At 42.7% G+C, this 143,365-nt stretch overlaps 4 protein-coding genes and 1 non-coding gene across 9 annotated transcripts; 2 read left to right on the forward strand and 3 right to left on the reverse strand.

Moving 5' to 3' along the window:
• Nucleotides 1-1,800: 1,800 nt before the first annotated feature.
• Nucleotides 1,801-1,907, forward strand: LOC133091650 (U6 spliceosomal RNA). The gene has a single exon (XR_009700976.1). It is a non-coding gene; the product is annotated as a U6 spliceosomal RNA (small nuclear RNA).
• A 5,647-nt stretch (nucleotides 1,908-7,554) lies between these two features.
• Nucleotides 7,555-28,610, reverse strand: C1QTNF2 (C1q and TNF related 2). 2 transcript variants are annotated; one of them, XM_061188402.1, is made up of 4 exons: nucleotides 28,574-28,610; nucleotides 28,151-28,248; nucleotides 11,935-12,187; nucleotides 7,555-8,337 (listed from the first exon to the last, which is right to left on the reverse strand). In XM_061188402.1, exons 3-4 carry the CDS (start codon nucleotides 12,176-12,178, stop codon nucleotides 7,724-7,726), a joined length of 858 nt encoding a protein of 285 aa, XP_061044385.1. In that variant the 5' UTR covers nucleotides 12,179-12,187; nucleotides 28,151-28,248; nucleotides 28,574-28,610; the 3' UTR covers nucleotides 7,555-7,723. The 2 variants fall into 2 exon arrangements, with proteins under 2 accessions (XP_061044385.1, XP_061044386.1); XM_061188403.1 differs by lacking the exon at nucleotides 28,151-28,248 and having other exon boundaries at nucleotides 28,574-28,604.
• Nucleotides 28,611-38,084: 9,474 nt separating this feature from the next.
• PTTG1 (PTTG1 regulator of sister chromatid separation, securin) lies at nucleotides 38,085-84,944 on the forward strand. Of its 3 annotated transcripts, none has more exons than XM_061188409.1 (6): nucleotides 38,085-38,150; nucleotides 78,043-78,143; nucleotides 78,492-78,676; nucleotides 80,019-80,112; nucleotides 83,934-84,092; nucleotides 84,845-84,944. In XM_061188409.1, exons 2-6 carry the CDS (start codon nucleotides 78,053-78,055, stop codon nucleotides 84,922-84,924), a joined length of 609 nt encoding a protein of 202 aa, XP_061044392.1. In that variant the 5' UTR covers nucleotides 38,085-38,150; nucleotides 78,043-78,052; the 3' UTR covers nucleotides 84,925-84,944. The 3 variants fall into 3 exon arrangements, with proteins under 3 accessions (XP_061044392.1, XP_061044391.1, XP_061044393.1); XM_061188408.1 differs by lacking the exon at nucleotides 38,085-38,150 and adding an exon at nucleotides 77,520-77,584; XM_061188410.1 differs by lacking the exon at nucleotides 38,085-38,150 and adding an exon at nucleotides 77,520-77,584 and having other exon boundaries at nucleotides 78,495-78,676.
• FAM200C (family with sequence similarity 200 member C) lies at nucleotides 49,125-55,304 on the reverse strand. Its single transcript, XM_061188404.1, has 2 exons — nucleotides 54,884-55,304; nucleotides 49,125-50,956 (listed from the first exon to the last, which is right to left on the reverse strand). Exon 2 carries the CDS (start codon nucleotides 50,904-50,906, stop codon nucleotides 49,125-49,127), a length of 1,782 nt encoding a protein of 593 aa, XP_061044387.1. The 5' UTR covers nucleotides 50,907-50,956; nucleotides 54,884-55,304.
• SLU7 (SLU7 homolog, splicing factor) lies at nucleotides 57,225-73,186 on the reverse strand. 2 transcript variants are annotated; one of them, XM_061188407.1, is made up of 17 exons: nucleotides 73,101-73,186; nucleotides 72,882-72,984; nucleotides 70,874-71,059; nucleotides 69,851-70,004; nucleotides 69,426-69,506; nucleotides 68,965-69,129; nucleotides 67,107-67,175; nucleotides 64,273-64,320; nucleotides 63,949-64,080; nucleotides 63,588-63,685; nucleotides 63,353-63,420; nucleotides 63,079-63,218; nucleotides 62,074-62,235; nucleotides 59,858-59,962; nucleotides 59,628-59,699; nucleotides 59,400-59,513; nucleotides 57,225-58,732 (listed from the first exon to the last, which is right to left on the reverse strand). In XM_061188407.1, exons 3-17 carry the CDS (start codon nucleotides 71,041-71,043, stop codon nucleotides 58,553-58,555), a joined length of 1,758 nt encoding a protein of 585 aa, XP_061044390.1. In that variant the 5' UTR covers nucleotides 71,044-71,059; nucleotides 72,882-72,984; nucleotides 73,101-73,186; the 3' UTR covers nucleotides 57,225-58,552. The 2 variants fall into 2 exon arrangements, with proteins under 2 accessions (XP_061044390.1, XP_061044389.1); XM_061188406.1 differs by lacking the exon at nucleotides 72,882-72,984 and having other exon boundaries at nucleotides 73,101-73,178.
• Nucleotides 84,945-143,365: the final 58,421 nt, after the last annotated feature.

Genomic DNA, 143,365 nt, shown 5'->3' on the forward strand with positions numbered 1-143,365 from the left:
TACAAAAATTCCCAAAGTCCAGGCTGCACTCTGGGCTACTTACATCAGAATCTCTAAGGGGGGAGGATTTGAATATTTACAGCCCACTCAGGAGATTCCACTGTGCCACCCAGGCTAAGGACCAGGGCTGTCGTTCCTTGCAGCTCTCTGGGGCCTCTGAGTTCAGACAGAATTGGATTTGAACTCCAGCTCTGCAACTTCACCGAGTGACCTCAACAAACATTCTGAGCCTCCCTGAGCCTCTATTCCCTCCTCTGTAAAAAGTGCATCTTAGTAATACACCTACCTTATGTGTTGTCCTCAAGGCCAAAGGTATTAATCCATGATAAACACATGGCACAAAGGGTTCATTCCTAGTAAGAGCCCAGTAAATGTGTTTATTGTTATTACTTTCCCAAGGTCAAGCATTCCATTAGAAAGCTCCTCTTTAGGTTAAGTTGAAATGTTCTTATGGCTGCAAGAATGATCTTCTCAAAACCCAAACTTGCTTGCATCACCCACTCACTTAAAATCATTCTGCGGTTTTCCTTTATTCTCAGAGTCGACAGAAGTCTTGAATTTGACCTAGCAGCCTTCAAGGTCTGAGCTCTGCCCCCTCACCTTCTTATTTTGCAGTCTTCGCTCCCTTCACACCATGACCTGGGGGAGGGGACTCCTTTGATTCCCCCGACCCGCCCTGCTGGTCCCACCACCGGGCCCTTTACATAGGAAGCTCCCATCACTGCTCCCCTGGAATACCTTCCCCACTCTTTTTGCTGCTAACTTACCCTGTAGATCTCAGCTTGGTCATATCACTCTACCAGTAAAGTTCTTTACACTCTTACCAGGACAAATCCTCACCTTGTCATTCTCATGGCACCATCTCACAGCTGACATTTTACATTTATTTCTCTGGTCATGTGTCCAATGCTTGTCACCTGTGCTAGACTCTAAGCTCCAAGAAGACAGAGACCAATATCTGCATTTTGCTCACCCCAGCATCCCCAATGCCTAACTCACTGAGTTGAGGTTTGATAAATATCTATGGAATAAATGGCCAAAATTGGCCCCTTGATAAAGTCCACCAGTTCAAACTTGGCTCCTCACAGCTGTCGGTGCCCTGGGCTGGAGGACTGCCCTGCAGGGGTGGGCAGGCACCTTCGGGACCCCCACTCTCCTCTCCTCTCCCTCCTTATAGAAGGTGGCTCTTCCAGACTTCCATGTCCCCCTCGGACAGGTTCTGGTTGTACCACGCTTGGAGTGGGATTCAAAGTAGCCGATGGGGTGTTTTCAAGAGCGATTTGCCCATATAGTTCTGCCAAGTGGTGGGGCAGCTGAGAAGTGTTTCAGGATTTAATGCCCTCCTTAGCCTTTCACCTTCTGAGGCCCTTGATCTCCATGTAATGAAGCTCATACATTAAATGTGCTTTATGGGATGAGAAAGCCCCACGTGGAACATGGACTTTTCACACCAGGAGGCCATTTTCGGTTATTGTCAGCCTGAGCTTGAAACATCACTTGGGGTGGGGATGAATCGGTGTTGTGAGTTTACGAGGGCATCAGTGAAAATAAATACCAGAGATGAAGCTAAACTCTTCCTTCTTGGTTTTTTTTTTTTTTTTTTTTTCTCGGCCACGCCATGAGGTTTGCAGGATCTTAGTTCCTCGACCAGGGATTGAATCCAGGCCCACGGCAGTGAAAGCACTGAGTCTTAACCACTGGACCGCCAAGGGAAGTCCCTTCCTTCTTGTTTTTAATCAGGGTCAATCTGAGGCAAAATGATAAAGTAAATGAAGAATATCTTTTTAAAAAAAGCGACTTGTACTCACTTCGGCAGCACATATACTAAAATTGGAACGATACAGAGAAGATTAGCATGGTCCCTGCGCAAGGATGACACGCAAATTCGTGAAGCGTTCCATATTTTTAGGCCGAGCTCCAAAGGCATCATCAGGTTTCTGTGATGATGAAGCATGGTTATGTTGGTGAATTTGAAATCATCGATGATCACAGGGCTGGGAAAATTGTTGTGAACCTCACAGGCAGGCTAAATAAGTGTGGAGTGATCAGCCCCAGGTTTGATGTGCAACTCAAAGATCTAGAAAAATGGCAGAATAACCTGCTCCCATCCCATCCGTTTGGTTTCATTGTACTGACAACCTCAGCTGGCATCATGGACCATGAAGAAGCAAGATGAAAACACACAGGAGGGAGAATCCTTGGATTCTTTTTCTAGGGATGTAATACATACGTGCAGATAAAATGCCTCAGAGGAAAAAAATAAATAAATAAATAAAAATTAAAAAGTGACTTGCCCAGAGCCATCTTTGGGCCCTTTCTGAGAAATTCTGTTTAGGTTTTTGTCTCCAGAGCAGGGAGAGGCCTGGAATTTTGCAGAGGTTATTAGGAGCCAATAAGTAAGCACCTACCCTCCTCCTGCCCTCAGCCGCTGCATGAGGAGCTAGGCCTGTGAGGGTAACTTCCATCTCACCCTCAGAGCTCCACAGCCAGAGCCCACCTGGGCCTGAGGACAGCTGTGGAAGGGACACCAGGAAAGGGGAAAATGAAGAAAAAGAAACACACATAGGCTCCAGCCCCATCAAAGAGTAGAAGCTGAGTCTTTTCTATTCTAGTTTTCCCCTCAGCCTGGCCCAGGGATTGGCAAAGCTGGCTGTACTTCAGAGTTGGCTGAGGAGCTTGTAAAGGACCAGACCTCCAGGCCCCATCAAGGAAACTAAAGGGCTGGAGGAGGGGCAGCTGTGTCCACACCCTTCTCTACCCTGCGAGCTTCCGACTCCCCACCTGTCCTGGGGACCACAGGCGCCTTCCCTGACCACAGTGAGGCCTTCAGAGATGTCTGCTGAGTTGAGATGAAATCTGTAATTGACTAGACAGGATCCTGCTTCGTGGGAGGGAAATACTTGGGACCCAAACCCCACCACATAGGAGTGCTTCCAAGTCAGGGCACTTGCCCTCATTTCTCTGGCTCCCCTCCACAGGGGGCACACAGGGGGCACACAGGGTGGTGGGGAGGGCCTATTGCCCACAGAGGGGCCCGCTCAAGGCCAATGTAGCTGAAAGTGCAGCCTCTAGATGCGCCTGCTTGGTTCCAGTCCTACTGCATTGACCTTTGGCATTGACCCAAGCTCTCTAGGACTCAACTTTCCCCATCTGTAAAGTGGGGATGTTGATCGTAGTAGCTGCTCACAGGGGTGTGGAGAAGCTGAGAAGCGACAATACACATAACACCCAGCATGTGGCTAATGTTCAGTTAGATAATAATGTTATTATCTTCCAGCTCAGGAAACCTAATAACAGCAACCACTGATCGTCTTCAGTGGAAGCAGAGGGCCAGATGTGAACGTTCAATGCGTCAGAACATGCTGGCCTGATTCATCCAGCTGTTTTAATTTATGTTTCAGGAATTTCAGCCTCTTTTCTTAGCTCTGCTTTGGAGACAGAAGCATAAATGTTTAGTGCCAAAATGGATTCTGAGACCATCTGATTCAATCCTTCGTTTCACAGATAGGGAAACTGAGGCCACCTGACGTGAAATGGCTTGGCCAAAGCCACACAAGGAATCAGAAGACAGAGCTGGGACTGGAACCCAGATTTCTTGTTTCCCGGACAACTGTGGTATTCCTGCACTCTACCAGCTGCCTCTGTAATTTAGAATGTATGTGAAATCCCTTTAACTGAAAATGCTAGAAAGATGTGTGGTTCTTGTGTTCTTATTCTTTTTCTTTTCTCCAGCTGAGGGTCATGGTCGAATAATATCACGGATCAGAATCTCTCTCTCTTTCTCTCTCTCTCTTTTTTCCTTTGGCTCAGAATCTAGAAAACAGCCTGGAGAAGAAACCAGGGTAGATCTTCCAGCCTCTAAGCCTCAGGACTGGAGGTTTGTGTGGTAGACGTTCGCCCCCTAGTGGAAGGAGTGAATATGACAGGCAGGGAGTGAAGAAGTTTCCGCCTCCAGGACCTGGCTGCCCAGGGGTCTGATGCAGCTTGAACAGCCGGGCCTCCCTTACCTCACCCTAATGCCAGCACTGTCAGATCCCATCTTTACTTAAAATTGTGATATTCTGTTCATCAAAACACTTTTTGGTGTTAATTTTGATTTATTAAGACATTGAATTAAAATATTATTTATATTGATTATTTTGGGGGCACCTCCTTTAAATTTTGCACCTGAGGTGAATGCCTCATTTGCCTCCCCGATCGTAGTCTTTTTAAAATTTTTATTTATTTATTTATTGTTTATTTATTTTCCGACCATAGTCTTAATCCGGAAGGCGGCCCTGGAAGAACCCGCAGATACCTGATGTGCTGACCCCCTCACTTGTCGGAGGTGCCCTGAGGCCCAGCGAGGGCTGGGCTGGGCCGGCCTGTTAGGGCAGTGTGGGTCTGCTGCTTTTGCACTGAGATAATCAGAGCTGCAGATTTCCCAGGCTTTCTCCAGAAGCGAACAGTGACAAAGAACCTCTCCTTGCCCAAACTCTAGCCGGGCTCCTCTGAGCCCTCTTCTTCACTAGGCCTGTCAACCTGGGCCTATAAAGACAAGCACTAACATCGTTTCCAACAGCTCAAGGCCCCGTGACCCATGCCCCCCTTAAAGTGGCTGCCTGAAAACACTCAAGGCAGCCAAAATAATGTACTGTTTGTTCCAGCCAACATCTGAAGATAGCGCCCCTGTTTCCCAGTCTCTGGGGGAGCGTAGGAGCCCCATTCTGATAGACGCCAGTTAGCAAGTCCATAAGGGCTTCACCTGGACCAGTCCCCTCCCCCTTTTCCCTGAGTCTACAGAGCCCCCAGTCAGCCCCGTCCCCACTCCCTCATCCTCCCTTTAAAGCACCCAGTCACCGCTGAATAAAGCAAAGTGAGCCCAATTCACACTGGACTCTTCCAATGCAGTAATATGCTACAATAGTATATTACTGATTAAAATCAGTCCTTACCACTTTAACTAGTGTCCAGCTTTTCTTTGAAATTTATTTTATTTATTTTTGGCTGCACTGGGTCTTCGTTGCTGCATGCGGGCTTTCTCTAGTTGCAGCGAGTGGGGGCTACTCCTCTTTGCGGTGCGCGGGCTTCTCATTGTGTTGGCTTCTCTCGCTGCAGAGCACGGGCTCTAGGCGCGCAGACTTCAGTAGTTGTGGCTCGCAGGCTCTAGAGCGCAGGCTCAGTAGCTGTGGCGCACGGGCTTTGCTGTTCTGCGGCATGTAGGATCTTCCTGGGTCAGGGCTCAAACCCTTGTCCCCTACATTGGCAGGCAGATTCTTAACCACTGCGCCACCAGGGAAGCCCCCTAGTGTTCAGCTTTGTTTCTCTTTGATAACGGCTGCCTTTTGAAGTGTGTCCCTTATGAGAAAAGACTCTGGGGCCAAGGGCAATTTTATTGCACAAAGATGCACTGAATTCTGGGTCTTCCTCAATGCCTAAAGCAGGAAGGCCTAGGGAATTCCCTTGCCGTCCAGTGGTTAGGACTCAGTGCTTTCACTGCCAGGGCCCAGGTTCAATCCCTGGTCGGGGAACTAAGATCCTGCAAGCCACGTGGTGCAGCCAAAAATAAACAAAAACAAACAAACAAACAAACAAATAAATAAATAAAACTTAACAAAAGACAAAAAAGCATGAAGGCTTAAAGATAGGCCCTCTCTGCAGGGGCCCACAGTAAGCAGCTAGACTAGGAGGAGGGGCTGGTGCCCCAGCATGTCGGGAAGGCCACCTCGTTGGAACACCTTCCTCAACTGGGCCTACATCCTGCGTCACCTGCTGGAGGACTCCAAGTACTCAAGGCACCAAGGAGTCAGCCACCCTCAGAAGTGTTAGGGGACACACCAGCCCTCCTCCTTGCCATCCACTGGCTACCAGAGACCCCCCTCAACTGTGTCACCTACTTCTGCCCACCTGCCACCGACCCAGCACTCCCACCTCACCACTTCCGGCAGCCCTGGGCCACATCCAAGGAAGACGAGACCCCAGAACTTGGTCCTGCAAGGACTCTGCCTCCACCTGCCCGACCCCCTACAAAGAGTGCTAGGGCTCCCCCCACCCCATCATCCCCACCACCTTCCCTGGGGATCCCCTGGCAGGCTGCCAAGGGGACATGGGTTTAGGTCAGGCCCAGAAGTGGCAACCACAGAGCTTCGGGGTCCTGCCCATCTTGCTCAGGCTGCATTTATTACCCAGGCTTCACGGAGTTGAGTCAACTGCCTTCAAATGCTTGAATCCCTGGGGGTAGGAAGAGGAAGCAGCTAAAGGTGCTCTTTTTAAAAATGTAAAATAAAGAAGAAGAAAGGAAAAGACAAAAGAATTGTTCATAGACAAAAATGCCTCGAGCTCAGAAGCTGGCCCTTTCCTACAGGGGTGCTGGGCAGGACCCCAACCACACACTAATCTGCTTGGGCCCCAAACTCCTTCCTGGGTTTCTCAGACCCATCCCAAACCCATATGTTTTGTGGCCTAAAGAGAATGGAATTATTTTAAGTAAATTCCATTTCATTTACGGAGGGGTCCACCCCTTCCAGGACCACCTCAGGCAGCGTTTCCTTTCCTTTCCTTTGCCCCCCAGCCCCACTTTTCCAGCCAGAAGACGGTCAGCCCAATCTGCCGGGACCTGGGGCTCCATCAGAAAGTTCTCTCCAGCAATCAACCTGGGAGGCTTCTCAGCACCAGCCACTCAGATCCCTGCACACTGGAAACCCCTGGGGCGGGGGAAGAGATTCATCTGTATGCTACTGACATCCGCCCCATGGTTCTCAGGCATGCTGGGGTAACCCAAGTACCTCACTGATTGAGAAGCGGGCCTGCAGGTGATTTGTAACTAATAATGAAGGGCTTAAGTGTGACACTGACTTGGCTCACGCGTGGAGCAGATTCAAGGTTATCCCTATATGACGCTCACTCTTGCTTTCTTGAGCTGAATGAACTCTTTGCCACGACCTGTGAGGTTCCGTGTAAACTTCCAGCCTCGCACCTCACGTCCCTATCTCCTTTCTCACTCACCCATCCCTCTGGCCTTCAGCCAGTTGCGCAGGTGTGCCAAGCTCCTTCCTCTGCACCTATTGCTCCTTCTGCCAGGACACCCCTCCCCGCTTTTGCCTTGCTACATCTCCTGTTTTAGGGCCCAGCTTAAAAATTAACTTCTTCTTGGTACTGACTTGGAGGGGACTTCAGAGGGCCTTGAGGAGTTGGGGGGCTGGAGATATTCTGTTCTTGATATACATGGAGGTGACAAGGTGTGTACATGTGTGATAATTCATTGAGCTGTCCATTTAAGATTTGTAGACTTTATGTAAGTAAACCCAAAAAGATGATATCTAAAAAAACAATTTCACCCTTTTCCCTGTCTCCAGTTCTTCCTATTACTCCCAACCATGGCATGTGCATTTCCATCTTGGCACAATAATTATACTATTTGTTGGTTTGTTTGTAAATTGTTTCTCCCATTAGAATGTAAGCCCCACGAGGAGAGAACCACTGTCTGTCTTGTTCACTGAGGTACCTTCTGGAGTGTAGCACAGTGCCCGCCACATAGTACATATTAAGAAAATTAGCAAATGGATAGATGGAAGGATGAATAAAAAAGCTTGGATTTAATGATGGAGGAACAGAGGGGCAGAGGAGGTCGGCCAGAGGTTAGAAGCTCCCGACATCCAGTCCCCAACAGACAGTTTAGGGGTCTTGCTCTGGAAGCCCAAGTTCAGGAGCTGGTGCCCTCCTCGGTGACCCAGCACTGGCCTGTCTACACCTCATTGGGGTTGTCCTGGTCGGCGTAGATGAGGAAGCCCGTGAAGAGGCTGTCGGTCCAGTATGGGTCATAGAAGAGCCCATTCTGCTCTGAGTAGAAGATCTGCAGCCAGACCTCGTCACCCTGCTTGAGAGCCAGGATGGTGGAGCCCGAGGCCACATCGTGGTTGCCCGTGTTGCCGTCGAAGGTCCGGATGCGGTACTGGCCGTTGTGCACCAGGCCGATGGCCAGGTGCTTGTTGGCCAGCGTGATATCGTAGGTGAAGTAGTAGATCCCTGGCACGCCGCAGACGAACTTGCCGCTGGACGTGTTGTAGTGGCCGCCCTCGTTCATCAGGATCTTGTCGAACTTGATGGGCAGCCGCTCCCTTGGGTAGCTCTTGGTCACTGCCACGGAGAAGGCCGACTTGGCGTGGCCACTGCCGCAGCTGCAGGGGCCCGGGAGGCCGGGCTCCCCCTTCTTGCCCTTGGGCCCCTTCTTGCCCGGTGTGCCATGCTTTCCTGGGGCACCACTGACCCCCTTGGGGCCGCGAGGGCCGGCCCGCCCAATGGCCCCTGCTTTGCCCTTTGGTCCTGGCTTTCCCCGGTTACCTGTCCGGCCAGGTGAACCTGGAAGACAGAGCAGCTGGTGTTATGGAGGGGACCTCAGAGAACTAGGCAGAGGCCGTTGGCCTGGGCTTTCCATCCTTAGAGCACAAGCCTTTGGATAAGGGAAAGAACATGAAGGCTGTGGAGTCGCATAGAAATGGGTGCAAATCCTGATGGTATAACCAGGGGCACTTCTCCCTTCTTATCTGGAAAATGCGAACGTGATACATACCTTCCAGAATCATGTGGATCAGGGCAAAAATAACGTGTAACAATTCACGCCCTTCCCTTGTCCTGCCTTCTAAGGAAGAGTCTGATTTGTCTGCCAGATCAATCCTTCCCCCGGCTGCGCTGGTAATGGGTTGAGACAAGAATTGCAAGAAGCCTCTTGACTTCAAACCATTGACCTTAGTGAACTCCCTGCCCAGTGCCCAAGATCCCTGCCCACGTGGGCAAGGGTTTTTACAGCAGCATTGCTTACAATAGCAAAAAACTAGGAACAACTAAATGCCCAACCAAAGGGAGATAATGAGAAAAATTATGGTCCATCCATTATGTGCAATTCTCCGCAGGAGTTTAAAAAATGAGGCAGATTTACGTGCACTGTTTGAAAACGTCTCTCAACTACACTGTTAAGAGGAACAAGCAGGTGGCAGAAACTTCTTTTTGTTCAGAGGAAACCACAACGGTATTTCTACACCCATTTAAGTGCCTGGCACATAGTAAACACTTGCTAAATACACTTGGTATAGCCTGCAGAACATTTTCACAGTATTACATTTTCACAGTAATATGTGCCTGTAGAACACCTCTGGGTTTTTAATACCCATCCTCTAATAATGTGCGTTTCTCTCAATACAACATTTTTGGCTGATGATTATGTGGGAAACATTTATATTTATGTCCCCCAAACTCAATACAACACTTTAAACAAACTGTATCTGGGTAATGACTGGAGTCACATCCAAACACAATGGTGGTACGGTTGATACAATTGGCAGACTGGCAGAGCTGTGGGTAGAGGTTTTGGAAAGCATGCCAGATGTCAATCAGGGAGCCTGCTGCTGGAGGGGTTGCCAGGTGCTAAGCAGTGTCTTAGCATCACAGCACACAAAGCAAGTGTTCATTAACCACCCTACAAACTGGGTGATCAGCAGGTAATGTTGCAGATATTTTACATCCTAACAAGGTACTTGGCTCCTTATATGTACACATACAGGCATTTTTCTGTGTTTTAGAGTTTTGGGTTAACGTGTAATGCATTTAAGTTTTTCGTATTTTAAGTAACCGGGAAATAGATTTCCAAATAGCATTTTCTCACTGAACATCTAGTTTCCAGGAACGGATTGCTTATGCTGAGTGCCTGGAAGTGTTTGGTATTATTATACATACATGTAAATATATGAAAGAGGCCAGGGAGGTTATACATTTAACCAATTAATAGTGGTTACCTTTGGAGGATGAAAGGAGGATGACGAGGGGTAAGAATTGAGAAGAGATCTTGCTTTATTTATACTGTTTGAATACATTACAATGAAAATGTATTTGTGTATTATACGTGTAATTAAAAATAAATAAAAGGAATGGGGAAAAAATAAAACTAAGAAAGGTCAAAAAGCTGTTCTTTGAAAAAATGAAAATAAATAAAAAGTGGGAGAAAGGACCGTGAGAAGAGGAGGAATAAAGACAGGGTCATTTTGGAGTGGAGTTTTTTGGGAAGACAAATAGATAAGGAAGCTTATTGGGAAGTTTTATGACGTGTTATGGTGTGTGCTTCCTTCTTGATTTCCTTTTTTGAGAAACTTCTGGAAAAGCTGACTTTTACTTGTCAAGACCTTTCTGGAGGTGGGTTTGTATGTGTATGTCAGGGGGAGGGTGGTTGGAGATTATCCTGTCCTATGACTGGTCCCAGGATGACCCAGCTTTATCTGGGTTATGTGTGTCAGGACTCTGCATCTCTCAACACTGCCTTCCTTGGTGTATTGGCTTAATTCTCAGCAGAGACTCAATACATGGCAGAAGAGACAGCCAAAACAGCCCCAAACCTATATCCTCAGAGTTCTTAATCAAGGTGGGGAAAGTCAAGAGCAGAGATATCCTGTTTCTCTTAGGGTTCATAAGGATGATGGATCATGTCATAAAATGTCATGCAAACTCTGGCTGGCTCTGCTTGGAGCACACGCTCAGACCTGAATTGACCACTGTGGTCAGGAAATGGGAACTATGTTGTCCAGTGCCTGACATACTCTGACGCCCCTTAAGTCAAAGCCATTATCATTACTTTTGTATTTATTCTTCTGGAAAGGAGGTGCTTTTGGAGGAATTAATTTGATCTGGTAGGAAAGGGCCTGGATTTGGAGTCTGCTACCAGCCTGTGGTGTGAGCTCAGCAAGTCTATTAAGGGACAACTACCATTTATTGTATGTCTACTCTGAGACAGGTGCTTCACATGTTATTTTATTTCATCTTCACTGCACCCGTGTGAGGTAGGTCCTGTGATAATCCCAATTTTAGAGAAGAGGAAACTGAGGTTTGGAGACAGGAGAGGTAATTTGTCAAAATTGGTATCCAGGTTTGTTTCCAAAGTTTAAGTTCTTGCAGCTACGACGTGCTGTTCTCAACTTGATCATTCTGACTTTGTGTCCTCATCTGTAACATGGGGATAATAAGAATACCTCATTCATAGGATGGTATTGCTGTACCAGCAAATGAGGAGCATACTCAAAAGTGCTTTGTCAATGTTAAAATGCCATACAAATAAAAATTATGATTTCACTAATGCTTAAAATGTACACTTTGGGATGCTGCTGACACTGAAAAGTGCTTGGTTACCGGGGTAAGCACTCAGAAATATAAGGAATGTCAAGGATGAGAAGGCCTGTAGACAGTATCCAACTTGTCTGCTGCCTGCCTGGCACCCCTTCCTTCAGGAAACTGCCCTTCACTACTTCATGTGGTCCTAGTGAGGCTGTAAGTCACAGTGGCCAATTGCCCTCACCACACACTCACACACGCCAAGGGGTGGGCACTTGACCCAGTCCTAGCAAATGGTGGTACCTCACCTCCATAGTCAAAGGGATTGGTCCAGGATGCACATGTGATCAAGGAGACTCAGTCATCCTGAGAATTGCTCTATGGATCAAGCCATGAGGAGGTAGGCTTGAGCCCACCAGTGGGCATTTCATAACTTCCAACCTTTGTGAGAACAAAACCAACACACAGAGAGAAGCAAAGCCTTGACAACAATATTTGAGCTCCTAGACCCAGCTATTCCTGAAGCTCAGCTCTTGGACTTTCTAGTTGTATGAGCCAATAAATTCCATTTGGGGCTATAAATTGGGTTTCTGTTGCTTGCGACCGAAAGAGTTCTGAATAATATTTCAGGAGACTTGCTTAAAGTCACTCAGCAAATCAATGGTGCAGCTGGGGCAGGAACAGAAGATCTGATGCTCACTGTTCCTTTCCAGAGAATATACTGCTCTGTTTTTTAAAGACACGTTAATTTGGTTTATAATGAAATGGGATTCACATTAGTTTTCATAACTTCGCAAACCCCTTTTGTGTCAGATGTTGTCATCCCCAGGTGGGAACAGGAGAAACAGGCACTGGGCTTCTTACCTTCCTCTCCGCTGTCCCCCTGGTCCCCGTCCTGGCCATCCTGGCCATCTTTGCCTGGAAAGCCCATTCTTCCCACCATTCCTGAGGTCCCTGGGGATCCTGGGGGGCCAGGTGGGCCCTGGGGGCCAGGCAGGCTGCAGATGAGTTGAGGGGAGCCCTTCTGGAAGTCTCTGCGGGCGAAGGCACCAAGCAGCGGGTCGGCCGCACAAGGAAGGGCACAGGCCAAGAGCACCCAGGGGATCATGGTGGTCACCTATGGGAGGCAAGAGAGCTGTGAGCTAACTGGGGGTCAATCAGAAAGGCATCAAGAGGAGGAAGAGGAGGAGAGGGCATCTGGGAGAGACACAGTTACATTTCTGATCCTTCCTCTCTCCCACGTCCCATACAAGTAGCTGGACAGTGTCATCACATCTTGAGGACATATTTGGATGAGCTGAGTCATGGACTCAGAATATACTTGGGAGGGCTCCTGCAGGGGGGCACACATTCTCACACTGTCGCGCTCCAGAGTGGCAGGACTGACAGCCCAGTGACAGCTGATGGGGAGGAGCTGTGGATGGAGAGAAACGATCCATGGTTTCATTCAAATATGTGGCATGAATGGAAAGTTACAAGGGGAGAAATATCAATACTTCCAACTGCAGGTGGTGATTTGCAACTAGGCTGCCTCTCCCAGAGGATTCGGGGCAGCACACTGGTGGGTGAGAAGTGAGGTGTCAGCTCTGAGCGAAGGTGCCCCAAGCCTGAGCAGCACTGGTGGGCCGTGGGCACAGCTCCTCTGCCGTGGGCTCCCTGTGCACCAGGCCTGGGCTAAGAGCTTTCCACGCATTACTTAATCTCACAGCATCCTCACCGAAAAGATACGGAGAGGAAATGGGGGCTCAGAGAAGTTCACAACGTGACTAAGTCAGGCAATTAGCAGTTGGCAGGGCTGGGATTTGAACGAGGCTGTGCAAATCCAGAGATTGTGTGCTTTGCTTCAGGTTACACTGCTTTTTTTCTTTTTTCCAGTTAAAAAATGATAAAAATGATACACTCACATTGTTATAAAGTCAAATAATACCATAAAGCTTATAATGAAAAATTGTGTGTGATCTTCATACCCACCCCTCAACCCTCCCCCCGCTCCAAACTCTTTTGGGTATTTCTTCTGGCATTTATTGACATTAAAAGATAATATGGGGCTTCCCTGGGGGTGCAGTGGTTGAGAATCTGCCTGCCAATGCAGGGGACAGGGGTTCGAGCCCTGGTCTGGGAAGATCCCACATGCCGCGGAGCGACTAGGCCCGTGAGCCACAACTACTGAGCCTGCGCGTCTGGAGCCTGTGCTCCGCAACAAGAGAGGCCGCGATAGTGAGAGCCCCGCGCACCGCGATAAAGAGTGGCCCCCACTTGCCGCAACTACAGAAAGCCCTCACACAGAAACGAAGACCCAACACAGCCATAAATAAATAAATAAATAAATAAAAATTAAAAAAAAAAAGATAATATGCTTACATGGTTTCTTTTTATCAATTTTGGACATTTCCTTTTGAATTCCTATTATGACAGATGAAGATTCAGCCCTCTTCCATCACTCTAAGACCCTGTTTTCTCTCCCTCATGCAGTTCAGATATAATTTTTGACTAAATCAAAATTCACTCTGAATTATTATGTCTTGTTTACTGCTAAGCTAAGCACTGTACTATAATTATACTTCCTTTCTTATACACACTTTTCTTACTGGAGATATTAATAATTTTATTTGCTTAGTTCTCTACGCCACTATTTTCTACATTATCAAATGTATCAGATAATTTACCTCTTCTGTTTATTTTCCTGAAGACATAAGTCCTGGAGCCTTCCATTCTCCTATTCCAACCTTTGTACATGCTAAGCTGTCATCCCAGGATTTTCCTTTATAACCATCATGGCGATCCTCTTTGCCTCTCTCCTGCGTTATATCTCCTGCTTTACGAATCCCATGTCTTTCTCTTATTTCATTTTATTTTTTCACTCTCTCATTTTGGTGGCACATTTGGTGTAAGAGCTTCCTGGAAAAGACGTGTGGGATGTAATTTTTGGGGAAATTTGCAAGCCTCAATATGTCTTAATTTCACACCAAGTCCTTAAGGCTGGGGCATGATCACACCAGAGACCAGAGTGTTATGTGCCCAGAGATTATCTACCCCTAGCTCCTCACCGGGAAGATGCAGAAGCCAAGGTCCAGAGCAGAAATAAGCCACTTGTTCAAGATCTCTCAACAAACTCACTCAGTCACTTTGTGACCAACAGCCTCTCTCCCTGGAATGAAACCAGGAGAGAGAACATTCCAGGCACGACTTCTTGCCTCTAGGATGAGCTCTGAAGTGGTAACTGACTTTGTGACTTTAGGCAAGCCCCTTTCCCTCTCTGGGCCTCAGTTGCCCCCCTGAAAAATAAGGGGTTGGTTTCCACACTCAAGCATGCATCAGGTCCACCTGGAGGGCTTGTCCAAACCCAGACTGCTGGGTCCCACCCCCAGAGTTTGTGATTCGGTAGGTCTGCGTTGCGGCTGGAAGATTTGCATTATTATGTGGTATCTGAGGGACACTGATGCTGTCGGTTCACGTACCCATTTTGAGGACCACTGGACTAGATGATTTCTAAGCCCCTTCACCTCTGATGCTGACTGAGACTTTCAGACTCCACTTGGCCCTCTCTTACTAGATATGAAGTCTTGCTGGCTTCTCCGTTCCCGCACAGCCTTCAGCTGCCTCATCACAGCCTTCAAGCATGAGGGGGCTCCCTGCAGCTGTGGCGCTGGCAGTAGGGGAGGACCACTGCTCAGGTCTCACCCTTGGAGCTCACAATTCCCTCCTGGGCCCTCAGCCTCCCTTCCCTTCACTTGCTGCATTGCCTGAGGCCTGGGAGCCTGTCCAGACCACTGGGCCACCTCTGGAAACAGGCCGATTCTACCTTTCTTCCTGACCCCTCCAAATCTTTAACCCTGGGAACAGATGAAGGGAAGAGAAGACCAGACCTCCCCCGCCAGGGAGAGGAGGGGAGACCGCAGCACTGCACTGCACTGCCACTGGGGGCCTGGTCTAGTTCCGGCTCCAAGGCTCACCAACCTGGTGACTTTGGACAAGTTACTTTCCTTCTTTGGACCTCAGAGAATAAATGTCAAAGAGGTGTCCCTGGCTAGGTAGAGATGATTTAGTACCAGATACTGCCTTAAATAACATGACATCGTATAGTAACAAAGTTATTGTCTTTTTCCATTTCTGTAATCCTGATGAATTGAAGAAAAAACAGTTTCAGTTTGGTGATAGTACATTTTTCATGCCTCTATACCCCTTTCTAATATCCCTTTTCCACAAAGAGCACTGTCATCTGTGGCAGTGCACACCCATTCTTAAAGAATCTTGAGCAAGCCTCCACAAATAAGCATGGAAACCTTGGAAACCCCCAGACAGGACCACAGCGCCAGGGACCCTGGGACAGAGAATCTGCTAGGATGCAAGGAAGGCCTGTGGCACAACGTAAAGAAAGGGACTTGACAGGGGCACAGGTGAGCTCTGGGTATCTAGCCCTTGGGAGAGGATGCAAAGAAAGACTTAGTGGGTCAGGGAAAGAGGGTGTTAAAATCGAAGTTCTCACCTGAGCACCAGGACACACAAGAGGCTGCATGCTCAGTCGAGAGGTCAGGCCAAAGTGAAGAAATGACAAAGGAATAGTCTGAGAGCTCATTCCATGACTCTGGGCACTCTTGGATTTTACTGAATAAAATGCAACCCGTGTGGTGGGGAAGGGGAGGGGGCGTGGAAATGAATCCAAGGCCTTCCTCTGGAAGCTGGTGGGTGGGAAAGTGGCAGGTTGCTGCGTGAAAGGGGGAAGAGAGAGCTCCCTGCTGCTCAGAAAGGGGGCTGACTGCCTCCTCCCCTTCTCTGGTAGACGGAAGGTGCCAGACATTCCGCAGCCCCAGCCGGCCTGAGCTGGAGGCGCCAGGACAGAAAGTGAGGGGCCCAGCAGTGATAACCATGCAGGGTGGATGCCCAAAAACCAGAAGCTGAGGGTGAGGCCTGGACTTGCCTGCAAAAGAAAGTGTGGAGGCCCGCTTCACGGCTGTTACAGTCAGAGGGCTCAACCTGGGAACCACCAAGGAGCCCGCAGAAGGCCCCCAACAAAAGAGACATCATCCGTGTCTGCCAGGCCCAGACGGGCCGAGGAGCTTAGCCCTGTTCCTGCCAAGAAACAAGAATCCCCCTGCTGTCTGTCCCTTTACTTCTCCTTCCCCTCGTTCCTTCAGCCTGGAAAGAGGTGAGCTGAGAAGGGGGGCAGGTGGTCCAGCCAGCCTTACACCTGCGCTGGGGGACAGGAGAAGTCTCACCTTTGAACGAAGATTGAAGAGCAGATTACCTGGGAGTGGATTACCTAGTGGAGGGGGGAGCGCCCTCATTGGCTAGATTTTAAATGGGCAGAGGGAGGCAAAAATAAAGTTGCAGTTTGCTGTCTCTCTGGTGCCACCTGGGCTCCACATGGGCTGCATAAACGATAGTGGGAGGTGGGAGGCAAACTCGGTAGAAGTTACATGCATGACGGACTTTGGAAAACTGTCCTAGGCACTCCCCAGGCCCCAGGAATCTCCATCTCCTTCCCTTGTCTACTTGATGATAATCTTACAAAACTGGTCTTAGTGTTACTTGTGAGCTGGGACACATCTGGGGCCCCAGAAGAGAAACCGACTTCTCAACGCAGGTTTGAAATAGTTTGGAAAGTTGCAACCTGTGAATATTTGGGACAAGGGAGAGGGAGGAAGGAGGAAGTGAGCTGAGAGGGGGGCTCACTGAGTGATCCCGCTCAGTGATGCTGGCCCAGGGTGGGCCCCAGTGGCTGGGCGGAGGCTCTGGAACGTGCAGGGAGGAAGGTATTTCTCAGAGCTGGAGCCTGGAGGTTCCTGAAGCAGCTCAAGCCAGGAACTGTTTTGGAAATAAAGGCGGGGAGACTAGGTTCTGGTTCCAAACCTAGAGGGAGGGAGCAGAGAGTCTCCTTGCCTCCAGGGCACCTCCGAAGAAAACAGCTCCAAATAGCCCTGCTCCCAGCCTACTCTCCACACCACAGTGGTGAAAAAACCTGGGGATGAGGGCTTGGAGGGGGGCCAAGGCCCCAAGGCATCCAGACAGGTGAACTCTTGCTGGGGCTTAAAAATAAATTTAGAATGACAAACTTGAAGAGAGCCCCAACGGGCCATTTAAGCCAACCTCATTGGTTACAGACAGGGAAACTGAGGCAGAAGCAAACTGACTTAACTGGACACCTACGAAGTTCCAGGCACTGAGCAAAGCTCTTTACTGGAATTATTTTATTTGAAGTTTACAATAAACCCTATGAAGGCAGTAAACTTATTGTCCCATTTTTCAGAGGAAGAAACAGAGTCTCAGGGACTTCCCCGGTGGTCCAGTGGTAAAGAATCTGCCTTTCAATGCAGGGGACGCGGGTTCGATCCCTGGTCGGGGAACTAGGTTCCCACATGCCGCGGGGCAGCTAAGCTTGTGCGCCACAACTACTGAGCCCACGAGCCTCAACCGCGAGCCCACACGCCCTGGAGCCCGCGCGCCACAACTAGAGACATAAAACCCTCACGCCACAGCTAGAGAGAAGCCTGCATGCTGCAACGAAAGATCTCGCATGCCTCATCGAAGATCCTGTGTGCCACAACTAAGACCCAATGCAGCCAAAATAAATAAATAAATAAATAAAATATTAAAAAACAAACAAACAAACAAAAAACAGAGGCTCTGAGAAATGAAATGATTTTACCCCAAATCACACAGTTCGAGTACTGGGGAGAACATTCGAACCTGTGTCTGAGGGGCTCTGAAGACTATATGTAATGTACTACGCCTTGTTCCCTTCCCTGCTATTTTTTTTTTTTTTTTCCTGTTTTATAGAAGAGTAAACTGAAGCTCGGAGAGGTTAATTTGCTCATGTTATACAACTAGTTCATGGCAGAAGTTATATCTGAACTTGGGTTTGGCAGACCTTAACGCCCAAATGCTTTCCATTATGTCAGTGTTTTTTGGATTTTTCTTCCTAAATATCGCAAATTACAGAAAAGACCTTGAAGCATAGGCCAAAGCCACACACAGCAACAGAGAAATTTCTTTGATGTCTCATCTTTTATTATATCATATAAAATACATGATTAAGGAAATGTAAAAGTGATGCTTTTTCTCCTTCAGGGTACTTGAGATTGATGCTTGAGGAAACCTCCTGTCCTTTGAGAGGCCCACACGTGGTTTAGCCAAGGCGATGGGGGGCAGCCTCTGAGCCCTGACATCCCACCATTGGGATGCCCCTTTGCAGTATTAACGGGGTGTCCCCAGGGGCTGAACCAAAAGACCAGGGTGCACAAAGCACCTCCCCTTCAGCACCATCACCTCATGCCTTGCTTAGAGCTGGCAAGAGCCTCCAGCCTTGTCTCTTGCTCCCTGCACTGGCACTCTCCAAGCCCAAGCCAGAGGGATCCTTTATAAACATAACGCAGCCACATCACTTCCTGGACGGTCTTACTCCAGTGGCTGCTGGCTGCAAACAGCAAACCCTCGATGTGGCCTTAAAGGCAATGGCCCCCTGCCTCCATCCTAACCCTGGTTCTTCCCCTCTCTTCCTGCACTCCCCCCGCCTTCAGGTCAAGCTCCATTTCACCTTTTTGCCTGCAGCCCAGGGGCCCACCCTCTTGGCATGCTGGCTCTTTATCCATTGTGTTTCAGCTTAAATGTCACTTCCTCCAAGGCCTTCGTCTCAGACAGCTCTCCCTTTGGAGCCCAGCTCCTTGTCCTGTCTTTCCAGCCCTTACATCTCACCCGTATTCACTGCATTTGTCTGCTTGCCCACTTACTGGGCCTCTCCCATTAAAATGGAAGCCCCACGGGAGCAGGGACACTAGCTATATCCCCAGGGCTTCCAACTTCTTTGCTCATAGTGGGTAGTCAAGAAATATTTGCTTGGTTAATGCATGTTTGAGACCCACACTCAGCCCTGAAGAAAATTCACAGTGAAGAGAAAACAAGGTGGTGGTCTAAATCCAAAAGGGCCCTGATACCCCTGGATTCAAAGAAGTTTTCTCCTTTCCCCAGTTTTTCTAACCCAAACCCGATCCAGTTCTAACCCCTCCTCCTTTTGACCTCCTAGAGCACAGGGCCCCTACCCCCATTCCAGGGAGGGGCTTGCAGAATATTTTACATACAGCAGGTACTCCATAAATGCCTGTTCAATTGATAAGAAAAAATAAGCATTAGTCCTTCTTCACCTTTAAAAAAACTATCTTAGTTCCTAAATTGTCCGTACTGGTGTGAGTTGAACAGGGAAGGCTGCATGGTATAGTCTTCCTGCTGAAGGGAAAAAAATGTTAGTTGGTTCAACCCCCAAAATGGAATCATGAGGTGCTGAGCTTGGATGAAGTTCTTCAGTCTGGTTTTAATTTACCCAGTCCCTGGGCTCCTCATCTCTGAGTTAAGTAGCTAATGATTCTTAATGACAAGTGTTCTAGGAAAACACTAGGAGCTTAAAGGGCCCCAGCCTGAGGTCCCCTGTCAGGGGCAGAGCCTTCCTCCTCCTTGCTCTTGCCCTTAGCTCTCAGGACATGAACCCCTGGTTCCCTCCCAAGGGCCCTCTATTCAGACTGTGATGTGAGAAGGGCCAGCAGTGGGGATATGGGTCTCTCAATGCCTCTACCTGAATGTGGAAACTCCAGGGACACTTGCCTGGGCCTTGAGCAATGCTGCTGAGCCTGAGTTCTGCACAATCTCCCTTGGAGACCGGAAGACATAAACTGTGCTCAAATAAATTTGCCATGTTGGTTATGAGGTTGTGACACACTGACAGGTAGGGATGGTGTTTCACTCAGTGACTAAGAGCTGTGGGAAACACAGCCACTTAGTTTCCTCAACTATCCAATGGGAATAATAGTACACCCACCTCACGGAGTTCATCCAGGAATAATGAGATAACGTATTCAAAGCTTCTAGCCCCGAGTGTGACACAGGAACCCTCTCCCTCAGAAGCCTTCAGATAGCTGCCTGCCCCATGTTTCAAGTCTCAGGGCTAATACCTCCTCAGAGAGGCCCCCCCTGCTTGTTTGCTCAGACCACCCTGGTCCTCCTTCCAAAGCACTTGGCCCGAGTTGTGATTATATATTTTTTGCTCCTTGGCTCATTAACTTTCTGTTGTCTGTCTTCCCCCTGGAGTGGAAGGTCCAGGAATGCAGAGGCCCTGCCCGTCTTGCTCTCTGTTATGACCACAGCTTAGCACGGGGTCTGCCCTGCCCATAATAAGAGCTCAGCTCACAGCTGTTCAACGGCCTTGAATGAAATGGTCACTCGTGTAACTAAAGAGCAACGGGAGCAAAAGGATGACAAAACCACACTTGGCTACTGAGGGAAACCCAAGGAGAACACTGAGTCTTGGATTCAGAACACGTGGGTCCCAGGCCTGGTTTTATAACTCACTGGCCACGTGGAAAAAGTCATTTCCTCCTAGCCAGGCCTCATTTTCTCACCCGTAAGATGGAGATCATAACTCTCACCCCATCTGCCTTACAGAGTTCTCCCGAGAATCAAACTAGATAACCAATGTTGAAAGCAGAACATGATACAAAAGTTAGAGCCTTGTTTAAAATCGTAACTGCCACCAACTGCAGCGGAACTAACAGCGTGCAGTCCTGATCTCCCACTAGGAGCCCCTGGAGTGCTTCAGGTGGAGGACACCTGAGCCTGACGCAGCCGGGCAATTCTCCCTGTGTTTGCAGTTAAAAGGAAAGGGCTGGTGATGGGATTGGGGTGACGCTTGCTCGCAGATGAAGCTCGCTGAAAATTCGCTTTGATGGGAGTGAAATTTCCATGATGAAAAACACCCCATGCCCTCCCTGAATTCCAGGAAGCAAATTGGAAACAGCTTCTCTGAGAAGCTGACAAAGGCCGATGGGAGGAGAAAGGGTCTGGCCGCCGCTCCTCCCGCAGTGCTCACGGAACCAGCTCCCTTTCCTGGTATCTGGAGACCGATGCCCATTTGGAAACACTCCAGCACTAAGTCTAAATACAGAGGATTAAAAGTCATGGGGCCCACTTGCCAAGAGGCCTCAGAAAATATTTGATCTGCTGTTTTCTCCTTCCCCCACCCCCGTGCCCCTGTTTTTGGCTCAGGCTAGAGAAAGAGGTCCAATGCCAAAGCAAGACCTAATGACGGAGCAGGAGCCAGGATCTCGCGAAGTTTGTCTCAGCGGGAACTCGGACGGCACCCCGGAAGTCAGCGTGGCGGGCCCTGCGTTACCGCCACCAAGTTCTAGCTTCTGACAGATGCGCCCAAACTCTTACACACCAACACGCGTGGCATGTGATGTGGTGGGCGCGGACCCCACCCTCTGGGTCCCTGGCTGCTTCACGTGGGACTTCAGCTGTCCTCGAAGTGAGGGCCAGAGTCAGGCTCCCGGGCGGCTGAAGCCAAAGCCGTCAAGCTTGGACCTGCCCACAGCTGTTTTCCGCCCTGGAGACCAAGGACCGCAGTGAGAGCAGCAGGCAGCTGACGCGTGGGGTGTGAAGACGGGGGAGGAGGCCCGCGGGTGTTCAGAGCCCTGTATCCAGCTTCTCCTGAGGGCCGGCCTCCAAGTGGCCGACCAGAGCGCTGCCCAATAGGAGGAGGATGTGAGACGCATGTGTCATTTTAAGCGGTCTCACTGCCACGTGAAAAAGGTAAAAAGAAGCAGGTGAAATTAATTTTCATATGTTATTTCGACCAGTATATCTCAGATATCATCATTTCAACATGTAATCAATGTAAAAATTGTTGAGGCATTTTACATTCTTTAAGTACCATTAAGTCTTCGAAGCCCAGTGTGTATTTCACACTTGCAGCACTGGCCAGGTTTCAAGTGCTTGACAGCCACACGGTGGCTATTGTATTAGATGGAAGCAGAGTTGCTGGAGTTGAAATCCCACCAACTAGCTGTGGGACCTTCTACAAGTTACTTATCCTCTCTCCCTCATCCTCGTCCTCTCCAAAATGGGGACGAAAATAATAGTACCTACCTTAGAAGGTTTTTATGAGGATTTAATTTTCCTAGAGTAAGGCCTGGCATATGGAAGAGGTGTAAAAGCATTAGCTATTATTTGTCCTTCTGAAAAGCAAACAAGATGATGGATGTTGAAAGCAAAACATGATACAAAACTTCAGACCTTGTTTAAAATTGTCACCAACAGCAGTTCAACCAACGGAAAATCACCCTGACCTCCTCCATGAGTCCTGTGGCATTTCAGGTGGAGGCCCCTGAAGGCTCCTAATAAATTCTCCATTTTCGGGTAAGACAGTTTGAGTTGTATTTCTGTCTGTTGCTACCAAAGGAGATTCCTAGGGAGGCTTGGCCTTCACTCCTGCCGTTCCGTCCTGAGGGAAGGATGAGGGTGTCTGGCTTGGCCCTATACCCCTGATCCACCTGGCATGTTCAGGCTCCACAGTACAAAGATAGGTGAATCAATGGGAGAGTGTTTATCTCATCAAGTGACGGGAGGTCAAGTGGGCCATCACATATGCAGGTACTTGGTACCATGGCTTGGAAAGGCTGCCTAATAAATGGTGTGGCTTATTCTTATTGCCTTGGAGGCGAGATACTGGGGATCTGAAGATGAAAAGATGTGGTTGCTGCTTTTATAGGGCACACCATCTGGTTATACTGAGGGTCCCACCTGGCCTACCTATACCAGGAGAGAAAGCAAGCCTTGCTCCTCCTTTCTCTTTGATACAGGCTCCCTTGAGGAGCATCCAGGACCATACAGAAGGCAGGGGAAGGAAATTTGGGGGCTACATGATTCCTTGGAATGGTGTAGAAAGGACTGTGCTTGCAGATCCAGAAACTGAGGGAGAGGAACAAAGTCTGAACTCTGAAGGGCTGGGGAGAAAAACCTAAGTTTTCCTTGACTTCCCTGGGCTTGCTGGTTTCCATGGAGTCACTTCCAGTCAGGCTGTGATGGGCATTCAGGGTAACTCTAAAGACCTGACACAGCGCTAGCCTTTGAGAGCACAGAGCTGAGCTGGTGGTTAAGTAATGGTTAAGAGTCATTTTCTAGCTGTTTGACCTCTGTTAAGTTATTTAATCTCTCAGTTTTCTTGTCTGTGAAATGGGAAAAGCAATGTGTATCGTCTTATTTGAATCATTTGAATTTGAAATAGCATGGTATAAAAATATTTATTGTTTCACTTTATGTGTGAAAGTTTGTCAAGAACCTTGCAAGGCTATTCTAATAGGTAAACAGAAATTCTAATGGGTAAACAGAAATACCTGCCATCCTTCAGCTGGCGAGTATTGAATTACAACAATTTGAATTATTTGAGGTCTTTAGGAATGTCTCCATGAGTAATTTGATTGCTCATACTTCCATTATAGAGTAACTGTGAATATTAAATAGGATCATTCAGTAAACAGCCCACAGTAAGCACTCAGTAGTAGTAGTGTTATTCTGATATAATTACAGTATATGAAAACCATATAATGAGAGAGATATAATGGGAGAAAGATAAATGAGCAGACCTGGGTCTGCTGTTTCCTCATCTGTAAAATGGTGAGAACAGTGAGCTTGTGAGGAGTTGAACAGTTGTGAACTTTGGGATAAATGGCACTGAAGGCAGTTATAACAGCTGAGGTGATTTTACAGCGTGGCACGAATGCAAAGGTGCAGGATTTCTATGGGTGTGCCCTACTTTAAACAAGTATGTAAAATTGGAATTTTGTCATTCAGTGATCAGATTTTTGTTAAGATTGCAATGTGCAAGGACCTCTGGCTGAGAGCTATGGAAGATGGTCCTGCCACCGAGGAAGTTATAATCTAGACAAGGGGTGACCAGCTGGCTTATCAATGGCCTTATGCAAACCACAGACTGCACCGTGCTTTTGGTTTTTTTGTTGTTGTTGTCTTTTTTTTTTAACGTTTGAAATTGTTGCCAATGTAAAATTTGGGAGATTTTATGTTAAAATCAAGATTTCAAAATAAAATACCTAGAATAAATCTAACCAAGGAGGTAAAAGGCTTGTACTTGGAAAACTGTAAGGCACTGATGAAAGAAAACAAATGGAAAGATATACCATGCTCATGGATGAAAGAATTAATATTGTTAAAATGACCATACTACCCAAGGCAATCTACAGAGTCAGTGCAATCTCTATCAAAATACCAATGGCATTTTTCACAGAACTAGAACAAATAATTCTAAAATTTGTGTGGAAACACAGAAGACCCAACAATAGCCAAAACAATCTTGAAAAAGGGGGACAAAGCTGAAAGTATCACGCTCCCTGATTTCAAACAATACTACAAAGCTGCAGTAATCAAAACAGTATGGTTCTGGCACAAAAAGAGACACTTAGATCAATGGAACAGAATAGAGAGCCCAGAAATAAACCCACAGTTGTATGGTCAATTAATCTATGACAAAGGAGGCAAGGATATACAATGGGGCAAAGACAGCCTCTTCAATAGATGATGTTGGGAAACTGGACCACTTTCTCATACCATGTACAAAAATAAACTCAAAATGGATTAAAGACTTGGAATCATAAAACTCCTAGAAGAAAAGATAGGCAGTATGCTCTTTGATATTGGTCTTAGCAATATTTTTTTTTAATATGCCTCCTCAGCCAAGGGCAACAAAAGTAAAAATAAACAAATGGGACTACATCAAACCAAAAATTTTCTGCACAGCAAAGGAAACTATCAACAAAATGAAAAGACAACCTACTGAATGGGAGAAGATATTTGCAAACAATATATCTGATAAACAGTTAATGTGCACAATATACAAAGAACTCATACAACTCAACAGCAAAAAGACAACCTGATAAAAATTGGACAGAAAACCTGAATAGACATTTTTCTAAAGATGGCCAACAGACACGTGAAAAGATGCTCAACATCACTAATCATCAAAGAAATGCAAATCAAAACCACAATATCATCTCACACTTGTCACAATGGTAGTTATCAAAAAGACAACAAATAAGTGTTGGCCAAAATGTGGAGAAAAGGGAACCCTTGTGCACTGTTGGCAGGAATGTAAATTGGTGCAGCAACTATGGAAAACAGTAAGGAAGTTCCTAAAAAAATTAAAAATAGAAATTCCATATGGTCCAGAAATTGCACTTCTGGGAAAATGCACATCTGAAGAAAACAAAAACACTAATTTGAAAAGGTACATGCACCCTTATGTTCATTGCAGCACTATTTACAATAGCCAAGATATGGAAGCAACCTAAGTGTCCATCTATAGATGAATGGATAAAGAAGATATATATAATGGAATATTACTCAGCCATAAAAAAGAATGAAATCTTGACGTTTGTGACAACATGGATGGACCTAGAATGGACCTAGAGAGTATTATGCCAAGTGAAATAAGTCAGACAGAGAAAGACAAATACCATATGATTTCACTTATATGTGGAATCTAAAAAACAAAACAAATGAACAAACATAAAACAGAAACAGACTCATAGATACAGAGGACAAACAGATGGTTGCCAGAGGGGAGGTAGGGGAGAAGATGGGTGAAACAGATGGAGAGTGAGAGGTACAAACTTCTAGTTATACAATAAATAAGTCACAGGAATGTAATGTACAGCATAGGGAATGTAGTCAATAATATTGTAATAACTTTATATGGTGACAGATGGTAACTAGACTTATTGTGATTATTTTGTAGTGTGTAAAAATATTGAATCTCTATGTTGTACATTTGAAACTAATATAATATCATAACTCAATTATACTTCAAATAAAAAAAAAAAGATTTCCAGCTTTTCTTGAGAATCTGGAGGATCTGGCAGCATTCTGGCAGGGCACTAATTGGCTACCTCTTGGACAAGGTGTTATGGGCTGAATTGTGTTTCCTCAGAATTCATATGTTGAAGTCCTAACCCCCAGAACCCCAGAGTGGGACTGTATTTAGATATGGGATCTTTAAAGAGGTAATTAAGGTCAGACAAAGTCATATGGATGGGCCCTAATCCAATATGACTAGTATCTTTATAAGAAGAGGAGATTAGGACATGACACCCAGACCAAGGGATGACCATGTGAGGTCACAGTCAGAAGGTGGCCATCTGAAAGCCAAGGACAGAGGCCTCAGAAGAAACCAAATCTGCCATCACCTTAATCAGGGACTTCTAGCTTCCAGAACTGTGAGAAAATACATTTTTGTTGTTGAAGCCACCCAGTCTGTGTTACTTTGTTATGGCAGCCCTAGCAAACTAATACACAGGACCTATATTCTTCAGTGTCCAGTCCTCACCACTCCTAAATGTCATGCATCCTGTTCACTTATGTATCATGCACGGCCTTTGTTGGCGTATGATCTAGAGGAAGAGGGTATTCTGCATGTATGTTGTGTGTTCTTATTTCAAAGCTCTGATGTTCGTTTTCTCCTTTAATTCTCCCCACAGTTCTAAGAGGCTGATGCTATCATCCCCATTTGGCAGGAAAGAATACAGAACTCAGAAAAGTGAAGTCATTTTTCCCAGGTCAAAGCTGGGATGGAACCCAAGCCTGCTGATTCAGGGCCCAGGGCTCGTGTCCCTCTATCACGGCCCTTCTGCTTGGGCACAGGACGCATGTACATAAAGCCTTAACTAACAGGGCAGCTGCGTGTGTGTGTTATAGAAGTAAGCCAGTTACAGCAATGCACAAATCCAAAGGAAGATTATTTCCTTGAAAAAAGATTTGGCATAGAATTCCCTTCAAAAGTAAACCTAGATTAGAACTTGATTAACAGAAATCTGACTTATGCAGGAGTTCACCTCACGGAGGTAAAGCCAGCTTGGCAGGCCTCTGACCTGGAGGAAGGAGTGGGGGAAGCTGTGAGTATATACAGGGTCTGTGTTGCCCCATGATGAACATTCAGGAGTAGAAAGCGACAGACACTGGGACTGTAGGAAAGAAGGTCCAGTCATCTGTGTCCAATCTGCAGGTGAAGATGAGAGGAGGAATAGCAAGACGGGGAAGAATGGAGGGATTTGCAGAGAAAGAAGTAACTTCTTGGGGGAATCTGCTGAATATTTGGTGGAGGCTGAGTAGGTCTGAAGATGCCCCAGACTTGTGAAAGAAATCTCAATTCATTTGTGTAATGACACACTATACACGGAAACAAAGTATACGCAGATATGGAAAGATGGCCAATGTACACTGTTAAGTGAAAAAGCAAGTTGCAGCAGGGAATGTCAAGTATGATTTTTCCTTGAATTTAAACAAGATAGACACAGATAAATAGAGATGTGTATGTATGTTTGTGGGGGAAATTCCTTAAAGGACACGCATCTTGTTAAAGGGGTTACCTCCCAGAATTGCGAAGGAGTGTGTGACCTTTTACTTTTCACTTTCCACCTTTTTGTACTGTCTGAATTTTTTAAGGTAAGCATTGTCAGTTTTGTATCATTTAAAACAAAAGGTAACCCGAAGGCTTAAGGATTGGAAGACAGTCAAGGCTGTGTCCCTGCTAGGGGATGGGGAGAAGTCAGACATCTGGGAAGAAAGGAAGCCTGTGCTGCACTGGATGTGTTCGAATGAAGGGCAGTAGTGAGGTTCTGAAAAGTGTGGAAGGTTTGCCGAGCGGCAGTTGAAAGTGAGCATACTGGATATGATTACCAGATAACGGAATGAATCAGAGGAGAGCTGTGCAGATGGGAGGGCAGAAATGGAGGAGCAGAGAGGACTTGGAACAACACTAACTGAGCCTCAGCCTTGGATTGGCACATATAGGACACTGTCATTGCTATTGCTGCTGGTTCAGTGGGGTCTCTGGGAGATGGCCAGTCTAAGGAGGTGACCCTTGAAGGGTTCCACGCAGGAGAGTTTTGCAGTCAAAGGGTAGAGGACGATTGCACTGAGGTTGTGCAAAGGATTCAGGCTTTAGGGGAGAGACCTGGGCTGGGAGGCTGCAGGGAGCCAATGCAACCGTTTAGTTGAAAGGAACAGTCCTGGAATGGGGCAGTGGCAGTGGGGATGGAGAAATAAGAACGAAGTAAATAAGACAAGGCTTGGAGACAAGTAGTGGGGAGGGGAGGGAGAGTGAAGAGAGTTGTGAAGAATTGGGTGCAAATCTCAGCTTGCCTGTCTGTATGATATATTTGATTAAGAAATGTTGTCAAGAGTCAATTAGATAATGCACTTGATAAGTAACTATGATTGTTAGCTCGGGTATTGGGCTCAGACTTACCAGGCTTCAAATCCCTTTACCACCAACTACTAGCTGTGCAACCTGAGCAAGTCATTAACGTCTCTGAGCCCGGTGCCCCTTCTGCAGGTGGTGATAACCTGTTGTCATGGAAATGAAAGAGCTTAAGTGGAGGGCTGGCAGGGCCTGGCACAAAATAGGTGCACAACAAATGGTCGAGCTATTACTATCAACGAGAAAACCTCTGAGCACAGAGCCTGGCACACAGTAAGCACTCAATAAATGTCAATTCATGTTGTAATTCATAAGGCTACCTGGCCTGCAAAGAGGGGGTGTTGGCAGTACCCTCCCTCCCACCTCCTCCCACCCGCGCCGGCACCGCGTATCCCCCCTCCCCGACCACACTTTCCGTCCCTGCCGGAGGGTGGCGGAGGTGCGGACTGGGCGGACTGCGCAGACACTTACCCTCGCCGCTGCCGGCCACGTCCAGACGGGTCTGCAGCCACGAAGCTCTGGGCCGTCCCGCCTTCCGTAGCTGCAGCCCAGCCGGCGCCCGCCCCGGGCATACTTTTCCCATCCCGTCATGGGCGGGAGAGCTCTCCGCCCGGTCACGTGGGCCGGCCCGCAGCGCGGCGCGCTCTCTTGGGCATCGGTTGGGAAAAACCTTTCAGCTCCGGTGACAACTTGAGTGTGTCGATGCATCGCTCTGTGCGTAGAACTTGTCAGTGCATTTGAAATTTTCTTTGCACGAGAGTGATTGTTATCTAGGCGTTTGCAAGTGCGTGGGTACGTGTGCATGTCTGAAGAGGCATGTGTGTTGCTTGTACGTGAGCATTCATCTCGCTGTGGATCTAGGGGTTGTGCTGTGGGCATGACAGCTTATAACAGAGTACCTCTTGCTGTGTACTGAATGTGCGTGTACTCGAGAGTGATTAGGAATCGTGTGTACGTGTTTAGTTTTGTGTGTGTGTGTGTGCATGCATAAGTGCATGTGTCCAAACATACATCAGGGCTGTGTCTGCACATATATACGCACATATCCAAGCATGCAGCTTGGTGTGCAACAGAAGTGTACTTCAGTTTCAGTGTGTACACAGTAGTGGCTGGATATATGTGTTGGGTGCACGTTTAAATGTGTGTATGAGTCGCAGTAACTGCATATCAGTGTGTACGTGCATAATGCTGTGTGGCACCTGTTTGTGCGGTGGCTCATTCTGTATGTGTTTATATGTATACGTGCCTTGGTGTGGATTTGGTCCATAATGTGAGTGTGCACATACATAATAATGGACAGGCGCCCCTGTGTCCCAGCCCTCATCTCCCTCCTCCCCAGAAGATGAGGCTTCGCTGGCCTCACAAACTGTCTGCCCAGCCTCAGGTCGTTTAGAGACATGCCCCTGCTCGAGGACCCCAGCTCCCAGATGGGCAGAGTGACCATGTTTAGGTAGCAAGCAGACACTAGAGGAAAGAAAAGTCATCAGAGGCCTGGGTTTTGCTTCTCCCTGTTCCTTCCACTGCTCTCTTCCACTAGCTACCAGTATTTCACTTGGCTGCCAGAGCATCAGGTGAACAGATGGTGTATGACCCAAGGTTTATAGTCAGAATTTTAATGCAGATATGCAGTAGAATTCTCAAGCTGGTTCCACCACCTTAGACAAGTTAGTTATCTCATAGGTGGTATTTCATTTCTGAAAAGGAGGAAGAATAATAATTATATTACCTGCACTGTCTTTCCCCCTAGAGTTGGGACACTCACTCATAGAGATGTTTGGTAAGCAATCAAACTATGTAGAGAATTATTATTAATATTACATAAATATTATTTGAGGATGAAAGTTAGTGGGCTCAGCAAACATTTAATAAGCATCTATTACGTGTCAGTCCCTGGCTAGGTGCTGGGGATCTAGAGGTAAACCAAATAGGCTTGGTGCCTAGCCTCATGGAACTTAGAGTCTAGTGAGGATGATACAAATGGTTTCATGTGAAATAAGTGTTGCAGAAGAGGAAGACACTGAACATGAAACTGGGAGGCCAGGGGAAGGCCTGGGGAAGAGATGTCCAGTTGAGCCTAAGGGAGAGGGTGAGAGCTCTAAACATGACTGAAAGATGACACGTGCAGTGGGGTTTAGTGTGTCAATTCACAGGTGGCTGGAAAGGGGACCTCTGTCCACCACCCCCTCTGGGTACCTTGGTTTGTTCCCAGATGTGTCAGGAATGGAAAAGGTGAGGGATCCGGGCTTAGGATGCCGGGAGGCCATTCAGAATGTAAAGGGCTCAGGAAAGCCCCTCTCCTAGGGTAGAGTAAAAATCTCCATGTGTTATCCATGGGACTCCACTGCGACACAAGTTGAAATCACTGGCACGCCCTTATTGGCAAGAAAATGGTTAATGAACAGTATAGGGAAAGGCAGTGGTGCCACACTCAGCACCCAGTAAATAAATGTTTCCTGGCTGGCTGAATGGGAGCAGATGTTTTTCCAGCTTTTGGAGGAGTCCTGGAACCCAGGTCCCCTGAAGCTCCCCCTTGGGGCCTTGTCCTGTGGATCCTTGCAGTGGTGATGGCATCACAGAGCAGGAAATCCAAAATACTCATGAAATGGCTATTTCAGGAGCTGCTTCAAGCTAGAATGGGGCTCAGGACTTCTTCCCAGTAGCCTGTTTATGTCTTTTATTCAGTCCACAAACATGTATTACCTATTATGAGTGTGGAGACAAGGAGATGAACTTCTGGTCTACAGGGAAAATGAATGTGAGCACGAATTACTGTAAGATGCAAAATACAATACGTGTCATAGGAAAGGTACAATGTGTTATAAAAAATGAGAAGTCTTTCCCTCTTTGATTCATTTCAGTTTATTCCACAGTTTCATTCATTCTAGAGAACATGGATACATTATGACATTGATGGCCACAGAGAGTTTACAGTCTGGCAGGGGCAGCCATATGCCAGATGGGGTAGATTTGCTTGTTCCACGCCTCTTGTTGAGTGTGCCTTCCTATATATACTGCAGAGGCCAGAAAGCTAAAAACCTGTTTTCTAGGCTCCTTGCTGCTGGGTTCCTGTTTGAGATTTAGGTTTAGCTAGTCCTGTGTGCTGTGCAAGACCTGAACTCAAAACTGAGTTAGGAAGAAAAACCAGTTGAGTTAGGTGGAGAGGAGACAGCAGCCTGGGAGGACTCCATTTTGCTGGGGCTGACCCAAAAGGTACAGCACGGCTCTGGAGTTCTGGCAGTAGCTCCCGGTCCTCTGATTACACCTAAGGTGGTGTGTTCCGGTAGCCAGAGCCTGGGCCAGTGGCTCCCTGAGCTCTTGCTTCCAGGTTGTGGGTGGGGTGGGGAGGGGAGGGGAGGTGGTCAGTACTGGGGTGATGCTCTAGGACTCATTCCTGGAGGCCCAGGCACAACTTGCTGTGCCCTGATTCTGAACTCACTTGATTCTCTTTATTAAATCCGTGTCTGCCTAAAAGAGCTAGAAGGGTTTTGTCTCTTCACTTGAACCCTAACTGATATGTCATGCTGTGAACTATAGGTGCCGGAAAAGTCAGAGAAGGGAGATGAGTGCACAGCAGAACAAGCAGGGAAGAAATCCAGAGGATTGCTGTTCTTTCCTCTTTTCCTCTTTCAATTCCACCTCCTACCCTCAGCCCCTCTTCGATCCTATAATCAAGCTTCAAATCAATTAATGAATTGATTAAGTATCAAACAACTACAGTGTACAAGGCACTGTGATGTTGGGGGTCACAGTCATGAACAGATACCCAAGGTCTCTGTCTCCATGATGCTTATGCAAAGAAAGATGTTCTACTAGCACTCAAACACAGAATTCAAAACTGTGGTAAGAGTTATGAAGGAAAAGAAGAGGGAACTGTGGGAGAGAATGATGGTGTGGAGCCTGCGAGAGAACTTATTTTGATTGGGAGATCTGGGATGATCGCTCGAATAGGTAACTTTTAAGGTGAGCCGCAAAGGATAAAAAAGGGCCAGCTGTGCCAAGGTGGCAGAGGAGGGGGGGAGAGGCGTCAGCAGAAGGAGCAGAGCGTATAAGAGCTACGTTAACCTGTCTCAGCATCTTCCTGCTGCTCCCTGTGTAACAGTCATAGGATAATGCCTCAACTCCGTAGCCTTTCTGTAGCCTCACTAACTGAAAGCCCTCTATGATTTGACGTCTTCCCAGACATGTCTCCTGTTTTTCCTATGTGACGGCGTTCCTCAGCCTCGGCACTGTTGACATCTGGGGCTGGATGAGTCTTCCTTGTGGGGACTGTCCTGTGCCTTGTCAGATGTTTAGTCTCTACCTCTGGCCTCTACCCTCTAGATCAGGGGTCCCCAACCCCCGGACCACTACCAGTCTGCGGCCTGTTAGGAACCAAGCCGCACAGCAGGAGGTGAGCGGTGGGCAAGCGAGCGAAGCTTCATCTGCCGCTCCCCATCGCTCACTTTGCCACCTGAACCATCCCCCTCTCCCCACCGCCCCGGTCCATGGAAAAATTGTCTTCCACGAAACTGGCCCCTGGTGCCAAAAAGGTTGGGGACCGCTGCTCTAGATGACAATACTACGCCTCTGCCCCTAGTTGCGACAACCAAAAATATCTTCAGACATTGCCAAATGTCCCGACAGGGGCAACATCGCCCTCCTTTGAGAACTGCTGCCCCGTGGGTAGCCCTCCTTTGGTCAGGTGGTCTTCTTGCTGGCTCCTGAATGCACCTTTAACTTTTATGTTTCTATACCTCCCCTTAGGTAGTTCCCTCTAACTATTACCTGCTCTTCCACAAAGCCTTACCCGTATGTCTACTAGAAATGCATGGCTTTTCTCTGTCCAGCATCCCTCTGTCCTTTGGGGAATTTGTACTGGATGACTCATGTGTTTTGAGTGGTAGAGGAAGAGTGCTCTGCCTGCCCAGGCGTGTGGACCAGGTACCCTTTCCTGTGCCCAGTTAAGAGCCCAGATGGTGGACGTGAGACCCAAGCAGAGCCAGCCAGTCTTTCCATGGGCTTTCCATGACAGGGCACTCTTTTCTTCTGAATTGTTAACTGTAAGTACAGAGCCCTGGGCTGCCACCGGCAGGAAGCCTGCCATTTGGAGAGAGCCTGCTTATGGCAGGAGACAATGACATCAGTACACAAGTAGGAGCAGATTCAAGAAGAACTGAGAGGTGGAGGGAGAGTTCTGTGACCACATTATTAGAGCCCTTAGTTCAGAGACTTGTGCTAAAGCATTCACATTCTTATATTCTCTCTCTCTCCTTAAGCTAGTTTGGATTGTTTCTGTCAGTTACTATGGAAAGAGTCCTAATGTAATTTCCTTCAATGCTTGGTTCAAATCTCTCCTCTCTCATGAAATCCTCTCAACACAGGACAGTCTGAAGAAAATGCTTGCTTTGAATCCGTAATTGTTGGTTTTCTGGAGCCAGCAGCCAATTCTGTGCCTCTCTTCCCAACTTTGAGTTTAGTGATGTCATGCTGCCATTTGAAATCATCATAGTGAGAAAAATTACACCACGGAAATCCGCAAATGCTACAAATCAAGGTTCTCTTTTTCCCACCTCAGCCTGTTTACCAGCGTGCCACTGTCTAAATCTTCTCAGTTGTACCACCCATTTCGATATTAATCATGTACTAATTCATGACATCTCTTGCTTTTTGAATATGGTGAGGTTGGGAAGACAAGTGCCCCCAACATATGCTGCATGTGAGTCTTCGGAAGCTCAGAGGAGGAAGGGTCCTGAGAAATAATTTGGTCCATGGTCTTCATTTCACACACAAGGACAAAGAGGTCCAGAGACCTTCAGTGACTTAGTAGTCAGTTGTGGAGTCAAGACAAAGTCCAAGATCTTTTGACTTACGTGCATTATTAAAATGCGGGCCTTCCTAGTCTTCCTGTATGTCTTTTTCAACCTTTCCTTTCTCTGGTTTTGGTACAAAAGAGCGTTTAAAAATGATGTTGAATCATTCCAAACTGCTAATGGCCAAGATCCAAGTTGTCAATGCTTACTTTCAACAAGGGACTTTGGGGCTGTGAAGTCTCCAGAATGAGATAATTCCAGATGGGGTCTTACTAATGTGGCAGCACTGGGACACAGCTGTTAGTAGAGGGGACTTGCTGCCTTTGCATGGAAAGAGCATGATGTTGGAGTGAAGGCCGGCTGCTCTGTGTCACTTAGAATGAAACAAGATGATAGTTGAACTGTAAGGAAAGTTTTGCAGATTTATAAAAATTTAAAATACACAATTTTGTTTTTTTGGCTGCATTGGGTCTTCGTTGCTGTGCGCAGGCTTTCTCTAGTGGTGAGCGGGGGCTACTCTTCGTTGCTGTGCGTGAGCTTCTCATTGCGGTGGCTTCTTTTGTTGCGGAGCACGGGCTGTAGGTGCACGGGCTTCAGTAGTTGCAGCACGCGGGCTCGGTAATTTCGGCATACGGGCTCAGTAGTTGTGGCGCTTGGGTTCTAGAGCGCACGCTCAGTAGTTGTGGCACACGGGCTTAGTTGCTCTGCAGCATGTGGGATCTTCCCGGACCAGGGAGCAAACCCATGTCCCCTGCCTTGGCAGGCGGATTCTTAACTACTGCGCCACCAGGGAAGTCCCACAACTTATTTTTTAATATAGCTGTTCTATTTCCAGTAATTTGTCTTGGAAGTGTGCATAAGGATATCCATTGCAACCTTGTTTGAACTAATAAAAGACTGGAAACAATCTAAATGCCAAGTAATAGGGGACTAATTAAATCATTATACATACATACATAGAGGCAGAACTCTTTGTACTATTATGGAATTATCTTCAAGACATATTGTTTAGTGAGAAAAATAAGAAGCAGAACAGTGTGTATAGTTTGCTACCATTCAAATTAAAAAACGAAGAGGTGAGGAAAACACAGACACACATGGATGTATGAACACAATTTATCCCTAGGAGGATATACAAAAAATTGTAACAGCAGAAGTTGTCTCTGGAGAGAGGAACTGGAAAACAGCAGTAAGAGAGAGGCGTATTTTTTCGCTTAGGTCTTTTGGAACAATTTGATTTTTTTTTTTTTTTTAAAGAAAACTGGTACCATGATTTTTTTTAAAAAATTAATTAATTAATTAATTTTTGACTGCGTTGGGTCTTCGTTGCTGCATGCGGGCTTTCTCTAGTTGCAGCGAGCGGGGGCTACTCTTCGTTGCGGTGCGCGGGCTTCTCATTGCGGTGGCTTCTCTTGGTGTGGAGCACGGGCTCTAGGCGCGGGCTTCAGTAGTGTGGCTCACAGGCTGTAGAGCACAGGCTCAGTAGTTGTGGCGCACGGGCTTAGTTGCTCCGCGGCATGTGGGATCTTCCCGGATCAGGGCTCGAACCCGTGTCCCCTGCATTGGCAGGCGGATTCTTAACCACTGCACCACCAGGGAAGCCTGAACAATTTGATTTTTAAAACAATGGAAATCTTTTACTTACTCAACACTCCTCCCCTCAATAAAATAAAAAATAAAGAAATGCTGTATTGCACTTCTTAGAAATTCTTCCTTTGCTCTGGTGGATGAGCCAGATCTGGGGATGTGGCAGAGAGTTTAGGCAGCTAATAATAATAAACCCCCAACAATTATAGACTTTCTTTTTAAAAAAACATTTTCAAAGAGCAGTCTCTTGCAGTCTTCCAAGTTTGGGACAAGTATTTTCCGCATTGTATAGTTGAAGGAGCTGAGGCCCAGAAGCAGGGCCATCTTCCCAAGGTTACACAGTGGGCGAGGGGCAGAGTTGGAATGAGAGCTCAGATCTCGCCCAGGCATAAGTTCCTTCTTCTAGACGATGTTTAGCTGGGCAGAGGGCTTCAACAAGCAGAGTAGTTTTCACGGGAAGGAAAAGAAGAACCAGAGAGTTATAAGAGGCTCTTCTGGCCTGAGGTTTCGGAAGAGTTAAAGGCCTTGAGACAGCTACAATCCCAGAGCAAATGAAGTCAGACCAAAATAGACGTCACTTATATTCTACGGGAAATGACCCAGAAAAGATCCAACCAGTTTCCAGATGTAGCTTGAAAGGCTTCAGTTGGAGAGACTTCATTTTGGAATCTCATGTAAAAACCTCTCTTGATGAGGTTTCTCAACTCAGTAGGTGGGTCAGAAATGAACAGACATTTGATTTGAGGGAGATGCTCTGCTAAGAAGGTCTAGAGGCTTGTGCTTTGTAGAATCAAGCTTAGAGAAAGTAGCCTATGAATGAGTGTAGAAATGAAGGCTTTGCCATGCTTTGCCAGCATAATTTTGGGAGGGAATATGAGAAATGTACGGTCTATCCCTGCCTTTTGGCTGAGGTGAAAAGCAGAAATCCCAGACTGAGGAAATGAGGCTTGATGAAACTGCATAAATGAGATTTAGCTAGTGGCTAGAAAGAAATGTGTTATCTGTTAGCTGTTGTGAAGTGGAAGGAGACTAATTTCTCTAAATCTTGTATTTTAAAAGACTTCTACAGATTTCTTTTAAATAATACTCAGAAGACACTTAACTCTACATGTCTCATCCACTTAATTTATTATGGGTATGATAAAAAATTAAAAACATTAAAGCATACAAGAGTGTGTCTACCGCTTATGAAGAAAAAAGGTTGCACACACACACACGTTTATGTGTAACCACACTTTAAAGACATGTAACCTGGTAGCCTTGGCTGCCTCTTGGAGGAGAACTGTGGAGCTGAGATGGGGTGGGAGGTACAGCCTTCACTGTACTGTCTCAATTTACCAGATGCCTGTTTTACATATTAAAAATAAAACACACTCTTAAAAAACCTCGAAGGGAAAAACATAGCTTTATAATGGAGAGATGTGGCGGCCACTCTGTTAACCAAGTAGGGAAATTTAGCATTACCAAGGGCATAAAACCTGACATTATATGATACATCCAGGGTTTAAAAAAAAAAAAAAAAAGATTTATTTATTTATTTTTGGCTGCGTTGGGTCTTCGTTGCTGCCCGTGGGCTTTCTCTAGTTGCGGCGAGCGGGGGCTGTTCTTCATTGCAGTGCGCGGGCTTCTCATTGTGGTGGCTTCTCTTGTTGCGGAGCACGGGCTCTAGGCGCGCGGGCCTCAGTAGTTGTGGTTCGCGGGCTCTAGAGTGCAGGCTCAGTAGTCGTGACTCACGGGCTTAGTTGCTCCGCGGCATGTGGGATCTTCCTGGACCAGGGCTCGAACCCGTGTCCCCTGCATTGGCAGACGGATTCTTAACCACTGCGCCACCAGGGAAGCCCTACATCCAGGGTTTTAACCTGAATATAATTAAGCCTTCACACCTAACCTCTGATTAGCGGAAAGTATAGGGAATAGAGAAACTAGTTAAACACCACAGGAGAAAACAGTCAATTCAGAGAGTGGGACATTCTTTAAAATGTTAAATGTCATGGAAATATTAAAAGGTGGTTCAAAAAATTAGGAATAAAAATATTTTGGGGGCAATTGGAAGAACTTTGAATATGGTCTGATTATTAGACATATTAGGGAATTATTGTTAATTTTCTTGTGTGTGAATAATGGTTTTGTGGTTATATAGGATAATGTCCTTATTCTTAGAAGATGCATGCTGAAGTATGGAGGGGAGAAGACACATGGTGTTGGGAACTTACTTTAAAATGGTTCAGAAAACACACCCCAAAACAGAGTTGGTTATTAAGCTATAGTCTTACCTTCAAACTCAGCTATGTGATGTCAGGGCTGGGACTTTGCAAATCACATTTCTCCTTTGCCAGCGGGCCTTCTGTTAGTCTGCCAATAGGGGGCATTAGAAGGGGGCTGGAAGTCTAGAGGAGCCACAAAGAGCTTGCTTCTTTCTGTTTTGCTTCCTGTTGCTCTCAGCCTCGCCCGAGCAACAGTTCCTCACCCTGGGAATGAAAGTTATTTCCTGTAGGAGCAGCTGGTTTAGGTTTACATTTTTTCCACAGTCTCAGAATACAGCCTGTCTTCAGACATACCTGTATCAGCTGGCAAATGCCTTCTCTAACCCAGCTCCATGGGACCCTTCATCCAAGCTTCTAAATTCTATTAATCCCGAGCTCTTCTCCTTTGTTCTCCCAGCCCTAGGGATGGTAAGTGCTTTCTGTGTTTTTTTTACAGTATTCCTTTTACCTTTCCAGTTCTCCGATACCTGGTTCACAGTTCTTTATATTAAATTTTCTCTGCAAAAGTAACTGGTGGAGTTTGTGTCTCCTGACTGAACCTTGACTGATACAGAAATTGGAACTAGGAGTCTCAGGAAACAGACCCTTTTTTTAGGTGTTTGGGTTTGTCTTTAGACTTGAATGCAATGTTGAGCTCCTTGTCATGGAAATGGGATGCTAGTAACTCATGGCATGGAGTGGCCCTGATTAATCTAATTATTGGCTGTAGATTATTGTGATAAAGAACCTCCTGAAGCAGGTACCTTGGGGGACCAAGTGGCTGCTGGGAATAATGATGACTACAGGGACTGTGGGGCGGGATGCCTCCTTCTGAGTGCTCTGGAGTGTGTACAGAAAGAAAACAACACACTCAGCCCTTTAAAGTCTCAGCCCAAGTCCTGGTCAGAGAACTGGAGAGATTCTGTGGCAGCTCTGAAAGTATCGCAAATCTGATAGAGCTGCAAATTCACAAGATTTAATTGTGAAGGTTGTAGAATTTCATGTAAATTGAGTTCACAGCCTATGTCTCTCAGTGAAAGTTAGGATGAGGATTGGGAAAGTGTCCCCAGGACTTGGAATGAGGACATATCCGTGGACACAGATGAAACTGAGAACCTGAACCCCTAAGTCACTCTGAGCCTTCTGTGCCTTTGCCTTCTGTGTCTGAGATTAGGTTTCCTTTGCTTGAAGTCCTTGTAATACCCTCACCTGAGGCAAAGGACTTTCAAGGAGATGCCTGTACTCTTCAAGACCTAACCCACCACTCCTTGCTGCCACTAGACCCATAACTAGGGTCAGATCCAGCATATTCCAAGGGAACAAGTACAAAGTCTGAACCTGGAGGGAAGAATTTATAATCCAAAAGAACTGCAAGACTTTTCTAATTTATATAGGCAGAAACCTGGTGAATATATGTGGGAATGGGATTCTAAGAGCATTAGATGGAAAAAGGCAGAATGTAACAGGCCAAATTTACTGATACGGGTGTATGTATCAGGGATTCTGGATTTTAATATGTTAGCTCATATAAGAATTTACTTACTTGGATAACTTGAACTCAACAGTGACCTACATATAATGAGTTTGAGATCCCAGAACTTACCTGGCACAATGTAGAGAAAGGAATTAAAAGACTTGGGGAGATAGAAATGTTGGTAAACTTATCACGTGTGACCTTTGAACTTCCCTCACCCACTACCCCCCCCCAACTATATGGTTGAAGAGGGCCCAGAGGACACTCCTTCCCTGAGGTATTGAGCAATACATTAGTGAGGAGATCACCGATATCCTTGGAAATCTCTGTGGTGGCTTTTCTCTGTGGGCTTGTATGATGGTAGAAGATGCTGCCACTGAGATGAGTTCATTGATTTCAGTGGGGTCGATAGGATCTAGAGTAGCTGAGGCCAAGTGGCAGTGTTCAGTCATGAGAGAGAAGGTGGATGCCCTTAGTGCCCAGCAGAGACAAAATGGAAATCAGAATGTTTTGATCCACAGGGATTGTTGATAGTAGCTGTGAAGGTTAATTTTATGTGTCAATTTGGGTCATCAGGTGCCCAGGTATTTGGTCCAACATTATTCTGGGTGTTTCTGTGAGGATGTTTTGGATGAGATGAACATTTAACGTGGTGGACTTTGAGTAAAGCAGACTGTCCTCCAAAATGTGGGTGGGCCTCATCCAACCAGCTGGAAACCTGAATAGAACAAAATGACTACCCCCAAGCAAGAGAGAATTCTGTAGATGGCTGTCTTTGGACTGGAACTGCAGCATTGGCTCTCCTGGCTCTCTGGCCTACTGCCCACCCTGCAGATTTTGGATTTACTAGCCTCTATAATTATGTGAGACAATTCCTTCTTATCAGTCAGTCAATCCTACTGATTCTGTTCTCTGGAGAACCCTAATACAGTAGCAAAATGGTACAGTAGATCTAGGAATGGAATAGATAGTCTACTAAAACATTGCTTGATCTATGTAACGAAAAACCCTAGGGCTGGTGCCCAGAAATCTGACTAAAGTCACTACAGAGAGAGTCATAACCTCTCCTCCAGTTTCCAGACCTAAGCCAGTTGTCAGATCCAGAGCCCCTTGATTGAAGGACATGCTGAGTTCCCTTAAGAACTCCACGACACTGCCACAAGTATATACTAGAGACTTCCTCCAAGACTACCCCAGAAACCTGCAGTCTTTAATAGGTGACTCACTATTATGAAAAAAGGAAAGCCTCAGATCTTTTAGGGATTAAATAATAGGCACTGGCCCTGAATTGATGCTAATTCCTGGGACCAAAATACTACGATGGTCCACCAGTCAAAGTGAGAACTGGTGGTGGTCAGGTAATGAATGAAGTATTGGCCCAAGCTAAAATTACAGAGAGCCTAGTAGGTCTGTTAACCCAGTGGTTATATCTGTAGTTCTTAAATGTGTAATTGGAATAGATATGCTCAATTCCTGGCAGAACCCCCAGATTTGCCCTCTGATCCATGGAGTGAGGCCTATTATGATAAAAAGGGCCAAGGAGAAGTCCCTGGAAGTTCCCTTCCCTACCAGGGTAGTAAACCAAAATCAACACCACATTCCTGGAGGAAATTGCAGGGATTAGTGCCACCATCATAGGCTTAATATCTGTCACATCCCCATTTAAATTCACCTGCTTTTCCTGTGCAGAAGGTTGTTGGATCTGGAGATTGACTATGGATTACTGTAAACTTAACAGATAATGACTCCAGTTGCAGCTACTGTTCCAGATGTGTATCTCTACGAAAGAGACTCAGCATAACCCTTGGCAACTCGTATACCATTAGTGATCTGGCAAATACTTTTTTCCCCTCTATATCAATTTCAATGAATACCGCAAGCAGGTTGTTTTCACCTTGCAGAACCAAGAGATCACCTTCACAGTTCTGCCCTAGGGCTACATCGACTTAATGTCTGTGATAATCTAATCTGCAGAGATTTTGATCATCTTGACATTTCACAGATCATCAAATTTGTCCACTTCACTGATGACATACAGATGGCATCTGATAAGAAGGTAGAAGCAAGTACTTTAGATGCCTTAGTAAAATGCATGTGAGTCAGAGAGTGGGAGATAAACCTCATAAAAATTCAGGGACTCATCCACCTTGGTGAAGTTTCTGATGTGCTAATGGTCTGGAGCATGTTGCAATAGTCCATTCCTTTTTAAAAAATTTATCTAGTTTTAGTTGAAATATAATTTGACATAACATTGTAAATTTAAGGTGTACATGCTGATTTTTAAAATTTATTTCTGGCTGTATTGGGTCTTCGTTGTTGCGTGCGGGGTTTCTCTAGTTGCGGTGAGCGGGGGCTACTCTACGTTGCGGTGCGCAGGCTTCTCATTGTGGTGGCTTCTCTTGTTGGGGAGCACAGGCTGTAGGCACAAGGGCTTCAGTAGTTGTGGCGCATGGGGTTAGTTGCTCTGCAGCATGTGGGATCTTCCCGGACCAGGGATCGAACCCGTGTCCCCTGCATTAGCAGGCAGATTCTCAACCACTGCGCCACCAGGGAAGCCCCGGCAGGCGGATTCTTAACCACTGTGCCACCAGGGAAGCCCAAGGTGTACATGTTGATTTGATACATTTATACATTGCAATATGATTGCGATTGTAGTGATGTTAGCACCTCTATCACGTCACATAATTATCACTTCCTTTTTGTGGTGGGAATAATTTAAGATCTTAGTTTCTTAACAAGTTTGATTATTGTAATACAATGCTGTCTATATTGCAGTAGTCCTTTCAAGGTGAAAGACAAGTTGCTCTACCTTGCGTCTCTTGCCACTACAACAGAGGCACAATGCTTGATGGGCCTTTTTGGCTTTTGGAGGCAACATATACCCCATTTGGGTGTCACTCTGACCCATAACGCTGCCAGTTCTGAGTGGAGACCAGAGCACCAAAAGGCTCTGCAGCAGGCCCATGCTGTAGTGCTAGCTATTCTGCTGACTAGGAGGAAGAAATTTAGGCCTGGTTTACAGTTTATTCTGCCCAATATGCTCGTATCAGCTGGTTGCTGAAAAAACTCCTGCAGCACTACAACTCCAATCAGGTATGTCTCTGAAAGATACTACTGAAGGGAAATCTTCCCAGGGAGAAGAATTTTGAGCAGTACATTTGGTTGTCTACCATGTCTAAACTGACCACTATCCAGAAGTATAGATCTGAACTCTAGTATTCAAGGGCAGTTACTCACGGTTTGATGGGTAGTGAGGGTCTTGGAAAGAAAAGACTTAGAAGACAAGTGACAAGAAGGTCTGGGGGTGAGATATACGGAAGGACCTCTCACGATGGGCAGAGAATTGAAGATAATTGTGCTCTGGGAGAATGCTCACCAAAGGACTCTGTGCAACCATGAGAATATACTCTGCAGACATACAACTACAGGGAACACAATTAACCAAAGCCCCAGCTGCTGCCCTCTGATGCTCACGACTGCGCCTGGGCTGGTTCACACTTCCCATGGGCTGCTCCCAGAAAATGACTGAGAGTGGCAGGCATACTAGGGCAGGCCTATTCCTGGGATATGTGGGTCTCTGTGACAGCTGACTTGGCTTGAGACTTCCTGATGGCCTTGCTGAACCTAAATTAACAAAGAGGAAGCTCTCAATAATCAAGAGGACAAGGTGATGTACTTCGCAGCTATTAACCTTTCTCTCCAGTCATCCTAATGATTGCCCTGTGGACCCACGTACAAGAATGGCCACATTGGCAAGGATGGAGGCTCAACAACATGGACTTCCCTCCACCAAGATTGACCCGCTGAGTGCCTGACCTGCCAACAGCAGAGACCAATGCTTAGCCCCTGTTATGGGTACTTGGTGGCAGATTTATTACATTAGAACCCTTCTATCATGGAAGGGGCAGCTGTTTACTCTCACTGGAAAAGACACAATCTGGATGTGGCTTCGTCTTTAGTACTTCTTCCAGCCTTATTAAGTGTCATGGTATCCTGCACCACACTGCATCTTATCAAGCAGTAGCAAAGGAGTGTATGTTAGTCTGCTTGGGCTGCCATAAGAAAATACCATAGACTGGGTGGCTTAAACAGCAGAAACTTCTCAGTTATGGAGGTTGATAAATCCAAGATCAAGGTGTGGTAAGGTAGGTTTAATTCGGAGGCCTCTTTTCTTGGCTTGTAGGAGGCCACCACCTTTCTGTGTGCTCACATGACCTCTTCTTTATGCACCAGAGAGAGAGCAAGCCTTTCATAAAGGCATTAATCCCACTGGGCCAGGCTCCCACCCTCATGACTCCATCTAAACCTAACTACCTCCCAAAGGCACATCTTCAGATGTCACACGTTGGGGCTTAGGATTTCATCATATGAATTTGGGGGTGAACACATTCAGTTCATAACAGAGTGTGGCAACAGACTGACACCTATGGAATTTATTGGTCTTGTCATGTACTTCATCACTCAGAGGCACCTGGTCTGTTAGAATGATAGAATGAGCTACTTAATACTCAGTTACTTGCAACTGGGAGAAAAGAATCTAAAAAGATAAAGTTCTATCTTGTAGGATGAAAGTGTGCTTTGAATTGGTAACCTATGAATATACTTTTCTTTTTTTTAATCCCTCAAGCCAGAATACATTGGTCTGGGAATCAAGGGATGGGCACCTAATAATTCACAGTATTTTTGCTTCCCATTGCTGTGACTGACTCTTGATATTTTGGAAGTCTCGGTTCCCAAGGGAGGAATGCTTTCACCAAGGGACGTAACAGTGTTTCCACAGAACTGGGAGTTGATACTGCTGCTGACTGTATTTGGCTTGTGCTGTGGGGTTAATGCCAGTGGGCCTGAAGTTGGTCTGGTCAAGGCATGGCGTGTCCTGATGAACAGTGTCGCTTCCTAACCGTGTATCTGAGGAGTTTCAGGGTGGTTTGTATTAATTTGTTATCATTGTTTACTGTAACAGTGAGATAGATGCAACTTCTGGAGACTTCTGGAGACTTCTTCTATACCCCCTCAATCCCACAAAAAAAAAAAACCTTGGTGGTTGGGGCTAGTCATTAGGCAACAAAATAATTAATGGCACTGTTACTAAATTTGAGGAGCTGAGACTGTGTTTCCTCACTCTGGAGAGAAGGTAAGAGCATCTGTATCTGTACAGAGGATAGTTACATCTTAAGAGAACCACAAACCTATGTTTATTGTATAGAAATTCAATTATGGATAGCAGGATGACCGGCCAAAGAGATGGGCTGTGCTGGTTACCCAAGCTCTTGTCTTTCAGCTTCAGACCCACCCTCTATATGTCCTGTAATCTGCTTTGTCATGCTGGGGCTGGGACCTCACAAAGTACATTTCTTTGTCACCTAGCTTTCTGTTAGGCTCTGCAAATAAGGGGTGCAAGAGACATGGTGGAAACCTAGAGGAAGGACCAGGGATTTACTCCCTCCTCATTTGCTTCCTACTGCTGACAGTATACTCTCTGCAGTGGTTCTTCACCCTGGCAGTGAGAGTTAGTTTAGGAGCAGTAGTTGGTTTAAGTTTTCAGTGTTTTCACACTTCCAGAGCCAGCCTCATCCTACATGCTCAGAGATGGCAGCATCTGCAGGCTGGCACCCATTCTTCAGACTTTTGAGCTCCTAAGACAGTAATACCAGTCAGGCAGGGCCTCTTCCTCAGACACTGGAGTCTCACTTCCAAGGGACCCCTCATCCAAGCTTTCACATTTTAATAATGCCAGCCTCTTTTCTTGTTCATGTAGCCCTAGTGATGCTGTTTCCTGCATTTATTATCTCTGTGACACCTCAGTATCCCCCTTTGCCTATTAAGTTCTCCAATACCTGGCCAATGATTCTTCACTGTAGATTCCTTTTATTTAATTATTGGTACAGTTTCTGATCTTACTGGACCCTGTTTGATAAATGGATACCTATACATTTATATAAACAGATAGCTATAGCAAAATGTTAACACTTTTTGAATCTGGAAAACAGCCATATGGGTGTTCATTGTATTACTCTTCCAACTTTTTGGTACATTTGAGACCTTTCATAATAAAGCATTAGGGATAAGGTCTCTTGAAAATTTGGGTAAATGTCAGTACCAGAATAAAAAGCCTGATAAAGGGCGAAAGTCTCCAAAATTATAGTAGAAGGAAATGATACATAGAACTGTGATTGCTCCAGAAGCCAAGCTGATGCCATTACAAAAAAAAATCGAAACAGAACAAAAAAATAAACAACAAAAAGTCTATTTTTCTGTTTATATCTAGGAAAGGTTCTATCTACTATGTCACACCACCAAAATTAAGCGAATGAAATACGACCTCTGTAGAAAAAAATGAAAAGGTTCTCTAGAGAAAACTTGTCTAACTGTTTCATCTTATAGGGGAGAAAAACTGAGGCCCAGGACAGGTAAGAGTTGTCCAAAATCACATAGTAAAATTAATGGAGTCAAAACTTTCCCATTAGCCATTCATAGTAAGTAAGATTGGAAACCAAGTATATGAAGTAAGTCTCTTGGTTGCATGTGACAGGAAACTGCAAAAGAGGGAATTAGCCCATATAACCGAAAAGTAAAAAAGTATGACTGCATTTAGATGTGGAAGCAATGTCATAAGGAATCTCTTTCCCTTTCTTGGCTTTGTCTCTGTTGGCTTCACCCTCTGGCAGCAAGGTTGATCACTGGAAGCTCCAGACTCACATCCTGCTAGTTTAGCAAGTATAGCATCTTTCCCATTAATTCCAGCAAAAGTACTGGAGCTGACTCTAATTAGCCAGGATGGGGCCATACAGACTGACAGTGGGGTAAGGAAAGTCCCTTAAAGAAAAATAAGGGTGCTATTAAAAGAAGCAAGTGAATGATTGAATCAATGCTGAGCAGGGCAAAATAAGAGATGGGTCTGCCAGACCTCTTGATTCCTATATGCTGAGGGCTATCGAGTTTAACCTGCTAGTAAGTAGCTGAGACAGGACTGGAATCCATTTCTGTGTTAGAATAAGATGTAGACAAAACTGTGAAACGAAAGGGAAATAACCTTAGGTTCTCAGAAGGTACTCTCAGAAGATAAAGTACAAAATACAATGAATTTGACAATTACCTTATACAGTCCTTCAAATTAAGGTAGCCTTCGAAAGCTTCAAATTTTTCTAAATGCTTGGTAGATATTAAAGCCAAGCTTACAATATTTTGGTATAATTTAATGCTAAAGACTATAATATAAATAAACTATAGTTTAGTTAAACTATAAATATCCAGACCCTATTAAAAAAAAAACTGAGATATAATTTATATATCATAAAGTTCACCCTTTAAAAGTATATGTCTATTTGGTTTTGATTCCCATTGGATTGTCTGAAAACACTGACCTATCCATTCACTTCAAGTGGCTTTTGGTGGCTTAGGAAAGCAGCCAAGATGTCAAAAATCCAAGTGGTCAAGTCAGTTTTAGGCAAAAAGCCCTTTTTATCTTCTCTTTCCCACTGTTTCTCAATGATTTCTTGCAGTCTGGTAGTTATTGGCTCCATGAGAGTTGTCACCAATTTTGTCACCACCAGAGGCTCAGGTGGGGCATTTTTAATTTGAGCTACTAATCCCTTTTCTAGAGATGTTTAAAATCAGGTATTTGGGAAAATCTGTAATGAGAGTAAGTTTGCTTTCAACCAGTCATGCACTGAGAGTGACATCTGCTGGTCATAAAGATTATTATTTATACTGTCTTGACTCCTTTTTGCAATTTATCGACGACCTCATATTATGAAAATATAAGAAAAACAATTATGTCTTCCTTGGAAGAAAAAGAAACGAACACATAGGACTTATATATGCCAATATATGTACCACTGTGGGAGATCTTTTAAATTAAAAAAAAAAAATCTAAGTTTCCTCTTCATTTTATCAGACACAGCAGTCTCATTCATTTGATCAGGGGAAAACGAACTGTTGTAGAATTTGAAAAAGAATTAAAAACTCGGTTAGCCATTTCCTTTAAAGTGTCCTTTGGGTTTTTGTTTCAGAGCAGAAACTAATGAATTCAGTCTAAGAGAAAACTGTAGTGGACCTAACAAAAGACTGGCTATCTCGGGTCGTTTGCTTTTGGCATTTCATCCTAATCTTGCTATTGTATTGTTAGGTCCCAGGCTTCATTCATACCCTTGCTCCCATTCCTACTTCTTTCCTATCTTTAGATATGCACACATATTAAACTTTATACATACTCTTCCAGACTTATTCCTGTATTAGCTTTGGAAATTTCCTCCACTGCTCTTGATGTCAGATTATACTGGGAAAAATTAGGACTTACATTTTCTAACTATATTTTTATAGGAAAGAAGGCATGTATTTATATTTATTGATAAAGCATTTTGATGGACAGTGGTAAAGTTTAGTTTTGTGCAGGAAATATAAACTTCAATTTGTGTACTCAAGTGGCATCTAAATTTGATAGTTGGACTTCATTCCCCTTCAAGTTTAAAAAAAAAATTTCAAAAGTGCTATGATTACCCACCTTATAAACTTTGTGGATACCCCTGATTCTTTCCATGTGATAAATTCCTAGAGGGAAAAATCCTCAATCAAAGGGCTATGAAGAATCAACAGAGGAGTGAAAATTAGTACTATCATAACAAAAAAATTGGCAGTAGTAGGAGCGGAGATGGATGTTTTATAAATTCAGTCCTTACCTGTTATCTAGAGGAGTCAACACATAACTTCTAAATCTGATAAATCAAAACTGGCCTATGTATTTGGTATAACATATTACTTAGATATATGGGTGGGACCATGAAATGTTAAAGCAGAAATGGTTAAGGTAACTGGGTAGGAAGGGGACTGTGGCTTTTCATTATAGGACTCATTTCATCTCCAGCCTTGAGCATACTGTACTTGGATAAAACATTAAATTTTGAAATAAAAAATGTTAGTTTATTTACATTTAAAAATAAATCTAGCCAAATTATCATCCAGGAAAGTATATTAACCTAGATTCCCATGGGGAACTTTTTGGTGGCCCTGAATTACTACAGTGACTTCATGTCAATTTCTTTATTATTTATATTCTGATCCATTCAAAAGTTTTGAACTATCTTAGAAAAATGCATACAGCATAAGGTGTAAAATAAGTGAGGAAACTGGGGTAAAGGAAAAATAAGTGTAGGAAAAATAAGATGAGGTGAGAGGATCAAAGAATCCATCGGAACCATATGGAAAGCTGGTTAAGAATGAAGATCCTTAATCTTGTCCAGACCAGTTAAATTAGAATCTCTCAAATAGGGCTCTGGGATCTCCTCTTTAGCAGCCCTGATGACTTGGAGTCTGGATGTAATTTAAAAGAAGACAAAGAGTGACTAACAGGATATTAGGATGTTTATTAAAGTCATGGAATTTAGAGCATAGGAACTAAGAGGAATGGACATTGTGAGACTAACTCCAAAGAATACATTTAAAAATAAATCTTACATTAACTAGGATCATCCCTTCTCTCATATAACATTTCATAATCCTCTTCTGATTTCATTAACCTCCCCAAAACAACCCTCAAGGACATGGGAGGACTCAGTCTGTCATTTCATCCTTTGACTTTTAACATGAGATGCATGTTCTGGGAGGTCTTTTTCTCTTGGCTCTATTCGTAGCCTATTGTACCATTTAGCTTGGATATTCTAGTGCTCGAGTGTCTTTTTTTATGTGTCACATCAAAAGGTTAAACAGATACTTAGAAGAATCCTATGTATCAGCAGCACTTAATCTTTTCTGCTGCTTGTGGTTTTATTCTCAAAACATATTTCACGTCTCACGTGAAAATTAAAAGTTAAAAATGCTAAACTTTTAAAGGATTTGGTATATCATAAATATAAAAGAGACAGAATTATAACTTAATTTTACAATGGAATTAAGAATATATTAAAAATTATACATTAAAAAAGTCTATCAGCTTACAGTGACTTCTGTAGCTGTAGTTTTTGTTCAATGATGTCTGAGAAACGAGGAACTTTTTTTGAAATAGCCACACGGATGTCATCACTCATATTCAAGTAGCCTCTGGACTTTGTTTTAAAATGCAAAAGTGATGAAAATCCCAACTCACAAAGATATGTAGTTGCAAACGGTATAAGGATTTTTAGAGCTGTCTTTGCTAGGCTTGGAAACACTGTGAATTGAGCACACCAGAAATCCTCAAGCTTCATTGTCTCAAATTCCATTAGGATTTGGCCACTAGCTCGTAATTCAGCAAGATCATTTTTCATTAAATAGCCATCATCGACAAAGTCCAAATTAAAAAGAAATGGATCCAGTATCCATTTACTTGCCTCATCAAGATCTCCAACAGAGAAATATCCGTGGAAGAAGTTGCTCATCTGTTGCAGGTGCACTGTTATTTCAGCTGCAATGCATAATGCTTCATTATCTGAAACAACGATTTCTTCAAGAAAAGGAAAGTTGGTAAAATTTCTTTTCTCAATTCGCTTTAGCCAAAATGGAAACTTCCTAACAAAAGCAGACAACTTCTCTCTAGCTGACACTGTGTTCATTCCAGTCCTTTGCATAGATGCACTAAGTTCATTTAGGTGTTTGAATAAATCTGCAAGGTATGCTAGGTGAATTTTAAACTCTTTGTTTTCAAAGCCATCAACTAAATTGCTGCTTTGGTGGTGAAGAAACTGATTTATTTCTTCATACATTTCAAAAATATGAGTAAGTATTTGGCCTCGGGAAAGCCACCTCATTTCAGTATGGAAAAGGAGAACACTATACTCTATTCCAATTTCTTCAAAAAAAGCCTGAAACAGGCGATGATTTGGAGCTCGCCCTTTGATAAAATTTATTACCCTCACCACAGTAAAAAGAGCATCCCTCAGTTTTGTAGGCAATGTCTTTGTGACAAGTTCATGAGGGTTCAACAAACAATGTGTGATCACGATATGAGGTACCTCTTTTTTCATACAGGAAACAAATTCTGAATTTTCTCCTAGGATAGAAGAGGCACCGTCAGTACAAACAGAGCCACATACATCGAGTGCTATCTTATGCTTCAAAAAGAAGTCTCTGAACAGATTGAACACATCTTTTCCTTTCACTGTTAACTGCAATGGTTCACAGAACAGGAATTCTTCTACGATCTCTCTTTCCTTTATGTATCGCACAAATGCCATTAGCTGACTGCAGTCATCCATGTCTGTTGTCTCAGCAAGCTGAATACCCACTTTAAGAGGACTGGCTTTGATATCTTCTAGAACTTGCTGTAAGATATCCTGGCTCATTTCATCAATTCTAGAATGGATCACATCATCTGATAAGGATACCTGCTGAAGCTTCTTTTGTGCATCTGGTCCCAAAACTATTTGTGCTATTTCCAGTGCACAAGGTTTCACTAATTTTTCAGCTATTGTATGAGGATTCTTCTCCTTGGCACATAAATACGCAAACTGATACGATGCCTGTAGTAAGGTATCCTCCTGAGATGCAACTCCAAAAGCTTTCAGGGTTTCACTCTGATCAGATGGTGTTGGCACATGTTTCAGGCTATTGAGATCGTGCCCACCTATACCACCATGCTGTCTGTTAAAATGGTCAGACAGTTTTGATGGTCGGAGGTCAGCGTTTGAAAATACGGAGTTACACAATACACACTGTGGGCGCTGAGTTCCATCAACCTCCGTTGTACAGGTGAACCAGTAACGAACATAGTCATCATCCCATTTGCGTTTCTTCGACATGGCACCCCAAAATTCTCACGTAGTATTCCAGAGGTGTCGCAGATTTTTTGCTTTGGAAGTAAAATATAACCCAGACATTAAAAACCAGTGGCTAACTGAATTAAAACAAAGCCACATCACATGCCATCCAGTCATCTGTGTACATGTCAAGAAATATCCTGCAACATGTCAATTCAAAGTAAGCCATGACAGCATGACAGTCCAACTTAAACCTAGCAAAGTCACAGCTAAAGCCCTGGAATAAATACCTTGCCAGTAAGTTATATACAAGAGATTAGGGCTAATGCAAATTGTGAATACCCATAAATTCTCTATTGATGAATTGCAGTTATGGCTTAATTTGTTTTCAATGATGTATGTTCCAAACAAATCTGGTACATTTTGTATCCCCAGAAAAGGCATCTCACTAACACCCCTTCCTTGCATCTTATGCCAAGGATGTATGCACACCCCCAGTTATGAACTAGTGAATAGAGAAGGGAGTAATTCACTAAATACTGTAAGGAAGGGCAGATTTTGACATGGTGGCCAGTTCTTTCTAATAGTTAAGGATTAGACAGGTCTATAAAACTATTTGATCCTTGAGTGGCTTTGACTACAACTTAAGCAGAGAATTTCAAACAGGTCTGACCAAGCCACCCTTGACACAGAAGCAGGGTACACACTATCAGTCCATGATTCACACTGTCCATATAAAAAAGCAAAACAAGTTGCTCAGGAGAAACACAACTATTCTTGTTACTGAAACTTCAGAAAAAGCTCTCTCATAGAAGAAAAGCCTTCATTACAGTACAACAGGATGTAGAAGGCAGTGGTTCTCTAGTTTAGTAAATGGAGGAATCATATAAGTCTCTTGCTAAAATGCAGATTCTTGGACCCCACCCTGAGATGTTCTGATTCCCTAGCTCTGGAGTAGGGGCCCCAAATCTGTATTCTAAATAAGCATTTTAGATAATTCTTATGAATAGTATCTAGAACAGTAATCTCTAACAAGAGATGCCTATCACAATCATTGGGAGCCCCTTTGAAAGTATACATGTCCCTATACCACCTCAGAATCAATAAATCATCATCTCCAAAAGTAGGACAAAAGAATCTAAAATAAAGTTGTCCAGGTGATTCTGATACACATCCTAGTACATAGACAGATTCAGAGAAATGAAACATATCCTCGGGCCAATTCCTAGCTTACAGATATTCTAGGTTGCTAAGTAAACACTAAATGCTTTAACAGGCAGTTACGTTTTCTGAGTTGATGACAACTTCTTATGAAAGTTGAAGGACCTAACATTTCTCCAAAGAAGACATATGGATGGCCAAAAAATACATGAAAAGATGCTCAACATCACTAATTATTAGATAAATGCAAATCAAAACTACACCTCACCTCACACTGGTCAGAATGGCTGTCATCAAAAAATCTACAAATCTGCTAGAGAGGGTGTGGAGAAAAGGGAACCCTCTACACTGTTGGTGGGAATGTAAATTGATACAGCCACTATGGAGAACAGTATGGAGGTCCCTTAAAAAACTAAAAAGAGAGCTACCATATGACCCAGCAATCCCACTCCTAGGCATATATCCGGAGAAAACCATAATTCGAAAGGATGCATGCACCCCAATGTTCATTGCAGCACTATTTACAATAGTCAGGACGTGGAAGCAACCTAAATGCCCATCGACAGAGGAATGGGTAAAGAAGATGTGGTACATATATACAATGGAATATTACTCAGCCATCAAAAGGAACAAAATAGTGCCATTTGCAGAGACATGGATGGACCCAGAGGCTGTCATACAGAGTGAAGTCAGAAAGAGAAAGACAAATATTGTGTAATATTGCTTATATGTGGAATCTAGAAAAACGGTACAGATGAACTTATTTGCAAAGCAGAAATAGAGTCACAGATGTGGAAAACAAACTTATGGTTACCAAGTGGGGTAGGGAGGGTGGGATGAATTGGGAGATTGGGATTGACAGTACTATATATAAAACAGATAACTAATGAGAACCTACTGTATAGCACAGGGAACTCTACTCAGTGCTCTGTGGTGACCTAAACGGGAAGGAAATCTAAAAAAAGAGTGGATATATGTATAACTGATTCACTTTGTTGTACAGCAGAAACACAACATTGTAAAGCAACTATACTCCAATAAAAACTAAAAAAAAAGAAAAGTCATAAATGAAACATTAAAAAAATTTTAATTTAAATTAAAAAAAAAAAAAAAAAGACAGTTGAGGGACCTAAAAAGGAAGACATGCCTTTTTTTCTTTCTCCCTCCTTAGCAATGAGTAAAGGTGTAATCCACAGGTAGACTCAAATATACCTTAGAAAACATTTCTATCTCCCACGTAACTAAGTGATCCCCTAAATTTCCAGAGTTCTGTGCCACAGAATGTGGCTGAAATAATGTAACAGGAGTACATTTAAATCCAAATGCCCACTTTGGCCATTAAAAAAAAATCACAGTAAGTAAGCCAAGAATATTAAGGCACTAGCTTTCTAGAGGCTCTGCCAAGAATGACTAGTTGTAAAATGCACTTCTATGTAACTAGGAAGTTGATCTGCCATATGGTTGTTATCAGTCAGTTTTAAAATTGGAAGATGTCTGCCAGTCAGTAAAGACAGTTTAGAGTTGATCTTAAGCGTTCCTTTATCAAGTGATGAGACTATGGGCCAACTGTGTTTAGAACCTCTCCTAACTGATAACAAAATGATGACATAAGCATAAAAAATGCTTATCTTTCTGTATTCTGTTATGTATATTTTGGGGAACAGAGGGAGTGAAGGAAAAAGCTTTACTTCAAATGATTTCTCACTAGAAATCATTATAGGATGAGTTTAGAGTCCATTGTTCCCCTCTCTGACTATGCTACTCATGCTACTCAAGTATATTCTGATTGAAGATCAACCTGTTTGGAAAAGAATTTTTAGAAAAATTCATTTATAGTATTCTTCTCCATCCCCCTCAAAAAGGGAGAATAGGTAGCAAGAATTTTCAAGATCCTCAAAGTTGAACTTATCGCCCAAGAGGCTTTCTTGTGTTTTAGAAACTCACAATTTTCACTTGCTCCTTTGTGGTATTTAGCAATCACAATATTCTAAAATATGTAAACATTAAAAAAGCATCATCTTATTAAGGAATTATTGTTAACTGAAACTGTGATAATGGTATGGTTGTGTTAAAAAACAGTCTTCATTTGTTAGAGATACAGACTTAGTTATTTACAAGTGAAATGATGTCTGGGATTTCCTTTGAAATACAGTACTTCAGCACACACACACAAACACACACACACACACACACACACACAACAGAGTGGGAACAGAATAGGATTGGCCTTGAGTTGGTAACTGCTAAAGCTGGATGATGGGTACACATCATTACACCATTCTCACTCTATGTATGCTGGAAAATTTCCATAATAAACAGTCAAATAAACAAAAAGGTTTACTTACTAAGATAGACATAATTAGTTTTTAGAATGATTCTTTTGAGAGTTTGTTGAAAGCTATCTGAAGATGCAGAATGAAAGACCAGATGTAACAGAGTAAAATGTTTTGCAAATTTATGAAGGGTAGATACGAAAAAGCATCACAATTTAGAGGAAAAACAGTCAGTTACAAGTGAACATTAACATAACAGAAATACCTGAGGAAGGCTAAAACATCTATTTCGGCAGTGACAACACTAAAGTGCAGTTGTAAACCTAAAACCCCAAACCAAACACAATCCAACTTGTACCTGGCCACCGCCTATGCCCCTCCACGGTAGGTGCGGGTGTCCAGGGAGGCAGAGGATTGAATCATTACATTTTACATCGTTAAGAGCAAAAGCCAGGAGAGAAGGGACGGGAATGCAATAGCTGAGCAAATGCGCCAGAGGCAAACGCCTGGGATCCTGGCTTTGTCACTTAGGCTGGGACCTGTCCAAGCTTCAGTCCCTCAACCGGGGAGGACAATGGTACCTACCTTATAGGACTGTTGGGAAGTTTAATTATGAGAATGCATGTAAACAACACCAGCTCGTAACTGGTAGGACCTGTTGGTGTATTATAAAGACGGAGCGTTTAGGAGGCGGCCCGGGCGAGCTAAGGACGCCGGCGGCGCGGGAAGAAGACTCTGCTCGGTCTCCACCCGACGTCTCCGAGCCAGAGGAGCAGGCCCAAGGGATGCTCGGGCTTCTTTTAGGCGCCCGTTTCAGGCTCCACTTCGCTCTCCGCTCAGGCTGGGGCCCAGCCTCCGGGCGCTGGAACCAGTCAAGGCGGCGGTTCCTCGTGTCCGACCCCCGAGCAGGACCCTGCGGGGCGCGGTGAGACAGCAGCGCCCGCGGCGTCCCCGGCTCCAGCCGCTCCAGCCGTGCCGGGCTTCATCCGGGTTCTCCGGGGGGCTTCCCGCCCGCAGACCGGGCGAGGCGGATCCCGGCACGCAGGCGCACTGGCAAGCGGCTGAGTGCCCCGCCGCCCTGAGTAAGGAGCATGCGCGCTGGTTTTCTTTTCAGATGGGGGACTTGGAGCTGGGCATTTTTTGCTTATTGTGTCTGCCAGAAAGGATGAATCGTAGAATCTCGGGAATGGAAGGCCCTGTAAAGCCCACATAGTTCTACTTTTTAAAGCACTGCAGATAAAATTTTATATTGTGTCAGGCTTTGAGCTTGGCGATTGTAAATCTTCAATAATTAACCATTTTCTATGTGGAATCAATGAGGAAAAAGAGAAGGGAGCGCATTCTACTTACAAATTAAACATTCAGGCAAATGGGACAAGCTGTACATTCCATTAAGATACTAAACGTGGAGGCTGAGCTTGTGTCCTCTCGCCCATGCACGTTGCCCTCCCCCCACTTCCCATTAATTAGAGCATGTGGATGAATTTGCTAAGAATCATCATTCATCTTAGAGAAACGATTTTAAATTTTATTTAAAATTCTTTTTAACAACAGACTCCTACAGAAATAAACCCATATTAGAGAGATTTCAGAGAAAAACCCTAAAGTAGAAATGAGAAAAAGTTGAAAGAAACAAACTTAAATATAGCCCACTTTCCTATTTTGAGGGTATTTAATGAAATCACATTTTACTCATTTCTGTATAGTCTTGGGAGAAGCATCCCACAAGGCTGGGGGAGGGGGAAGTGTCAAAGAATGTGGGACAGATACTTTATTTTCAGGTATTGAGGGTGAACCTGATAAAAACATTGAGAGCCTGCTTAAAGTTTCTGTCAATGAGAGAAATTGCAAAAGACCAGCTTGGCCCACAAACCTGGGCCTTAAATGCTAGAGAAAGGAGTAGGCTTTAGAGTCAGAGACTTGGGTTTATGTTCTGGCCCCAACACTTTTTACTGTTAGGACTTGAGCAAACCACCAGGACTCATTAAGTCCTTATGCTTACTGTGAAATATGGATATCACCCATTACTCACACCATGAAATTCTTTTGAGGAGATAACATGTGAAAATTACATTATATAGTTCCAGCACTCAAAAGGCAGTTATAATTGAGATAATAAAGTCAAAGTTCATATCTTGAGTAATGTCCTAGATGTTATCTTTTATCCAAAAGGAAACAGAAATAAGACATGATTTCATATATTATAGAATTCTTCCTAAAATAAATTAGGTTTCACAGAAGAGGGAACAGAAGCCCAGAAATGTTAGGTGACACATTTTTTAGAGTTAAAGAGTCCTGAAATTGTTTTAAAAAAATATTTTATTTATTTATTTATTTAGGCTGTGCTGGGTCTTAGTTGTGGCACGCGGGATCTTTAGTTGCGGCATGCAGGATCTTTTTTTTAGTTGCGGCATGTGGACTCTTAGTTGCAACATGCATGTGGGATCTAGTTCCCCAACCAGGGATTGAACCCAGACCCCCTGCATTGGGAGCACAGAGTCTTACCCACTAGACCACCAGGGAAGTCCCTCCTGAAATTTTCTAATTCAAATGCACAGAAGCTAAGCCAGGCTTCCTGCCAGTCCTATAGATCACTTTTCTGCTAGGTATTTGTTTTTTTTTTTTTTTTTTAAATATTATTTATTTATTTAGGCTGTGCCAGGTTTTGGTTGCGGCACGCAGGATCTTTAGTTGTGGCATGTGGACTCTTAGTTGCGGCATGCACGCGGGATCTGGTTTCCTGACCAGAGATCGAACCTGGGCCCCCTGCATTGGGAGCATGGAGTCTTACCCACTGGACCACCAGGGAAGTCCCCAAATATTTGAAATAATGCTACAAACCACTCACAGTTAAGTATTCTCAGTTATATATCTTTATTAACAAAAGATAAATAAAATACAAAATAGACACTAATATCAGACTATGTTGAACCATCCTATGTTAAGGTAGGAATATGAAAACGTCAATTTTTGACATTCTTAAAGTAGGTAAGAATTCGATGTATTTGCATTGCTGTTTTAATTTCATACTGGTCTGAATCTAGATACCATGTATATCCACAGAACTTGACAATTTGATTCAGTTACTCTCCCACCAGCACTATTTCTGAGATGCTAACTTAATGCAATATTCTAGTGGGTTCTGGTAGTTTAGAAAAGCCAGTGAGCTGTTACAAGTCAATATCCTTGTGTCAGGGGTTTTAAACAGGCTGTTTTCACTGATCCCACTCTCACTATCAGTACTATCTTCACAGTGTTCTTAGAAGAAGGCTAAAAATCGTGGTGATCTCAGTTACTAATAGCCCTACAAGCTATACTTGTAATTCTTTGAAGAAACTTTCAACTTCAGGTTTTGCTTTTTTGCAAATTTTACAAAGAGACACCTGCTGGCTATGAAGATTAGGTACAAGAGATATTCTACAATCTTTTACAAATCTAATATTCATGACTGTTATATAAAGGCAATCACAATTAAAACAGCAATTAGTATCACAGACCATATCCTCTATGCTAAAGAAAAGGATTTCTGTGTCTCAACACTCATGTCCGGAATGGTAAAAGACCTAGTACTAACACTGACTCAAGGGTGACAAAATAGTTTTTTTTCCATGCAAAGGCTAACGCATTTAGTTCTGAGTATAAGGTACAAGGAAATGTTCTGAAAATCAAAATTTTATAACCAAGTGGAAAACAGAATTATTACTACACAGACTGACATCAGGGATAAAGTTTTCACACGTTCTACAGTCCTTTCAGTAACCCAGAGCTCAAGACAGGATATTAGCTTTAGATCAGAAAAATTTGAGAAGGCAAAAAGAAATGATTATCAAATAACTACAGTTATAGTTACTACTAATTTAAAAAAAATGAAGCCCTTGTTTTGAGAAAGAGTAAATAACTGCCTTCAAAATGAGTGCTAACACTACATAAAGGGCCATAAAAATTGAGGAAATAAAGTTTGAAACTTAATAAATAAATGTTAAGATATCTGTGATAGGTGGAGAGCCAAGACCTTTTTCCACATCACTAATATAAAATTGGAAATAAAATCTTAATCTGCACTTAATGTACCGCTTTTTTTTCTTCTCTGTTTCTTCAGTGTGGAAAGGAATGAATTTACTATAAGTCTTCTGGATGCTTTAAAGTCAGGCAGCAAGGAGAGTAGATACAGATTTTTCTATTGATAATCATCAGCAAGAATCTAAAAGAATGTATCAGCAGAGTCTATCTTCAGTGACCATCTGTGACCAGTTACTACTGTCCAAGGAAGGAGGCCATGGGGTCATCTGGCCTCTGACGTTTCATTCTGTAGGCCTCCATTTCCTCTTCAGTGGGCTCCCGAGTTTCATATATGCTACTGTAAGGCCGCTTCCTCTCATCAATCTGCATGATCTCCTTGACATGAAGAAGACGGGCCTCCTCTGCATTCAGTGCCTATAGTGAGAAGAAAGACATGAGTACCGTGGCTCTACATCAGATCTCTTTTGTTCAAAAGTGGTAGAGTACCAGAAGACCCCACTGAGTATGAACTACTACATCAAAAACCTAGATTGCCTGGAAGAGCTTGGGAGTCAGACCTTTCGCTGTCAAGCTACAACTAATCACTATTTGGCTCATATATTTTCATAGGGCACAAAACATTCTATGACATTTTCAATGAAATTTCAAAGAAATTTTATTTAACAACGAAAATTGAATGAGGTTTATTTTACTGACAGAAGCGGGCAACTGATGCTTTTTGGTGGAGACTGCAATTCTGACTTTTCCCAAGACTTGCTGAAACTTACAAATTATAGAGCCAGATGGCAAGTCTCTCTGGGGAACATGTCATAACTCTAAAATAACAACTATACCAAGCATTTTTCTTCTGTGCGTTAGTGATATTCAACAAACAGTTCAAGAAGCAGGCTATACCGAGACACACAAAATCTCTATTTGTATTCTACAACTGGTAGGTGACCTGAGCAAATCACCCAGACTAGGGGCTCATTTGCTCATTTTTAAAATGACCTTGTAAATAGGACTAGATAATTTCCTAAGGTCCCTACAAATAAAGAATGCTGCGGTCACTTTTACTATTTATTTAGCCTTCACAAAGTACCTTTTTCAATTTTTCATGTTTCTTTTCTTCGTCATCACTCTCTGAACTGCTCTTTCGATGCTTCCTCTTCTTCTTTTTCTTCTTTTTCTCCTCTTTTAGTTTTTCCTGATGCATCTGATTGGGAGGATGCAAATATAGTGTTGTTAATGCAAAAACAAAGTTCTAGCACAAGTTTTAAAGTCCTCCCTCCAAGACTTAAAAATTCAGGACAACTGATCATGGACTTACCTCCATGAGGGTCTGAGGTTTTTTCACAGATTCTTCTCCAGTTGTATCATTTATAATACACTCCTCTGAATTCTGTGGAAAAATATATGTAATCTAACTTGAGAGTCATAGTTACCAGTCATCTAAGAAAAAGTTAAAATTTGAGACATAAAAATATATGTTTCATATAAATTTTGACTTAAGAGCTTTGGCTGTTGTTCACTTTTAAGCACTAGAAGACAATTACTTACAGCAGTCTCCTTCCCAGCTTCTCCAGTACAATAGGAAAACTTGAAAAAAGAGTGACAGCATTTGTATCCCCATCGGCCTTCTTTCCAGTAAGAGCCCCAGATATGCTGCAGAGAGACAGAGAGGTTATTTAAAAATGAACCTGAAACTAGGGTCTCTCATATACTGTTTTTCTTTTTTTTTTTTAATTCTATCATTAATTAATTTGATTGTTTTTATAAATTGAAGTATAGTTGATTTACCATGTCGTGTTAGTTTTAGGTGTACAGCACAGTGATTCAGTTATATATATATATATATATATATTCTTCTTCAGATTCTTTCCTCTTATAGGTTATTACAAAATATTGAGTATAGTCCCCTGTGCTATACAGTAGGTCCTTGTTGGTTATTCTCATATACTGGTGATAAAAGGAGGAAAATTATGGGGATACTAGGGCTAGCTAACAGGGAGAAGGTGTAGTTACAACTGTCTTACATTCTGTGCCCCCCCAAAATTAAAAAATTTAGGCTATCTGACTTCTCTTGAAAAATTGAGGACTGGGAAATTCTGGGCCCACATTCCCACTTGTCAATAATTGGCTGTTGCTGACCAGTGGATGCCCCTATTAGACAGGGCTTGTGTTCTCTAGTTTATAAAATTTGCCTGGCTCATTTCACTCATCTGTGATTACTGGCCTAGCTCCTATTAGGTGGCTAGGTTTTTGACTCTTATTTAGAGAGACAAGTGTAGTTTGGGTACTTAAAGTACAGCAAATTATATGCTTTATCATGCGATGCAATATGACATATACTGTATCACCTATGAAGTGTTCCTGTCAAAATATTTAACTTATATCTAATCAAGCCTTTAGATCTGAATTCCTGTTTCTAGGAAATACAGGGAATACAGGAATAAGTTATATGATATCACTAGGAACCAGTCAAATACAGGATATGAGACAGTTTACAAGATAACTGGCATGATCTGTTCGAGTCACTGTCATGAAAAAGGGGAGATACATGCTAGAAAAAAGAGAGATAACAACCAAATAACAATCAAAATAAACGTAAGCTGTGATTGGATTCTGTGTCTCACACTCACGCACAAAACAACTATCCCCACTCCAACCAAAAAAACCCAAACAGCTATTTAAAGGCATTTTGGGGTATACTTTGGAAAATGTGATTAAGGACTAGAGATTAGGTGATATTAAGGCATTAATGTCAATTTTCTGAAGTGTGATAATGGTAATGTAGTTATATAGGAGAACATCCTTAATTTTAGGATACATGATACAGTGTTATGGGTGAAATGTCATGATATCTGTAATTTCCAAATGTTTCAGTCAAAAAAATATACAGTTAGACACATACACACACTCTTCTAGACAAAGCATATATGGCGATCTGTAAAAAAAAATTTGAATCTAGATGGTGGGTATATGAGTGAAAATAATAGTATTCTTTCACATTTTGGGAAAATTTCAAAGAACAGCAATTGGTGCAGCCACTGTGGCAAACAGTATGGAGGTTTCTCAAAAAACTAAAAATAGAACTACCATATGACCCAGCATTTCCACTCCTGGGTATATATCTAATAAAAACAAAAACACTAATTAGAAAAGATACATGCACCCCAGTGTCCACAGTAGCATTATTTACAATTGCCAAGATATGGAAGCAAACTAAATGTCCATCAACAGATGAATGAATAAAGATGTGGTGTACATATATACAATGGCAAACTACTCAGCCATAAAAAAGAACAAAATTTTACCATCTGCAGCAACATGGACAGACTCGAAGGGCATTATGCTAAGTGCAATAAGTCAGACAGAGAAAGACAAATACTGTATGATATCACTGACATGTGGAATCTAAAAAATACAACTAGTGAATATAACAAAAAAAGAAGCAGACTCACAGATATAGAGAACAAACTAGTGGTTACCAGTGGGGAGGAGGGGAGAGGCAGTATATAGGGGTCGGGGAGTGGAAGGTATAAACTATTGGGTGTAAGACAGGCTACAGGGATGTACTGTACAACACGGAGAACATAGCCAATATTTTGTAATAACTGTAAATGCTGTATAACCTTTAAAAATTGTATTAAAAAATAAGACAAAGTTAAAATGCAAAAAACAAAACGAAACACAACAATGACTTACTAATGAAAAATACAATCCAGAGCAAAATGCTAACAAGGACACAAAAATAATTCTGGTTCAACACATACCGTATGATTGTGGATCTTCACATCCTCCTCATACTTGGAGGAGGCAACAGCCCGCTCCTGTCCTTTGATGACTGTCCCATGTCTTGAGTACTCCACGTAGTCTTCGGTCTGAGCTAAAAGCAGTTCAGCTGGAGGGGCATCCAAGTGTTCTTGGCCACCGTACTAAAAAGACATTGAACATTATTAAATACATTTTACAAAGATTTGCATTCAAATCTCTACTGAAGGGTTTATTTCCAATCAGAAAGATTAGAGGACTATTCTTCATGGGCTTTGTTATACAAAACACAGTGAAAAAAAGGTCACCAAATTTTCAAAGGCAAATAAAAGATGTCTCAATTGCTATTCATGTGTTGAGTGTGGTAGATACAAAATGCTCATAAAACTCCCCTTATCCTGTGTGCATGCCCATTTGCCACATGACTTTGCTGCTCCTTCCCTTGAATCTGGGCCTGGCCACGCTACTTGTTCTGGCCTATGGAACACTGGCAAATATGATGTAAGCAAAGACCTGAAAAACACTTGTGCACTGGGGCACACTTTGTTGCTAGTTTCTGGTATCCTGAGAATGCCATGTGAAGAAGCTGGGCTAGCCTATCAGAGGATAAGAACCCATGTGGGGCAGAGATGAGATGTTCCAGGTGAGGCCTTCTCAGGACAGATAAGGACTGCTAACTGCTAGAAACCAAAGTGAGGCCATTCTAGATCATCCAGCTTCAGATAGGCAGACTCAGACCAGGAGACCCAGCTGACATACAAAATGGTGAGAAATAAGAAATGTTTATTTAAACTATTACATGTTGAGGTTATTTGTTTTGCTGCAAAAGCTCACTGATATAGCTACACTGATACTGTATACCAATTGATTGCATCAGTGGAAGGACAGGACTAATCCTGATGGATTACAATGAACTGTATATTGTATTCCAAATGTAAATCAAATGTTTATTAACTGGTAATTTCTATTTAAGGAATGTTTTCCTTTAGCAGTCTGGTCAAAATTACCTTTTCCAGGATGCTTTCTTTCTGCTGTTCTTTGAAGTCTTCTTTCTTGACTTTGAAGGACTTATACAACAGCTCTAGTTTTGTAGGATCAGCTTGCAGATGCACTTCAGACCCTTTGTCATAGGCTTCCCAAGCAAACACTAGGGTAATTAAAAACATCGTAATGAGCTGTCACCTACATTGTTTTCATGCTTCTTGGAAACAAGCTTTAAAAAATGCCCCCAAATTTCTTATGAGCTGATATAAAATACCTTGACATAGAGAAAACACTTACATTGTGTCTGAGCCATTGAAATGGTATCACCTGTGTATCTAACAAAGTTATCCCCCGCGTAGCTCACTCTGTAAACACAAATTAAAAAAAAAAAACTGTTTCAGAGATTGATTTCTTTAAGGAAATTCTTTTCTGACCTGACCATAGGTGATGCTCATTTTAATTCAGATTGTGGTTTATGAATAAAAGCTCCCCTCCCCTCCCTTGAAATCTTTACATTGAACTTGGTACTTACTCATCTGGATTCTTTCCTGCATTGGCATAGGGATTCTCTCTCATTGCTCTAGTTTTGGGATCATAGTAAGCAGAATTTGGATCTAAATTCCGCAAATACTAGAAGGAAAAAAATATTTTAAGACTGTGTTAATGTTTACTTTCATCAAAGAAGATTTCAGCAGACTAGTAGGAGGAGTCAATTAAATGTGTGTGTGCATGTCTGGGGTACAGGTGAAGATAAAGAAAACCGGAATGACACCTAATCTTGGAATGACTAACTAAATTGCCCATATACTACCGAGATATCATATTAGTAGACAAAATTTAGGCTGGGAAGACAAATATTTTTTGAATATGTATGTTGAGTGGGCAAGGCTTACTTTTGCAATATCTTCTCGAATCCTGAGATTCCGGACAGTAATTCGTCTCTTAGAGTCAAAATTCTGTCCAGGCATGTCAATATCATCTGCATATTTATCTTCATCCTCATCTTCACTGTTATGATCTTTTTCCTGAAAGAGGAAGAGAGAGGAAAAAAAATTTTTAAGAAAAGAGCAGCATCTAGTTCTTGTTTTCCCTTTAACCAAACCCTTACTCACTGTTCTTTAAACCTATTATTATTGTGAATTATATATTACTATTAATATTAGCCATCAGAAATTTAAAAATTTAATGTATATCCAGATAGGGCATATATTTACTACCGTCTGAGAATTTGGTTCCTCTTCTCCCCACTGGTGTTTTGGAGAATTCTGTGTCACAAAAGAAGGAAATGAATTTGTAATTGTATTCCACTGAATCAACTGATTATTTAACACTTTAAAAACATAGTTAAAATAATATAACAAATTTAACTGAACAAATTCTCATATTTCTCACTTGTAGCGAACACATAAGTTTTTAATACAAGTATGTCATTGTGAATTATTTTATTAGGCTGTCTACAAATCCAAAATTTTCATTGATGATAGGACTATAATCACACAAACGTAATAGAAAGATTAAGTTGATCAGTATTCCTAATAAATATTCATTTCCTATGTGTTCATCTTCAGACATAACATTTTCATTAAACTTCACTGTTTTTCTATTAAGGCCAAAAAGAAAAGTTACCAGGATCATGTAATAAGTATCTTTAGAGCCAAAACAGCCTTTGTAAAATTTAGGCAATGAAGAAATCTACTCAGGTGACAACACGCTGTGATTTAAGAAGCGTGCGAAATCCTTGCCTCAAAGACACTTTCTTCATTAGCAGTTGGTCAGGATATTCTCTAACTCCACAAAATGCCGAGAGCAAAGTGCTCAGTACTTCATCATGTCTTAAAAAAGCTTCACAAGTTCAAAAGAATACCTTATACCATTAGTGGGAGGATGTGGAAACGTGTGTATAAAAAAATATTTATATGGTATACTGGTGGAAGCAAAAATTTGTACAGGCTTTCTGAATGCTAGCTAAGTGATAAGTCATCAAATTTTACATATACATATTCAGTGCATCAACAATTACACTTTTAGGAATTTATCATAAAGAAAAAATGTCTATTATATAAAGACTTATAAGAATCTAGTGTTGTGTATTGTACAAATAATTGGGAAAAAACAAATCAACAAGAGATGATTGGTTATATAAATTATTGCACTCAATAAACACTGAACAACCATTAAAGTCATTCTGTCCAAGGTGCAGAAAAACACGTATACTTTGCTACCTTTTTTTTTTTTGGAAAAAAAAAAAAGAGGGAAAGATGGGAATAAGATTACATATTTGTATTTGTTTGTATTTACACAAGAAACTGAAAGGATCTGTAAGAAAAATAAAAATGGTTATGGGGGGGTGAGGTTTAGAGATAGGGTGGATGGAGGCACATTTGTCTTCTTAAATTATTTTGATTACTGAACCATGTGAATTTATATAAAAATAAATGTTATAGGTCTACATTTAATGATATGGAGAACAAGTCCTCACTGCACTGTATATTGTAAAATTGAAGGAGTACGTGATAAATGAGTATGTAAAGATGAATCCATTTAAAAAACATGTTGTATGATAATCACACACATCCGGGGTGAACTGGGACACTGAAAGGCCTACTTGAAAATGTTAACAGTTAACATAGGGGATATTTTTCTTCTTTATAATTCTCTATGTATTTTTTCTGAATATGTGGTGCCTTCAAAGTTGGGAATTTTTAAAAAAAATATTTTTTTTGGAGTTCTTACAAGTTGCTAGTTCAACAAAGGACATTTATATTGCTACATAGATAGCTAAATCTCTATAGTAGACATAGCTCTACTATATGCAGTTAATCTTCATATCCAAATGGGCAAAATTCATACTTACTTTCCCAGTAAGTATGCTTACTGGGAAAATAAATTATGTTTACAAGAAACAACAACAAAGAATATGTTAGAAAAACAGAAAAAGGCCCTCTTCTTTTTTCCAGAGTTGGTAATGATTAACAACAATAGCTACCAATTACCAAGTGTTTACTCTGTGATACGTATGCTAAACCTCCTGGTGGGGGTAGGTGTTGTTATCTCTGCTTTAGAGATGATCAAATGAGGCTCAGAGAGGCAAATTAATTTTTCTAGGACCACCTAGCTAGCCAGGGGCAGAGCTGGGTTTTAACATTATCTGTCTGTTAACTTGTGCTTTGAACCTGCCTGATAGGTAGCCTCTGTGACTGCTCACTTGGTGACTAACTTACTTAGTTGTGTTTTCTTTGTAATTATACTTGCTAAGGGTCCCTTTTAGAAGTTTAAACTCGACAACTCGAAAATGTTTATTATTTACTTATGCCATTAATTTGTTAGAAGAAATTTTCACAACTCTAATAAGTATAATATACTCTGTTAAGTTGACTGACTGGAAAAAAAAAAAAGGAAAAAACCTGTCTGCAATACATCTTTTTTGTTAGTTTGAAAATTTTTTGCCTAGCTATAAAATTATTACATGTTCATTACAGAGAATGTGGGAAATACTAAAATAAATAAATAAAAAGAAAACTTCACTAATTCTATATTAAATGAGAACTGGTGTTCTGGTCGTCTTCCCTGTGTGGTAATATTGTAATATTTTACATGTGTCATTAAAATATAAGTGTTAGCCAGTGTTGTTACAAAGTTTTGATAAAAGTCATTTTACATTTTATCATGCAGAGCAAGGATAGCTCACTTCACTAATTCCCTATTACACTATTTCAATTTCTTGCTGTTGTAAAAAGTGCTGCAATGAACATCTTTGTGCATAATGACTTTTCTGAATACTAGAAAAAATTTAGGATGGATGGATTTACTAATTTAATTCTAGAAAAGGTATATAAATGTTTTATGGCAATATTCTCTCCAAAATGATTACATCAATTTATAGTCGCATGAACCCTATAAGTCAGTTTTACTCTTTCCCCTCGATAGCACTTCTCTCTCCCTAAAATCTTTTCTAACTGGAGAGATATAAAATGAATTTTTTGTTTCAATCTTCATTTTTTGTTTACTAAGAGTCTGAATTTTTCTTTTAATGATCATTTTTATTACTTACAGCCTGTTCCACTAATTTTCCTGAGGCTAATTCTTCTTGGAGTTTTTGGGCTTTCAGCGTTCGTTTTGCCTAAGAAAAAAGAAACATTTGAAATTTACTTAGTCAAGTGAACATTTAATTTTTATATGCGTAAAATGCGTAAGTTTATTGTTTTCAGAAAAGGTCACTGGACAAGGTCATGTTTTGTAGCTCTAGACCGCTGGCTCCTAAAGAGCAGGAGTTACAAGGAATTCCCTAGTGGTCCAGTGGTTAGGATTTCGCGCTCTCACTGCCGAGGGGCTGGGTTCGATCCCTGGTCTGGGAACTATGATCCCAAAAGCCATGCGGTGCGGCCAAAAACTAAACGAACAAAAAACCCCCCAACTCTACTCAGTGCTCTGTGGTGACTTAAATGGGAAGGAAATCTAAAAAAGAGTGGATACATGTATATGTATAACTGATTCACTCTGCTGTACCTCAGAAACTAATACAGCATTGTAAAGCAACTATACTCCAAGAAAAATTAATTAAAAAAAAAAAGCCATGAATGGATAAAGATGATGTGTGGAATATATATATACAATGGAATATTTAGCCATAAAAAAAAGAATGAAATTTTGTCATTTGCAGCAACATGGATGGACTTGGAGGGCATTATGTTAAGTGAAATAGGTCAGAAAGAGAAAGACAAATACTGTATATCACTTATATGTGGAATCTAAAAAAATACAACAAACTACTGAATAAAACAAGAAAGAAGCACACTCATAGAGAAACAACTAGTGGTTACCAATGGGAAGAGGAAAGGGGGGAGGGGTAATAGAAGGGTAGGAAATTTTAAAAAAGAGGGGGTTATTATAGGATTATACGAAATCATGTGTGTGAAACTTCTGAAAATTGTAAGGCACTGTAGAATTTAATGACTCTTTCATTCAATAAAAATAAAACTAAATTAAAAAACAAAAAAACCAGGATGAATTGGAAGATTGGGATTGACATATATACACTAATATGTATAAAATAACTAATAAGAACCTGCTGTATAAAAAAATTAAGTTAAAAAAACCCAAAAAACAAAAAAAAACCCAAAAAACCCCCCCAAAAAACAAAAAATGAAAATGAGTTGGATTCAATCAGCCATATTTAAACAGGAGTTACAAACTCCTGTTTGAACCAGGCATTAATGTAAACTGAGTTAGGCACCACCAAGGGTAAACTGCAGAGAACAATCCCTGCTGACAAGGTGCCACCTGACTCCAGATGACTGACCCTTTCAGGCTGGCCCAGGATTACCGCATATTTCACTGTTCAAGAAAAGATAAAATTCAGATTTTTATGTGAAATCCCATGATTTTAAATGTTAACTCTACTTAAAAAAAAAAACAAAAAAAGCAATGTGACTATGGTTTTTAAAAAATGGGAGTGAGTAGGTGAAATCATAACAGAAAAAATTTAGGTTAAATTAAAATAAAATTCAATTTTCTGAAACAACTTATCCTCTTCCCCTTACCCCACCCTGAAATGCTATGTGAGACAACTATAAAACAGGCCCATAAGCAAGATATAGTCTGGGGGCCAAGAGTTTATAAAAGAAAGGAAAAAGCTTTGGACACTAATCTGTTCTAATGCTTCCAGTATTTTTCACAACCTAAGTCATGGAGTAAAGGACAATACAAGAATGAAATAAAAAGAAATTGCTGCCTAATAGGGCTAGCACACTGTTTATTTCACTATTCAATTAGACTTACTACTACTACAATAATAAAAATGCCATCATTTTTATACTGCTTGAAGACTCAAAAAATAGAGTTGCTAAATTAGAGATACAGCAAAATGTACATTCTTTAAGGATAGCAGGAAAGCAGTGAACTGTGCTCACCAGATCAACTTTCGCATACTCTTCTACAATTTTCATGTGTTCTTCTGGATTGTAGCCATTCCACCGATCCCTCTTCCCATCATAGTCAAACATCAGCTGAGGCTGGAGGTGTTCATCTGGAGCTATATTAGTACCTGTAAATTTTGCTCCAACTCGCCTAGGTCTCTGGAAAACAGAATAAGATTAAATCTTTTCCTAAGTAGCTATAGCCCAGAGGAAAATTTCATATAATCTTTACAGAGTGGGTGTGAACATACCATGGGACTTTATGGTTTATTCAATTATCATTTAGTCTTCCAGCAAAAGTTTTGATGATGCTAAACTAATTTCATTCAAATTAATTTTTATTTAACTTGTACCTAAATATAGGTAATTTAAAAAAAAAAAATGAAGCTCTCTGACAGGAATAAAGAAAGAGACTCTCTGACAACAGTTTCCAAAATTCTCAAAGGTGAACTTACCTCAAAGCAGTCTTTCTTTTTGTGTGTCATGGCTCCACAGTTTTCACATGCTCCTTTGCGGTACTTAGTAGTTATGGAATTCTATAAATGGATGTAAAGAAAAACAAGGAAAATTTTTATTTATCTGAATAAGTTAAAAATAACTTTGGCTCTCATTACTATATTGTCTAGTGAAATGATTTATTCATTAAGAGGAAAACCAGTTAGAATCTCCACTTTTATAAATGAGAAAGTTTAAAGACTTCAGCAATATCAAATTTATAAAATATAGACGCTAAAGTAGTATGTATTGTGAATTTTAATACCACATAAAAGGTCATATAATCTGTTTCTACTTTATATAGTATTGCTTTAGAGGTTCTTATATTAAGTTCTTAAAATAAAATCTCCGTTTTCACATGCATATATACAGGTTGCATACATACCTCTTTTACACCCCTCTTGTACCAGTCTCCAGATGAGCTGAACTGCTTTTGTTTCTCTGGCTGTGGTCTCTGGTGCTTTAAAGTAGGCCTTTTTGATGGATCAATATACCATGGCACTGAAGAAATATACTGAGGAATATGAGGATTGATGTCTCTGTAATAAAATAAAATTTTTTTTAACAGAATGAAGTTGAAAAATAATTGATATTACAATTACAAAGGTAGCCTATACAGAATCTAAGAATAGAGATACTGTACTGGGAGGAGAGAGGCAGAATATGCTTGTTATCTCTAAAATAAAAAACAATTAAAAATAAAGAAAATAATTTATATTAGAGTGAAAAAATTTCCAACAAAGAAACTAAAAATAGTGATATAACTAAAGCGGGAGGAGAGATGAAGGAAGATAGGGACCTATGTTAGTGAGATTAATCTTGTATCAGAGCAAGAAGTTAACTAATAATGTCTAGAGTTGATTATAATAATGGTATAGGTATGTTATTTAGAGATGTGGAGGTATCAACCAGAAAAACTCAAAACAGACTGACAAGTACAGTCGTCCCTTGGTATCTGAGAGGGACTGGTTCAGGACCTGCCTCAGATACCAAAACCTGCGGACGCTCAAGCTGCACAGTCGGGCCTCTGTATCCATGGTTTGGGATCCGAGGATTCAACCAATGGCAGATTGTGTAGTACTGCACGTAGTTATTGAAAAAAATCTGAGTATAAGTGGACCCACACAGTTCAAACCTGTGTTGTTCAAGGGTCAACTATAGTCACTTGTGTAGAGTAGGACAGGGAGTGGGAAAACTGAAAAGGACTATAGCTATTCATTACAAGTCCTTCATTATTATTTGATTACTAAACCTTATACATATGAGTTTGATAAAATAAATAAAAAGAAAAATGATGTAAAGGATAAAGATGGCTTCCTGTCAAGGCAAAGGATGAGAAATTGGTAAACTAAGTAGACATGAATTTGAATTCTGAACAGATCTTGCAAAAAAAAATTAAAGTACTTACTTTCCTTCTTCATCAACTTCTGCAGGGGCATTACCCAATTTTCGCTGTTCTTCTAGCTCCTTCTTCTTTCTCCAGTCCTCTCTGGTCATCTTCTTTGGTTCCTCCAAACTCATTTCTTTGGACCCCGAAAGGGTGGCCGCATTACCTGCATCCATGGCTGCAGCTGACATGGTTATCTGGCCTTCTCTATGAAAAGGAAGAAATATCTGTTAGTATAAACTAGCCCTTGGTGAATTCACCAATGAAACTATCAAAAGTACACTCTAATGACACATACTGTGCGTTACACAGAATGTTTCATATTCTAGACATTATTAGTTAACTTCTTGCTCTGATACAAGATTAATCACTAACATAGGTCCCTATCTTCCTTCATCTCTCCTCCCCCTTTAGTTATATCACTATTTTAAGTTTCTTCGTTGGAAATTGTTTCACTCTAATATAAATTACTTTATTTTTAATTGTTTTTTATTATAGAGATAACAAGCATATTCTGTCTCTCCCCTCCAACTACAATATCTCTATTCTTAGATTCTGTATAGGCTACCTTTGTAATTGTAATATCAATTATTTTTCAACTTATGTCTTATTCTTCATAGTATCTGTAAGGGAAAGGTCTCTTTCCCCTCCACAAAAGTCTTTATATACTGTTGCAGTTTTTCTCTCAACTTAAGTTATAAGTGGAGAGAGACATACACATGTATTTAAAATTTCATGAGACTCTTTCTCTCATATATATTCCTTAATTCCTCTCTACGTATGTGTCTCAAACTTTTCTACCACACTAACCCTTAATGAGTACGTAGGGTCCTATCTCTGTTCCTCTTAAAGACTGGATGCTTTAAGATTTACCTATATTCATCGTCTCTATTTCCTCATCTTCTGCTTCCCTTCTCAATTACTCTGATTTAGCTCCCACGCCCCTCCCCCCACTTCAAAGATACCACTAAGTTATCAATGTGCCTAGTCCTCTGGACATTTTTCAGTTCTGTTCCTTCCCCTTTTACTATATTCTTATCCTTTACCTTATGTGACACTATACTCTCCTGGTTTTTCTTGTACCCATCTCGCTGCTTCTCCTGAATCCTTTGTAAGTTCATCCATTTCTGCCCAGTTATTTTATTTTGGATTCCACAAGGCTCAATCCTGGGGCCTCCTTCATCACTCTAAACTCCACCAGAGGATAAGCTCATCTATTTCCAAGGTTTTGATAGCCACGATATACAACTGTTGGCTCTCCAATTTATTTCTCTACTCCAGACCTTTTGTCTGAGCTTCCAATAAATACATTCCAATTGCTTACTTCAAAGTACCTCCACTTAGATGTCTCTGAGAAACCTGAACTCAACAAATCTTAATTCAAATTCATAATCTTCAACTAAAAAAAAAATTCATAATCTTCTCTATGAAATCTAATCTTTTTCCACTGTTCCCTCTCTTGATGAAAGACACCACCATCCATCCCTTTTCATAAGTGTTCCAGCTAATTCCCACACCTATTTCATCACTAAGTAATGTTATTTCACCTTCTGAATATCACTCAAATTCATCTACTTCTACTGTCAATAACCTTAGTGTTAATACTTTTCCCTACCAGTCTCTTCCAATTCCCTCCGATCAGTTTTCCACACTGCAGTGTTATTTTTTCAAAACACAAATTTGATAATATTATGTCCACTACCCAAGCTTAAAACCCTCTAATGCAGCGCTGTCCAAGAGAAATATAACACCAGCCCTATATGTCATTTTAAATATTCCACAACCATACTAGAAAAGTAAAAGGAAACAGGTAAAATTATTTTTGCAATATTTAACCCAATATACCCAACATATTATCATTTCAACATAGGAAAAAATCTGTTTAGACTTAGAAAGACTAAGTCTTTAAAATCTGATATGGATTTTACACGTATTCAGACTAGCCAACATTTCAAGTGCTTAAGAACCACAACAGTTAACAGCTACTGTACTGGACAGTTCAGCCCCAATGGCATCTTATAATTCTTACTTTAAAAACCACTGAAGACACAGTCCTGGTCTGACTGGGCACAGGTACTACGACTGAGGCCTAGGACGGCGGCTTCCTTCTAGGTCCCCGTTCCCTCCTCAACCTGGCGTTCATCAATCTCGTGAGGATATTTGTAACAGTTAGGAGCCTTTGGTCCACTTCTCGGGGTTCTTCACCCTCACCCACCTCCCTCTTCAAGTTCTCACAATATTTCCCTACCCGGTCCCGCCGCTGGTGACCCCAAGACAGCCGGACATGAAGGAAGCCGACCATCAATGTTTACTTCCTGATCTCCTCCCTCTCCCAGCAGCCCCTGCGGCACCTTCCGGACGACCCACACATGCGCGCTAAGAACTCTCTGAGTCTCAGGCTCCCAAGCGGAGCTGGTCTCGCGAGATGTTGAGGTGTGTCCGTTTCTCTACTGTGGGTCTGTAGAGTGGGTTAGGTTTGAGCAGCTTCTTTTCCGCTCTGTTCTTTGAAACTTTTTTTTTTTAAGAGTCGCCGCATCATACGACGTAAAACAAAACAAACAAAAACTTAGTAGAGAGCAGACAACAGCTTAAGCCTCACTAGAGCGCTGTGAAATGAAGGGGGAAGTGCGTGAGGTTAAAAAAAAAAGTTTAAATTAGCATTAATTAGTAGCCAGGTAGTGTAACACGCTGAAGACAAGGTAAACACAAAGTGTCTTTCTCTCCTCGAATTTACATCATACGGAGTGAGAAACACACTGAATTATTCAAAAATGTATAGTTCTAGAAAGCCGCTATGAAAGGTATACCAGGTACTATGAGAACATGAGGCACTATTCGGTAATTGTGACACCTCGCCCCAATGTGATCTTGTATTTTACCGTTAGGAAAAAAATACTATAAAACGATTTCCATTTTGGGAAAACAGTAATATTTATGACATCTCAACCTTCCTTTAAAGTATAATATGAAAAAAAATACTGGAAAATAGTCATTTTGGAGTAGAATTCCCCACCCCCACCCCCCCCTTTTTTTTGGTCCTATCCTCTCTGTTCCGGTCACGTTTTATTTTTCAAAACAGTATGTGTTCCTTTCAAATGTCAGAGTGACATCCTTGCCTCAATAAGAGATCTCATCATAATATAATCTATTTTTTCTTATTAAGAATGTTCAGTGCCTAGCATAGGAATGTAAATATTAATTTTGATTTTACAGGGCAATAGCTGAAGGGACAGAAGTCAGAAAATAGTCTGAAAGTGAGTAGTCTGTGAATCACTCACACATTGCTTTTTTAAAATATATATTTTATTTATTTATTTTTGGCTGCGTTGGGTCTTCGTTGCTGCGCGCCTGCTTTCTCTAGTTGCGGCAAGCGGGGGCTACTCTTAGTTGCGGTGCGCGGGCTTCTTATGGCGGTGGCTTCTCTTGTTGCGGAGCACGGGTTCTAGGCACGTGGGCTCAGTAGTTGTGGCTCGTGGGCTCTAGAGTGCAGGCTCAGTAGTTGTGGTGCACAGGCTTCGTTGCTCCACGGCATGTGGGATCTTCCCAGACCAGGGCTCGAACACGTGTCCCCTGCATTGGCAGGGGGATTCTTAACAACTGCGCCACCAGGGAAGTCCCAAACTTTGCTTTTATCTCCTTAAAACAATTCCCAAAATTTGCTTGGAAGTGTTAAGTTGTATTTAGTTAAAACTATCAGGCACAAGCCAGGGAGCACATCTCTCAGAGGAATTATAGAATGTGCTGGACAAGAGGGAAGAACCTTTTGTAAGGTTCAGGTTCCCCCTGGAGGATTCTGAGGAGGGTCTAGGGAAGCAGGGATCAGTTCTGGATGGGTTGCTGTTTGATAAACTGGGATTGATTAGGATCTGGATGCAGTTATAAGGTGAGGATGGTTTAGCAATTGGTTATCTCCAGTAATGGTCCGGGGTATAGCAGAGTGGGTTTGGGGCATCATTAGTAAGGAAACAGTGGTTACTCAAAGAGGGGGTGGTGGTGCATTTTACAGTTACTGCATGACCTTGGGAGACACAGTGCTTTCTGTTGTAGGGGGAAGACTTACCCTAGGGAGATAAAAACCTTGCGCCCCCAAACTTCAGGAGATAAAGAATCCCCACTTGGAAGCTGTAGGTGTTGTTAAATATAAAAGCCACAGGCCCAAAATGGTGTCACTTGTGCTAAAGCCCATGATACCAAACCTAGATTTAACACCTAACGTAATCACAACTTCAAAATGTAATCCCCAGAAATGTAATCCAATCAATCAGTTTGGAATTTCCTGGTCAGTACTGAAGAGGTAATATGTCACGTGGACCCTTTCTATCATCCCCTCACCCCCACCCTGCCTCTCAGAGGAAGAAGAGGCAATCAGCTGTAAAAACTTTGCTGTTCCTTGCCCCCTTCCCCGCCCCCCAAAGATGTCCCAGCCTAAAAATAATCCTTTCTGTTATTTTGCTAATAGCTTCATGCCCCACCCTTCTTCCTACAAAAACTTTTCAGTTTGTACAACCCCTTGGAGCATGCTTCTGGTTGCTAGGTGGGATGCTGTCTAATTTATGAGTTGTTGAATAAAGCCAATTAGTTTTTAAAGTTTACTTGATTGAATTTTGTTTTTTGACAGTGTCGTGCAGATTTGGTTTCAAAATGAACACTTTTGTGTGTTGATGATGTAATATGGAGCTGAGACATTTAGAAGGAGATACAGGGAGGAAATAAGGGTAGGGGTAGGGATAAAGGAGAAAGGACAGAGAAGGGGCAAAGAAGGTATGCATTTTTTTGTCCTTCCTCTTTTCTTCTTGATGTCCAGCATTTAATAAGCATTCAATAAATATTTGTTGAATGAATGAGTCATTCAATCAGTTTTGATCCTGAAATGCCAGGGAAGAAGGGACAATGAACTGGCATATATTTCGAACCATATCTATGCCAGGTGTAGTGCTAAGCCTTTTGTGAAAGAGTAATGTAGGCTCAACTCCTCTCTCCCAACTTCCCTGCAAGTTAAAAAGTATCTGGTGACCTGTTGGGAGTACGGTTTGGATGACACAGGTCACCCTTGGTCTTTTGAATTGATTCCTTTATCTTGTTTAATATATTTCTATTTACTGTAGAAAGGAAAAGGTCACCAACTTTTTCAAGCACAATTTCTCCCCGTATCTTGGAAATTGGAATTCCTTTTGTATATCTTTATTATTCCTCTGATCTTTTTCTCTTGTTCACTCTCTGTCCTTCTCCCACCAGCTTTGATGAATATATTGTTGAGATGTTAAAAGTTTAAAATAAGTCCCTATTGGGACTTGCCTGGCGGTCCAATGGTTAAGACTCTGCGCTTCCACTGCAGGGGGCACGGCTCGATCCCTGGTCTAGGAACTAAGATCCCGAACTAAGATCCCGCCTGCCATGCGGCATGGCCAAAAACAAACAAAAAAAGTCCCTATTAAATGATAGAACTTTAAAGGAAGCCTGAATTTTGTACTCATTAGGTCATTATTTTATTCCTAAGTCGGATTCTGTATAACAGAGACAGCATCCTAACCTGAAATATTGATGATAGTCTTGCAATTAGGAAATAATCAGTCCATTTTTTAAAAATTGAAGTATAATGGATTTATAATATATTAGTTTCAGAATCAGTCCATCTTAATCACAAGCACCACAGAATGACACAAACACTGCCGTTTTATCTACCTGTACTTTCATTTCTTAATTTTTAATTCTTCCCTGCTAGTATTCACTAGACCTAATATGGGGTTTTTTCCCCACCTGACTATATATTGACTGTATATGTATTTTTTTTTAAATTTATTTAATTTATTTTTTTATGGCTGTGTTGGGTCTTCGTTTCTGTGCGAGGGCCCTCTCCAGTTGCGGCAAGCGGGGGCCACTCTTCATCGCGGTGCACGGGCCTCTCATTACCACGGCCTCTCTTGTTGCAGAGCACAGGCTCCAGACACGCAGGCCCAGTAACTGTGGCTCACGGGCCCAGTTGCTCCGCGGCATGTGGGATCTTCCCAGACCAGGGCTCGAACCCGTATACCCTGCACCGGCAGGCAGACTCTCAACCACTGCGCCACCAGGGAAGCCCTGTATATGTATTTTTTATATCTCTAATTAAAATACAACTATTATGCATCCATCTCCCTTCGTCATTTTCCCGATGACTACAATGCCTTTCCTCCAGTGCTGCCCCTTCTTTTTGATTTGATCTGCTCTATTTACTCTCTGGAAAAATAGTTGATTAGTTGAAGACTTTAGGAAATTAGTTCTGTCACCACCTCACCTTGACTTTTTGAACTTCACAATCTTCTCATTTGAAAACGTCTTGGACACCAAAGTGTCTCAGGAAAAAACAAAAAACTCCAAAAACCAACTCTGTATCTTGGTATTACAATAATCATCATAATTATTTACTTCTTGGAATTGGAGACCATATTTACTCCCCTTCTATTTCTGTGGGGAGCAGGTTAAAAAACAACTAGAAATCCGTGATCAAGGTGTCAGTGGGTTTGATATTTCTCCTCCCGGGAAACAAGCGACAAAGTTGCCGGGGGAAGCTTTCGGGGCGGAGCCCAGGGAGCTTAGGTTCCTACCATTGGTTCTTCCCGGGAGCCTCCGCCCCACTCCTGCCCCGCCTCCTGGACGGATGAACCAATAGCGGCGTAAGTTGTGGTTTAAACGCCGAGTCGCGCGCGACCGCTGGAGACCGTGTCTGGGAAGAGTTTGGCCGTTGTTCCCAGCGTGGGTGAATGGAGCGGTCGCGAGTGGTTGGGCGGGAGGGGTCCGGCGGGGTAGGAAGCGGGGCTGGGGTGGGGGTCTGGGAAGCGGGGTCCGTATGTCTGGGAGCCGGGGCTGGGGATTGGGGGCTGGGACTAACCCCGGGACGTCTGTAGCGCCCAGCCGGTTGAGCCACGGCCTTTGGACTGCGTCCGCAACCCACGGCGGTTCGGTTCCGATGGGTAGCAGGGCCTGTGCCAGTCGCAAACCGCCAACTCTTCTGGAACTTAGGGCCCCTGACTCAGGCTTCAAGAGTTAAGAGCTGGATTAAGTGCCTGTCGGCTCAAGATTGGGTTTCTCCCTCTGCTTAGCTCTTGTTTTTGCATAGACGTGCCCAGGGTAGAAAGTTGGGTCTGTGCTACACCTTAGCTTCTTTCATCTTCCCTAACTCCCAGGGTTTAATGAGTATTTCACACCCCTAGGTAATCCAGAATGGCTACTCTGATCTATGTTGACAAGGAAAATGGAGAACCAGGCACCCGTGTGGCTTCTAAGGATGGGCTGAAGCTGGGGTCTGGGCCTTGTAAGTATACAGGCGGCAATCAGGTACACAGGTATTGTGAATCAGTGGTGGGTGTGGCCTGGAGCTGGGGGAGGCATTTAGTATACTTCGCCAGCAATTGGAGTCAGGTTTACCCAATACTGCTACTGCCAGGTGCTTGTTATGGGTCTCTTTTTCATGTTCAGTATCTTAATGAGATTATTTAAGAGGGTACTGAACTGAAGTACTGTTAGGCATAGGACCATGCCACTGTCAAAAGGGGGTTAAGTTTGGGTGTGAGAATTAGGCCACGTTTATAGGCAAGGTCAGCCTTCAAGTTGCACAGGCGTTTACTGCTGGAATAATCTCACGGTAAGACTTTTTCTTTAGCAGTCAAAGCTTTAGATGGGAGATCTCAGGTTTCAACACCACATGTTGGCAAAATGTTTGATGCTCCACCAGCTTTACCTAAAGCTGCCAGAAAGGCTTTGGGAACTGTTAACAGAGCTACAGAAAAGTCAATAAAGACTAATGGACCCCTCAAACAGAAACAGACAGCCTTCTCTACCAAAAAGGTAAGTGTTGGCTATAAATAAAGATGCTGTTTAAACACTTCAGCACTTGTGACTCTTAAAATGACTATTGGCATCCTACCTGACTTTCTCCTTTGTGAATAGAAAGAAATAGAGGCTAGCAAACATAGATTAGCAGAAGAGAATCATCATACTGTCTTTGTGGACTTCCCCTGTAACACGAGATCACATTTATCAGTAGCAGCTGGTGAATTTTTTTGCCTCACCTGCCCTTAATGAGTGTCTTGAAGCAGATTGATTGGTAGAATGTACTTACAGATTAAAAAGTACTGAGAGGGAGAGTATTTTGCAAGAGGTCACGTTGCTAATATAACAGCTCAGGTGCTGCCATCCTTCTCCCCTCCTTCCAGAGCAAGCACCAGATTTTTAGGTTATAACGCGGTAGCATGTTGACCTTTGTATGTGTGTTTACAAACTGTAGGTTAGTGCATCCTAGACTGAGATGACTTGGCTATGAAAGATAACTTTAACATGTGGATTAACACTTCATTTCACTAATTGTTTTGTTTAATGTGTATTAGGAAAAAACAACTAGTACTTGACCTCAAACTGAGACCTACATGTGTGGTTTCAGGACAAGGATATCTTTTTAAAAAAACTGAGTTGAGTAAGAGAAATGTTAAAGGCAAGTATTGCAAGGATATAGCAAAAGTGATGAGAATGTGACAGAACTGAAATGTGGGAAACCCTGCCTTAGGGATTTCCTCTAGCCATGCACATGTGACGTAAGCATAAATCAAGACTATGGAGGCTTCCATTTTGGCCCACCATCGTGGACTGCCTGCCAATTTCAGACTAGGGAATTATTCACTGTGGGCTTCTAAAGTCCTTGGCTGTCTTTGGCTGCCTCTTACTCTGTGTATTTGAGGAACACAAACTGGTTTTTAAAATTAACCAAGCAAATAATTTAGGTAACACTGATGGACACACCAACGGATAATTATATTTCCAACAGCCAAAAATGGCTTCCAGGATTAGCTTCTATTCTGGGTAATTCATGCCCATTTTCTCCTTTGTTAGGTTGGGTGATTGAGTCAATTAGTTCTGAATTAACTCCACTCTGCATTTTGATAACTTATGCTAACAGGTGCTGATACTTATATTTTAGAATTAACTTTTGAGCCATGATATTAGAATTGTTTGCTGAATTGTATTTGTAATTTTGAGAATGAAGGATTATGGTTTCTTAGAAGTCAGCATGAAATTGAAAACAATTTAAAATGTGGTGAAGCAGTCACATGTCTTAAAGAAGCCCTATGATCTCTGGTACTAATCAGTTGACAAGGCTTCCACTCTCACTAATGTATGTTTTCTTGGGTTTTAGATGACTGAGAAGACCGTTAAAGCAAAAAGCTCTGTTCCTGCCTCAGATGACACCTATCCAGAAATAGAAAAATTCTTTCCCTTCAACCCATTAGGTAACATCTTTTGGTATCGCACAAATGCTTTAGCCTTGAGTTTCTCTTAGGATCCAATTCAACTGTAACTTGATATAGCTATGAATAAGACATGTGATCCAAGACTATAACAAGGGTGTCTGAATCTGGGTTGCTTTGAACAAATACACTTGTGGATTTATTTGTAAGGTATAATCTTAGGTCAGTAGAGGAATCCGAGCTAAGATGTGGAAAACATTGTTCCTGTCCTCAAAAGCTAACCACCTAGGGGGAGATTAGACCTGTTCAACGTTAGGGGACAGTCTTCTTAGCAAACCATTTAGAAAGAGGGCTCCATGTCAAGTTGAACAGTGCCTGAGGGCTTCCCTGGTGGCTCAGTGGTTAAGAATCCGCCTGCCAATGCAGGGTATGCAGGTTCGAGCCCTGGTCCGGGAAGATCCCCCATGCCGCAGAGCAACTAAGCCTGTGCGCCACAACTACTGAACCTGCGCTCTAGAGCCCTCGAGCCACAGCTACTGAGCGCGTGTGCCTAGAGCCCGTGCTCCGCAATAAGAGAAGCCACCGCAATGAGAAACCTGCACACCGCAGCGAAGAGTAGCCCCCGCTCGCCGCAAGTAGAGAAAGCCCGTGTGCAGCAACGAAGACCCAACACAGCCAAAAATAAATCAAATAAAAAATAAATTAATTAAAAAAAGAACAACTTAGTTTCTTTCTAAGCTAAAGCATTTAGTCAGCAATACTAACTATATACAAGTTGTGAATCCAACCCTTGCTTATCCTATTTCTCCACAAGCACATTAAATATTTCCAAAAATCCCCCAAAAAACAATGCCTGAAAAATCCACATAGCCAGTGAAAACGTGCTTTTTTTTACTCCTTCAACCTGCTACACGTATCTGAAATATTTTCTATTACAGAACCAGCTTTTCAAGCTTTAATTTACTCACATTTGAGGAGAGGCTACCATACGCCAGGCACGAATAAGCTTGGGATGCAGTGGTTAACAAGACAGGCCCCACCCTGAGAAGCCCATGATTTGGAGGGAAAGTCAGGCACTGAACAAATCATCTCACTTTGAGTGTCAGCAAGGAGAAACACAGGGCCTGTTAGGGGGACTGAACCTAGACTGTAAGAGCAGGGAAGAGTTCTCTCAGGAAGTGACACCCAGTGGAGTCTTGAAGGATATAAGGAGATAGTTGGGTGAAGAAGGGATAGGGCAGGGCAAGAGCACTGTAGCAGATAAAAGTGTGTGCAAAGATCCTGAGGCAGAAAAAAGGACTGGAGTGGTTCTGGGAAACTGAAAGGCAGAGGTGAAGGATGGTACTGGTGAGGGGGTGGGGACAAATCACACAGGTCCTTTGAGATTTCTGAGCTGGATTTTTTGCCCTTTGATCCAAAGAGCATTTAATCATTCCACTAGTATACATCTAGGTTGTTGCTGGCTTTTATATATTACAAAACAATTACGCAATTATTATTGAGAGTTTGTGAGTCTCTCTGGAGAGTAAACTCCAAGAAGGATTGCTGGATCTCAAAGCTGTGTGATTAAGTTTTGATAAAATGTGGTACATCCGTTCTAATAATTACCATTCAGGAAAATGAGGTAGATTTATGCATATTGACCAGGAAAGAGGACTACGATATGCTGTGTTGGAGGAAAGAGATATTGCTAAATTGCCTTCCAAAATAGGAGCATAAATTATTGAAACCACCTTCAGTGGATGAGGATGCCTGCTTCCCCTGTAATCTCTAACTGCAAATGTTTTAAAACTCTAATCTTTATCAGAAAGGTAATTGGTATTTTATTGTTTTCAATTGGGGTATATGAGTGTGTCTGAGCATATTTGACTATTGGTCATTTATAGGCTTTTAATTTTCTGTTTGTATCTTTGTTTTCTCTTGATTTTTGTGACTTTCTTACACTGTGTGTGTGTGTGTGTAAGTGTGTAAAGAACTCTGTGGATAAAGGTAATTAGCCCTGTATGTTGCAGACTTATTTCCTCTGGGGTCTTTTGTCTGTTTAAGCTTTCCTTTACAATTCAGTGTTTAAATTAAGTAGTCACATATCACTCAATTCCTTTTTGAATTCTAGGCTTTATCAGGCTTGAAAAAGAATAGACTAATTCCTAGTATTTAGGCTTTAGAGAACTTTCACACTTCAGAATATGATGGTTCTCCCTCCATCTTTGTTCTTAGCTTTTGAGAAAATGCTTAAATTAACCTCTTGGGGAGTTTTGTTATATTACAAATTAAGTTTTATGACTGTGATCGGTCTGTTCAAATTGTCTGTTTCTTCTTGATTCAGTCTTGGCAGGTTGAATGTTTCTAGAAATTTATCCATTTCTTCTAGGTTGTCCATTGAATTACCTCTTTGAAAAGAGGCAAGACTCTATTTAAATCCTACTTTTGTTACTGTCAAGAAAAATTAGTTGTTTTAAATAATTCCTAATCTGTAAGGCACTTGGATTTTAAGAAAAAATGTTGCCTAAAACAGGGTTTCTTAAATTTGTTTTAGGACTTTTACACTCTTACAAATTAGTGAAAACCCCAAAGAACTTTTGTGTGTTGTTTATGTATTCTATATTAGAAATTAAAATTAAGAAATTAAAAAAGTATTAATTTGTCTAAAAAACAATAAACACATTACATTAATGTACATAGCTTGAAACAAAATTTTTTTTACATGTAAAAATTGTGAGAAGAATGGCATGGTTTTATATTTTTGAAAATTTGCTTAATTTGGCTTAACATAAAACAGCTGGATTCACATGGATTCTGCAATCTGTTGCATCTGTTGTTTTGGTTGAAGTATATGAAGAAAATCTGGCCTTATGCAGACATGTAGTTAGGAAAGAGATGCATTTTAAGTCTTTTAGATAAGTATAGATAGTTTTCTTTGCCATTACACTAAAATTCAACAAGTGGCTGTTTCTGTAGGCATAGTTGCAAAGTGGAATCCAAAACCATTTCAGTAAACATTGTGTGCTCTGGCAATAAAATCCATTGGTCTGTTTTGCATTTTGAATGTATCTTTTATCCTGCATTTATCACCATTGATCATTTGTAAATACTGGTACACTGGGAAATGTAGGTCATGTTGAAATGTTTCATTATGAAGTACAAAAGCACACTCATTAATATCACCGCTGATCTCATCACAAAAGTCTTCAGTATTAGGAAGCTGTTAAGCTAATGATTACAGATAAGTTTACTGATATTCCAGTTTTTTTTTTTCCCCTTGAAATTGTGAATTTTATCATCGGCAACAAATACCGTTTCCCTTTAAGTGGTAGACCTCTTTCATTCCTCGGAGAAAAATGTGCGACACATATCCAAGGCTGAGTTACCACAGTTTGTCTTTCAGTTGTTTCAAGTAAATGGTGTCCAGGAATAAGGCCTTTAGTTTAGCTTGCAAATCAAATAATTGCACGAATCTTTTTTTCTTGGAAAACACCATGGTCCTTCAGTGTGCGGTAGATGTGTTTTATGGCATACTTCACATCATATACAGAATACTAAAAAGACATGTTCTCAAGGGTTGAGAGCTAATAAAATTAATACTGTTTACTGCATGTGGTAGAGTAACATTATGTGAAATGCTTTTTTTTACTGCAAGTGAATGGCCGTGAGGAATATAGTGACTACTAAGCATAGTTTATTGCCACTGCCTTGATTCATGCACAGCAGTTTTATCCACCATTGCTTTTGGACCATCATTGTAAATGTCAACACAGTGGAAAAAGGTATTAATATTATTATAAAAAATAGTTTGAGCTCATGGGCCCTGTGAAAGCTGACCACCCTGAGGAATGCTGCCCTGACAAAGTACTTTTCTGTGGCAGATTTCGAGAGTTTCGACCTGCCTGAAGAGCACCAGATTGCACACATGCCCTTGAATGGAGTGCCTCTCATGATCCTCGATGAGGAGAGGGAGCTTGAACAGTTCTTACAGCTGGGCCCCCCTTCACCTCTGAAGATGCCTCCTCCACCCTGGGAGTCTAGTAAGTGAACGAGTGCCCTTCTAGAAGGTCTGTAAACAATCTGTGTCATAACACTTCCATTACCATGGGGACAGGTTGTGCAGAAGGTTAGCCTGTAAGTAATTTCTATCCTTCAGACTGCAGGGATAAGGTTTCAGGATAATGAAAACTATTCTCAACTGGTACTGCTTTTTAGTCCCAAATGCCCAGTTAAATTGTCATTCTGGAATCTGGACAGTCTTAGATACAAGCAAAACCAGAGGAAATTTAGTGTGTAACTTCTTAGGTTATAAGCTGAAGTATAATAAACTTGCTTGGAATGAGAATTCCAAGCTACACCCAAAGCTCGTGTAGGATCAAGACCCACGTAATAGCATCGATTGGCAAACCTTTACTGCAGAGGGTTTGAGGTCTTGGTGCAAACTGGTGGTCAAAAGCCATCATCAGTATGTTTTCTATTTGTTCTGATGGAATACCTCACACTGTTTGCTAAATTGCATTAATGATAATTGTTGGCCCTTACTTGGGTCTCTAAGAATGATGGAATTTCGGGTACTTCTATGATTTATCTCATAATGAAGGTTAATTCTGTGGCCACAGCCACACTCCAAGAAATAAGTGAGAGCGGGTATGTGTGTGTGTAGGTGGGGCGGGGGTAAAGATTCATTAGACAAAGGGAAAAACAAGAATTCATGATTAAGAGTGACAACTGGTGTGTGTGTTGATGGACACGAGGATTTGCAGATATTGAACAAGAAATTCCTGTTTTCTAGATCTGTTGCAGTCTCCCTCAAGCATTCTGTCGACCCTGGATGTTGAATTGCCACCTGTTTGCTATGACTTAGATATTTAAATTTCTTAGCACTTTATAGTCTGTGGGTATGTATTAATAGTTTGTATTAATAAAGCAATTCTTTGTTTAAAAAACTCTTCCTAATATTGTGGTTGGTATTGTTTGGAATTTGCTTAAAACAGTATGAAAACTAGTAGATGTGTTTAACAGACAAGAGTCTATAATCTGACAAGAGAAGTTTGTCCGAGTTAAAAAACTTTCCCTGAAACCCTCTGCTTTGTTTTAACAGCTTATTTTAGAAGCTGCCACTGTTTTCCCTGAAACATATACCCCTCCATGTGTACTTTACTACCTTTTTGTGGCCATTAACTAGTGACAGTTATTAGATCTCTTAATAGGAAGAGCTACTTCCAGCTCATTGTGTCTGTTGCTAGGCATTCTCTATTTCTGGTTCTGTTTAGTTTATAATGCCTTCAATACTCTGTGTTCAGTGATCAGAATTTGAAAGGCTCTAAAGCTCCTGAGAATTCTGCCTCCTTGAGCTCTTCAATTGGGTTCTTTAAAGACCTCAGCAGATAATTTACTGATAGTAAGATCCACTTTCTACCTATAGGTAACTCTATTTATTTGCTAACTCTGTGTTGGGAATTGTTTTTAAGTCTTTAATAAGCATTATTGTGTTTCATGTTCATGACCCTGTCTTTCAGATGAGGACAGTGAAGCTCAGAAGTTCACTGATAAACCAAAGACATGAAGAGCTAGAAAATGATAGAACTGGTATTTTGATTCCATAACTGAGATTGGAGTCAAAATATCAGATTGCTCATGGATTTTCTTTTTTTTTCTTTTTTCTTTTGAGCAGAGGGGCTGGATGATGTTTAAAAAAAATTAATCATTGCCACCATTTTAAATTAAGAGTTTCACATATCTTTGGTTTTAGAGCTTCTCTTGGAAAAGCAGACCTGTTTATAGTAGGCCCTTGTTTCCAACACTTGGTTGAGTGGCTGCCTTTCAGGTGGAGTGTGGGTTTTCTGTCCTCTGAACCCTATGTGAGATGGTTTGAGGGGAGAACTGAAGTATTCCTCTTACTCTCTCTCTTCTGTGACTCAGCCTATTTAACTCACTTAACTTGCCTGGGCCAGGCAGCCAATTGAATTTGATCCTTGCTAAATACTAACTTATATAGGAAGGCTTTCTCCTGAAACATCTGTAGCATCTATAGTCAATTTAGAATGTGAGCCTTTTCTTTTCCATCGTTATTAGAGGAATCTGCAAGATATTAGGCATGAAACACTAGGAACACATATAGACTCTGATCCTGACTTTAAAACTTCTTTTTTTAGTTTTATTTACTTAAGAAAAATGAAAAAAAATTTTTTTGGCTGCGCTGCTTGGCATGCAGGGTCTTAGTTCCCCGACCCGGGATTGAACCCATGCCCCTGCAGTGGAAGTGCAGAGTCTTAACTATTGGACTGCCAGGGAAGTCCCCTGACTTTCAAACTTTGACCCTGTAAACATAGCTGAACCAGTCTGGATTTCTGAAATTAGTAGAAAGACTTCTAAAAGAGAATAAAGTAAGACAACTTGGCACTTGACTTTAAGGGAGAGGATTAGACCTCATAACCTCAGGTATAATAGGGCCACTTTGAAAAGCAAAGCCTAGTTTTGAGCGACTTTCATACCCTACAATATATTTAGAAACTTTGGAAAGTGGTTTGTTGTGGTGGCGGGAACAAAGGGCTGGGAGCAAGGCAACTGGTCAGTCCTTTACCAGTTAGTTACTGTCCTTGGTCAGACCTGGGCACGAGTGATCTTCTCTTCACTGCTGTTAGTCAGACGCAAAGTGCTTAATGTTTGTTGACTTTGAGAATTTTAAACAGATGCTTTTCCATTAATATAGATAATTCTTTTTGTGGGTATTGTTGCTGTTTGTAAACAGTTTATTAAGTAGCATGTGTTTGGCTTCATTACTTGAGAAAGCTTATGAGAAGCCCTGTTTGGAAATCTAATCTGTCCAAGCGGTAATACTGTAGGATTAAAGTTTCTTTCAATCAGACAGTTCCCCTGCACTGGACTGAAACGTGCTCTTACCTACGTAAGGTTCATCCACACCTAACTTCTTCTTTTTTTAAAAAATATTTATTTATTTATTTTTGTCTGTGTTGGATCTTTGTTGCTGTGCGCGGGCTTTCTCTAGTTGCGGCGAGCGGGGGCTACTCTTTGTTGCAGTGCACAGGCCTCTCATTGTGGTGGCCTCTCTTGTTGTGGAGCACGGGCTCTAGGCGTGTGGGCTTCAGTAGTTGTGGCATGCAGGCTCATTAGTTGTGGCTCACGGGCTTAGTTGCTCCACGGCATGTGGGATCTTCCCGGACCAGGGCTTGAACTCGTGTCCCCTGCGTTGGCAGGCGGATTCTTAACCACTGCACCACCAGGGAAGTCCCACACCTAACTTATTCTTGCATTGACATTTTTCAGGTTTCAAATTCCAATTAACCTTCAACAGGGACACAAAGCCTTTTAAATATATTAATGCTAATATTCTCTATTAGACTAATTCTGAACTAACCTATATAGGAAGGTTAGTCCCTATACCAAGTTCCAAAAGGGTCAATACTATGGCAGAAATGTCCTAAGTTGACTTTGTTCTTTCCAGTAGTTTAATCATTTACCATTTATTGAGGCCCCATGTGCTAGGGACCAAGCCTACACCTACCATGGTTAAGTAACAACATTGCCTCTGCCCTCAGGTGCCTGGCATCCAGTGGGGAGAGAGGTATCAAATGCCATTGTGATACAGGAAGATGCACGTGGGGGTGGGGAGGACCAGGAGTTGGGGAGCACTCCCCAGCCCAGTCTAGGGAAGGACAAGGAAGGCTTCCTGGGGAGGGACATGTGGATGGAGACTTGATGGAAGAGAGGCGTTCTGGGCAGAGAGAACAGCTTTTGCGGATGGCAGGAAGCAAGATAACACAGCTTGTTAAGTGAAAACTGCCTTTCTGTTATTTTCCTGCTTTAGGTTTGAGCAAGGAGTGTGTTTGGCAACAAGGGAGTCTGGACAGTGAAGCAGGGGCCATATGGCTTTTTGAACTGTGCAAGGGGTTTCGAGTTTGTCCTGGGGGTGTTTGGTGCCATGGAAAGGTTTCATTTTGTTTTTCATTTATCATTTATTTAATAGTATTTTCCTGCATAATAAAGCAAACTAAAATGTACACACTTATTTTCAGCAATAGTTATACATATATCTTAAACTGTATACAAACTTAGAAATATTAAATATCATTACAGAAAAATTTGAAATTATGACAAGATATATAGCAAAAACCACTTACTGCAAAGAGCATACATGTGGTAGTTAGTTGGTAAATGCTGCCTCTGTATCAGTATACACACTTTGAATATCATCCTTCTGTGCTATTGATGTGTTTAATTTTTTTCTTATATCTGCAAATACAAATTTCACGAATATTTCCCCCTTGAAATAGAGAAAAATTCTGCACTGTTCCAGGGATCCCATATTGAGAAATGCTCTTTTGTATATATACCATCTCAAGTCCTTACAAGCTCTTTATGCGCTTACAGAAATCATATATACTGTTTCCAAGGTGCACTATAAATTTAAAAAAAAAATTTTTGTCTTATATTGGAGTATAGTTGATTAGCAATGTTGTGCTTTCTGGTAGACAGCAAAGGGATTCAGTTATACATGTATCTATTCTTTTTCAAATTCTTTTCCCATGTAGGTTATTACAGAGTATTGAGCAGAGTTCCCTGTGCTATACAGCAGGTCCTTCTTGGTTATCTATTTTTTTTTTTTTTTTTTTTTTTTTAAACATCTTTATTGAAGTATAATTGCTTTACAATGGTGTGCTAGCTTCTGCTTTACAACAAAGTGAATCAGTTACACATATACATATGTTGCCATATCTCTTCCCTCTTGCATCTCCCTCCCTCCCACCCTCCCTATCCCACCCCTCTAGGTGGTCACAAAGCACCGAGCTGATCTCCCTGTGCTATGCGGCTGCTTCCCACTAGTTATCTATTTTACATTTGGTAGTGTATATATGTCCATGACACTCTCTCACCCTGTCACATCTCACCCCTCCCCCTCCCCATATCCTCAAGTCCATTCTCTAGTAGGTCTGTGTCTTTATTCCCATCTTGCCACTAGGTTCTTCATGACCTCTTTTTTTTTTTTTCCCTTAGATTCCATATATATGTGTTAGCATACTGTATTTGTTTTTCTCTTTCTGACTTACTTCACTCTGTATGACAGACTCTAACTCCATCCACCTCATTACAAACACCTCCATTTCATTTCTTTTTATGGCTGAGTAATATTCCATTGTATATATGTGCCACATCTTCTTTATCCATTCATCCGATGATGGACACCTAGGTTGCTTCCATGTCCTGGCTATTGTAAACAGAGCTGCAATGAATATTTTGGTACATGACTCTTTCTGAATTATGGTTTTCTCAGGGAATATGCCCAGTAGTGGGATTGCTGGGTCATATGGTAGTTCTATTTTTAGTTTTTTAAGGAACCTCCATACTGTTCTCCATAGTGGCTGTATCAATTTACATTCCCACCAACAGTGCAAGAGGGTTCCCTTTTCTCCACACCCTCTCCAGCATTTATTGTTTCTAGATTTTTTGATGATGGCCATTCTGACCGGTGTGAGATGATACCTCATTGTAGTTTTGATTTGCATTTCTCTAATGATTAATGATGTTGAGCATTCTTTCATGTGTCTGTTGGCAATCTGTATCTCTTCTTTGGAGAAATGTCTATTTAGGTCTTCTGCCCATTTTTGGATTGGGTTGTTTGTTTTTTTGTTATTGAGCTGCATGAGCTGCTTGTAAATCTTGGAGATTAATCCTTTGTCCGTTGCTTCATTTGCAAATATTTTCTCCCATTCTGAGGGTTGTCTTTTGGTCTTGTTTATGGTTTCCTTTGCTGTGCAAAAGCTTTTAAGTTTCATTAGGTCCCATTTGTTTATTTGTGTTTTTATTTCCATTTCTCTAGGACCTGGGTCAAAAAGGATCTTGCTGTGACTTATGTCATACAGTGTTCTGCCTATGTTTTCCTCTAAGAGTTTGATAGTGTCTGGCCTTACACTTAGGTCTTTAATCCATTTTGAGTTTATTTTTGTGTATGGTGTTAGGGAGTGTTCTAATTTCATACTTTTACATGTACCTGTCCAATTTTCCCAGCACCACTTATTGAAGAGGCTGTCTTTTCTCCACTGTATATGCTTGCCTCCTTTATCAAAGATAAGGTGACCATATGTGCGTGGGCTTATCTCTGGGCTTTCTATCCTGTTCCATTGATCTATATTTCTGTTTTTGTGCCAGTACCAAACTGTCTTGATTACTGTAGCTTTGTAATATAGTCTGAAGTCAGGGAGCCTGATTCCTCCAGCTCCATTTTTCGTTCTCAAGATTGCTTTGGCTATTCGGGGTCTTTTGTGTTTCCATACAAATTGTGAAATTTTTTGTTCTAGTTCTGTGAAAAATGCCAGTGGTAGTTTGATAGGGATTGCGTTGAATCTGTAGATTGCTTTGGGTAGCAGAGTCATTTTCACAATGTTTATTCTTCCAATCCAAGAACATGGTATATCTCTCCATCTATTTGTATCATCTTTAATTTCTTTCATCAGTGTCCTATAATTTTCTGCATACAGGTCTTTTGTCTCCTTAGGTAGGTTTATTCCTAGGTATTTTATTCTTTTTGTTGCAATGGTAAACGGGAGTGTTTTCTTAATTTCACTTTCAGATTTTTCATCATTAGTATACAGGAATGCAAGAGATTTCTGTGCATTAATTTTGTATCCTGCTACTTTACCAAATTCATTGATTAGCTCTAGTAGTTTTCTGGTAGCATCTTTTGGATTCTCTATGTATAGTATCATGTCATCTGCAAACAGTGACAGCTTTACTTCTTCTTTTCCGATTTGGATTCCTTTTATTTCTTTTTCTTCTCTGATTGCTGTGGCTAACACTTCCAAAACTATGTTGAATAATAGTGGTGAGAGTGGGCAACCTTGTCTTGTTCCTGATCTTAGTGGAAATGGTTTCAGTTTTTCACCATTGAGGACAATGTTGGCTGTGGGTTTGTCATATACGGCCTTTATTATGTTGAGGAAAGTTCCCTCTATGCCTACTTTCTGCAGGACTTTTATCATAAATGGGTGTTGAATTTTGTCGAAAGCTTTCTCTGCATCTATTGAGATGATCATATGGTTTTTCTCCTTCAATTTGTTAATATGATGTATCACGTTGATTGATTTGCGTATATTGAAGAATCCTTGCATTCCTGGAATAAACCCCACTTGATCATGGTGTATGATCCTTTTAATGTGCTGTTGGATTCTGTTTGCTAGTATTTTGTTGAGGATTTTTGCATCTATGTTCATCAGTGATATTGGCCTGTAGTTTTCTTTCTTTGTGACATCTTTGCCTGGTTTTGGTATCAGGGTGATGGTGGCCTCGTAGAATGAGTTGGGGAGTGTTCCTCCCTCTGCAATATTTTGGAAGAGTTTGAGAAGGATAGGTGTTAGCTCTTCTCTAAATGTTTGATAGAATTCGCCTGTGAAGCCATCTGGTCCTGGGCTTTTGTGTGTTGGAAGATTTTTAATCACAGTTTCAATTTCAGTGCTTGTGATTGGTCTGTTCATATTTTCTATTTCTTCCTGGTTCAGTCTCGGCAGGTTGTGCATTTCTAAGAATCTGTCCATTTCTTCCAGGTTGTCCATTTTATTAGCATAGAGTTGCTTGTAGTAATCTCTTATGATCGTTTGTATTTCTGCAGTGTCAGTGGTTACTTCTCCTTTTTCATTTCTAATTCTATTAATTTGAGTCTTCTCCTTTTTTCTCTTGATGAGTCTGGCTAATGGTTTATCAATTTTGTTTATCTTCTCAAAGAACCAGCTTTTAGTTTCATTGATTTTTGCTATTGTTTCCTTCATTTCTTTTTCATTTATTTCTGATCTGATCTTTATGATTTCTTTCCTTCTGCTAGCTTTGGGGTTTTTTTGTTCTTCTTTCTCTAATTGCTTTAGGTGCAAGGTTAGGTTGTTTATTCGAGATGTTTCCTGTTTCTTGATGTAGGCTTGTATTGCTATAAACTTCCCTCTTAGAACTGCTTTTGCTGCATCCCATAGGTTTTGGATCGTCGTGTCTCCATTGTCATTTGTTTCTAGGTATTTTTTGATTTCCCCTTTGATTTCTTCAGTGATCACTTCGTTATTAAGTAGTGTATTGTGTAGCCTCCATGTGTTTGTATTTTTTACAGATCTTTTCCTGTAATTGATATCTAGTCTCATAGCGTTGTGGTCGGAAAAGATACTTGATACGATTTCAATTTTTTTAAATTTACCAAGGCTTGATTTGTGACCCAAGATATGATCTATCCTGGAGAATGTTCCATGAGCACTTGAGAAAAATGTGTATTCTGTTGTTTTTGGGTGGAATGTCCTATAAATATCAATTAAGTCCATCTTGTTTAATGTATCATTTAAAGCTTGTGTTTCCTTATTTATTTTCACTTTGGATGATCTGTCCATTGGTGAAAGTGGGGTGTTAAAGTCCCCTACTATGATTGTGTTACTGTCGATTTCCCCTTTTATGGCTGTTAGTATTTGCCTTATGTATTGAGGTGCTCCTATGTTGGGTGCATAAATATTTACAATTGTTATACCTTCCTCTTGGATCGATCCCTTGATCATTATATAGTGTCCGTCTTTGTCTCTTGTAATTGTCTTTATTTTAAAGTCTATTTTGTCTGATATGAGAATTGCTACTCCAGCTTTCTTTTGATTTCCATTTGCATGGAATATCTTTTTCCATCCCCTCACTTTCAGTCTGTATGTGTCTCTAGGTCTGAAGTGGGTCTCTTGTAGACAGCATATATATGGGTCTTGTTTTTGTATCCATTCAGCCAGTCTGTGTCTTTTGGTGGGAGCATTTAATCCATTTACATTTAAGGTAATTATCGATATGTATGTTCCTATTCCCATTTTCGTAAATGTTTTGGGTTTGTTATTGTAGGTGTTTTCCTTCTCTTGTGTTTCTTGCCTAGAGAAGTTCCTTTAGCATTTGTTGTAAAGCTGGTTTGGTGGTGCTGAACTCTCTCAGCTTTTGCTTGTCTGTAAAGGTTTTAATTTCTCCATCAAATCTGAATGAGATCCTTGCTGGGTAGAGTAATCTTGGTTGTAGGTTTTTCTCCTTCATCACTTTAAGTATATCCTGCCACTCCCTTCTGGCTTGCAGCGTTTCTGCTGAAAGATCAGCTGTTAACCTTATGGGGATGCCCTTGTGTGTTATCTGTTGTTTTTCCCTTGCTGCTTTTAATATGTTTTCTTTATATTTAATTTTTGATAGTTTGATTAATATGTGTCTTGGTGTGTTTCTCCTTGGATTTATCCTGTATGGGACTCTCTGTGCTTCCAGGACTTGATTAACTATTTCCTTTCCCATATTAGGGAAGTTTTCAACTATAATCTCTTCAAATATTTTCTCAGTCCCTTTCTTTTTCTCTTCTTCTTCTGGGACCCCTATAATTCGAATGTTGGTGCGTTTAATGTTGTCCCAGAGGTCTCTGAGACTGTCCTCAGTTCTTTTCATTCTTTTTTCTTTATTCTGGTCTGCAGTAGTTATTTCCACCATTTTATCTTCCAGGTCACTTATCCGTTCTTCTGCCTCAGTTATTCTGCTATTGATCCCATCTAGAGTATTTTTAATTTCATTTATTGTGCTTGTCATCGTTTCTTGATTCCTCTTTAGTTCTTCTACGTCCTTGTTAAATGTTTCCTGCATTTTGTCTATTCTATTTCCAAGACTTTGGATCATCCTTACTATCATTATTCTGAATTCTTTTTCAGGTAGACTACCTATTTCCTCTTCATTTGTTAGGTCTGGTGTGTTTTGACCCTGCTCCTTCATCTGCTGTGTGTTTTTCTGTCTTCTCATTTTGCTTATCTTACTGTGTTTGGGGTCTCCTTTTCACAGGCTGCAGGTTCGTAGTTCCCGTTGTTTTTGGTATCTGTCCCCAGTGGCTAAGGTTGGTTCAGTGGGTTGTGTAGGTTTCCTGGTGGAGGGAACTAGTGCCTGTGTTCTGGTGGATGAGGCTGGATGTTGTCTTTCTGGTGGGTTCGTCCACGTCTGGTGGTGTGTTTTGGGGTGTCTGTGGCCTTATTATGATTTTAGGCAGCCTCTCTGTTAATGGATGGGGCTGTGTTCCTCTCTTGCTAGTTGTTTGGCATAGGGTGTCCAGCACTGTAGCTTGCTGGTCGTTGAGTGAAGCTGGGTCTTGATGTTGAGATGGAGATCTGTGAGAGATTTTCGCCGTTTGGTATTACGTGGAGCTGGGAGGTCTCTTGTGGACCAGTGTCCTGAAGTTGGCTCTCCCACCTCAGAGGCACAGCCCTGATGCCTGGCTGGAGCACCAAGAGCCTTTCATCCACACGGCTCAGAATAAAAGGGAGAAAAAATGGAAAGAAAGAAAAAAAGAGTATAAAATAAAATAAAATAAAGCAATTATAATAAAAAATAAGAAAAAAAATTATTAAGAGTAAATTTATTAAGAAAAAAAATTTTTTTTTAATTTTTAAAAATAGATTTATTAATTTTTTATACTAAAAATAAGAAAAAAATTATTTAGAAAAAATTTATTAAGAAAAAAAATTTTTTAATTTTTTAAAATAAAAAATATGAAAAAACTTATTAAAAATTTTTTTAAAAATAGAAAATAAGGAAAAAATTATTAAGAAAACATTTATTAGGGAAAAAAAAAATTTTTAAGCCAAAAAAAAAAAAAAAAACGGACGGACCTAACCCTAGGACTAACGGTGAGAGCAAAGCTATACAGACAAAATCTCACCCAGAAGCATACACATCTACACTCACAAAAAAAAGGAAAAGGGGAAAAGTTAATATATCCTGCTCCCAAAGTCCATCTCCTAAATTTGGGATGATTCGTTGTCTATTCAGGTATTCAACAGATGCAGGCACATCAAGTTGTTTGTGGAGCTTTAATCCGCTGCTTCTGAGGCTGCTGGGAGAGATTTCCCTTTCTCTTCTTTGTTCGTACAGCTCCCGGGGTTCAGCTTTGGATTTGGACCCGCCTCTGCATGTAGGTCCCCTGAGGGCGTCTGTTCCCAGCCCAGACAGAACGGGGTTAAAGGAGCAGCTGATTCGGGGGCTCTGGCTCAGTCAGGCCGGGGGGAGGGAGCGGTACGGAGGAGGCGGGGCGAGCCTGCGGCGGCAGAAGCCGGCGTGACGTTGCAGCAGCCTGAGGCGCGCCGTGCGCTCTCCCGGGGAAGTTGTCCCCGGATTACGGGAGCCTGGCCGTGGCGGGCTGCACAGGCTCCCGGGAGGGGCGGTGTGGAGAATGACCTGTGCTCGCCCACAGGCTGTTTGGTGGTGGCAGCAGCAGCCTTAGCGTCTCATGCCCGTCTCTGGGGTCCGCGCTGATAGCCGCGGCTCGCGCCCGTCTCTGGAGTTCGTTTAAGTGGTGCTCTGAATCCCCTCTCCTTGCACGCCGCGAAACAAAGAGGCAAGAAAAAGTCTCCTGCCTCTTCGGCAGCTGCAGACTTTGTCTCGTGCACCCTCCCGGCTAGTTGTGGTGCGCTAGACCCTTCAGGCTGTGTTCACGCAGCCAACCCCAGTCCTCTCCCTGGGATCCGACCGAAGCCCGCGCCTCAGCTCCCAGCCCCCGCCCACCCCGGTGGGTGAGCAGACAAGCCTCTCGGGCTGGTGAGTGCTGCTCGGCGCCGAGCCTCTGTGCGGGAATCTCTCCGTTTTTCCCTCTGCGTCCCTGTTGCTGTGGGATCCGCGCTGATAGCCGCGGCTCGCGCCCATCTCTGGAGCTCGTTTAGGCGGCGCTCTGAATCCCCTCTCCTTGCGCGCCGCGAAACAAAGAGGCAAGAAAAATTCTCTTGCCTCTTTGGCAGCTGCAGTCTTTTTCCCGGACTCCCTCCCGGCTAGCACCGAAGCCCGAGCCCCAGCTCCCAGGCCCCGCCCGCCCCGGCGGCTGAGCAGACAAGCCTCTCGGGCTGGTGAGTGCTGGTCGGCACCGCTCCTCTGTGCGGGAATCTCCGCTTTGCCCTCCGCACCAATGTGGCTGCGCTCTCCTCCGTGGCTCCGAAGCTTCCCCCCTCTGCTACCCGCAGTCTCTGCCCACGAAGGGGCTTCCTAGTGTGTGGAAACCTTTCCTCCTTCACAGCTCCCTCCCACTGGTGCAGGTCCCGTCCCTATTCTTTTGTCTCTGTTATTTCTTTTTTCTTTTGCCCTACCCAGGTACTTGGGGATTTTCTTGCCTTTTGGGAGGTCTGACGTCTTCTGCCAGCGTTCAGTGGGTGTTCTGTAGGAGCAGTTCCACGTGTAGATGTATTTCTCATATATCTGTGGGGAGGAAGGTGATCTCCGCGTCTTACTCTTCCGCCATCTTGCCCCTCCCCGGTTATCTATTTTAAATATAGCAGTGTGCATGTCAATCCCAAACTCCCAATCTATCCCCCCCCACCTGTAACCATAAGTTTGTTCTCTAAGACTGTGAGTCTGTTTCTGTTTTTTTTTTTTAATTTTTTTTTTTTCTTAATTTATTTATGGCTGTGTTGGGTCTTCGTTTCTGTGCGAGGGCTTTCTCTAGTTGTGGCAAGCAGGGGCCACTCTTCATCGCGGTGCGCGGGCCTCTCACTATCGCGGCCTCTCTTCTTGCGGAGCACAGGCTCCAGACGCGCAGGCTCAGTAATTGTGGCTTACAGGCCCAGTTGCTCCGCGGCATGTGGGATCTTCCCAGACCAGGGCTCGAATCCGTGTCCCCTGCATTAGCAGGCAGATTCTCAACCACTGCGCTACCAGGGAAGCCCTGTTTCTGTTTTATAAGTATGTTCATTTGTATCATTTTTTTAGATTTTGCATATAAGAGAAATCATGTGATATTTGTCTTTCTCTGTGTGACTTACTTCATTTAGTATGGATCTCCAGGTCCATCCATGTTGCTGCAAATGGCATTATTTCGTTCTTTAAAAAAAAAAAAAAAAAAAAATTAAGTAATTTGGTTGTACCGGGTCTTAGTTGTGGCAGGTGGGCTCCTTAGTTGTGGCACGAGAGGCTTCTTAGTTGTGGCATGCAAGTGGGATCTAGTTCCCTGACCAGGGATTGAACCCCGCCTCCCTGCATTGGGAGCGCAGAGTCTTAACCACTGTGCCAGCAGGGAAGTCCCTATTTCATTCTTTTTAATGACTGAGTAATACTCCATTGTATATATGGACCACATCTTCTTTATTCATTCATCTATCAATGGACATTTAGGTTGCTACCATGTTTTGGCTATTGTAAACAGTGCTGCAATGAACATTGAGGTGCATGTATCCTTTCAAACCATGTTTTTTTCCAGATACCTGCCCAGGAGTGGGATTGCTGGATCATATGGTAGCTCTAGTTTTAGTTTCTTAAGGAACCTCCATACTGTTCTTCATAGTGGCTGTACCAATTTACATTCCTACCAACAGTGTAGGAAGGTGCCCTTTTCTCCACACCCTCTCCAGCATTTATTGTTTATAGATTTTTTTTGATGCCATTCTGACTGGTGTGAGGCAATACCTCATTGTAGTTTTGATTTGCATTTCTCTAATAATTAGTGACGTTTAGCTTCTTTTCATGTGCTTTTTGGCCATCTGTGTGTCTTTTTTGGAGAAATGTCTATTTAGATCTTAGGCCCATTTTTTGATTGGATTATTATTTTGTTTTTGATAACGAGCTGCACGAGCTCTTAGTAAATTTCGGAGATTAATCCCTTGTTCGTTGCATTGTTTGCAAATATTTTCTCCCATTCTGTGGATTGTCTTTTTGTTTTGTTTATGGTTTCCTTTGCTGTGCAAAAGCTTTTGAGTCCCATTTGTTTATTTTTGTTTTTATTTCCATTACTCTAGGAGATGGATTGAAAAAGATATTGCTGCAATTTATGTCAAAGAGTGTTCTACCTATGTTTTCCTCTAAGAGTTTTATAGTATCTGGTCTTACATTTAGGTCTTTAATCCATTCTGAGTTTATTTTTATGTATGGTGTTAAAGAATGTTCTAATTTCATTTTTTTAAAGGTAGCTGTCCATTTTTCCCAGCACCATTTATTGAAGAAATTGTCTTTTCTCCATTGTATAGTCTTGCCTGCTTTGTCTTAGATTAATTGACCATAGATGTGTGGGTTTATTTCTGGGCTTTCTATCCTGTTTCATTGATCTATATTTCTGTTTTTGAGCCAGTACCGTGCTGTCTTGATTACTGTAGCTTTGTAGTATAGTCTGAAGTCAGGGAGTCTGAGTCCTCCAGCTCCGTTTTTTTTCCTTCAAGACTGCTTTGGCTATTCGGGGTCTTTTGTGTCTCCATACAAATTTTAAGATTTTTTGTTCTAGCTCTGTAAAAACTGCCGTTGGTAATTTGATAGGGATTGCATTGAATCTGTAGATTGCTTTGGGTAGTAGAGTCATTTTCACAATATTGATTCTTCCAATCCAAGAACATGGTATATCTCTCCATCTCTTGGTATCATCTTTAATTCCTTTCATCAGTGTCTTAAAGTTTTCTGCATACAGGTCTTTTGTCTCCCTAGGTAGGTTTATTCCTAGGTATTTTATCCTTTTTGTTGCAATGGTGAATGGGAGTGTTTCCTTAATTTCTCTTTCAGATTTTTCATCATTAGTATATAGGAATGCAAGAGATTTCTGTGCATTAATTTTGTATCCTGCAACTTTACCAAATTCATTGATTAGCTCTAGTAGCTTTCTGGTGGCATCTTTAGGATTCTCTATGTATAGTATCATGTCATCTGCAAACAGTGACAGTTTTACTTCTTCTTTTCCAATTTGTATTCCTTTTGTTTCTTTTTCTTCTCTGATTGCCGTGTCTAGGACTTCCAAAACTATGTTGAGTGAAAGTGGCGAGAGTGGACATCCTTGTCTTGTTCCTGATCTTACAGGAAATTCTTTCAGCTTTTTACTGTTGAGTATGATGTTAGCTGTAGGTTTGTCATATATGGCCTTTATTATGTTGACGTAGGTTCCCTCTCTGCCCACTTTCTGCAGAGTTTTTATCATAAATGGATGTTGAATTTTGTCGAAAGCTTTTTCTGCATCTACTGAGATGATCATATGGTTTTTATCCTTCAGTTTGTTGATGTGCATCACACTGATTGATTTGCAGATGTTGAAATATCCTTACATCCCTGGCATAAATCTCACTTGATCATGGTATATGATCCTTTTAATATATTGTTGGATTCTGTTTTTAGTATTTTGTTGAGGATTTTTGTGTCTATGTTCATCAGTGATATTGGCCTGTAATTTTATTTTTTTGTGGTATCTTTGGTTTTCGTATCAGGGTGATGATGGCCTCATAGAGTGAGTTTGGTAATGTTCCTTCCTCTGCCATTTTTTGGAAGAGTTTCAGAAGGAGGTGTTAACTCTACTTTAAATGTTTGATAGAATTTGCCTGTGAAACCATCTGGTCCTGGATTTTTGTTTGTTGGGAGTTTTTAAATCACAGTTTCAATTTCATTACTTGTGATTGGTCTGTTCATATTTTCTGTTTCCTCCTGGTTCAGTCCTGGGAGATTGTACCTTTCAAGGAATTTGTCCATTTCCTCTAGGTTTTCCATTTTATTGGCATATAGTTGCTTTGTATTTCTGTGGTGTCTGTTGTAACTTCTCCTTTTTCATTTCTAATTTTATTGCTTTGAGCCATCTCCCTCTTTTTCTAGATGAGTCTGGCTAAAAGTTTATCAATTTCATTTATCTTTTCAAAAAACCATCTTTTAGTTTCATTGATCTATTTTCTTCATCTCTATTTCATTTATTTCTGCTCTGATCTTTATGATTTCTTTACTTCTACTAACTTTGGGTTTTGTTTGTTCTTCCTTCTCTAGTTGCTTTAGGTGTAAGGTTAGGTTGTTTATTTGAGATTTTTCTTATTTCCTGAGGCAAGCTTGTATTGCTATAAACTTCCCTCTTAGAAATGATTTTGCTGTGTCCCATAAGTTTTGGATTGTTGTGCTTTCATTTTCATTTGTCTGTAGGCATTTTTTGATTTCCTCTTTGATTTCTTCAGTGATCCATTGGTTGTTTAGTAGCATATTGTTTAGCCTCCACGTGCTTATGTTTTTTATAGTTTTTTTTTTTTTTTCTTGTAGTTGTTTCTAATCTTGTAGCATTGTGGTCAGAAAAGATGCTTGATATTATTTAAATTTTATTATATTTACCAAGGCTCTCTGTGTGGTCCAGCTTGTGATCAATCCTGAAGAATGTTCCATGTGCACTTGAGAAGAAAGTGTATTCTGCTGCTTTCGAATGGAATGTTCTGTAAATATCAATTAAATCCATTTGGTCTAATGTGTCATTTAAGGCCTGTGTTTCCTTATTGATTTTCTTTCTGGATGATCTGTTCCTTGGTGTAAGTGGGGTGTTAAAAGTCCTACACTATTACTGTGTTACTGTCGATTTCTCCTTTTATGGCTGTTAGTACTTGCCTTATATATTGAGGTGCTCCTATGTTGGGTGCATATATATTTACAATTGTTATATCTTCTTCTTGGATTGATCCCTTGATCATTATGAAGTGTCCTTCTTTGTCTCATAACAATCTTTATTTTAAAGTCTATTTTGTCTGTTATGAGTATTGCTACTCCAGCTTTCTTTTGATTTCCATTTGCATGGAATAACTTTTTCCATCCCCTCACTTTCAGTCTGTATGTGTCCCCAGATCTGAAGTGGGTCTCTTGTAGACAGCATATATACGGGTCTTGTTTTTGTATCCGTTCAACCAGTCTATCTTTTGGTTGGAGCATTTATTCTGTTTATGTTTATAAAGATAGTTATCTATATGTACTTAATTGCCATTTCATTATTGTTTTGGATTTGTTTTTGTAGGTCTTTTTTCATCCCTCCTCTTTTGTTCTCTTCTCTTGTGATTTGATGACTAACTTTAGTGTTGTGTTTGGATTCCTTTTTCTTTTTTGTGTTTGTATCTACTGTAGATTTTTGGTTTGCAGTTACCATGAGGTTTTGTTATAGCAGTCTGTATATAAACAAGATTGTTTTAAGTTGCTGGTCTTTTAATTTCAAATGCATTTCCAATATCCTGTATGTGTGCTCTGCTCTTCTCACAATTGCTTGTTTTGATATCATATTTGTGTGCAGATGATTTCCTACCTTTACTGTATATTTGCCTTTACCAGTGGTCTTTTCCATTTGTAGTTTTCTTGTTTTTAGTTGTGACCTTTTCTTTTCCACCTAGAGAAGTTCCTTTAGCATTTGTTGCAAAGGTGGTCTGGTGGTGCTGAATTCTCTTAGCTTCTGCTTGTCTGTAAAGCTTTTGATTTCTCTGTCAAATCTGAATGAGAGCCTTGCTGGGTAGAGTATTCTTGGTTGTAGATTCTTCTCTTTCTTCACTTTTGCCACTCCCTCCTGGCCTGCAGGGTTTCTGCTGAGAAATCAGCTGATAACCTTATGGGAATTCCCTTATATGTTATTTGTTGCTTTTAATATTTTTTCTTTGTCTTTAATTATTGTCAATTTGATTACTCTGTGTCGGCATGTTCCTCCTTGGGTTTATCCTGCCTGGGACTCTCTGCTTCCTGGACTTGGGTGACTGTTTTCTTTCCCATGTTGGGGAATTTTTCAACTATTAGCTTTTCAAATATTTTCTCAGGTTCTTTCTCTTTCTCTTCTCCTTCCGGGACCCCTATAATGTGAATGTCAGTGCATTTAATGTTCTCCCAGAGGTCTCTGAGGCCATCCTCATTTCTCTTCATTCTTTTTTCTTTATTCTGTTCTGTGGCAGTGATGTCCACCGTTCTGTCTTCCAGCTCACTCATCCATTCTTCTTCCTCAGTTATTCTACTATTGATTCCTTCTAGTGTATTTTTCACTTCAGTTATTGTATTGTTCATCTCTGTTTGTTTTTTAGTTCTTCTACGTCTTTGTTAAACATTTCTTGTATCTTCTCGATCTGTACCTCCCGTCTTTTTCCAAGATCTTGTATCATTTTTACTGTCATTACTCTGAATTCTTTTTCAGGTAGATTGCCTATCTCCTCTTCACTTAGTTCTTCTGGGGTTTTATCTTGTTCCTTCATCTGGGACATAGTCCTCTGCCAGAAAGGTTTTAAGGAGGGAAGTAACAAGGTCAGGTTTGTGTTTTAGAACCTCGCTCTGGAGGCAGGGAGACCAATTTGGAGTCTGTTGCAGATTAAGATGATGATGATGAAATAACCTTGAGGAGATGACAGTGGAGAAAAGACTAAGGCTTCAGGAGGGATCCAGGCGTTGGAATTGGCAGGATGACAAATGATGGGGAGAAGGCACAGGAAAGATCAACAGTACATGGGGAAACCCCTCATACAAGTGTCCCCAGGTGTGTTTACAAAGCTGTTTGTTGCTGCATAGTTTATAATGGGAAAATATGCTACAGTTAAACACTGGAGTAAAATGTGCTCATTAAAAAGGACAAAGTAGATCTACATATGTAGACATGGAAAGATAACCATGGAACTTGTTTTGGTGTACAATGTGGGTTGTAGAACAGTCTTTAGGATCACTTTATTTAAATACATATATGCTTACATGAGACAGGAAAGCATAGTGGTGAGGAGTATAGCCTCAAAAGTCAGATCCTGGCTCAGCAACTTATTCTGTGACCTTGGGCAGGTTGTCAGGAGGATTTCATGAGCTAATGCATGAACACCCAAAATAGGCTCATCAAGGAGTAAGCCTCTGTGAGTTTTAGTTACTATTACAGTTAGGTTTATTTGGAGGTATAAAAATTATCCATAAAGCTATGTGTTCATCTCTTATGAGGATTATCCTGTGTGTGTATGAATACGGGAGATTAGCATAGTTTAAATTTATGAAAATTTGTATATTAATAGGATTATACCATTTAAAGAAAGAGAAAACGCCCTTCCCTCTGGAACCTTGAGAGCCTGGAGTCTGGAGAGATTGCCTTCCTCTTGCTGATTCCCCACAGACCTCATTGTGGAGTTGTGGGCATCAGGTTTTAGCCTTACCTTGATACCTGCTCCTAAGGTATCTGGATACTTAAGGATGTCTGAATACCTGGTTTGTGACTTGGGTTGGGGATCGTGCAGCTGATTCTGAAACAGCCTCAAAAGAGGCTAGGGGTGGGATGTGGTACTTTGTTTTTATTTGTTTGTTTGTTTATTTATTTATTTCTGCGTTGGCTCTTCGTTGCTGCACGTGGGCTTTTCTCTGGTTGTGGCGAGCGGGGGCTACTCTTCATTGTGTTGTGCAGGCTTCTCATTGCGGTGGCTTTTCTTGTTGTGGAGCACGGGCTCTAGGTGCACAGGCTTCAGTAGTTGTGGCACACGGGCTCAGTAGCTGTGGCTCGCGGGCTCTAGAGTGCAGGCTCAGTAGTTGTGGTGCACGGGCTTAGTTGCTCCGTGGCATGTGGGATCTTCCTGGACCAGGGCTCGAACCCGTGTCCCCTGCATTGGCAGGCAGATCCTTAACCACTGTGCCACCAGGGAAGTCCCGGTACTTTGGTATTAGTGCCTTTTGAGAAATGAAGATCATTCCTGGAGAAAACCACCCTCTGGGCCAATTGGCATTCCTGAGGATTCAGGATCAACCAACTTTAGGAGCTGACCTGGGCACACAACACTGCCTGACAGTTTGACACTCATATTCATTCTCCCACTTTGAGTCAACTGTTTTCATACCTTCTCTACTCTCTTAACTTGTACCTTTCTCCCCAGCACCCCTGCCTCTTGGGTACTGTACCTCCTCCTTGCAGAGACTGGCTCCTGCCAACAGTCATTAATGCTCTCATCTTGCTATCATTTATTCTGTAAGCTGCCTGCATCTTGCAAAAGAAGTGTCCCTCCACTTGTGCTCTGCGTCAGTTATCACTGTCTTCTCCTTTTTATTTTATTTTTTGCAGCTTCTCTAGTCTCAACTCCATCTCTAAAAATCCTTATCTCCACATCTTTCTTAAATGTCAGATTGTAAGGGCTCAGTGTTGGCCTCTTTTCTCACTCTACAAACCCTCCTCTGTGATCTTATCTACTGCTGTGGTTTAGAATCCCACCTCTGTACTGCATTTGTATCTCTAACCCACGTTTGTGTCTCTAACCCAGGTCTCGCCCCTGAACTCCGAGACCCCTATCTGTAGTTGCTTACTTGAGATCTCAAATCTAACACATTTAAATTGGAACTCTTGGTTCTCCCTCCCAAATCTGCCTTTTGCTAGCCTTCTCTACCTCAATAGATGGCATTTACTCATCCCAAACCAAACCTGATGGTTCTGCTTCTAGTATATGTCTTTAGTTTGCTCACTTCTTTCCCGTCCCTCCAATGCAAGCCGTTATCTCTTACGATGACCAAAGCCCTTTAACTGGGCATTCAGCTTTGGCTCATGCCCCTTCCAGTCCGTTCAGATCATTGACCAGAGTGACATTTGAAAAGGCAAATCTAATTGTGAATCCCCTGCTTAGATTGTAATCTAAGTAGATTCCCATCGTGCCTCAGGGAACATCTGAACTTGTCTCCCTGGGCCTGGAGGCTCTGCCTGATCTGGGCCCTGCCTGCCCCTCCAGTGTCCCCCTGTTCCGCACTCCTTCTCCCCTGAAGCCAGCTGCACCCGTCCTTCAGTTCTTGAGTGCACCATTCCTGCCCCTGGTGTGGCCCCTGCAGGAGGCGTTGCCTGGTTTCATGGCGGTTGCCTCCTGAACTGCATTTCCTTTGCCCATTGCTGATTCCGTCTAAGGCATGGTTGATGCTCTCTGACCTCACCTCAAGTGGAGGCGCTGCTCGCTTCCCTTCATCGTACGTCTCACCTCGTCACCTTCAGCTCCCTCACCTCACACGCCTGAGCAGTCACCTTACCCTGCCAATTCCACCTCCTAAATGTTTCACAAACTGATTCTTCCCGTGCTTGTCATCCCTCTTCAGACAGCCATCATTTCTCACCTGGGATGTTCTAGTAGCTTCATATTTCTACTTTAATATTTCCCCAAAGCCATTCTCTACGCGGCAGCCAGGATGAGGTTTCCCATTCAGCAAATGCGATGGTATCATTTAACTTCAGACACTATAGTTTTCACCTCCAGGAGTTTGATTACAGTCTTTTCTTTTTATATCTTCCATGTCTCTTATTAATGTTTTGAACACATGGAATACAGTTATAATCCGTTTTAATGTTTTTGTTCATTCTGACATCTATGTCAACTCTGGGTTGGTTTCAATATGTTTGTTTTTTCCCTTCATTACGGTTCATGTTTTCCTACTGCTTTGACAATTTTTAATTAGGTGTCAGATGTGAATTTTACCTTTTTTTTTATGCTGGGTATTTTTACATTTCTAGAAATGTTCTTAAACTTTGTTCTGGGATGTAGTTAAGTTATTTGGAAACAGTTTGATTCACTTGAGTCTTGCTTTTAAGGTTTGTTAGGCAGGGCTAGGGTTAATTTCCCCTTAGTACTGAGGTAAAGCTCTTTTATTATTTTTATTATTTATTTTTTATTTTTTAAAAATTTATTTATTTTATTTTTGGCTGTGTTGGGTCTTTGTTGCTGTGCGTGGGCTTTCTCTTGCTGTGGCGAGCGGGGGCTACTCTTTGTTGCGGTGCGTGGGCTTCTCACTGCGGTGGCTTCTCTTGTTGCAGAGCATGGGCTCTAAGCGCACAGGCTTCAGTAGTTGTGACTCGTGGGCTCTAGAGCACAGGCTCAGTAGTTGTGGCGCACGGGCTTAGTTGCTCCGCAGCATGTGGGATCTTCCCGGACCAGGGCTCGAACCCATGTCCCCTGCATTGGCAGGTGGATTCTTAATCACTGAGCCACCAGGGAAGCCCCGGTAAAACTCTTGTAACGTGTTCTTCCATTTATCTTTACAACAATCAAATGCATCCTTATATTACAGATGAGGAAATGAGGCTTCCAAAGTTTGTGACACAGCTGGCAGGTTGTTGGAGCCTGGAATCAAACTCATATCTGTCTGGCCCCAGTCTCTCTCTCTCTCTCTGTCTCTCTCTCTCTCTCTCTCTTTTTTTCTTCAGCTTTATTGAGATTACCACTGTAGTGTTAGCTAACACCTCCATCACATCACATGATTACCTTTTTTTTTTTCTTGTGGTGAGAACATTTAAGATCTACTCTTAACATATGATACAATATTATTAACCATAATGCCATGCTGCACATTAGATCCCTGGAACTTCTTTGTCTTAAAACGAAGTTCATACCTTTTGACCAACATCTCACTCTACTCTGTTTCTATAAATTTGGCTTTTTTAGAATCCACATATGAGTGATACCTTACAGTATTTGTCTTTCTCTGGCTTATTTCACTTAGTGTAATGCCCTCAAGGTCCATTCATGTTGTCGTAAATGACAGGATTTCCTTCTTTCTCACAGATGGATAATATTCCATTGTGTGTGTGTGTATGTATGTATGTATATATGTATATCACATCTTTTTCATCCATTCATCTGTTGATGGACACTTAGGTTTTTGTATCTGTGAATAATGCTGCAGTGAACATGGGAGTGCAGACATCTCTTCGAGATCCTGTTTTCATATCCTTTGGATATGTACTAGAAGTAGGAGTGCTGGATCATATGGTGGTTCTATTTTTAATTTTTGAGGAATGAGGTAAGACTCTTAGTAGTCTATTCACTGTTCCCTGAATTCCGAGGTTTTACAGTCTGTCTGTTGGGAGCAGACGCTATTCCCAGCCCTGTGTGAGCTCTGGGCATTCTTCCCTCTAATCCTTTCAGGTAGTTTTCTTGCATGCATGCAGTGGACACTGGAGGGAGACCCTCTGCAGATTTCCAGGGTTCTCTCTCCTCTCCAGCGCTCTGCCCTGCAAACTCTAGCTGCCGTGGTATTCCCTGACTTCTGCTCTGTCTCTTCAGCTCAGAGAGCTGGCTTGGCTCTCCTTTCTTCCCCACTTTGTGGCCTCAAAACTCTCAAAGCAATACACTGGGGCAATCCTAGGGCTCACCTCATTTGTTTCCCATTCCTCAGGGATCACTGTCCTTTGTTGCCTGATGTCTATTCTCCTGGAAACCATGTTTCATAGATTTGTCTTGGTTTTAGTTGTTTCAGGCAGGAGGGTAAATTGGTCCTTGTTACTCCATCTTGGTTGGAATTGAAAGTTCCCTCCAGGTGTCTTTTTTTTCCCCCCCCTCAGGTAAAAATTAAATGGTGAATTAACCATTTTAAAGTGTACAATTCAGTGGCTTTTAGTACATTCAGTGTTAGGCAGCCATGACCACTACCTAATTTCAGAAAATTTCATCACTCCAAAAAAAGAAACCTATGCAGTCATTCCTCATTTCATTTACTGTTTAATGATGCCCCCACTGCCCTCTGGATAAAGTCTACGTGGCTCCCAAGGCTACTCGGTGGCTCCCAGGGAGATGATGGTGCGATTCCTTTCCTGGAAAGCGCTTCGTATTTGCCTGGCTTACGCCTATCCATCCTTTAGCTCTCCACCGAGATACTTCTCTTACCAGATGCCTTTCCTGATACCCTAAGATTGAGGTAGGTTCCTTCCTTTTTGCTCAGTTGGCCCCAGACTCTTAAACTTCTGGCGCTTACCACGCTAAGCTATGTCTGTCTGTTTGGCTGTCTGTCTCTTCTGCCACCCTGGGAGCTGGCTGATGTCTGTCTGCTGTTGTGTCTTGCCTGGCACGTGGTAGGTACTCAGGTATTTGCTGAAATGAATATGTCCTCAGTCCCTGATTCTTAAGAGTTCCAGTGACTGCAGCGTGTCCAATGTTAGCGTCATGCAGTCAGGGCTGAGGAGCCTAACCCCATCAAAGGTTTCTGCAGAGAGGCGGTGGCAGAACACAAGTGTGGGGGGCTGCCCTCCCCACCAGCGTAGATAATCATTTGTGTTCCGAGAAGTTCCCAGCCATCAGGGTGGAAATGTGAAGCCGTTTTCCTTCTTCAGTAATTACTACCAATGGTGTTTTGTTGACCTCTTCTCTTGGCTGGGTGTGATGGGTGATGCTTAAAAGAATCTCAACAGATTCCTTAGCTCTCTGGTTACTTTTGGTTAAAATGAATTTGGGGCTTGGAATATAAGCCTCAGTCCTGTTCGTTTCAAAACTTCAGTCTCAAACTCATTTTGAGCTCTTCTCCCTGTCCCCCAGCACAGGCTAGAGCTGGGACTCAAGCACGTGTATGTTCAGCTCTCCTCCCACCTCCCCTCCCTTGAAGCTGCCAGGCCCCTTGGGGGCCTTCTGCAGCCCAGTGCCAGGGTGGGCAGCTGGAGGGAGAAGGGACTCTGCTCGTGGGACCAGATGCATGTTGGTTATGAACAGCGTCCTGGCTTTGCTCTGGGTGTGGGGCTGTGTGTGATCACACAGTCCTCTATGGCTGTGGACCCCCGTCCCTCCTGAGAAAGGCAGCCATGCCTCTTCCCACACTTCTCCCAGGTGGGTCTCCTATTGCTTGGTCCAGGGGCCACCCATGGCCTCTGCCCTTCTGTTAATAACCACTGGGGTCCTTTCCACAGGAAAACGGTCACAGTAATAACCATGGGGCCCTTCGAGGGCTACAGAGAATGGGATGGGGTGAAGGTTTCCCAGGCACACCACATCAGAGGCTCTTCAGACCCTGTAGTCCTCGGCTCCTCTGGCAGGTGAGACATCTCTGGGCCAGGAGCAGGCACCAGTGTTTGAGTTCAAGTCCCCACCCGCCAGTGATCCCCCTCCTTCCCCATAGTGCAGTGAGAAGACAGAAAAAGGCACCCACCATATTCTCAGATACCCAGAACGCTCCCCACCATGCTTGGCTCTGCTGGTGGCACCAGGGGGGCCTATAATTTCTGCAGCTCAGCCGGTGTGCACCTGGGGGACAAGATGCCACTTTCTCTTTCTTGCAGGTCCCCTAGTCTTCATATGTGATTTGTTTAGAGCTACTCTTAGCTACGGGGGTGGGGGGAGGAACCACACTCCCCCACCATGGACATGGGTTTTCCCTGCAGACACCCAAAAGCTAACTCTTATCAGGCTTTCCTTTCCTAATGGTTGACGCTCACCGGGGCTGGTTCTGGCATCTCTCAGCAAGCCCAGAACCAACTTTAGAACATGTTGCATTTAGTGGCTTTTGGGGACCTTAGCCCCATGTGCTCAAGCAGCAGGAGCAATGAAATAGCAGATCTTCCATCCCCCTCTAGCTCGAGTGAACGCCTGCTGAGGGGTGGTTTATCTTTGCAGTCTCCAAGTCCACAGCCATGCCTGGCGTAGACAGACAGACAGTTTATGGGAATGAGTTACAGCAGGAAGCACGACAGCCAAGTGGCTGCCTGTGTCCCTGCGTGCACAGGCTCCCAGGAGGATGCGTGCTTATATTCCCGATGAAGGGGCCTCTTTCCCGTAAGAGGAGCCCGGATGGACGAGCCACTTCTCTTCCCGGAGCACGAAGTGGAACAAACTGCAGGCCCTGCCTTCCTCTGGTGCCCGAGGAGTGGGAGGGGGTTGCCACGGCAATGGCAGGTACCATACTTCCTGCCCATCTTGCAGCACTGCTGCAGAGGTGCGAGCTGCCTGCCGTTGGTATGCTGCTCAGACCCCAGGCCCCGGCTGGCTTCTGGTGTCCTGCACACTTGCAACTGACACACCAGAGGGGACAGCCCACCGGGGGCACTGTGGGGACACTAACCCAGGGATGTAGTCAGGGGCGGGACACGTAGTTAAGAAGCATCTTTGTCTTCCTGGAAAGATCAAAAGCTAGTTGAGCACAGTGTTGTGCATTCCTTGGTTGAAAACTGGGCGTGTAACTAGAGCAGTCAAACAAATTATATTTCAGTCCTGCAGAAAGACTGGAAGAGGCAGAGGGGTGAGGCTGGTGTGCAGAAATGCTGAGGGGGGCGGTCAGATGAAGAGAGACAGGGAAGTCCCCAGACTCATACCTTGAAAAGGAAACAGAACTGGGAACTCAGAAGGTAGCAGACGTAACACCACCCAGGGCTTGGCACCCAGCCGGCACTCACACTCAGGCCTGTTGAATTTTGTAGGAGGGACGTGTTCCTACGACCTTGCATAATTAAAAATTTACATAATTGAAGACTAATCCTCACAGGGATGCTATATTCGTGTTCTTGGGCTTCCATAAAAGAATACCATAGACTGGGGGCTTAAACAACAAAACTTTATTTTCTGACCATTCTGGAGGGTGGAAGTCCAAGGTCAAGATGTTGGTAGGTTGATTCTTCCTGAGACTTCCCTCCTCTGGCTTGCAGATGGCTGCCTGCTCTCTGTGTCCTAACATGGTTTTCCCTCTGTGTTGTGTGTGTCCTAATGGCCTTAAAGGACACCAGTCATATTGGATTAAGGTCTACCCTAAGGACCTCGTTTTAATTTAATTAGCTCTTTAAAGGCCCTATCTCCAAATGTAGTCACATCCTGAGGTACTGGGGGTTAATTCACCATATGAATTTCAGGTGTGGGGAGGAGTGACCCAGTTCAGCCCATAATAGATATTGTGTGTTTCTATTAAAGAGGCAAAGCTAAGTGGTAGTGACATAAACATAACTTACACTTCATTTTTAAACCTGTTAAAACTTTGAAAAATGATTCTTGATAATTTCTGAAAAATTGGTAGGTGATTTGCCGTTTAAAATTTTATGTAGAAGATGACTTAATAACCTTTTATTTTTAGTGTTGGAAATCTGCATAATCCAGTTTCCTTTTTCATGCAGAAAATATCTGTTGAGTGGTCACTATGCACTAGGCACCGTTCTAGGTACTAAGGATATAGCATTGAACAAAACAGATACAAATCTCTGCCTTCATCCTAGCTGGAAGAAACAGACTATCTGCAAAATAATAGTAAGTTACACCATATGCTATAAATTGATAGGTGCAATAGAAAAAATAAAGTAGGGAAGAGGGTATGTCCTTTGCGTGGGTGGGTTGAAATTTTACATATTATAGATGGCCACATTGAGAAGGTACTTTTGAAAAAAGTTTTGAAGGAAGTGAGGGAGGAGCCCTGAGGACATCCAGGGTTAAGACTGTCTAGGCAGAGGAGAGAGCGAGTGCAAAGGCCCTGAGGTAGGAATGGACTTGGCATGTTTGAGAAAATGCAGAAAGGTCAGAAGGGCTGTGGGGCGTTTTGAGTAATAGGGAGAGGATTGGGAGACAGTGCCAGAGAGGTAGGCTGGGACTAAATCATGTAGAATCTTGAAAACCATGGAAATTAGTTTGGATCTTAAGTGTAGGTCCCTGGGGGACCAAGAGATTGTCGGGGACAGGGTAGTGCTGAGCTGGGAAGATGGGGAGTGGGGTGCCTGAGGATCAGGTTACGGAGAGTTTGAAGTTATTGGTAGTGATGGTGTCCAGGAGATGACCGCAGGAGTGAGTGACTCAGGTAGGTGGAAGCCAAGCTCATTGTAGGAGAACTGTAAGGGAATTTTGAGAGCAGGGTCTTGGAAGGAATAAACAGAATGAAGGAGTGGTTTTAGAATGGCAGTGAGCCAAGAGTCAAATTCTTCAAGGAGGGAGGGGTATGACCCAGGTATTTGCAACAAGACAGGCAATGGATGGTGTAGTCTGATGGCGTGAGGTTGCGAGCTGGGGTTTTAGGATGGGGAGGGCGTGTGGCCTGGAGGCAGCAGTGGAGCGGAGGCCGCCTCTTCACTGATGCTCATGGGAGGCCTGGGAGAGATGGAGCTGGGGGCCGCAGCTCCCTCTAGGTGTGAAATGTGATTGACTTCTAGGATATTGCTATTGATGACTTTATTTATTTAATAAAACCTAAATGGGATTATTACTTCTTAATATTAGGCTTCTTAGTCTAGATGAAATTGAGAGAGGATTTTTCAGAAGTTCTTTTCCTTAAAAGTGGAATAACAGTTAGGAATTAATCATTTATGCTCCTTGGTCTTCAGATGGAGGTCTTCAGAGCCTCTCTTGACTGCTTGTAGGATTCTGTCCCGAGGTTCATCATTGCCTTGACAGGCTATATCCAGAGCACAGTGGGAGAAAAAGTTGACTTAGAAGACATGCAGTTGCCAGGAAAAGAGCAAGAATGGAGGGAAAAAGGAAGAAAAGGCATTCGAAAAGTCAGTAGGAATGTTTTGGGTGGAATGAACTTCGGGGAGAAGTGACTCATTCGCCCTACAGATAGGAAGTCACAAAACAGTGTTCTCCAAGGGTGCCTGGGACCCAGGGGCCACGGGACCCTTTTAGGGGTGCGTGAGGTCAAGACTCTTTTCAGGAATAGCACCAAGATGTTTTTTGCCCTTTTCATTCTTTTCCACAAGCATATAGTGGAGTTTTGTAGAAATTATGTGAAGTGTGATATCACAGCTGATTGAATGTAGCAGCCGATAGAGGAATCCAGCTGTCTTCATGTAAGCCAGATATTAAGGAATTCTGCAAAAATGGGGACTTCCCTGGCGGTCCAGTGGTTAAGACACTGCGCTTCCAATGTAGGGGACGCAGGTTCAATCCCTGGTCGGGGCACTAAGATCCCACATGCCATGCGGCCGCCCCCCCCCCCAAAAAAAATCCTTAAGACACTTATTTAAAAAAAAAGAAATCTGCAAAAATGTATAACAATGTCAGTCTCACTAAATGTTTTTTTATTTGAGAAAATACTTTTCATAAAAATATATTAATTATATTAACATTAAAAGGGTTATTACAATATTTAAATCAACTAGTAAATATTTTTAAATTCCCATTTTAATTTCTAATGCTGTATATATTGATAGATATAATCCTTATAGACAAAACGAAGGCTCTTTGTGGTCCTTAATTTTTAAGAGTGTAAAGGAATCTTGAGACCAAACAGTTTGAGAACTAGTGGATAAGAGGCCAGCCTCTGGAGTTAGTGTGCTTGGGTGGGAATCCAGGCTTTGTGATCTCAAGCAAGTTACTTAACCTCTCGGAGACTTTAGTTTCCTTGTCTATCAGGTAGGCCACCTTATACAGGTATTGTGAACAAGTGAAATAATGCATTAATACCACTTTTCACAGTTTTGGGTACAAGAGTGATCATTTCAAAAATGTTGATTATTACTTCATCAAACAATTGACTGAATGCATAATTCTTGGTAAGTGCTGGGAGGATGTAAAATGGCATAAGTCACAGCTCCTACTCTGAAGGGGTTTGCTGTCCACCAGGGTAGAGATTTCTGGATTTGTAGTCTGCACCTTTGAGTTCAATTCCCAGCTCTTGACTAGCAACCTCACCTTGAGCGAGCCAGTTCCTGTGGGAAAAGTCAGATAATAAAGGCATTGTGGGACTTCCCTGGTGGCGCAGTGGATAAGACTCTGCGCTCCCAATGCAGGGGGCCCGGGTTTGATCCCTGGTCAGGGAACTAGATCCCACATGCATGCCGCAACTAAGAGTTCACATGCCACAACTAAGGAGCCCACCTGCCGCAACTAAGACCCGGTGCCACCAAATAAATATTAAAAAAAAAAAAAAGGCATCCGTGAGGGTCCACTGAGGAGATGGTAAATTCCTGCTGTATCTTCCAGGCACTGCTGTCCCCTGACGTAGTTTAACACTTGGATTTGTCCTTCTCCTTGAAAATTACGCTGTCCTTCCTGCTTTCCATTTCCGGAACCTGCTTTTCTTCCCGAGATATGTAACTCTGCCACTAGAGGGCACCTCCTGCCTTCTTATTCATTCATCATCTGCTGTTTCTTATTTGGAAATGTTCTTTTAGCTGAGGTGGGCGACAAGTCCCGATTTTGTCTTCAGGACACTCTCAGCTTGGTGAGTGTGCTGAGTTTTGTCTGAAAATCCCGACTCTGTGTTTATCAGTCGATACAGGTTTACTGAGACTTCTTTAAATAAAACTGGAGGGAAGGCATTGGTGGAAAGGAGATTGTGGGTGTCACCGCCACCACCTGACATTACAGATCATGGACTCCGTGCCAGGCGGTGCTCAGTGCTTCACGTGCATCGTCTCATGGACTCTCAGAGCAACACTGGCGGGCGTAGGTATGGACACTCGTTTTTAATAGTTGGAAGCCCGGGCTCTGATTGGTTAAGTAACTTGTGTGAAGTCCAGTGTGGTAGAGCTGGTTCAAATCCCGGTGAAGTGTGCTGATAGCAGAGGAGGGTGAGATGGCTGTGAGCTGGAGGGAGGGAGGTTTGGGCCTGCAGGGAGGCAGGATTTGGACAGAAGAAGACCAGAGAGAGCTTGGTCAGGCAGGGGAAATGGTCTCCAGAGGGGCTTGCGCTGCCTGTGAGCCCTGAAAGCAGGGAGCAGGTCTTACTGCTCTAGGGTGGTGATTCTCAACCTTGTCAGACACAAACACCCCTTTCTGTAGAAAGTATTTTATAACAACCATTTTACTATTCTGAAGTGAAATTCAAAGGCAGTATATATCTATGTTTACATATATGCTTACATCTAATACAAAGGACAGTACTACCTATCAACTGAGTATCAGGCTGGCCGGTGTACACAGACCAGACCATGGAAAGTGCCAGCATAAATCCCCAAATGGTCCACTAGGGGGCGGCGTACTTCCTCCACGGCTGTGAGCCGCTCCCCCAGTCGACTCCCCTCGAGTTGCCTTTGGGCTGCTCCCCTCTCCCGTCGCAGTGGCCTCATGTCACACTCCTCCTGGGGTGGCGTGATTGTCTCCCTGAGGGCCCCTTAGTGGTCAGGGGGCAGGCGGGGAGTGAAGAGAGGAAGTCACAGAGCATGGAGCTGACCCCCAAGTGGGTGTGCTAGATTTCTAATCACATGAATGTGCCATGATTAGAGTCATGTGCTTTAAAGTTTTACTTTTGTTGTTGAGTCATTTGCTTAAAAAGTGATTATAAAGTTACACGTTTGTCTTATTTTCATTAAATTATTTTTGAGGTTACTTTGTATTATAGCAAGTGGTAACTATTCATTTAATTTTTTTCTTCAGTGGATTTAATTTTTCTTTAACCTAAATACATTTGTTTATTTATTAAATACATATATTTAAAGAGAAACCTTAAATGAATATATAAATGTAAAACTTATATCACTTGGCATAATTAGAGGGTAACCTGAAAATAAAAAAACCCAAATAAATAAAACAATGTTACTACATTCTTGCTGTACTTATACTTTGGTTTTCCACCAAAGGTCCAGTCTCTCTCTATAAAAAAAGGAGTTTAACAAGTGTTAAAGACAGTCACACCAAACCAAGACTAGCCTTAAAGTAATCAGAGAACTAAAAGAGAAGTGAAAGGGAATATTTTTCTCACTATTTAAGAGAATCCATGTTATTTAAAGCTTTATCTGTACTCCTAAAATCATCTCGCATACAACAGTGGATAAGATGTCTCCCACTCTGGAGACATTGGTACAGCACATGGCTTCCTGGACTTGGGAGTCAAGGGACCACTTACTAGCTGTGTGTCCTGCACATGTTGCCTGCCCTCTCTGGGCCTCTCTGTCCTCACCTGTAAAATGAGGAGGTTAGAAGATATGATCTCTGAAGTTCTTCTGGATCTAACAGTCGAAGACTCTGAAGCCCTGATTCTCATCAGAAGGAGATCTAGGACTTAAGGTGAGCATCCTCTTGTTTTGTGCTTAGAACCTTTGAAGGGGGCTGGGGAAAACCATGGATTCTCAGAAATTCCAACTAGCACCCTTTCTCCCTCGGGGCAATTTAGCCTGACATAGCAGAGCCACTGAGAGTTTAGAACCTAGAGTCCAAGAGACCTGGATTTAAATCCCTGCTCGGCCTCCTACAAGTTTTGTGACTTTGAGCAAGTTACCTTTTTTGTCCCCAGTTTCTCTAGCTATAAAATAGGGGTGATAGTATTTATCCTTATTGTGAAGATGAAATTATAACGTCAAGTGCTTACTACAGTGCCTGGCCCGTGTCTTAGCAGTGATTCCTGTTTATTACGATAATTCCTAAGATGTATTTGCTCATTTTTAATGAAACTTGGTGGTATCCTGGAAGTAAGCCATTGGGGGAAACTGTTTGGTGGCCCTGTTCCCAAAATCTTTAAAACTGATGAAATGAATATTATAGACGCCCAAGAAGGGGAGGCCTTGTCTGAGAAAGGTGAGTGTGAATGTATAAGGCTGTCCCACCTACACATGGCCTTGGTGGTAATGGGAGGGCCAAGCGTATTTGTGTGGGTTTTAGGACTTAGAAAAAAATAATTTTTTTTTTTAAAGCATTAGCTGAGCAGCTTGTGGCTTTCCAGCCCACAGGTTTCCTGCATCTCGGCCTGGCCCCTTGGTGCAGGTGCCTGTGAGTGTGTGCGTGGGACAGGGGAGAGTAGGGGGGATGGCAGAGGGACAGAGTTTCCCTCTGGTGGCCCCTGATTCACTCTACCACCACGACAGGCCTGTTCTGGCCCACGTGGGGCTGGGCCAGGTGGCTGGGGCAGTGGGAACCTGTCGTTTGGAAGAGTGGCATTTCTCGTCCTGGGGACATCTATCTCTGAGGTCTTGCTGCCACTTCTGGGACATTCCTGACCAGGTGGCATTCTCCTGATGACATTTTTTTGGGATGATCATGTGATGACTACTCCCTAAAACATAGAGAGTTCTGTTATTTGAGCTGTGGACCTGGATTTTCATTCTGACCTGACCACTAACGGGCTCTGTGACCTTTCTGAACACTTCTCTTTCTTCCTTTCCTTATTTGTAAAATGAAAGATTAGATCATACCAGTGGTTTTTAAGTGATAAGTTATTTGTGTACATGTGGGGTAGGTATCACAGAGCCTTTGGACAAGCTGATGAGAGTTATAGACCCTCTCTCCAGAAAAATGTAGGTCCCCACACATTTTATATAAAATTTCAGGCTGTTCCAAGACACCACTGGAAATCCCTCCATGGACTCCAGGTGGCAAACCACTGATTCTGTGCTTCATTCAGCTTACAAGCTTCTATGAAGCCCATGCCTTCCAAGTTGGCTTTCCTGCTGAACCCAAACCAGATGCAAAACTTGTCCATTTGTAAACATGTGTTTAGTACACTCTCCCTCACAGTCCAGCAAAGTCAGTCTCAGCTCAGCAGGGCCGTGCAAGAGCTGTGCTCCCAGGGCCTTTTCATGTGGCCCTGCAGGTTATTCCCTGCACAAGCCATCCCCAGTTGATGGGCAAGCCTTTTCCTAATTCACACAAAGGTGGGTCATGGGCCAGTAATAGCCTTTGCAACATACACTTGGACACCAAAATATAAGGTCCAGCAGGAGATTCTCCACCCAAGGGCTTGGCCTGAGGCTGGCTCTCCCTGTTTGGGCTCAGTAGACAGTATTAATTAGTGGCTGAAGAGAGGGGTCATCGAGAGGCTAGAAATATGCACTTAAAGAAGACTCACGTAAGACTGAGATCCTTGAATGAGTTAGGACTCTTGTGGAAAGTAACTGCATTCATTGGAGTTCTTAGTTGCAGACAATAGAAACCAATTCAGCTGACATAAGCAGGAAAGGAATTTATTGAAAGCACATCAAGTGGTCCACAGAAATGTCAGGAAAGCTACAGAATAGGCACGAGATACAGAGCAGTGACAATGGGGGTGAGGCCTCAGCCAGAATAGTGGTCTGAGTTGATGATGCAGCCCCAGCCTGGCCATGGATGCCACTGCCGTCAAACAAACCCAGCTTATGTTGCTGCCACTGGTGACGCTGGATGGAAGATGCAGCTGTCGCCAGCAACCGTTAAAATGAATCCTCTGGGGTCCCGATTCATTGCAACATCTGATTGGTTGCACCTGGGCCATGTGCTTGACCATCCCGGCTGCAAGGGATACTGGGAGAGCGAGTGACTGACATTTTCAACTTCTTTGTTTCCCACCAAGACTCTTAATTGGGGGATTTCCCCAAACCATCGAAGGCAGCCCTCCCAAATCAACAAACATTCTGCAGACACAGCAACCAGCTAGAGTTAGCTTCAGTAAAGAAAGCTCCTGAAGGCTGTAGGGTGTTTCATGAAAGCAAGGACAGGAGGGAAGCCAGACGGTGAATGGCATGGAACCAGGAACTTGAACATCAGCGGAACGCTTCCTCCAGCTCTTATCTCTGCTGCTCTGGGCTCCTTCTTCATTTTCTCTTTTTGCTTTCTGACATTTTATTTCCTCAGTCCAGGAGGTAGGATCATGTGGTAAAAATGGGGGGTTTGGAGCCTCCTCCTGTGGCTCTAAGGGTCCCTCTCGGGAAGGAGAGCTTGGCATTCACTCTGACGGGCGGCTTCCACCCCCTTCGTGCCTTCATTCTGGCCGCGCAGGATGGGTCTCCACTGTTCTGCACGGTTCTCCCCCTGTGGGGGTCCCTTTAGATTACCTGAGCGCACCTCCTCATGTTTCTCTGAGGCTTTGGTTATCTGCTCAGATATTCCCAGAACGTCAGGTCTTCCTCATTTTACTAATGGAGGGTCTAGGTTCTCAGAAATTAAGTGACTTAAGACTCTGACCATCCCATGAGTGAGTTGGTGCATACACACAGTGCTTCGAAGAATGCTTAGCGTGTGGAGAACTCAGCAGGTGTTAGTGACATCACTAGGATTTCTTTTCTTCTAAAGTACATTTCTTTCCTCTTCTCTCTCTCTCTTTCTTGGTGCCCTCTGTCCCTTCTTTCTTTCCTTCCAAAACTATGTACTGAAGGCCTGTGTGCCCAGTACTATGCTAAGTGCTGAGAACTCATCTGTGAACAAGACAGACAAGACTCCTGCTCTTATGAGGCTTTTCGTTCAGTAGAAAGCAAGTAAACAAGGTGATTTGTGCTAGTGGTAAGTGCTCTGAAGGAAACAGACAGAAGTGACTGGGGCTGGCTCTTGGGGAGGGCTACTTTGACGTGGTGATGAGGAGGGCAGAGGCCTCTGAGATGGTGGCTGTGAACCAAGGTAGGAGGATGAGGGCTGATGGAAGAGGGAGGAGAGCATGTGCAACAGCCCCGAGGCGAGAACACACTGAGAAGCCAGCCAGCCCGTCCTGGTGGCGGGAACACGATCCGGGCGAGAGTGAGGGGAGATGAAGGTGGAGAGGAGGGCAGAGGTCAGATCAGGAAAGGCCTGGTAATGATGTGGTCATGGGAGCCATGTAGGTAGGACAGTGTCGTGATATGATTTAGAGTAAAAAAATAAAATAAAATTAATTTTTATCAGAGAACCACAACCGAACCAAACTAAACAAGAACAGTAATAACAAAGATACCCAACTGGCCTGTACTCTTCAAAAATGTCAAGGTCCGCAGACATACAGCATGGACTTGAGGACATGGGTTGGGAGAGGGGGAAACTGGGGCAAAGTGAGAGAAGCATCGATGCATATACACTACCAATGTAAAATAGTTAGCTAGTGGGAAGCAGCTACATAGCACAGGGAGGTCAGCTCAGTGCTTTGTGACCACCTAGAGGGGTGGGATAGGGATGGTGGGAGGGAGGCGCAAGAGGGAGGGGATATAGGGTATATGTATACATATGGCTGATTCACTTTGTTGTACAACAGAAACTAACACAGCATTGTGAAGCAATTATACTCCAATAAAGATGTATAAAAGAAATGTCAAGGTCAAGCAAGACAAAGAAGGGCTGCACATTGAATTTGCACATTGAAGAGATATGGCCATTAAATGCAGTGTGTCGCTGGGACCAGATCCTGGATTGGGAAAAAGTTGTTCTAAAGAATACTGTTGGGACGATGATGAAATTTTGAAATGTACTGTTTTTTTAGATAAGAGTATTGCATCACTGTTAAATTTCCTGGATTTGTTAACTTGGCTGTGGTTAGGAGAATGTCCCTGTTTTTAGGAAATAAATACATGTGAAAGTGTATAGGCGTAAAAGGGCATGATGTCTACAATATACTCTCAAAAGGTTCAGGATAAAACATATGTAGAGAGAGTGATAGAGCAAGTACGAAATGACATTAAAAATTGGTGAATTTGTGTGAAGAGTATCCTTGAGTTCTCTAACTATTCTTGCAACTTTTCTGTAGGGTTGATTATTGATATGGTTAAGTTTAAGTTTATCATCTTATTTTTTTTCTATTTCATCTGTTCTTTGTTCCTCTTTTTCTGTCTTCTTTTGGATTGAGTATTTTTTTTTAAATGGACTTCTTTGTTGACTTTTTAGCTATAACTCTGTTTTTTTAGTGGTGGCTTTAGAGTTTATAGTATACATCTTTAACTTATCACCGTTTACTTGCAAGTGATATTATATCACTTCACATATAGTATAAGAGCCTTGAACAATATACCTCCATCTCTCCCCTCCCACCCTTTGTGCTATTGTTGTCATAACTTTGTACTTTCTAACATGTTATAAACCCTATATTACATTGTCATTATTTTTGTTTAAACAATTATCTTTTAAAGAGATTTAAATAATAAGAAAATATTATTTTTCTTGGTGCTCTTCATTCCTTTGTGTAGATCCGTATTGCCACCTGGTATCTTTTCCTTTCTGCCTGGAGAACTTTAACGTTTCTTGTAGTCTGGGTCAGCTGATGATGAATCCTTCCAGCTTTTGTATTTCTGAAGAAGTCTTTATTCCGGATTCGAGGTTGGCAGGACTTTTTCTTTCAGTGCTTTAAAGATGCTGCTCCACTGTCTTCTCTTCTTGCATTTTTTTTTTCAACTTGGAGAAATCTGCTCTTATTCTTATCCTTGTTGCTGTGTGGGTAAAGTCTTCTTTTGCCAGATGCTTCCACCACTCCTCCCTTATCACTGATTTTGAGTAATTAAGTTATATAATGTGCCTTTCTGTAGTTTTCTTCATGTTTCTTGTGTTTGGGGTTTGCTGAGCTTCTTGGATCTCTGGGTTTATAGTTTTTGTCAAATTTAGAAAATTTTCATCCATTATTTCTTTAAATAGTTTTTCTTCCTGCTTCCCCCACCCCCTTGGGACTCATAGCTCACTGATGCTCTTTTCATTCTTTCCAGATGCTTATTTGACAGGCCATTTCCAGTCCTCAGCACCAGAGATGCAGATTCCGTTACTTTGGGTTGGGGTTTGGGAACTAGTACCGTATTTTCAAACCAGTCCCTGGGAGATTCGGATGCATCTGGTCCAGGACCACATTTTTGGGCTTTTTAAAAATTAATTTTGTTTCCTAACTTAAAATGTATTTTCAAACTTAAAGAAAAGTTTCAAGAATAGTTGTAAAAACTTCTGAACGCTCTTTAACCAGATTTACCAACTGTAAACATTTTGCCATATTTTCTCCCCACTCTGCCAACAACAAGCACGCTTTTTCCCCCCAGGACTATTAGAGAGTAATTTACACCAAGCCCCTCTACTCCCAAGTCCTTCAGTGTATATTTCCTAAAACAAGGCTGTTCTATTACACAACCACAGTAGAATGATCAAATTCAGGAAACTGAACTTTGATAAAATACTGTTATCTCATCTTCAGTCCATATTCTCATCTCACCGGTTATCCTTATAGTGGCTTTATCCAGCCTGGGACCCTACCTGAGGTCATGAGTTCCACTTAATTGTCTTGTCTCTTTAATGTCCCAAGGACCAAAATGCGAGAAACATTGTTTTAAAGCTGGTTGGTAGTGGAGGAGAGAGAATAACACTCCCTGAAAGCAGCTGAATCCCAGGAATGGCAGGGCAGAGACCTGAGGGCAAGGACCTCCTGCTGCCGTGTCTGTGGGGCCTCTGTGGACCCAGGGCCAGCGTGTGGAATGCTCCAGCTCTTCCTGCTGCCCCACTGCGGGTCTTAGCTTCCCCTGTATGAATGACCTTATTAATTCCCTTGCCCTTTCTGCCCTACGTCCATTGCTTAAGGCAAACAAGTACATCTCTATTATGTGCAACTGAGAGTGGGAAAGGAAAGAAAAAGTGAATGGCGAGGAGGAGAATGGGAAAGATAAGTAGAAAAATGGAATAAACCAAGCTGCCCTGCCCTTAGACCCACAAATTGCTGGATGACTTTGGGCAAGTTAGAAAATATTTTCCAGCATCAGAACCAACATCAAAATAAAACGGGCTCTTACTTTCTGTGTCCTCAGATTGAGATAATGTTGTAAGGCCCTTGGAAATTGTTATTATTGTCAGATGAAGGATGGGAGAAATCTGCAGACAAGGTTATATACTTATGAATGTCCCACCTCGTCATACCAGGGTATCCACCTTCACGTGGATTTTGCACAAGTTTTGTTTTGTTTTTTTTTTTATTAAAGGGAGTGAAAGGGGGAACTCAGTGCATGTGACATTGATGGGGCTGAAAAAAAACCCGAAACCCTATTTAGAAATCTGATACAAAAGCACAGTCATCATTTTCAAATCCAAGCTTGGTTCCGACTCATTGGCCAGACTCGTGCTTCAGCGCAGGCTTTGGGGAGACGCTCCCAGGCCCACGTACCCGGAGGCCATTCTCCAAAGTGTGCAAACTGGAGCTGCAGGGGCAGGGTTTGCGCTGCGTCAGGCTGGCACTGAGAAACGCCCAGGGAGTGATACCTGTGCACGCAAGCCTAACACCTTACATCGTGATCTGGTCCTACTGTGGCCTCCTTTCTGTTCACTCCCAACCTCTCCGTCTCCATCCAGCCATGCTCCACCTCTTCAGCTCCTCCAGATCTGGCGACCATCATGTTTGCTGTCTACTCTGCTTGGAATATTCTTTTCTGGATGTTTTTCTTCTTAAATCCTGCCTCTCTTTCTGTTCTCAGCTTTGAAGTCACTTCCTAAGCCTTCACTGCCACCCAAGCTTGGGGTAGGTGCCCCTACCTGAAATCCCAACATACCATGAACTGACCTAGCACAGTTGTGATTGCCTGTTACCATGCCTGGACTGCACGGTAGATTTTAAGGCCTGTGAGATCAAGCACTGTACTTTCTTTACTGTTAGATTTCTGGCTCATAGCATAGTCCTTGATGTACAGTAAATGCTTGATAAATATTTATTGGATGAATTAAAGAGAAGCTGGCTCAGATCTGATAGTTTGGAAATTAAAACAAAAAGGGTGAATTGTGTTTGGCAACATCATACAAACTCACATGCACCCCCGTTTCTCCCTCTAACTGTTATGGAGAGCTCGGATTTATTGTGTTACCTGGGAATCTGGAGTTTGCCTTTAGCTGCTTCTTCACCTTCCCCAGCTAGACATCCACGTGGTCACCAAACCCTCGATAGTCCACATCCTGGGATCTGTCAGGGTCCATCTTCTCATTTCCGTTCTCACTGCCAATACCCTCATAACCTCTGTGTTGTGTCAAGCAACTCCATTGCTCCTCACCTTTCAGTATCTACTTTGTTCTGGAAGTTCCTCATCACAGCGTTTGAAACCTTGCCCTGACGGGTCCACTGGTCTCCAGGGATGGAGTTACTCACACTGGGCTCTTGGCCATTCCTCAGGCATTTTTATTTCTTTATTCTTTCACCCATAATGCTTGTTCAGCAAGGAATCTACCCCTACCCCCCATACCTGTTGAATCTGCCTACTTAACCTGCAAAGCTTAGCTTAGATTCTTCTTCTAAGCTTCTTAAGAATAAGGATATCGCTTACTCTCTGAGTCTGTTTCGCTTCTGAGTTCATATAGAATCTTTGGGTAGGGAGGGATAGTGCGTTATCAAGAACTAAGAGGTTCCTGAGTTTGAGAGAACCAGTGGCTGGAGTTCATATAGAGAAAGACAGCTGTCATAACCATGACCTGTGCGCATCACCATTAACAAGGACCAGGGCTGAGCATCTAACCTGCCTTATCTCCTTTAGTCTTCATCACAGCTCTTGGGGGGTGAGGGGTGGGGAGTCGGTTCTTTAAATATCCTGATTTTACAGATAAAGAGACAGAGGCTCAAGGAGGTGACCTGATTTTCCCACAGCCGCCCAGCAAGGACGTGGTGGATCCTTGGTGTGCCTGGAGTCTATTCCGCCTCTCTCCAGAGCTTGAGCTGGTGCCTGCTGCGCCCTCCTAAAGAGAACAGCCACTCCCAGGCACCTCTGCGTGGCCAGATACATCGCTTTGCACATAGTAAATGCTCCATCAGTCTTTCAAATGAATGGATGCTTTCTAATTGGTATTGACAGATTATAATCTTTCATTCTCTTCTATCATTCACATTGATAACAATATGGTACCTAAATGCAACCCTTTTGTCTATTTAAATAGAAGCTCTGCATGTGAGTGATAAAAAAAATTAAATAGTACAAGAGCGTATAGAATGAAAATGAAGTTTCGTTCCCTCTCAGGCAGCCTAGTCTAATCCCCAGAGGCAACCACTGGTAATAGTTTCTTGTTTATCCTTCTGGAAATATTCCACGTATAAATCAGCATATGTGAATATAGATTTCTTTAAAAGAAACACAAATAGAAGCCTACCGTACATTGCTCTGCATCTTGTTTTCATTTAGAAGTGGGTTCTGGAGGATGTTCCATTCCTCACATGCAGATCTACTGCAGTCATTTTAAGGGCACCTAGTGTTCTGTAGAACGGATGTGCCTGAGATTGGTTTAACGAGTGCTATGTTGACGGATATTTAGTTTATTGCCCCTATTTTGCTATTGCAAACAGTGCTGTGAAGAATACCCTTGCAGGGCTTCCCTGGTGGCGCAGTGGTTAAGAATCCACCTGCCAATGCGGGGGAGACGGGTTCGAGCCCTGGCCCGGGAAGATCCCACATGCTGCGGAGCAATGAAGCCCGTGCGCCACAACTACTGAGCCTGCGCTCTAGAGCCCGCGAGCCACAACTACTGAGCCCACACGCCACAACTACTGAAGCCCGCGTGCCTAGAGCCCGTGCTCCACAACAAGAGAAGCCACCGCAACGAGAAGCCCGCGCACCTCAACGAAGAGTAGCCCCCGCTCGCTGCAACTAGAGAAAGCCCGCGCACAGCAACGAAGACCCAGTGCAGCCAAAAATTAAAAAAAAAAAAAAAAAGAATACCCTTGCACACACTTCTTTGCCCTCACGGTTACATGTAAATGTGTAAGAGGTACACATTAAGAGGTAACTCTGGGCAGTTTCTCCCCTTTTAAAAATAGGAGAGCAAGGTACAGAAGTATTTAGGAATCTTCTCAAATGAAGGGAGGGCGGGACGGAGGGAGAAAGGAAGTCAGAATATTCTACATTTTTAGAACAGGGTCAGATTGGAAGGTTAACGTGGAAAGATGTCCCCCACCATACACTGTTAGTAAAAATCATAAATTAACATTAAAAAGTTCATATGTTTTTCCACAGGGACCACCTCGTGGTTTTTGTTGAAGGATCTTTGGCTTTTAAGACATTCCTTTTTTGGTGTCTCTGCTTTTTTCTGAGACCCAAAGCCTGGGCTTAGCCTGCCTGTGACAGTGGCCGGAGTGAGGAATGGGGCAGCACAAAGAACAGGGGTCCCCGGCCCTGGGATTGACCAGAGTCAGAACTCAGAGTGCAACAGAGCCCAAATTCACAGCCCTTATGCCAACCACCCACTTGACAGATGAAAAAACTGAGACCCAGAGAGATGTCATCTGACTGTCAGAAAGTAATTGATATCATCCTGACACAGGTCTCCCAACTCTCAAGACTAGTGGCATTTTAAAGTAAGTGAAACCCTAGGCAGATACCCATTAATAAATATAGCCCCAGTGCTTCATTTTTATTTCACAAATGCAAACAGGCAGCATCAAGACACTCATGAGCCTGCTCTGGGTCGATGGCACATTAAGTGTCGGCTACCCCCTGCCCTGAAAGGATGCATCGCCCAGATGGAACCGTGGTTTACGATGTCCTGGTAGATGTGGAGAGCAACAGTCAGTGGGTCTCAGGGGCCTAATGTGTGCTGACACTGCCCATTATTCAGACCCTTGGATGTTCTGGAGGATGACGGTCAGCTGCCTCTTAGGTAATATTTCAAGGCTGGCCCTGGTATTATCTGTCTTGTGCCCTGTTGATGTGGCTTGGAGAACTCCCAGACACCACACTGATCTAGGTAAGATCTGAGCCGGCAACACTTCCTGTCGAAAGAACCTTGTAAGTCAGAACTTTCCAGAGAGCACACAGTGTGGCTTTGGTGGCTGATGTGAGTCCTTGGGGACAAGGAACCTCCTGGGTGCTCCTTGGTGTTTACAGGCACGCACCTCTCCAATTTATTTTTTCTTCATTCTGGCCCAAGTGCAGGCAGTGTGGTGTGGTGCTGGAGGGTAAGCTCAGGAATGAGGAATGTCTGGGTTCAAATCCACTGCGCAGAGCAGCGTGACCTTGAACGAGTTACTTAAATCTCATTGTGTCTTCAGCCTGGACAGGTGCACAATTCTCTTGATGCTGTGTCCACCTGTGAAAGTAAAGGAGTTTGGACTAGAGTGATTTATTAGTGGCTTTCTAGGATTTCACTTGCATTAAAAGGCCACTGGCCTGAGTGGAAATTGGAGTTGAAGCTGGGGAACCAGGCCGCTGCATTTGGATCCCTGCTGTGAATTCTTTCCCCCTTCCCACTGTGTGACCTTAGACAAATCACTGCACTGGTCTGTGCCCAAGTTCCCTCAACCCTAAAAGGGGGTAACAACAGTACTTAACTCACAGGTCATTGTGAGGATTGCCTGAGATGTGTGTGTAAAGTGACACAAACACATCTCATGAAATATGTGGTAGGTTATATGCATAGGTCTTGTTTTGAAAGACAATGTCCATATCTATAACTCCCCTGCTCCCTCCTCCAAATACAATATGCCTTTCCTTTTTCCTACACTTTAATTCACTCTAATTGTTAAAAGTATGTGTGTAATAAAAGATGCTCACACACATGGGCAATTCATTCATATTTATTCATTCAACAAACTTTTTTAACATCTTTATTGGAGTATAATTGCTTTACAATGGTGTGTTAGTTTCTGCTGTATAACAAAGTGAATCAGCTATACATATACATATGTCCCCATATCCCCTCCCTCTGGCGTCTCCCTCCCACCATCCCTATCCCACCCCTCTAGGTGGTCACAAAGCACCGAGCAGATCTCCCTGTCCTATGTGGCTGCTTCCCACTAGCTATCTATTTTACATTTGGTAGTGTATATATGTCCATGCCACTCTCTCACTTCGTCCCAGCTTCCCCTTCCCCCTCCCCGTGTCCTCAAGTCCATTCTCTACGTCTGCATCTTTATTCCTGTCCTGCCCCTAGGTTCTTCAGAATCTTTTTTTTTTTTTTTTTTTTTTAGATTCCACATATACATGTTAGCATACGGTATTTGTTTTTCTCTTTCTGACTTACTTCACTCTGTATGACAGACTCTATGCTCCTCCACCTCACTACAAATAACTCAATTTCATTTCTTTTTATGGCTGAGTAATATTCCATTGTATATATGTGCCACATCTTCTTTATCAACAAACATTCTTTAACTTTGTCCTGTGTGCCAGTGACTATGTTTGAGGCACTGGGGACACATCAGTGAACGAGACAGACACAAATTCCTGCCCTCGAGGAGCTTACACTTTAGTTGGGGAAGACGGATGACAGCTAATATACTAAATAAGAAAGTTATATAGTATGTTAGAAGGTGATGAATGCTATGGAAAAAAATGTTGGGGAGTGGATAAGACAGGAAGTACTGAAGTGTGTGAGCTGTTTAAAATGTGGGGCAACTCCTTGAGAAGGCAAGAGCTGATCAAAGCCTTGAGGGGGGTGAAAGCGTGAGCCATGGAGACGGTAGGGAGGAGAGCTCTGAGGAACAGCAAGGAGGCCTTTGTCACCCACTGGAGAGGGCAGGGCTGATGGCAGAACATGAGGTCCCAGAGCTGAGAGGTGGTGGGTTGGGTGCAGATTTCCCTGGGCCGTGTAGGCCATTGGATGGATTTTCATTTTTGCTCTGAATGAGGACAGGTTCCGCTGGAGATTTTTGAGTAGAGGAGTGCCATGATCTGATGTAATTTTAAAATAATAATTTAAAATAGTCTTTTCAGCATTGGTCATTTGAGCAAAGACAGGCAACAACCTAGATGCCCATTAGCAAGGAGCAGGTTAAATAAACACACTGTAGAAAAGAAAGCTCGTTCTGTATGGATATGATATGTGCTATGGACTGAATGTTTGTGTCCTTCCAAAATTTGTGTTGAAGCCTAATCCCCAATGTGATGGTATTTAGAAGTGGGCCTTAGGGAAGTAATTAGATCACAAAAGGGGAGCCCTCATGAGATTAGTGACCTTGTCAGTAGAGACAGAGAGAGCTTACTTTATCTCTCTCTGATCTCCATCACCTGAGGATATGGCAAAAAGATGTCCATCTGCAAACCAGGAGGAGGGTCCTCATCAAGTACCTGACCTTGCTGGTGCCCTGATCTTGGACTTCCAGCCTCCAGCACTGTGAGAACTAAATGTTTGCTGCTTAACCCAGCCAACCTCTGGTATTCTGTCACAGCAGCCTGAGTTGACTGAGAAAATAGAATATCCAAGATACAGTGTCAAGTGAACAAATGCAAGATGCAGTGTTTGTACCGTGCATTCATACAGAGATCTCCGTTTTTGCGTTAACTATGTCTGAAAGATATGTAGGAAACTGATAGCCCATGGGAACCTGGAGCCTCTAGCAGGATGGAGTGAGGAGGACCCCTATTACTCTATACGCTTTTGTCTCTTTTGAATCTGGAGCCATATGAATATATTACCTATTCAAAAAAGAATGATCAAAAATAAAAGGTATACACGCTTGTACCAAGTCAGATGATATAATTTGAATATAAAGAAAATTAATAATCGTCCCTTCTGTCTTCCTTTCCTAGCCCCTGAGAAAACCCAGTGATATATATCTTTTTACATCTTTCTCTATGTTTAAACATGAATATATAAAACTTATAAATACATCTACATTTTCTCCTTGAAAGCAAGAAACCAACAAGAAATGGGATTATGTTATATTCATTAGTCTGTAACTTGCTTTCCCCCAAGCTTCATAAAGCACCGTGGCCATTCTCCGGACCAAGCCAATAAAACTCATGTTTATTATTATTATTTTTTAATAGCAAAAGCATCCATCATATGAATGTGCCATAGTTTATTTAACAACTCCCTATTTGGAGCACATTTAAGTTGTTTCCAGTGTATATGTATGTTTGTGTATATGTGTCTTTGTGTTATGCCACTTATGACAGTGCTGCAATGAACATCTTTATATGTCTTTCAGCTGCTTTCAGATACTCCATCTGAGCTGTTTTGGGGTGAGGGCAGGCGGTTAATCTTCTTCCCATTTGTTTGTTTGTTTTTTTTTTTTTGGCCGCATCGCGTGGCTTGTGGGATCTTAGTTACCTGACCAGGGATTGAACCCTGGGCCCATGGCAGTGAAAGCACCAAGTCTTAACCACTGGACCGCCATGGAATTTGCAATCTTCTTCCTATCTGTGAAGCACTGCAGTGGGTCGTATGAAGAGCTGGGCTTTAGTCAAGCTCGGCCACTGACTAACTCACTGTGTAACTATGAGCAAGTCTCTCCCCATCTCTGGGTCTCAGTTTTTCCATCTGTCAAAGGGGGAATTGGACTAGGTGATCCTGAAGGGCCTTTCCATTTCTAGGCTCTTCATGGGGTTACAAGTTCCACAAGGAGAGGGACCATGTTTGTTTTATTCACTGTTGTTTTCTTTTTTTTTTTTAAGTTTTAAATAACTTTTATTGAAATATAGTTGTTGTGGGTTTTTTTGTTTTTTTGGCTGCATTGGGTCTGGTGCGCAGGCTTCTCATTGTGGTGGCTTCTCTTGTTGTGGAGCACGGGCTCTAGGCACTGGCTTCAGTAGTTGTGGCACACGGGCTCTAGAGCGCAGGCTCAGTAGTTGTGGCGCATGGGCTTAGTTGCTCCGCAGCATGTGGGATCTTCCCCAGCCAGGGCTCAAACCTGTGTCCCCTGCATTGGCAGGCAGATTCTTAACCACTGCACCACCAGGGGAGTCCTATTCACTATTGTTTTCTAAGTATTAAGCACAAAGTAGACCTTAACGAGTAATTGTTGATCAAACAAGTGAATGGATTCTTTGTCTTGTTTAAGCTCATGAAGTTCAATCATAGCAGAGTAGTGTGAGCTTGTGTTTCTTTTTCCCTCTACATCATGCTTCCTCCCACCTCATAAATATCTTTGCCCTTGACCTTTACATCTTGTAACCACATGACCTTTTGTTCTTCTACTGATACTCATGTGATGTGCGTTTCACTATAATGTGTCTTTTACATATTAGGCCAGGGTTCTAATCTTTGTGCCGTCATTTACTACTTGTGTGGCCTGGGGACAAATTGACCCTGTTTCCTCCTCTATAAATAGGAATGGAAGTTCACTATTTACTATGCACATGTGCTTTGAAGTAAATTATCTAAGCGAATATGTGTGAATTGCCTAGCAAATCGCCTGGTGGATAGTAGGTACTCAAAAAATGGTTGTAGTTGTGGTTTGAGCAGGGTGTAGCCTACACGATGGGCATTTCAATTTGACAAGTGATCGTTGTCATCTGTTAGATGGGAGACAATGGCCTGGGTACTGGGGTGATTCAAAGCTGTGTGATAATGTGCCCTGTCCTTCAAGTAGCTCATCACAAAATCCCAGAAACATCAATTTTGTAGTAGAATTTCATCAAAATGATTAAGTATGTTACAACATACATATTTCTTGTTTTCCCTCTTGGGTAGTTACCACATTAAAAGATACATATGCACACAACATAGAGTTTTATGCATTTGACTAACTATGTTTTTCTTTTTCCAAATGCCTGGACCATTTTTCAAGTCATGTTGTTGGTTTGGGAGGATACCTTGAAAATTGGGGTGGGTTGAAATAGTTGAGGCAGGAAAGGGTGAAGGCAGCTGAAGGCTTGTTTTCTTTCATTTTCTTCATAGAAAGGGTCTGAGACTCAACTCAAATTCTATTGATGTAGAGAATGCCTAGAACATGGTTCCAGGGAAAGAAATGCAAAGGATTATTCATCTCAGAAAAGGGAATCGATTAGTGCCTCTTATGTGCAAGTTACAGAAAGCCAAAACAAACTGGCTTAAGTAATAGACAGTTTATTGTTTCACATAACTGAATTGTTTAGCAGTAGGGCTAGCCTCAGGTGAGTACCCATCCAGGGAATCCAGTGATATCATCAAGAGCTTTTTTAATGACGGCTTCATTTTCAGCTCTTATGTGAGTCCCTCTGGCAGCTCCAGACCCCCCTTATGGTAGCTAAATGGCATGGCAGCTGTAGACCCAATATCCATATACTACATCATCTAGGGGGAGAGAGAGGGTGTCTTTTGGAGATTCCTCAAGGAGCCTCAGAATTGCTTCTCTTTCATTGCCCTGACTTGGGTCATGGGCCCTTTCCTGAACCAATCATCATTGTTCTGAAGTGTGGTTTAAGCCAATCAGTAACCACTTTTGGAGGGGAGCATAGGATCAATTCCATTCAAAATAACGGGGTTGAGAATGGGAGAGTGGTGATTTCACAAAGGAGATCTCCAGCAGTGTTTGGAAGGGAAGTGGATGCTAGGCAGCCAGTATATAGTTAGTGCCTACTAGAATCATCAATTATTTATTTATTGAGTACCTACTGTATGTTGGCCATAGTTCTAAACATTTTACATGTACCAACTCATTTAGTGCTAAAGAAAACCCTATGAGGCACTACTATTTTTTCTATCCCTAGGATGAGGCAACAGAGACAGAACGAGATCAAGTAAGTTGCCTACTTGGTAAATGGAAGCAAACAAATTCAACATAGGCAGTCTGGCTCTGGACCTGCTGCTTCAACATTACACCATGGTTTTTACCACACCCAGGTTGGGATCTAAAGTAGTTCTGCTCCACAAAATCACTTCCCTAATTCTATTTGCTGTAATCTGTAGTTTTTCTCAGGATGCTTTTTTTTTTTTTTTTTTTTTATTTTTGGCTGCATTGGGTCTTCGTTGCTGCGCGCAGGCTTTCTCTAGTTGTGGCGAGCGGGGGCTAGTCTTCGTGTGGTGCGAGGGCTTCTCATTGCGGTGGCTTCTCTTGTTGCGGAGCATGGGCTCTAGGCACGCAGGCTTCAGTAGTTGTGGCATGCGGGCTCAATAGTTGTAGCTCGCAGGCTCTAGAGCACAGGCTCAGTAGTTGTGGTGCACGGGCTTAGTTGCTCCGCGGCATGTGGGATCTTCCCAGACCAGGGCTCAAACCCGTGTCCCCTGCATTGGCAGGCAGATTCTTAACCACTATGCCACCAGGGGAGTCCTCGGGATGCTTTTTGAAGAAGATGATGTTCCTATATCGCTCTGGATCATTCCACTTAGTTGAAAGCTTTTGGGCAGTTTCAGGGTCCCATCATGCTTTTAGGAGTACATGGGAAAGACAGAGTAATTTTTGCTTAAAATTACCCTTAAATTGCATTTATCTTTGATCTATAAATATTTACACTCTGTTAACGCATGGGATATATATTCCTGGGCTTTTATCTAGAATCTTTTACTAGCAGCATGGCTGGTATTGTTTTTCCTCAGCAGAAGCTTTGAAGGAAGAAGAGCAGAAAGGTTTGCAGAGGGGAAGTAGCTTGGTGGGAAGATGTTTATGAACCCCTGCTTGCTGACCTCCTTTCCTTTTTTCCTTCTCCTCCTCCTTCCTGTTCTTCCTTTCTCTCTCTCTCAAACTAACACTTTCCCTCTTTTTATAAAAGTAATACACTTGGATTATTTTTTAAATGTAGAAGCACAGATGAGAAAATTTAAGAAACATCTCATGTAGTTCCATCTCCCTTTTGTACGTAACTACTCTTCTTGGTGTGTTGCTTTCACTTTTTCTTATAGAAATTACATGACAACAGCTTTTTGTAGTACTATTTCCTTTTAAAAAATATCTAGAAGATCTTAAAAGCTGTGATGAAGCATTCTTTAGCATCATCACTGTATTTTTTATTTATTTTTAAAATTAATTTTTATTGGCGTCTAGTTGCTTTACAGTGTTGTGTTAGTTTCTGCTGTACAACAAAATGAATCAGTTATACATATACATATATCTACTCTTTTTTAGATTTCCTTCCCATTTAGGTCACCGCAGAGCATTCAGTAGAGTTCCCTGTTCTATGCAGTAGGTTCTCATTAGTTATCTATTTTATATGTAGTAGTGTGTATATGTCAGTCCCATTCTCCCAATTCATACCACCCCGCCTTCCCTTCTTGGTAACCATAAATTTATTCTCTACATCTGTGACTCTATTTCTGCTTTGCAAGTAAGTTCATCTGTACCATTTTTCTAGATTCCACATATAAGCGATATTATATGATATTTGTTTTTCTCTTTCTGACTTACTTCACTCTGTGTGACAATCTCTAGATCCATCCGCGTCTCTGCAAATGGCACGATTTCGTTCCTTTTTATGGCTAATATTCCATTGTGTATATATACCACATCTTATTTATCCATTCCTCTGTCGATGGACATTTAGGTTGGCATCATCACTTTAAGTAGAGTGAATACACTTCTTTGGTAGGTGCACCATAATTTATTTTGCCAACTCCCTATTTTTGACAGTTAGACTTGTCAGTGTTTTGATGTTAAGACAGCTTTACTCATGAGCATTGTTTGGCCAAATCTTTGCTACATTATTGATGACTTCCTTCATTTGCTGCGTCCGATTGTGTCAGTCTTCCACATCTGGGGATGGTGATGCTCTACTGCTCTTTCAGGCCCACTGTGTTGTTCCCACCTTAGAGCCGCTTGGTTTTCAGGTTCAGGAGCAGCCTCTCAGAATGCAGGAATGCAATGGGCATCATTATTATCTTCCTGCCTGTTTCTGTCACAGTGTAGTACCATCTCTGCACTGGGCACTAGCTCTCTGGAGGTCCAGCTGGGGGAAAGGCCATACAAGAAATACAAAGCTATTTAATAGGTGATCTTTTTGCTCTGTCATTTTCAGGGCGTGCCAAGGACCATGTATTATGTTTGGCACTTTACTGCTTTTTTAAAATAAATTTAAGCTTTAACGCACCCCTGTCAGATAGGAGTTATTCCCAGTTGTGTTAGAAGTCAGTAAAAGCTAAGTTAGTTTTTCTCAGCTGGAGTCTAATGGTCTGGCTCTGTCTACTACTCCTTCTTGTCTTGAAGGGTGTTAAGCTAGTTGGAGAGACCAGTTGTGCACAAATGAAAAGTTAAAAACGTTGGACAAGGCACACATGCCAGACAGTCCTGTGATATGATGGAGGGAGGGGAAGCTGGGGTGTGGCAGCCTGGAGGCCTTCTGCTGCTCACATGCTCTGTATGAGGCACCTGAGCCGAAGGGCACTTGGTGACATTGGGTTTTCCTTTGGATAGAGGCTGTCCACCAGGGACAGCTAACCCTCCCTTGAACTTGCAGAGAGGAGGGTGAGTTGAATCCTCATTCTGGGCTCCAGGTGAACTATAAGCTGTTGGAGGCACCAGCTCTAACCCTCACCCCAACAGAGCCTGTCTTATTGGGGATTTCCTGGGTTCAAGAAGCCCAAGCATCTCAGCTACTGAGTGGGCTGGAAACACAAGCATCATCGTGACACTTGGAGGTATTTTTCGTACCTATCTATGTCACAATTTCCTAGTACTGGATCAAAGCGTCTGAGGGCCAAAGAACTCAGGTGGAGACGTCCCTAAAGTACTCAGGGGCACATTTGAGGTCATCTTTCCAGTATGACCTTTTTGTACCCCTGAGCCCACACTGTGATATTTCAGATAGTGGCAAGATTCTCAAGCTTCGTGTGTGTGCGTCATGAACCGTGAAGCAAGGCCATCTCTTAAACATGGAACCAGGTAACATATCAGAGACTCTGGATGTTGCCTATTTGTGCTTTTCCAGGGCTCATTGGGGAAGAACTGGCTGGCTCCGAAATTCAAAAAGAAAACTATAAAATCAAAGCCAATAAATGTTTAATTAAATGCCTCCCCAACATAACATCATAATATTGAATCAATTTATGAACTTTAAGCCAACTTATATATCAACATTAGTTTCAGTTAACACAGTTTTGTGGAATATCAAGGACTGCCTTATGTAATACTTCCTGTGGGATATGGATTCATTTAGAAATGTCTAATACAATGGTAGAGGGTGGGGGATGGGTGAGTGAGTTATTCAAAAGGAAGGGTGGCCCTGCTTGGATTTAAAATAAAACAATGCAGGACTTAAAATTTTTCATATTGATGTTGTACACATTGCCTCCCAAGTAACTGGGTAGAAAATAGGTCCAGCCCAGTAATCCTATTAATTTTCGTGTTTGTGAGCACCTGTAAAGAATGTAGCATGGCATTTAGTTAGTTTGGGGCTCCAAACCAGGAAAGGCAGTGTTCTTGTCACCCAGGAAGATTCATACTCATTCAAAAATTCCCCTCCTCCCAGCATCGCCTTTCTAACTGTAACTCTGGGAAGTGATGGAACTTCTCTGAGCCTCAGTCAGTCATCTGTACATTATCACCTGTAGGATGGATGTTAACACCTATTTTATGTACATTAAATGAGAATGTAGCTAAAGTGCCTAGCACTTTGCCTGGCATATAAATCCCATAAATGGTGTTTAAGTTCACCACCCCCCTCAACAAAATAAAACAAAAATGATATAAATTTTGACTATAAAAGGATGAGGCTAAATTCCTATATTATCCATGAAACCTGGCTCAAGATTTTAGTCTGTTCTTACCCAGGTAATAGACAATGGAGGTGCATACAGCTGGCGGCATGTAGCTATTTAAATCCTGGCTCTGCGCATCCACTTGCTTGGTTCCAGAAAACCATACCAGAGGAGCCCCAGGTGTTGTGAAGGAGACCTTAGGAATGCAGAAGTCAGGCTAACTGACTGGAACAGGGTAATGAACTTGTTAGCAGAAACCAGCCAGGCCTGGGTTCCTTCTGTTTATTCCATTTGAGTCAAGCCCCAGTTGATGGATCCAAATGACTTCAGATTTCTTTAAACAAGATCGTCACTAATTGACATGATGTAGCTCTTAACCCTTTGTAAAAGCTTCACAAATAGGTCATTTACTCCTTAGTTCAATGTGGAATGGGTAAAGAGTACACTTAACTCTTCTGGTCACCTTATCCTTCCTCATCCATCCAGTGTTTCAGAAAATGCTACATAATGCCTAAAAGTCAGCCCAGAGCTGACTCAGGTACCTGGGGCCAGGCCTATACTTCCAAGGAGCTCCTTTCTCGTGAGAGAGAATCTCACATAAATACAGAGTTTTGATGTTGGTCCCCTTAAGCGGCAGTGTAATGCAGCGCATGGGGTTCAGAGATCCCAGGAGAGGGAACCTCAGTTCAAACCCTGGCTCTGCTAATTTCTGGCTATGTGACCTTGGGCAAGTTTTTAATCTCTCTGAGCCTCATTCGTAATCGGGATAATAATAGGATATACTTTTTGGTGGTGTTGGGAGGATTGGATAAGAACCTGTATGCATGTACAGTGTCTGGCATATAATAAGTGTTCAATAAATATGTGCTTTTTAAAAAGTTACCTATAATAGAAGAGCAAACAAAGCTTTTGGGAGCCCAGCAAGGTGAGCAACGAACACCTTCTGGGGAGGTCAGGGAAATGACTAACTCTGCTTGGAAGCCAAAACCTTTAAATTGGCTCTTTTCTGTCCATGGGTAAATTTCCAGTGTAGGGAGGGTGTATTTATCTTGTCTGGGAATCTTCATTTGCAATTGCATATTCCAAGGGTTTAGGGGAGGGCCTTTCCAGTTTGGGAAAAGGAGCAGCAAACGGTGGTACCCCTGGCAGCAGTTCCTAATTGTGTGACCTTGGGCAAGTCACCCTAGCCTCCTCGGAGATAAAACTCTCTTATCAGTAAAATGGGGATCATCATACTGGCTCCCTGACATGCAGCTGTGGGATTAGGAAAGCCCTTGCCTGTGAAACATTGAGCAGAATGCCTGGTGCATAGTAAGAGCCCATTAAAGTTGAGCTATTATTGTTATCATTAGCTGAGTGAGGCAGCTTTGTATATCATTTCAGAGAAAGTACTGGGAAAAACATTTCCGGGTCTCCTGCCTGCCAGGTCAGCGCTCACTTCAAGCAGCCAGTTTAAAAGCATCCATTTGTTCAAACAGATTCAGGCCTTGTGTATCTGCAGCACTGATCTTGACCCCAAAGCCTGATTCTCTTTTCTTTTTTTCTTTTCTTCTTCTCTTTTTCTTTTCTTTCTTTTTAAATGAATGCCTGCACACGTGTTATTTATTTATTCATTATTTATTTACTTATTTATGGTGAACGTTAAATTGAGGTTTGCACCGAAACTCAAGCTGCGCGTACTTGTAAAGTGGACGGGCTCGTTGGGCAGCGGTTAGAGCTCTCGGGATTTCCCCGCGGGGCTGCGGAGAGTACAGACAGGAAGCCCGGGACCGAGCGCCTGACCAGAACTTCCCCGGGGGAGGCTGGAGCAGAGCACGAGCATCCTGCCCAGAACTCTCCAGGGCGCGCCGGCCGAGCGCGTCGTCGGCTCCCCCGGCGCGCGTGCAGAGGGTCCCTCGCCCCCGCCCGTGGGTCCAGACCCAGCGGGCAGCGGGAGGGAGGGGGAGGCTGTTCCCCAGGGAGAGGCTGACCCTGCCAGGCTGGAACCTTCCACGCCGGCCCAGCCTCTTCCCCCTTCTCTGCGCCCAGGAGGGAATCGAGAAGGGACTTTCCAGAGAGCGTTAGCGTGCAGGGTGTGGAAATGGAATAAAAGCATATGCAAATAGGCCCTTGCGTGCCTTCCTCTACCCCAGCGAGCAAGAGCCTTTCTCCAGAAAGATGTCCTTGCTCCAAGACCCTTGACAGCTCTCTTCCTTGCCTGGACGGCGGCAGCAGGGCCGCGTGAAGTGGTAACCCCCGGGCAGGGAGCCGCTGCAAAGCCTGGGTGGGCCGGGAGGACAGGAGGGAGTAGCGAAAAGAGGAGGGCAAGAACGGCCGCTGAGCTGGAAAGATAGAGTAAAATGAAATTTTAGGAGCTCGCTGTGAGTATGAGCTGGGAACAATAATCACTGCAGGCTGATTTATTATGTACTTACCCTCTGTCTGAAAGGTAGCTGGCTTTTGTACAGGGGGTTATTGCAGAATAAATGGCACATTAAAGATGTAATCAAGATGTTTGAGGCATATTGAATGACGTTAAAAGGTAGGTGAGACTTTTGTCATGGTCTATAAATATAAAAATGTCAGGGCCTTGGAGAGATTTCCAGTGCTTTAGTTAAGATGTGGCTCCATTTCCACAAGGAAAATATTTTTAACCTTTCGTTATTTTCAGGGTGGGGTGGGATGGAGTCTGGAAGTGGTGTAGAACCTATAGGGATGATAAAATAATATGCTTTAAATCCTGGAGTTGTAGACTGTCACCTCTACTTAGCAAGTCATAAACTTCCTTGCAGTGACAGTAGCATGAAAATATTACATAGTACATATGGTACTTTTTATTTTATATTGGAGTATAGTTGATTAACAATGTTGTGTTCGTTTCAGGTGTACAGCAAAGTGATTCAGTTATACATATACATGTATCTATTCTTTTTCAAATTCTTTTCCCATTTAGGTTGTTACATAATATTGGATCTCATTCAGTCCTGCCTTTGGGTATAAGAGTTTTTGTGTTTTGAAAATAATCTTTTTTTTTTTTTTTTAACATGCTGAACCGGACTTTATATTAATGGGGCAAATAGTGTAGCTTTTCTTTCTTGAAGGCTTAATTACTGTATTATTGTATTGTCTTGTCTTTTGGGACCTGCACATTCAGTGTCCATTATTTCACTTGCTTACCCAGAGTTCTGCCTGATTTTTCCCCAAACTCTTCCGATTGCTGTACACTGCTGACATTTGCCCCCATGTTGTAAACTGTGGATTTGAATAGAGTTGATTTCTCTTCATTTGTTTAATAAAACTCACCTTGCTGTCCTTAGGCATAGCACTTTTGAGAACAGATAAGCAAACTCTTTATGGTGGAGTTCACAGAGGGAGAAGAAGGTAGAAACTTGACTTGGGGGTTTGCTCAGATAGTTTGGAGCTGCTTGGATTGGTGGCACGTGGACTGACTGGGGTCGGAGTCTTTTCTTCAGGATCCCGCCAGGCCCGGGCATGGGATGGGGTGTCGTGCTGACTGGAAGGCCGGTGATGATTCTTGCTCATCCTCTTATCTCTGAATTCCTATCACCCCACCTTTTCCCAAGGACCCTGAAGAAACTTAGTGTAGTCTTACCTTCTCAGTGTGGGCCTTTGGGCTAAATCTATAGCAAATGTTTATTTTCTCTGACTGTCAGCATTGTATAGGCTTGGGTGTGGTCCCGAAAAGCCAGCTTTGGGTACTTTTTAAAATTCAAATGGTGATTCCTCCCTCTGGTTGTTCTACAATCTGGCAAAAGTTCCTTATTTTGGTCCTGGCCTCAATCTTAATAACAACAAGACATTCTTTTTATTTTAATGATGACTAGTGAAGTATTTTTATGGTTTACAATTTGCAAAGCATTCTCATGGGTCATTTCATGTAATTCTCCCATAAAATTTGTAAGGTTAATAGAGACAGTAGAATTGGCACATAATGAGAGCTTCTTAAATATTTGTTGAATGAATGAATTATACCCATTTTACCCATTGAGACTCGAAGAGGTCAAGCGACCTACTGAAAACCCCACTGCCCAGGAGGGACTCGAACTCAGATCTTCTGATTTTTTTCCACTCCAGATTGGCTCTGATATAGTGTTTTATGTGATATTTGTTGTCTTTTCTATAGGAAAATGTCTTTGATTCTCAAAAAAAGATACTGAGAAACTGCAAACAGTTGGCTATACTATCAAAGTGTGGCCAAGAGCTTCCCTACACCTTTATACAGATTTTTCTTAGGCTCCTTACTCTGCCAGAAATTTATATCTTTAAGGTCATGACTATTTGGATACATTCCTTATTGGGATAAACACTCAAGGTTATGCTGAAAAAATGACTGTCTTGGATTTTTAGTATTTCTTGGAGGTGTGGGCATAAAACCACACAGATCTCAGAGGAAACTAACACCACGGTTTTGCGTGTGTAGCTGAAAAGTTGTCTCTAGCTTTGTCTCCTGAGGTATGGGGAGAGGCATGCAATGCCATCTTTTGGCCGGGGGCCTGGTGTTCGGGGACCAGAGGTTGCCTGGCCAACAGTAGTTGTGACCACTGCTCCCACTGCTTGAGGAACTGTCATGTCATCCAGATCCGCTTGGATATTAAAATAACAAGGAAAGAGCCTCTTGTTCTCCCAAAGCCAAGACTTAGGCTCTATGCACCAGTAACACTCCATCTGCTTGCCAGAGACTTCCTTCAGCCCCGTGACACCAGGAAGGAGAATTTCCCTTCTAAATCTAAAGCTAGTTAGAGAGGAATGCCAGCGGGAGTCCACCTGGGCCCTTTCCCTTTGACTTCTGTAATTGGAGATTCAGAGCTTTGGCTGTGAAATTTCTCCCAGAGGAAAGTTGAGAAAACAATATTGATTCCTTCTCTGCTGAACTGATACCCCTTCTGTCTTCAGTGTGTGATTGTATGGCCACCTAGGTGGTCTCAAACCTGCCAGTCTTGCCCTTGATGGTTTATGTGCCTTGTTTAGAAAGGCCTTTCTGAAGTGAAGGCTATAAAGATTTATTCTTATATTTATTTTATTTGCAGTTAACTCTTTCATCCAGCTGAAGTGTATTTTTCATAAAGTGTGAGACAGATCTGATGTTAATATTTTCCTCTATAGATGCCAGTTTCCCCCTCTGCAGTTCGTTTGTTTGTTTTTTAATAAGCTTTTAACTTTAGGATAGCTTTAGATTTACAGAAAATTTGCATAGAGAGTACAGAGAGTTCCTGTATACTCCTCTCGGCTGCTTTTTGACTTGAAAGGATATTTTTGCCTGGTCCTAAATTCCCACATATACACAGATGTCTTTCTAGAATCTTACTTTTATTCTGTTGATGCATTTGCTATTTCTGCCTCAACGTCATATGTTTAATTAATATTATTTCTAGAGAGTTCATAGCTTTTGCTAGGGAATCTGAGATCTTACAAGGCTTTTAAGAGGTCATGTCCAGACCTCAGGGAAGGAAGGCAGTATTAGCCCTGTGTATGGGTGTTACTGCTGCTGAGGTGACTGGCCAGGAAGGAACACATGTACCTCCCTAGTACACAGGGAGGGGTCATCATTGGTGACCTGCGTCTTGTAGGGAATGCCCTGTTCCTTGAGCACAAGCCTCGGACACAGTGTCACGGACTAGGCTCTGGAGTAGGATTTTTCCTCCTTAGCACCACTGATATTTTGGGACTGATCATTCTTCGCTGTGGGGCTGTCCTATGCATTGCAGGATGCTTAGCAGCATCCCTGGTCTCTACCCACCAGAGGCGTTAACAGCCCTGACTACTCACGACCATCAAATTATGTGCAGATGCTGAAAATATCTCCTGGGGGCCAACCTCCATGCCTCACCCTCACCCCAGCTGAGAACCACCGGTCTGGTTCTAGCTGCCTGAGCGTTAACCCTGGCTCCACCGTTCAGCAGCTGTGTGCCTCTATTTCTTCCTGTGTAAAATGCAAACAATAATGCTGTTTGTCTCCTAGGATGGTCCTAGGAGACCATTTGACCATTTGGGCAAATACACGTAAAACACTCAGAACAGACACTGGTGGGACAGATCCTAGCTCAATGTTAGCTATTACTATTATTTAAAAAGCCCTTTATATTTGCTCACACTTCTAATAAACACACAGACTTCCCATTTTTCTACTACCTCCATAGCTTCCCCACCACGGAGCAAACGTGTTTAAATCATAACAATATTCGCCCCAAAGTTACATGTTAATGAGATGGAACTCTATTTTCAGGGTTCGGTAACTGCTAATTAATCAGCTCTCATGATAAACTCATCCGAGCTGCCTGTGATTTTTATTTGCAGCTACAGAAGAGCAATTCCAGTTAGTGAACAGGGCTTTAAGTGACAATCCAGCTTTGTGGAACAGTAGAAGGGCCCAGAAACGATTTTCTAAGCAAGACAGTAATGCCAGTGGGAAGAGAGAAATCTGGAATGAGGACAAGACTGAGGATTTGCTCGATTCATTCACTTGGTGGCTTTGGGAATGCTGTGTGCTGTGTTCATTTACCGTTGAAACACACCATCATCTTGCAGTTCAGAGAGGGCTGGATGGAAGACTTGTCTTCCAGCAATTCATGTGACTGAGTCACCCAGAGGTTTTTTTTTTTTCCTTTTGTAGCAGTAGCTTTTGTAAAACCATAATGTTTGCTGTTATAAGCTTGTCCGAGAACCCCTCTCGTGGGGATGATTATTTCCAGTGTGTAAGAAGATCTGGCTGATATGGGGGAGGGGGTGTGGGCTCTTTCTACCTTTGTCCAAAGGGCTCACTTCCTCCAGTGAAACCAGGAGTGGTTTGAAGAGGCGAGGACTGCCGTGGCTTGAGCTGGAGGGGCTGGAGTCTGGGTGGGGCTCATTAGTTTGCTGGCTTCAGTGAAGCTTGGTTAATTCACTTAGCCTGTGCAGCTGGGCTGTTGGGGACCTGGGTTCGGGAATTGGAATGATTAGGTTGAAATCCCAGTTCCTTAACTCGCTGGCTGTGTGGCCTTGGGCAAGTCCCTTGAACCTTTTCTCATCTTTAAAATGATGTTGATGATTGTACCTTCCTCATAGCTTTTTTTGGTGAATTTTAAGTGAGATAATTCATTTAGCCCAGTGGCTGGTGCATAATAAGTACTTAATACATCTTAGCTGTTATGGTAATTGTATAATTATCATTTATTTGAGTGTCCTCTGTGAGTACATTCAGGTCAAAATTCTACAGTTTGTGCCTCCGAAGAGTTTAATACTCTGGAAATTAGTGTTTTGACAGGTGAGCATCGAAGGCTGGGGAAGTGGGAGGGAGTCAGAGAAGTCCCCAGAGACTGGTACCTTAGTAACCACAAGGGCATGGACCCTGGATGTGGCAGAGCCTATGCATAGAGGGAGAGACAGTCAAGGCCATGGAAACAGGGACAGGGAACTTAGACTCCTCCCCTCCCCACCCCCCCCCCCAATAGGAAACAGTTACCAAGAGTAAAGTGGATAGGCTGGAAGACCAGAGAGAGAAGTATCTCCCACATCTGCTAAGTGAATCCAGCCATCAGTTTCTGCAGACTTTAAGCCTGTTTTGTAGTAAGCTCTGTCTGATTCCTGGCCGAGTGGGCCCTAGAGCCTAGAGGTGCCTCCCTGACCCTCTTCCCATGTATGGGCTGCAATCAGTTGTTTGGTGAGTTGTGTTTTAAGTTTCTTTTCTCTTCATAGGAACTCACCTCATGTTTATAAGGGGATTTTGTTTTACACAAAGGGCTAGTGAAGTTCAACCCTGCAGGATAACCCTGCAGTTTCTTACTGGCAAAGTTTTGTCAACTCAGTTTCTTTAATATGGCCATGTCTGCTCCAGCTTTCCTCCTAAGGCTGTCTGTGGAGACCTAAATGAGATAATTACTCAGGCTGTTTAAGATAAAAAAAAAAAATAAAGTGCTATGTAAGGGACTGTTTTTTTAGTAGCGAGCATATAAAGCAATTTGGAAGCATCTCCTTTATACCTTTGGGAAATGAATTGGAAGACCAGGATTCATTTAGCTCTGAAAGGATTTTAGATTTGCAGAGTTACACCAGATGAGTAGCTCTCCTAAAAGTCTCACATACTAGAAACTCATTCC

The sequence above is a fragment of the Eubalaena glacialis genome, chromosome 4 (genome assembly GCF_028564815.1).
Source record: "Eubalaena glacialis isolate mEubGla1 chromosome 4, mEubGla1.1.hap2.+ XY, whole genome shotgun sequence".
Taxonomy (NCBI): domain Eukaryota; kingdom Metazoa; phylum Chordata; class Mammalia; order Artiodactyla; family Balaenidae; genus Eubalaena; species Eubalaena glacialis.

Coding starts and splice junctions, on each gene's coding strand:
- C1QTNF2 (XM_061188402.1), bottom strand. CDS start 12,178: ATGATCCCCTGGGTGCTCTTGGCCTGTGCCCTTCCTTGTGCGGCCGAC. Junction 8,338..11,934: donor GGGGGACAGCGGAGAGGAAG/GTAAGAAGCCCA, acceptor TCTGTCTTCCAG/GTTCACCTGGCCGGACAGGT.
- FAM200C (XM_061188404.1), bottom strand. CDS start 50,906: ATGTCGAAGAAACGCAAATGGGATGATGACTATGTTCGTTACTGGTTC.
- SLU7 (XM_061188406.1), bottom strand. CDS start 73,138: ATGTCCGGCTGTCTTGGGGTCACCAGCGGCGGGACCGG. Junction 64,081..64,272: donor AGGAACCAAATTCTCAGACG/GTAGTAAATATA, acceptor TTCCTCTTTCAG/GAAAAAGATCATAACAGTGA. Junction 63,686..63,948: donor TTCGAGAAGATATTGCAAAA/GTAAGCCTTGCC, acceptor TTTTCCTTCTAG/TATTTGCGGAATTTAGATCC.
- PTTG1 (XM_061188409.1), top strand. CDS start 78,053: ATGGCTACTCTGATCTATGTTGACAAGGAAAATGGAGAACCAGGCACC. Junction 80,113..83,933: donor CTTTCCCTTCAACCCATTAG/GTAACATCTTTT, acceptor TTTCTGTGGCAG/ATTTCGAGAGTTTCGACCTG. Junction 84,093..84,844: donor TCCTCCACCCTGGGAGTCTA/GTAAGTGAACGA, acceptor CCTGTTTTCTAG/ATCTGTTGCAGTCTCCCTCA.